Source organism: Moschus berezovskii, chromosome 12, assembly GCF_049115385.1.
Source record: "Moschus berezovskii isolate FMDL1 chromosome 12, NW_MosBer_1.0, whole genome shotgun sequence".
Classification (NCBI taxonomy): domain Eukaryota; kingdom Metazoa; phylum Chordata; class Mammalia; order Artiodactyla; family Moschidae; genus Moschus; species Moschus berezovskii.
The window spans coordinates 36009109-36123854 of NC_142471.1; the positions used below are offsets into that span (position 1 = coordinate 36009109).

The following is a 114746-nucleotide window of genomic DNA, read 5'->3' on the forward strand; positions in this document are numbered from 1 at the left end:
TTGGGCAGGGGAGGGGGAAGAGGGACAGGAATCAGCCTTCAATTTGGGCTTGAAAGGCTGGCAGAGATGAGCAGAGGAAGAAGAAGGGACTTCACAGTCCTGTGCAAATTGATGCTGCTTATTTTGCTAGAAAACATCTCATGGTGATTTGTAATGCAAAGAAACCCCTAACCCTCTTGAACCCACCTGCACTCCATGTGTCAGGAATTAAACAGCTGATACACACTGGGAAGGCTGACGTTTGCCTTTCCTCTGGGCTGGGGCTGTGCACTGGGCTCCTTTGGGCTGTGTGTTGACACAGAAGGTGTCAGTTTACAGCAGTGATAGCAAAATGGCAAATTCTCTCCCTGCACACTCCACTGCCCCATCCCCCACTGAGGGCAGAAGTCACTGAGCACAGCACTCCTTCCCAGACAGGACGCCAGACTCCATCTCCACACAGCACTCTGGACTTGCCGCTAAGAGTGGAGCTGGTCCACAAGATGAAAACTAGTTGCCATCCCTGTTTCAAATCCACAATCCCAAAGAACCCTCTGATATATATAGGGACTTTGTGCAGAATTAGAAAGAGGCTGCCCTCAATCTCAGTGGGCTCAAATCTTGTATACAAGTTACTTTTGTAGAGACACACAAAAGGTAATCCTTCTTCCCATGGATGCAGCTCCCTTGTTGCCAGGACCCAAGACTTGGTAAATGCCAGCTAGAGTCTGGTACCCACCAATCCCAGATATGGTTGTGTAGTGCTCTGATGAGAAAACCAGAGGGGCAGCCTCATCACTCCAGGCCCCACTTACAAACTCTTGTCCAGAAGGGAACCATACAAAGTGGGCAGAGCCGTGAACCTTAAACTCCGCTGGCCATTGCATGCAGACTCAGAGCTGTGCAAAGTGCCTGGGCCTTTGGAACCTACCCACTTCCTTACTGTGTGACAGTGGCAAGCTGAATATCCTCTGCTGCGTAGTTTCTTCATGTGCAAAATCTTTCCGCTCCTTGAATTCCAAGACACAGGAAGGACTTGGACACCTGATGGCCCTGGCCCTTGGAAGTCCCTCAGAGAGTGCTTGCCCAGTTTCAAGGCTAGATTCTGTGAAGTGGATGTGAGGGGCGCCAGCTTGGATATCTCCAAGGGTTCCCAGCCCAGCCCTCTGGACGTGACCTAGGGCAAGATGACAAAAGCCCCTTCACCTCTGATCCCAGAAGTCACAGGGACAGCCCTAGCTGACCTCGTGCTCCCCAAGGAACAGCCTTCAGAAAAATGGTGGGGCAGAGATGGGGCCTTCCTCACAGGGACAGTGGCAGCAGCGACTTTCCTCCCCTCCTTCTAATTTCCCATCCACTTTTCTTTAAAAAAAAACAACAGCCATATGAATTTTATCAATAGTCTCAACCACCTCAACCCCATGGAGAGACCCCAGACCTTCAGGATTGGAAAGAAGATACTTGGTCGCTGAGAACCAGTGATGGAAATGTGTGGGGCACAAAGGGCTCTGGGATTTGTATGTATTTAGGCTTGTGGGGCATCTGTTTGGAAGATGGGGACTGACACTCACCCAGCGTTGAGTGTGCAGAACTGTGTACATATATTGGGGAATGTTTTGTCCATATCAAAAGAGGGAAGGGAAACTGGTTAATGGCGACTTTGGGAGTGGCTGAAATGGCCCTTCCAGTGATCCTCGGCCTTCCTTGCCTCCTTAGAATCTTTCCATAGCTGCTCAACGGATAAAGTCCAAACATCCACTGGGCATGACATTCAAGGCCCTTTGGATCTCTGACTCTTGACCACCTTTCTACCTTAATTGCTATTACAGGGGACTTCTCTGATGGTTCAGTGGTTAAAAATCCTCCTTGCAATGTAGGGGACACTGGTTCGATCCCTGGTCCAGAAGATCCCACATGCCTCGGAGCAACTAAGCCCACAAGCCACAACTAGAGAGAAAGTATGCTGCAACAAGGACCTGACACAGCCAAATTAAAAAAAAAAAAATTGCTGTTACAATCTACCCTTCAACCCCTATACCACGTGTGCCTTGCCTTCCAATAAAGTGAAAACACTGGTCTTTCCCCACTCACGCAAGGCCTTCTTGGCCTCCACGCCTTTGCACATGCTGTTCTCCTACCAGCAAGAGCCCCTACTTTCAGTTTTCCCAGCAGGCTACTCTTACTCTTCAAGAGCCAACTGAAAAAATGACTTTCCCAAGGAAGACTTTCGTAATCACAACCCCCAGCTCCACTGTCACCCAGTAGATATTTTTTTTCTTTTACTCTTGACACCGGTGGCTCAGTGGTAAAGAATCTGCCTGCAATGCTGGAGACTCGGGCTCGATTCCTGGGTCAGGAAGATCCCCTGGAGGAAGGCATGACTATCCACTCCAGTATTCTTGCCTGGAGAATCCCCTGGAAAGAGGAGCCTGGCAGGCTACAGTCCATAGGATCAGAAAGAGTCACACATGACTGAAGTGACTGACCACTCACGCATCAGTGTTTGCATGGTATCATGATATCTGTAAAACTGTTATTCCCCCCTTCTAACTCCCTTCCACCCAGCACCACTGCTGACTGGACTATGAGCTCCTCTGCCTGACACAGTGCTGGATCAGAGCACGTCCTCTGTTTACTTAAGGAATGAACGAATAAACTCAGAAAGCCTTTGTGGTTTGTAGACTCAGAGACAGGAGACTGTCAAATCTGGTCTGGAACGACTCAGAGGCTCAAAGGATTGCAGAAATGCAGGGGGCTCTGGCAGGGAGAGTCCCCATTCTCTGAACATCCATGCTCTCCCTCCTTTTCCCAGCATCCTTTGCAATTGCGCTGGGGCCACGGGACCCGTTCTCAGTGACAGGGAGGTGAGAAGAAGCAGTGTCGCTGGTGAGACAGCAAGCATCGGCGGGGCTCCTCCACATTTTCTCTCTCCCATTTTGCTGGTGGAGAGTGAAAAATTCCAAGGCAGAAAAGGCCAGATCCCTAAGTCAGCATTTCAGGAGAGCTGACAAGGAGGGCCTCTTCGACTGTAGTGGGAACTGGAACGAAACTCTCTGGTGTCCAGCTTCTGAGATGGAGGTGAGAGGATTATTTGTTACAGCAACAGAACTTGCTGTAGCCCTGCTAATTGTTGTTGTTGCTGTTTTAGTCGCTAAGTTAGGTCTGACTCTTTCCATCCCCATGGACTCCCCTGTCCATGGGATTTCCCAGGCAAGGATATTGGAGTGGGTAGCCACTTCCTTCTCCAGGTGATCTTCCTGACCCAGGGATCAAACTCTTGTCTCCTGCATTGGCAGGCGAGTTCTTTACCACTGAGCCACTAGGGAAGCCAACTTAGCGAATAGGGGGGCTCAAAGATGATATGGTCCCCAAACCTCATTTTACTGATATGAAAACTGCCACTTAGGGGGCTTTCTGTGTGGTCCAGTGGTTAGGGCTTGTGCTTTACTGCCATGGACCCAGGTTCAATCCCTGGTCAAGGAACTAAGATTCCACAAGCCTCCCACAAGCTGTATGTGTGGCAAGAAAAAAAAAAAAAATATATATATATATATATAAAGGAAATATTAACTTCTCTGGTGGTCCATTGGTTAAAACACCATATTTCCAATGCAAGGGGCATGGGTTTTATCCCTGCTCTGAGGACTAAGATCCCACATGCCACGCAGTGTGGCCAAAAAAAGAAAAACTGCCACCTAGAAGAGGAAAATCACGTGGCTTCTGGTTCTGTGATTTTTGAAATGTTGCCCTGAAAACTACCTGGTAAAAGCAGCCAAGTCTTCTGATTTTCAACGCCAACCTTCTCCGTCTTCCTCAGCCTAGGCAACAGAAGGGCATTACCATAATTCTCACTCTGTAATTTAATTTTATTGTTTGTTTATTAATATAAGTCTCTGTGAACAAGTCCATCAAAGCAAAAACTCAGACCTTGACAATACTTGATCTCTACCTATGAGGCTGACCCTTAGCCAATCTCCAAGCTCTCCCCAGACTCCAGAACCATTCGCTTGCTTTCCTATTTTTAGAGTTTTGCCTCATATTTGTACACATATTCCAAAAATAGATATCTTTGACTTGTTTAACTTTATTTAAAGAGTATCATACTGTGAAATCTTTGACTTATTTAACTTTGTATAGTACTACTAAACTGCAATCTTATTGAGAAATGCCACCATCACCCATTCATTCAGACGGCTGTAATTCTATTTCATTGTGTGATTTCAGCACAGTCTCCTCAACCGTGCTCTGTTGATGGCTCCTGCAACAGTGCAGCTGGGACTTTTCCTGACCTACCTTTGCAAGAGTATTTCTGGGGTATATGTATTTGCTGCACTGTAAGATCCATCAATGTTCACCTTTGCAAGATACAGCTAACTGTTGTCCAGCAGAAGAGGTCCCATGGGTCCACACCCTTCCCAACACTTGATTTTAGACTTTTTTAGTTTTACAAAGTGTGTGCAGTTCTCTTGACACCATGGCAGGCTCCCTGACCTCCCTGACCTCAATTTCCAAATCCTCTGAAAGGAGGTGATATTCTCAATGCCTATACAGCTCCCAAGGGCTTCCCAGGTGGTGCTAGTGGTAAAGAATCCGCCTACCAATGCAAGAGACATAAGAGACACGGTTTCGATCCCTGGGTTGGGAAGATTCCCTGGACGAGGGCATGACAACCCACTCCAGTATTCTTGCCTGGAGAATGCCATGGACAGAGGAGCCTGGTGGGCTACAGCCCATAGGGATACAAAGAGTTGGACATGACTGAAACAACTTAGCGTGCATACACACGCGTGTGGCTCCCAAAGTGAAGCCGACAGGGAAAATGGGTGATGTTCACGCAGGTCACAGGAAGCCAGGGAGCAGAAAGGCTGGCCTTGCTCTGCTGTGGTCTACACAGCGAGGGACAGGCAGCGAGCTACTCCCTCCCAAGTCTCCTGGCCATTCTCTCCATTTCAAAATACAAGAGGCTGAGACTCAGCATGTGCAACCAGCATGCTGGGATGTGAAAAGTAGAAGCAGGCAGACCCTGAGAGCTCAGAGCTGGGAAAGGATTCCAGGTCCACCCAGATTAGCCAGCTCATCCAACCCACACTTAGGGGGTTTTCCTGTTGGCTCATGAAGTGATATTAAGTCAGGGGTATTGTTCTCCCTGGTCTCTGCCATTGATAAAACGGAGAAAAACAGCTCCCGCGATACTGATGCCGCCAGTCCTTCCTGCCACTTGCCTTCCTGGTTGGGGTCCTTTCTCCTGTGCTCCTTCCTCTCTCTCCTCTCAGAGACTGTGACGCCTTGTGGGGCTGAGGAGCAGGGGATGGGCTCAGTGCCCACCTTCCGTGCCTCAGCGGGCTCCTAGCTGCTTCTAACCTTGGACCTTCAGATTGCCAGTGGCTCCTAGGCAGTGCTGTGCAGGAATTGGCTTACCTTGGCTTACCAGAGCAAATTGCTCAATGTTTCCGGATTCTGTAAGACTGTTGTTAAACACAGTCTTTATTAAAAATTAAATTCTATAGTATTACAGTTAAATAACTTATAACAAAAGCACAGGTAATGAATACTCAAAACTCATCACATCCTAATTATTTCATCACCTTCTGCTATTATTAAAAACACTACACAAAATACTGCTTTGTGATACTTTTGTTCCATTCATAGAAAACATACATTTGTATACATACCTAGTGTACCTGATCATAATATAACATGTAGCTTTTACTTTTTCTTTTTTTTTAATAAGAACACTTCATATAAGATCTACTCTCTTAGCAAATTTTTGAGTAAACAATACAGTATTATTGACTATAGGCACTAAGCTGTACAGTACATCTCTAGGACTTATCTTGTACCCCAGAAACTTTGTACCCTTTAAACAATACCCCTCCCAGCCCCTGGCACCTACCATTCTAACTCTCTGCTTTAATGAATCTATGTTAGCTGCCTCATGTAAGTGGTAGCACATAGTATCCGTCCTCCCAAATTTGGCTCATTTTACTTAGTACAATGTCCTCAGATGTATTTCTTAAGCCACTGTTTAACATCTATCAGCTGCTATTACGCTGCTGCTGAAAATCCTTCAATAGCTTCCACCATACTCCGAAAAAGCCCAGAGACCTGATCCTGTCCACAAGCCCTGCAGAATCTGCCCTCTCTCTCATTTCACCCACAATCCTTCTGGCCACTGGCCTTCTTGCTCTCCCATGACCCTCAGCTCACTTGCCGCTAAGGTCTTTGTGCTAGCTGTCTCCACTGCCTGTACTGCTCAGACCCAGATGTTTACCTGGCTGAACAGACCATTCAGATTTCAGCTCAAATGCCCTCACTACTCACCTATTTGTTCACTTAATGTGTGTCTCACCTGCTCTGTCCCCATTCCCACACACACCAGGATATAAGCCCCAGAAAGACAAGCACTTTGCCCAGCACGTGGCATGTTACCTGGCACACAGTAGGGCATCAGTTCATGTTGGTGAATGAATGCACTGATACCAGCACATGGGGTCATCGCTCCACATCTAACAATTGGAAACTAGTTTGAAGTTCTCCCTAAGCTCGTCAACACAAAGTGAGACCTGAAAGATAAGAGATGCCATCGGGTCACTGAGGGAATGAGCAGGGTTATGCAGCCCTGGGGTCCTGACACCACTGTCCTCTGCTGCCCTGGGCAACCCAGTCTGCAGCCAAAGGCTCTGTCCTAGAGCCTATCTCAGGTCTGGACCTGTAGTAATTCTGACTCTCCTGGACCTTTACCAGCGGGTTTGGCACCTTTATTCCTTTTAGTTTGATTGTTTTGTCTTGCTTTCTTCTATTTTATTTTTGCTGTATTTTTTATTTCATCATTTTCTAATAATGGTCCACAGTACTTATGTCCCAGTGAAGGCTAATGATTTACTAGTGGATCCTGAGCTTTGGTCATTTTTCTTCTCCCTGCCTCTCCCTTCCTCCCCACTACTGGCTCTCACAGGCTGATTCCCTTCCCACTGTGCCCCACCTGTCCCCTTACTGGGAGGAAGACGCAATGCTCCCCAGGGCCTGCTGGGGATGGTTTTAGGGCCGGCCTCATTCACCCTGCATGAGCCAGTGCCGTTCCCTAAGGCCCCTTCCTTTGTGGGCTCTAACTCTAGAACCTTAATGAAATTTCCCTGAACCTCAGCTTCCTCATCAGTGCTTTGGGCTTAAGGGTCTGTGCCATGCCTACACCCCAGGGCTGAGAGGATCCAATTAAAATAGGAATTGTGAGCATCCTTTCTGGGCCCTGAGGTTCTATCTGATCTCAAGCATGTTTCTTGAGCAGGAAGACTTTCTTACTTAGACCACTGGCTTTTCTATCCAGAGGCTGACTTGGCCAGTTTGGGGCCCTTTCTACGCACTGTCTGCCTCCTCTAACTGACATGCTTCTCTCAGCCTGGCTCAGACCTGGTCCTGCCCTCCTAACCTCCTGGGCCAAAAACAAGGCTCTCTGATGCATACAGCTACTCAGACCTATTCCCCTTCCTCCTGGATTGCCAGACTTAGCAAAATAAATAACAAACAAACAAGGTTGCCCAGAATTTTATTTTTCTTTTTTGGTGTAAGTATGTCCTGTGCAATATTTAGGACATCTTTTTGTGTGTGTGTGAAGTTGCTCAGTCGTGTCTGACTCTTTGCGATCCTGTGGACTGTAGCCTACCAGGCTCCTCCATCCATGGAATTTTCCAGGCAAGAGTACTGGAGTGGGTTGCCATTTCCTTCTCCAGGGGAATCTTCGTGACCCAGGGATCAAACCCAGGTCTTTTGCATTGCAGGCAGATGCTTTACCGTCTGAGCCATAGGGAAGCAACTCAAAGAAATATTCATTGTTTATCTGAAATTCAAATTTAACTCAGTATCCGCTTGTATCTTGGGCTTCCCTGGTAGTTCAGCTGGTAAAGAATCCGCCTGCAATGCAGGCAAATCCCACTTAGATTCCTGGGTCGGGAAGATACCTTGGAGAAGGAATAGACTACCCACTCCAGTATTCTTAGGCTTTCCTGGTGACTCAGACAGTAAAGAATCCACCCACAATGCAGGAGACCTGGATTTGATCCCTGGGTTGGGAAGATCCCCTGGAGGAGGGCATGGCAACCCAGTCCAATATTCTTGCCTGGAGAATCCTATGGACAGAGGTGCCTGGCAAGCTACAGTCCATGGGGTTGCAAAGACTGACAAGACTAAGCTACTAAGCACAGCACAGCACAGCATCCTTTTGTATCTTATCTGGCAACCCCACTTTAGGGGTTTCCTTAATTTGTCTTGGGTCAATAACCTAGATCACACTCTGCCTTGGTTCACTTTCTGAAAACAGGAAGCACAGTAGATAGCTCTCAAGAAAGTTATGAGACTAAAAGAAAAAAATGCTTCAGAAAGTCCCCCCAAAGTGTAACTTGTGTACAAGATTGAGAAAATCTCATTCTCCAGCTTAAAACACCTCACCAGGTCTGGAGGTGGGGCCTGTGTCCTCCACCCTCCCCAGCAAAGCTTCCCACCTGGGCTTCCCCATCTCTGTAAAGCCCCCACTCAGTGATCTTCTTGGCACAGACCATGCCCCCACTCTGTCCTCAACTGCCTGAAAGTCCCCAATGACATCTCACCAGGGCACTGATTTTTTTCTCCATCCTGAGACCTGCCACCAACCCAAGAGGCTAAACACTGGGATGACCCTGTGTGTTGGTTTGCTCATGAAAGTTCAGGCTCCTACCCGTCATTCCTATGTGGGACTGTAAATTAATAATGCCTCCTTTCACTTTCAAAAATGGACGATAAATGATCTGTGACCCATCACCACCCTGACTTCAGCTCCCTGTCTGCCTCATCTCCAGGGACCGTCATGGCCCACTGCACTGCTGTACTCATGCTTTCCCATATTCTGGCCCTGCCACTAAAGCCTTCCTACATCTGACACGGAAAATGCAAGCATCTCTCTTTGACCATAACCCTTCTCCTTCTACACAGCTTCTCTTACTCTTTTTTTTTTCCTTTTCCCCCAGATGCCTTACATGTCTTGGTGCATCTTGTCAATCACACAGGTCAGCTTCCCACTGGTTCCATTGGCCTGGTATCTCACTCCCCAGAAACTTTCCAGGGTATATTTATCCATCATCAACCTTCTCTGGACTGGCCTGGACTGTCAAAAGATGCTGGAGAACCTCACACAATCACACAATCTGAAGCCATAAATTCTCAATCAAAAATATTACATCATTGAATATGTACTTCTGACAGAATGCTTTGGCAAGCAGTTTACACTGTGGTGGGGAGGGGGGTGCCAGCAAGCAGGAGACTAGAGAGAAGCTGTTCGTTCACCAAGAGTTTACTAAGCACCTGCTCTGCGAGAGGCGCTGGAGATAAACCGTAAACAAAACATACACAAATCTTTGCTCTCAGCAAACTAACAGTTTAGTGGAAGGATTTAGACAGTAGACAAGTGTATTAACCTGTGTTACACTAACAGAACCAATGGAAGATATATATATATATAATCTATATCTATAGCATATATATCTACATATAGAGAGAAGCTTATTTAGGTAATTGATTCCTCTGGTTATGGAGACTGAAAAGTCCCCTAATCCATATGGCAAGCTGAAGACCCAGGAGAGTTGATGGCCCAATTCTAGGCTAAATTCAAAGATCTGAGAACAAACAGAACCTATGATTAAAGTTCTGGTCACAATCTGAGTCTGAAGGCAGGAAAAGACCAACATTCCAGCTCAAAGATGGTCAGATGAGAGAGAATTCTTTCTAACTCCACCTTTTATACTACTGAAGCCTTCAACAGATTGGACAATCTTCTTAATTCAAACGGTCATTTAGTCCAAAACGCCCTCACAGACACACCCAGAATAGTGTTTGACCAAGTATCTGGGCGGGCTTCCCTGATAGCTCAGTTGGTAAAGATTTCACCTGCAATGCAGAAGACCCCTGTTGGATTCCTGGGTCACGAAGATGTGCTGGAGAAGGGACAGGCTACCCACTCCAGTATTCTTGGGCTTCCCTTGTGACTCAGCTGGTAAAGAATTCACCTGCAATGCCCGAGACCTGGGTTCGATCCCTGGATTGGGAAGATGATCCCCTGGAGAAAGGAAAGGCTACCTACTCCAGTATTCTGGCCTGGAGAATTCCATGGACTGTATAGTCCACGGGGTCACAAAGAATTGGAAAAGACTGAGAGACTTTCACTTTCAAGTATTTGGGCACAAAGTCAAATTGACCAAATAAACCATCACCATATGTAAGTAACTAAAATAGCATGTTAGAAAATATAAGTGCTAAGGAGAAAAAAACAAAGCAAGAAAGGAAGATAAGAAAAGTTAGCAGTTGTTTTTGATGGGGGCAGTCAGGGTCAGCCTCTGAGGAGGTGACAAATGAGGACATGAATGAAATGCGGAAGTAGAACTTTGGGATATTAGAAGGAAAGGCATTCCAGGCAGAAGAATCACAAAGTTCAAAGGCTTCAAGGTGGGACTGGGGTGGCCATATTTAAGGGACACAGAGGAGAACCTAGGAGAGCAAGAGGAAGTACAGACGGCGATAAGGCTTAGAGAGGAAGTGGGGTCCCATTGCAGAGCCTTGAGGGTCATTGCAAGGATTGTGGCTTTTACTGGGTGTGACATGCAGAGGCACTGGAGGGTTCTAAGTGGAATGACAAGACCTGACTTTCGCTAGAAGCAAGTGAGCATGGAAGCTGAGACACTGATTGGAAACCACCATAGTAATCCAGGCAAGAGATGATATTGGCTCTTTTCAGGGCCTCTGAGCTTAGCAGGGATATTGGACTCTCAACCCAAACATCCACAGGCAGTGTGCTAGGCCCGGTGCTGAGGTCCTGGCACGAACACACAGTAGGAACCCTCTAGATGACTCCAGATCACAATGTGCTAGTGAGTTCTGCCAAAGTCCACAGCTGTGTGTGCAACCCAGAATCTCAGGCGGGTCAGATGTAGTCCCCATCCTCTGGCAAAGCATGCCAGGTTCAGGGCTGGCTTGCCCTGGCACAGCCTAGGAAGATCCCCAGATACAAGCTTCCCACAGGGGTCAGCTCCAAGTCGGCCGACCTAAAACAGCTACAGCCCACAGAGATGCCCCTGCAGACCAGGAGCCATGCAGCCACCCTCTGTGGGTCCCTGCATCTGCCTTTCTCACCCTTGACTCCCCTTAGCCAGAGCTGACAGGGCTGGACACGATCTTGTACAGGCAGCACAGTTTTCTCTCTTGCAGCGAGAGAGGCCCAGCCAACTCCCAGCCCCTACCATCGTCCCAGCACAAGCCCTGCCCTTGGTTTGGTGGAAAGCCAGGCTTATCGGAAACTCTGGCTTGGGTGAGCAGGCTCCAAGCAGGTCAGCCACTCCTGACTGTTCTGTCTGTTGGGTCCAGGAGTCTCCCCTTTCTCTGGAGCCTTCACATCAGTCCTCCTTAGAACCTGTAAAGGGGAAATGGATTTGTTCTGGAATATGAGGTTAGACTCCAAGGAGAACTCACTGATTCCTGGGTCACTATCATGATCATCATTAAAGCTTTAATTAATTGCACAGTGTGGACTTCTTTTTCAGAGTTGGTCACTACCCCAGGAATTTGTAATATGAGACAGATAGATTTGTTCAAGATACGAGTGATAGAAAAGACTTTGCCAACCTTACACAGAATTCAGAACTCCACGGATGGACAGACTCTGTGATAAGGACACTGAGTATATTTCAGATATGCCACCAAACGTATAAGCAACAAAGGAAAAAAATAGTTAAATTGGACTTCGTCAAAACGAAATCTTTTTGTGCTTGAAAAGGCACAAAATAAAAAATTTTAAATAGGTAAAAAATAAAGGAAAAGGGCAACCAACAGAATGGGAGAAAATACTTGCAAGTCATATATCTGATAAAAAATTTGTATTCAGGATATATAAAGAACTGTTACAACTCCTTAATAAAAAGACGACCTGTTCTTTTCGAAATTCGGCAAAGGATCTGAATACACATTTCTCCAAAGAAGACACACAAATGGCCATCAAGCACATGAGAAGACACTCACTGTCATTAGCTGTTGTTGTTTAGTTGCTAAGTCATGTCTGACTCTGTGACCTCGTGGACTGTAGCCTGCTAAGCACCTCTGTTCATGGGATTTCCCAGACAAGAATACTGGAGTAGGTTGACACTTCCTTCTCTTGGGATCTTCCCAACCCAGGGATCGAAACTTTGTCTCCTGCATTAGCAGGCAGATTCTTTACTACTGAGCCAACAGGGAAGTCATTAAGGAAATGCAAATTAAAACCACAAAGAAATACCATGTTATAGCCACTAGGATGGCTACTTTTTTTTTTTTTTTAAGGAAAATAACAAATGTTGGTGAGGAAATGGAGAAATTGGTGGTGGGAATATACAATGGTGCAGCTGCTGGAGAAAACAGTGTCTCAAAGAATCCAATGTATTACCACATGACCGAGAAATTCCACTCCTAGGTATATACTTCAAAGAGTTGAAACCAGGTACTCGAACAAATACTTGTACACACATGTTAACAGCAGCACTTCTCACAAGGGGCAAAAGTTAGAAGCAACAGGGACTTCCCCGGTGGTCCGGTGGTTAAGACTCCAGGCTCCCAATGCAGGACATGCAGGTTTGATCCCTTTTGGGGGAACTACCATCCCACATACCTCCCAGCTCAGGAAAAAAACAAAGGTGAAAACAACCAAAATGTCCCTCCACTGATGAATGGGTAAATGAAATGTGATATTATTCAGCCATAAAAAAGAATGAAGTACTGGCATATGCTAGAACATAAACCTTGAAAACACTCTGCTAAGTGAAAACAGCCAGACACAAAATAATTCATTTTGTAAGATTCCATTTTATATGAAATGTCCAGAACACGAAATTCTATATATAGGGAGAGAGCAGTTTAGGGGTTGTTAAGGTCTAGGGAGAAAGTGGGGAGAAGGAAAAATGATTGCTAATGGGTATGGGATGTCTTTTGGTGCTGATGCAAATGATTTGGAATAGAGCATGGGGATGGTTGCACAAATCTATGAATACACTAAAAAACACGGAATTGTATACTTTAAAAGGATGAATTTGGGTATGTGAATTACACCTCAATGTTTAAAAAAGACAGTGTAAACGCCCAGGCTCTGCCGGGCTGGGGGTGGAGCATGGCGGGGCGGTGTTCTCCAGCGCCCCCTATGGGTGAACAGACTCTGGTTTGTTGCCTCCATCTTGGTCTGAGTTGAAAGAATGGACAGCTGGCGGCGTGGAGCAGGAGCCCTCTCCAAGTAGCTGGAGCCAAAAGGGGAAGATTTGCCAGGTAGATGCAGGAACGGCTCATGATGCCTGAGGGCAGACAGTGCAGGACTCAAGGAGTGAAAACAGGAAGGGAAAGTTGTCTGGAACCAAGGCAGCCTCTCTCCCAGTTTCCTTCCTGTCTCTGCTCCTTGCTTCTCTGCCCCACAAGTGGGGGGCGCTGCTCTCTGTCTCTGTTTATGGGCAAACCCTCATGACTGCCGGAGAAGGCTCTACCCCCGAAGAGCTCCACACCAGCTAATAGCTGAGGCTGACACGCCATGCTCCAGTTCTAGGAGACACAATATGATTGGACCGAATCCAGCTTCTGGATTGAGTCCCGCAGGTCATATTCACCCACAGTCGGAGCACTTGGAGCTCAGAGGAGCCACTGCGGGGGGTGGGCCAGACAGGGCTGAAGCTCACTTTTCTCTGCTTCTCTGTGTGTGTTGGCTTTGTCACCTTGCTTAGCTGGTGTTTTCCGTGTGGCTGCCAGCAGCTCCACACCTAGGAGAAGAAAAAATTCGTCTGCTTCCAACCTGAAGATCCCAGAGATGATTTCTGTCTAGTCCAGTTTAGGTCATGGCAGGGTCCTGAGGTCAGTGGAGACCCAGAGGATGGTCAAGAAATCAGCAAAGTGCTCCCTCCATAGATGTGTGAATGGGGTAGAGATGCCTCCCAGGAAGAGGGTGAGATCCAGAACTACAGGATCTTCTATAGGGTTTGTGAAAGTTGGAGGTTGGGAGAGGATAGGACCTCCCACCTGTTTGATCAATGTATGAGGGCACCTTGGAGGAAGGCAGGAGTTGAGGGATGTTTCCGTGATGGAAGATTACCATCAGTTCAGTTCAGTTCAGTCGCTCAGTCGTGTCCGACTCTTTGCGACCCCATGAATCACAGCACGCCAGGCCTCCCTGTCCATCACCAACTCCCAGAGTTCACTCAAATTCATGTCTATCGAGTCGGTGATGTCATCCAGCCATATCATTCTGTCGTCCCCTTCTCCTCCCATCCCCAATCCCTCCCAGCATCAGAGTCTTTTCCAGTGAGTCAACTCGTCGCATGAGGTGGCCAAAGTATTGGAGTTTCAGCTTTAGCATCAGTCCTTTCAATGAACACCCAGGATTGATCTCCTTTAGAATGGACTGGTTGGATCTTCTTGCAGTCCAAGGGACTCTCAAGAGTCTTCTCCAGCACCACACTTCAAAAGCATCCATTCTTCGGCGATCAGCTTTCTTCACAGTCCAACTCTCACATCCATACATGACCACGGGAAAAACCATAGCCTTGACTAGACAGACCTTGGTTGTCAAAGTAATGTCTCTGCTTTTTAATATGCTGTCTAGGTTGGTCATAACTTTCCTTCCAAGGAGTAAGCGTCTTTTAATTTCCTGGCTACAATCAGCATCCGCAGTGATTTTGGAGCCCCAAAAAATAAAGTCTGACACTGTTTCCACTGTTTCCTCATCTATTTCCCATGAAGTGATGGGACCAGATGCCATGATCTTTGTTTTCTGAATGTTGAGCTTCAAGCCAACCTTTTCACTCTCCTCTTTCACTTTCATCAAGAGGCCTTTGAGTTCCTCTTCACTTTCTGCCATAAGGGTAGTGTCATCTGCATATCTGAGGTTATTGATATTTCTCCCGGCAATCTTGACTCAAGCTTGTGCTTCTTCCAGCCCAGCTTTCCTCATGATGTACTCTGCATATAAGTTAAATAAGCAGGGTGACAATATACAACCTTGACGTACTCCTTTTCCTATTTGGAACCAGTCTGTTGTTCCATGTCTAGTTCTAACTGTTGCTTCCTGACCTGCATACAGGTTTCTCAAGAGGCAGGTCAGGTGGTCTGGTATTCCCATCTCTTTCAGAATTTTCCACAGTTTCTTGTGATCCACACAGTCAAAGGCTTTGGCATAGTCAATGAAACAGAAATAGATGTTTTTCTGGAACTCTCTTGCTTTCTCCATGATCCAGCGGATGTTGGCAATTTGATCTCTAGTTCCTCTGCCTTTTCTAAAACCTGCTTGAACATCTGGAAGTTCACGGTTCACATATTGCTGAAGCCTGGCCTCCATCTGGTGCCTTGATAGCTGTGAAGTCACTAGAACAAGGCCTTAGGAACCATCTCAACAGATTCTGATAATCAGGGCAGCCTCTATGGAAGCCTTCACCAATAAAGCACCCTAATACACATGCCTGGTAAGAACCTAGCATATGCTCAGTACTTCCATATCCAAGAGCACCTCCTCAAATGAGTTCCTCTCCCTGTTTTTTAGATAAGGGAAACCAAGGCTCTGAAAGGCAAAGTCTTACCCATGCCAGTGGAGGAGGGTTCACTGGAGGGTTTCCGACTCCATCTGAGACTCCGCCCATTGTCCCGTCCGGCCTCACCCTTTGCAGACTTCTGAGATGGTGGGAGGGGTCATGGCTGGGCTGGGTGTGGGGCCTGAATGTGTGCAGCCAGATGGGAGCAGCCCAGACCTCAGGAACTCCCATTACAGAACATTCAGCCATTGCTAGGCTGCTTGAAGCCCCCTGTGGGAGCCGTTGGGGCGGGAGGCAGGCGGAGTATTTGTGTGTCTGGGAGGTCACATCCTCCAAATAAACACATCTGTGAGCGAACTGGGGCACCTCCCTGTGACTGTGGCCATTTGTTTCTGAGCAGTAAACTGTGGCTGACCTGGAGACTGGCAGATGCTTCCAGGAAAGAATCTCACTGACGTTCCACCAGCTCCGAGATGCCTGCCCCCAGGGCCTCCTCTAGCCCCCGACTCCGGATGTGGGGGCCCTTCTGTGGTCACCAACTCTGAGGTGACAGGCCTGGAAGTGGTCAGTTTGTTCCAGGGAAGTCCTGAGGGAAATGCAATCACTGTTTACATGTCCCTGTAGGGCTCAGCTTTAGGGCAGATGTGTCCTGCAAACTCCAGAGATGACAGAAAAAGGAAGATTCCCACCCGATATGACAAGAGTCTTCTAGCGGTTGGAGATGTCTCTGGAACAAATGTGGGTCACTCTGAGATTGAGTGGGCTCCCTGTCATTAGAAGTGTGCCAGTTAAGCCTGAATGTCCCTGTGGAGGACAGACCAGGAGTGAATTGCAGTTGCTTTGGTGGACTAAGCTAGGTGACTTTTAAAGTCCACTTCCAGGCCTTACTTCATGGTTTCTGTACTCCTCCTCTTCCAAGCTTTAATTTCATTCCATTTCTTTTGTTCTAGGAAATACTTCTGTGATGAACATTGCTGTTTGCTTCTCACCATCCTTCCCACTCTCCCAGCATTCCAGAACAGCTGCCATGCAGTTCTGATGGGACTGACCCCACCCCTAGCACAGGAGGAGGCCCTGGTTGGCCTTAGCCAATCAGCATGACCCCATCTCTTGCCACAAGGATAGGTTGCTGGGCGGGCAGGAACTGAAGACAAACAGGAAAACTGACACAAATAAGAAAACACCAGGGCAGAGTATTCCCCCAGACACAGGTTTTGGTTCAGGTGTGGGGTGGGCACGGGACCTCAGCAGGATAAACTGGAGTGCAGTCAAGGACTGTGGTGTGATGGCTGTGGGAGGGACCCCTCCCCGTCCCCCATGGGCATGACTGAAGAAGCACACACACTGTGACAGGTGCATCCAGCGCCCTCCCCATCTTCTCTGTCCCGTTTCCAGTTGCCAGCATTTGATTTCTTTTTTTTTTTTCAGCCTGAGGCTTTTTCTGGCTGCTGGAGCCCACTCTGCCTGATCCTAGGACAGGCCAGAAGTAGCTGGGCCACTTGGTGGGATAACTGTGGTGCAGGCTCTACAAGGTTTCCAAAATTCCTCAGTGAGACTGCACTCTAGTTTTCCAAAGATAATTTTCTCAATAACTCTTTATGGACTGTTTGTCTTTTCTATCTCAGTTTCCCATTTTCCTACTAGTGTTTTGTGGGATATCTTCCCAAATATATTGCTTATTCTCATATCCTCATCCCAGGAACTGGGGCAGCGGGTGGAGCTCTAGATTAAGGCACCTAGATTGTTGCTGAAAGCCATCCCAAGGCTACATAGGAACCAGGGTTAGGCTGAGGCCAAGACATGGAAGAAGGCAACACGGGACAATGAAAAGTGGGACCCTGGGGACATTGATAAGCTGCTGGATCCACCAGTGCTTGAAGTCTGCCTTCCTTCTAGACATTGCATTTTTGTGATCAAATTTGCTTTCTAGTTTAATCAACTGGCTGCAGTTGATTTTCCACTACTTGCCACCAAAAGCGTAGAGAGTGTTGTGATTCACCACGTGCAGAACCTGAAGCATAGCCTTGCAGGTTGGGGTGACGGGCAGTGAAAGTTTGATAGTGAGACAGGGAGAGGTAGCCTGCTATGGGAGACAGAGGAGATGGAAATAGATAAACTTGCAGATCTGCCAGTTAGCATTTTACTGGATCGAACACGGACTTTCCCTCTCTAAGGCACAGTTTTCTTATCCATAAAATGAGTGATGTTCCTAGTCTATCAGGGTTGTTGTGAGTTTTGGGGAAAAAAAAACACTTGGAAAGTAACTAGCCTGTAGCAAATGGTCAATAAAATGGTAGTTATCATTGATAATAGAAGGAAAAGAAGGATAGAGAGAGAAAGAGAATTTATTTTGTGCCTAGTTAACAGAAATTCAGAGTTAGACAGGGGAACAGGAAATGGTCCAGGCTGATTGGAGAGGGACTATTTTGGGATGCAAGGAGTAGCTGACAGCACTTTCTCATCATCAGGCACCGTTCTGAGCCCTTTTCACTTATGAATTCATTTAGTCTTATCAAAGACTCCCCGAGGCACATGCTGTTATTACCATCACTCACCACTTTATAAAGAAGGAAACTGAGGCACAGAGAGGTTAAGTAACTTTCCCAAGGTCACACGGTATGTGGCAGAGTTGGTTGGGAAGCCAGATTGTCTGAATGCAGAGCCCACACTCCTAACCTCAACGCTCCATTGACTCTTTTCAGCCCCAAGATAAGGGATATGCTAGAGATGGTGAGTGGCTTTGGTTACAGGACAAGGCATCTGGGCTCTACTTATAGGCGGTAACTAAGCTCTACTAGCACAGGCCCAGGGACAGTAAGAATATTGCATAAACCCCCGGTAATTGTTTAGTTATTGAGTCATCCCTGGAACCAAATTTTCATCCCATCCTTCCCATGGGAACAAAACCTCCAGTGTATTTTCCAAAAGGGAAACCAGGGACCTGGAAAGCTGTTCTTAACCCCAATGAGTGATAAGAGATGATGTGAGAGAAAGAATAAAAGATAAAGTAAGAAAAACTTCCAAGCACTTGTGAGACCCTAAACTGTGCTCTCCTAAGAGGTTGGGAAACATCCTTTTCCACAGAAGGCAAACTTTCACCAGTCTTAGGATGGTTTTGGGGCTGAAGGGGTATCACAAGACCCTTCCAAAATGAACGCTAGCAGGGACTTCCCACTCTTCCAGTGCAGGGGGTGCAGGTTCGATCCCTGGTTGGGGAACTATTAATAAGATCCTACACGCCTCTCAGCATGGCCAAAATAAAAAAACCCCAGCAAAGGAGACAACTGTTGTTTCAAGTTTCATGTCACATAGCCCTTCACCCAAAGACCTAAAAAGTTATTGCAAAGATATTTTAAAGCTACAAAATAAATACATCACTCTTCACAGAGATAAGAAGATACATAAGTGAATCAGGAACTTGGAGGAATCTTTAGGAAACCCAACACAGATGATAGGCTCTGATGGGAGGAGGGGAAGTGTGGCACAGGGTACCCATGGCTGTGATAAGTGTGGTACGTCCAAGGCAAGGCATTGCAACTCAGCTAGAATTCAGGAAGGGGACTAGGGCTGGAGCTATGACTTGGGAAGGCCTTCAGATCCCTACTGAGAGTGAGAGCAATTCAGGATGGACTCACCCAGGGAGAAGTTGCTCTGGGTGGAGTAAAAAGAGATCAGGGCAAAGGCGATCAGAGGCTGGGCAGACAGAGGTGATTCTGTTCAATGACCAATTATCTAATTTCTTCATCACATCCCTGACTTCACCTTCTTTCTTGGTTTCTCTATCGCTATCATGTCCCCACCCCCCAGGAGGTTTTCTACAAGACATTGTTTGTTAGGGAGGTGAGCATGGATGTCCCAAACAAGAACTCGAGAAATACTTGGCTCCAATCTATTCCTGGAGTCTTGCTGTCTTTGCTCCTTCCTCCTATCCTGCCATTTGCGTCATTTTCCCAGGTTAAGCTATAGCCACACATGACCGTGCTCTGAGGCCTCCAGCTCAGAATGTTGAGCCAGTTCCCCTCCCTTCCTGACAGGTTCCAGCCTTCAAAGTCCTAAGGTCTAGTATGTTAAAGGCAGGGGGTTGGAACTGAGATCCTGACCCGCAGGCACTGCGAGAAAGACTGGGAGCAAAGAGTCTTTTCACACGTGACCGGAGTCACAGCAGCCCTGACTTCACATCCCCAAGGAGATCAAATCTCCATCCCTGAGAAAAGAAGCAGGGGGAAGGGTTGGGGGAGTTGGTATTTCTGGTTGAAACTGGTGGGTGGAACACTGACAGTAGCATTCACTCCATCCCACCAAAATGACCATGAAAGGGTCAAGAATATAAACCCAGAAAACTAATGGGACTATGAGAAGGGATTACACAACATACTTTTCCAGGCTGGAAAGCTGATGGGAGAATGTAACTGATTTAGCAGACCAGAGTGAGCTGAACCACAAGCGGGCAGGTAGGAAGACATGAAGCAAGCTGATCTACATTGCAGATCCCCGCAAAGGCTTGGAAATAAAAAACATCCCTTTTCTCTGGAAGTGGGTATGAAGGGGAAGCCAAAACAAGGAATGATTAGTCAAAAGTCTATTTAATTATCCAACTGATTTAAACACTTCAGTTCAGTTCAGTTCATTCGCTCAGTCATGTCCGACTCTTTGCGACCCCATGAATCACAGCACGCCAGGCCTCCCTGTCCATCTCCAACTCCCGGAGTTCACTCAAACTCATGTCCATCAAGTCGGTGATGTCATCTAGCCATCTCATTCTCTGTTGTCCCCGTCTCCTCCCACTCCCAATCACTCCCAGCATCAGAGTCTTTTCCAGTGAGTCAACTTGTCGCATGAGGTGGCCAAAGTATTGGAGTTTCAGCTTTAGCATTAGTCCTTCCAGTGAACACCCAGGACTGATCTCCTTTAGAATGGACTGGTTGGATCTCTTTGCAGTCCAAGGGACTCTCAAGAGTCTTCTCCAGCACCACAGTTCAAAAGCATCCATTCTTCGGCGATCAGCTTTCTTCACAGTCCAACTCTCACATCCATACATGACCATGGGAAAAACCATGGCCTTGACTAGACGGACCATTGTTGGCAAAGTAATGTCTCTGTTTTTTAATATGCTATCTAGGCTGGTCATAACTTTCCCTCCAAGGAGTAAGCGTCTTTTAATTTCATGGCTGCAGCCACCATCTGCAGTGATTTTGGAGCCCAAAAAAATAAAGTCTGACATTGTTTCCCCATCTATTTCCCATGAAGTGATGGGACCAGATGCCATGATCTTTGTTTTCTGAATGTTGAGCTTCAAGCCAACCTTTTCACTCTCCTCTTTCACTTTCATCAAGAGGCCTTTGAGTTCCTCTTCACTTTCTGCCATAAGGGTGGTGTCATCTGCATATCTGAGGTTATTGATATTTCTCCCAGCAATCTTGATTCCAGCTTGTGCTTCTTCCAGCCCAGCGTTCCTCATGATGTACTCTGCATATAAGTTAAATAAGCAGGGTGACAATATACAGCCTTGACGCACTCCTTTTCCTATTTGGAACCACGCCAACACAAAAACCCTCAGGCAAATATTCACAGCAGCTTCATTCATAAATCCCCCAAATGAAGCAACCAAGATGTCCTTCAATAGGTGAATGGATAAACAAACACACAAAGTTGTATATACATACAATTATATATTATTCAATGATAAAAAGAAATGAGCTATGAAGCTGAGAAAAAACATGAATGAATCTTAAACACACATTGCTAACAGAAAGAAGCCAGTTTGAAAAGACTACATACTGTATGATTCCAAATATTAATATGTGACATTCTGGAAAAGGAAAATCTGTAGAGAAAGTAATTGCCAGTGATTGCCAAGAAATAGAGGGGGTTGAATTGGTAGATCATTTGGGAATTTTTAAGGACTTTGAAACTGTTCTATATGTTATTGTAATGGTGCATTTGTCAAAATCCATAGGACTTTCTAGCACAATGAAATTTAACATATGCAAATTTTTTTAAAAAATCACTTAGGTGATTTTTGTCTAGGATGGGATATCTATCCCAGGATGGAATGTATAATATTATGAAATGATCTAACTTTATTGCAAATGTATGAATGAGCCTGATTGAAGGAAACGGGGGAAAAGTGGCTGACCTAAGTAACTTTGGAAATGAAATAAGAGCAGAGGCAAAAGAGACTGTACATAATCACTACATTCTAGTTGTACTCCAATTCTTTCCCATGACTTTACAGATTAACAGTTCTGATGATCTATACATGTGTAGTGGAAGTGAGTGATTAGGTAAATGAATAGGTAAATGGTCATGGTTTCTCACTGTTGGAGTGGGAGGTTACAAATGAGTAAGAAGAGGCTAGGATGATCCACTTCTTAATGGATTAGAGTGGAAGGGGAAGGAAATGGGATGAATTTATGTTTAACTTAATGTACATACCATATAGATGGTTACACATAGAACTATTTATAGATATGTGTGTGTGTGTGTGTGTGTGTGTGTGTGTGTGTGTGTGTGTGTGTGGCTTAGTATACACACACACAATTTTTTTTCTGTCAGCTGAGCAGGCCTAGAAGCTACAACATCCCAATATCAATGAGCATATCCGGCACCCAGATCTTGGTTTCCAATACCCCTCTCCAACAAAAGGAACCAGGACTCCTTGGAAAAATGGATGGTTCTAGAGTTGGTGCCGGGAATATACAAACAAGCCTGGGATCAAAAAGTAGGAACGTGCTTACACATACATGATGCACACACAATGGTGAGGGCATGTCCAAGAGCAAGGATGCCAACTGGAAAAGCTCCTAACAGCCAAAGTTGAAGCTTATATTGGATTATAACTCGAAGTATAAAATACATGCTCTTGAATTCATACTGATACAAATAAGGATTAAATAAATAAGCAGAGGAGACTAGTCAAATCTCCTGTACAGAAGAATTCCAGATAGTTTATGCACATAGTCTGACCTCAAGAAGTAGAGCATAACACCCAGTCCTTAAATATGGGTTGTGCATAGTGATTTCCTTCCAAAGATTACAGGGTTGGGAGTGGATGGAAAGATTCACTTTAGAAGGGAGAAACCTGACAATGGGTGTCTCAGTAATCAAAGTTAATACCATCAGTGATAAGCCATGCTGATATCATGTCCTTCGGATACAATATGATGAGAATGGTGCTGTGCCTCTGTGGTCTTTCTCTCCAAAACATGTAACCCAAGTGTCATCACTAAAGAAATATCAGAGAAATCCCAGTTGAAAGATATTTTACAAAACACCTGAAAAGTAGTTCTAAAAATTGTGAAGATAATAATAAAAAATAACAAATAACAAAATGTTTGAGAAATTGTCATAGCTAAGAGGAGCCTAAGGAGACATGACTACTAGATAGAAAGTTAATTTTTTAAATCCATGGAAACAATAAATGTTAGATAATGCTAGCTAGAACACAGAGCACCTTGAAGAATCTACCCAAATAAAATATACAGAGGAGGGATAAATTGGGAATTGGGATTGACATATACACACTACTATAAAATGGATAACTAATGAGAACCTACTGTATAGCACCAGGGACTCTACGCAGTACTCTGTAAAGACATGCATGGGAATAGAATCTAAAAAAGAGTGAATATATGTATAACTGATTAACTTTGCTGTATAGCAGGAACTAACACAACCTTGTAAATCAACTATATTCCAATAGAAATTAGTTAAAATACAATGTGTAGAAATACTTTTTGATAGGAATTTTTCATTCAAATTCATTCATTATAAATACAGACTGAGGGTAATAAAGCTGGATCTTTGGATGAACAAATTAGAGAAAAGTATACATTTTAGAAGCGAAGTGAAGTCGCTTAATCGTGTCCGACTCTTTGTGACCCCGTGGACTGTAATCCACCAGGCTCCTCAATCCACAGAATTCTCCAGGCAAGAATACTGGAGTGGGTTGCCATTTCCTTCTCCAAGGGATCTTCCCGACCCAGGGATCAAACCTCGGTTTCCCGCATTACAGGCAGACGCTTTATTGTCTGAGCCACCAGGGAAGCCCTTTACATTTTAGTAAAATCTTATTTTAGGGTGACAAAATAATCTCATCAAATTCTTATTAAAAGAAGATGATTAGAAACTAGTGTGAATTATATCTTATCTAGTATCACCACTTCTAATTTAAAAATTTACGCCTACAAATAATATGAAAAGACATTAGACGTTATTCTTGTTGAGTATTAAAACACTGGGGGAAAATGAAAATTCCCTCATGGAATAAACTTATAGTGTTTTATGCCTCCAAAAGTCTAAAAAGCAGTTTAATCCCAGACCCATTCCCTCCCTCACCACACAGGTGGTAAACTGTCTGTTCTGCACCTCAGCAGAAACCTGAAGCTTCACTATCTGGAGAAGATAAAATAAGGATTCCCAGACAGGAAGACAGCAGACATAGATGAGTATGGAGTATGTAAAATCGGGATGAAATGGAAATTTATTTATTAGATGTTGAACTTCTAGGCTTCTTCTCCCACTCAAATCCCGAACTACTAGTAGCCATGTTTACAAGGTCCAGCAAGGACTGGATAAGAAGTCTCCCCTCAAAAATATTGGCCCAGTTACCCTAGAGAGAAGCACACCCTCCCCTCCCCCATATCCCAAAACACTAACACAGACAGAGTGCACAGTCAGATTCTGGTGTCTTCCTCAGACAAGAAGGCAAACAAGAATCCCCTGTTGTTAGGGGAGAGCCTCCACTAAGAAATAAAAGTACTTTGGAAAAAAAACAGAGGCTTTCAGGGAGAGGAACGCTTCAGGAAAAAACTGTCATGAATATCTTTGGAGAGGCGAGAAGAATTTTTCTATACATGAAACAAAAAGAAGAAACTATTAAAAAGAACATCTAGAGAACAAAAATGAACTCTTAGAAGCTAAAAATATAATAATAATAAAATCTCAGTACATTAATAAAATAAAAAGACACGTCAAAGACTGGGAGAAAATGTTTGCAAAACACAATCTGATAGAGGCTTATGTCTAAAATATGCAAAGAATTCTTAAAACTGAACAATAAGAAAACCAACCAGCTAAAAAATAGGCAAAAGATGTGAACAGATGCCTCCTCAAAGAAGATATATTGATGGCAATAAACATATGAAAAGATGCCCAAAATTATACGTCAGTGACTTACAAATTAAAACAGTGAGATACCACTATATACCTTGGAGAAGGAAATGGCAACCCACTCCAGTATTCTGGCCTGGAAAATCCCATGGATGGAGGAACCTGGTGGTCTATAGTCCATGGGGTTGCAAAGAGTTGGACACGACTGAGCGACTTCACTTTCCTTTCACTATACACCTATTAGAATATCTGAAAGCCTGATCACACCAAATGCTGGTGAAGATGTGGAATGACAAAAACTCTTATTTATTGCTGGTGGGAATGCGAAATAGTACAGCCACTTTGGAAGATAGTCTGAAATTTCTTACAAAGCTGAGTATAGATTTACCATACAATCCAGAGATGGTGCTCCTTGGTATTCACTTAAATGAGTTGAAAACCTAAGTCCACACAAAAACCTACACACAAAGGTTTATAGCAACTTTATTCATAGCTGCCAAAAGCTAGAATCAACCAAGATGCCCTTCAGTAGATGAATTAAAAAGTATCATTCCAGACCAGTCTCTTGTCTCCTTCGCAGTAGCTGTCTCTTTGGCCTTTTTACGTCTTCATTTCCAGGACTTGAATTTACTGCCATGTCCTCTGAAGAAGGGAAGCTTTTTGTGGGAGGACTCAACTTCAACCCTGATGGGCAAGCTCTGGAAGATCATTTCAGCAGCTTCTGACCTGTTTCTGAGGTGGTCATTGTCAAAGACTGGAAGACACAGCTATCCCAGGGTTTTGGTTTCATCACCTTCAACAGTCCAGAGTGTGCCTCAGATGCTATGAGAGCCTTGAATGGAAAGTCTCTGATAATTGTCAGATCCATGTACACCATTCAGGCAAGTTGGCCCTGGGGAACAAGAGGAGGTGACTTTGAGGATGTGGTTGTGGTCACTGTTACTCTAGAGGAGGTGGGGACTGGGACTATGGAAGTGACAGGTATGACAGTTGACCTGGAGGATATGGACATGGACATGGAAGGTCCAGAAACTATGGTGGTAGAAGTCAGGGTGGTTTTGACCATTATTCAGGAGGAAATTTCAGGGACAATTAATTATGACAACTGAGATGCATGCACATCCTGTGTAGATACACAAGGAATAAAACTTCTGATCCAGGACCATCCTTCCAAATGGCTGTATTTATAAAGATTTTTGGAGCTGCATGGAAACATCTGTTTTTAGTATATCTACCTCTTTTTTTTCAAGTGAGCTCCCAAGGTAGCTTGTTAAAGACCTTTCAGAAAGCTCCATGTGTTTTTAAAAAATTTTTTCTCCCGTTTAAAGAAAAATGCTGAGACATTTGTAGAGTCTGGGTATTTTTTTCCTTTTTTACCACTTTTTCAGTTCAGGCTCCCAGGATTATTGGTTCTGACCAAAAGAAAAAAAAATGCTTAAATAGATGGAATTTTTTTAAATAAAGTGCATCTAGGAACATTTTTTAAAAACCTGTACACATTGTTTAATCATGGTTGGGAAATAACTTCCAACGGTTAACTATAAAAAATCAAGAACATGATTGAAATGTGAAGTGAAGTATTAGTCGCTCAGTCGTGTCGGACGCTTTGTGACCCCATGGACTATAGACTGCCAGGCTCCTCTGTGCTTGGAATTCTCCAGGCAAGAATACTGGAGTGGGTTGCCATTCTCTTCTCCAGGGTATCTTCCCAATCCAGGGATCGAACCTAGGTCTCCTGCATTGCAGGCAGATTCTTCACCATCTGAGCTACCAGGGAAGGCCAAGAACATGGTTACTTAGAGGTTTTTTACTTCAGCACTCTGTCTGATTATACAGAAGTTTCCTAAAAATGTTTGTTATGTCATTTCTTTTTTTGTTTGTTTAGCTGTGCTGCATGGATTGCAGAATTTTAGTTCCCTGACCAGGGATTGAACTTGGGCCACAGCAGTGAGATACAGAATTCGTAACCCCTAGGCTGCCGGGAAACTCCCTCATTTTTTTCTTAATACTGGAAATAAAAAATGTTCTGTTGTGTCTCACGTAACATTTAGGATGTCCTTCACCAGGATGATTAAAAAGATGAAGCCTGAAAACAAAACAAAAAATACCAACACAAGCAAGTTATTTTGAAATAGGCAAGTAAATACCAGAAGAATTGTTTCAAGAGTTGAAAGTGGTTACCTCTGGGGAAAAATAAATAGTGAGGATGGGGTGAAAAACTAGTTTTTGTTGTAATGAAAGAAGTTGCCTCTTAAGCCGTGTTAGTGTCTCACTGTGATAAAAATTAAAAAGAAAAAAGACTGTAGAGAAAGGAAGATGCACATATAGACTGAGCACCAACTCGGAGTCAGTGCTGTTCCAGATCTGTTCTCATGCTTTGTCTCATGTAAACCCCGTCACCACAGGCATCTGTCACTTTCCTATGATCCAGATGAGGAAACAGAGGCCCAGAGACACCAAGAACCTGCCTGTGGACACACGTCTAAGAGCTGCTCAACCCGTTCAGTCCTCTGTTTCCACCACTTTGAGCAGCTCCTACCAGCACATTATTATCATTATTTTTTCTCTGGGTAAGTTCCTCTAAGGAGAAAAGGTCTTCCCCCAAAGCCTTCCTCCAGCCTCTGCTGACTTGGGGACAGAAGTTTGTCAGTGATCTGATACAATCCAGATGGAAGGTTCCACTTGGCTCCCAAAGCATGCCTTTTGGGAACACTGAGATTTGCAGATAAGTCTTGGGATGCGAGTGGAGAACAAGTAAATAGGAGGGATGGAATACAAAGGCTGGGAGCAGGGCAGTCACTTAGGGATGAGTGTGAACCTGACGGAGCAGCTCCTCCACAGCTGTCAGGCCCATGGCCAGGGTTTGGGGCTCGGCCACCAGCCCAGAATCTTAGAGTCAGAGACACATGTGCTCCACCCATTCACAAATTCCGGAAACGCTTTTGAAGACCCAGGGGCAGGCAGTGGGGTAGGAGCTAGGGTATGGTGCTGAATCAGACATAGACCTCTGCCCTGAAAGGTTCATAGACTAGCAAATGAGACAGAAACATGTACAGATGGGTAGCCAAATAGTTACAATCCAGTGGGATCATAAATAAACATTGCAGGGACAGAGTATAGGAAGAAGACAAAAGAAGAGTCCTCGTTATGGAGGAACTGACATAGGACTGGGTCGTGATAAGTGAACAGACGCATGCCAGCAGAAGAAGCTGGGAGGGGCCCCCTAGGCAGAGAAAAGAGCAGGTGCAAAGGCACAGCAGCTTGACTGGAAGGCGAGTCACAGAAGCAGGGTGAAAGGAGCTCTCCAGGCTCTTTGGCGCAGCCCCGTGGAGCTTGGAGGAGCTGGTGCCCTGAGACACAGCAGTCATTCCTGGTCACTCTCCTTCCTGTGCTATGACCTCAACAAACTCATCTTGCCTCTCTGAGCCTCAGTTTCTTCATATATTATAATGGGGATGGTATATTTTGATTTTTTTAACAACATGAAAATAATATATTACATTGTAGGGGTTTTTTTTTTAATTTAAAAAATGTTATGCCCATGTATGTCATGGAAAACAAGTTTCTTGCTCCAGTCCTTTCTACCCCTGACTCATTTCCTCAAGGACACCTCTTTTAACCATTTATCTTATTATTTAGGTGATAAGCCTCTGAAACACTAAATAAAATGCTGATGGTTCCATTTAATTTTTAAAATACATGTTTATCTTATTTACTTGGCTGTGCCAGGTCTTAGTTGCAGCAAGAACATGGGATCTTCAACCTGCGGTTGTGGCATGTGGACTCTTCAGTTGTAATCTGGGAACTCTTAGTCAGCATGTTCCCTGACTAGGGAACTAGAACCCAAGCCCCCTGCATTGGGAATACAGAGGTTTAGCCACTGGACCACCAGGGAAGTCCCACGGTTCCATCTGTTGATTTAGGGCTTTAGGTAATCTATTGATTCCCTGGTATGAAAAACAAAAATTTAGTTCACAAAACATCCTCCTTTTTCTGTTCCTCCGTTTCACTCACCTGCCTGTGAATCTATCTAGTGCATGGCTCCTGTTTACCTTTGAACATTTAAAGAATGTACTTACACTTCTATCCCTTGTTATATCAACGCTAGTCAATATCTCAACAATCTCGAAAGAGAATGAAGCTATTAACACATCTACTTTTTATTTCATTTCCCCACCTCTAACACAAGTATTCCACTGACTATACATTTATTTTTATATTGACAAAAATTTTAACATTGGCATTCTATCTTCACTCATCACTAAGTTTCTATGCTCTGTCTGTAAATTGTTTCTAAAAATCAAAAATAATGTTTATATTCTTATGACTACATATGGCTTCCTATGTAATCAATAGGATGCTGTAATTACACTGTGAGGCAAATGTGATAACCACTACACTACGGAAACTATAATTACATTGTCTCTATTTTTTTTCTTTTTTCCCTTGGAGCTTATAATTGCCTTTCTTTTTTCTTTATAATGTCTTATTTTGCCCTGTCCCTAAGTTTTTCCAATGTCTCAAGGATAATATGGTATCTACAGAATTTCTAGACTGTAAGCACCTCAGGAGCTGGCATTTCCCTCTATTTTGGCACTGCTATGTTTCCTCAATCTGCCATCTTGAACCAGAAGTCAGGATAGTTTTCAATCTACCTCTCAAGACTATTTTAAAACTGCAGTTGTACCAAAGCAACTTTATAAATGTCAGATACTATCAATGTAAAACTGTTATTTCCATTATTTCTATTTAATTTTATTGTTTTTGTTTAAATGCAGTAAGCTTCTCCATCACCTCCCAGATGAATGACTCCTTCAAACTCTGTGTGCAGTAACGAGAGGCTCACTTTCTATACTTAAGCATCTCTGATTCCTAGAACATCTTTCCTCTATTAAGTTTAAATTTTCCTCTCTGAAAGTTCTTGCTATTGGGTCTAGCTCTTCTTTCTAGTGTCTCAGAGTGTAGGGCAGCTCACCTGTCCATGACCAGTCCTTCAGGACAGCCACATCACGACCTTCTTGGTGCTCATGTGCAGAATGTACTCCCAGCTCCTTCCTTCATCACCCTGCCACGCAACTTTCCACCCTTCACTTGCCTGACCTTGCTGCCCAAAGGGCAGCACCTACAGCTGTCCACAGATCCTAGGCCCATCTGAGTCCTCACAGCAGACAGTAGGTAAATGAATGGTATTATTTTCTTAAATTCTCAACTCTTAAAACATCATGAAGACCAAATATAGAAAACCACCACCTCTCTCTTTCATTTAAAATGTCGGATATGGATAACACACAAAATATGCACCAAAATTCCAGTACTGATCTGCCTTAGTATTGCAATCACAACACAGCCCCCTAGCATGGAGTTGTTCTCAGACCAGGTCCTCACATCAGTTTGCTCCCCAAACTCCAGCCCAAGAACACAAGCTGGTCTCTGGTGAAATTTTTATTTGTTTGCCCAAAACAGAAAAACTGAGGGCAACAGAATGAAAGTTCCATAAAGTTAAACTTATTAATGTAGAGGACTTTTCTTTATTTGGACACTCTGTTCCTCTTCCTTATTTTGAGTATCGATAATAAAATGTGTATTAAAACTGTTTTATAAAATTATGAGTGATTCCCACTCAAAGGTTCCAGGAACTACATTTTGGGAAAACTGAAGTGCAGATCATATCAAGTTTTAATGGACTTCTTGGAAACTAAAATGTGGGGAGTCTTATGTAGTCTTCCAAATTGCAGACTGCGGGGGGTAGATGTTGCTTACAGGCCCTGTTCAGTCCCATCCGACTCTTTCCGACCCCATGGACTGTAGCCTGCCAGGCTCCTCTGTCCATGGGGATTCTCCAATCTAGAATACTGGAGTTGGTTGCTATGCCCTCCTCCGGGGGATCTTCCTGATCCACGTCTGCTTGGCAGGCAGATTCTTTACCACTGAGCCACCTGAAAGACTTTTTTCAGTTCAGTTCAGTTCAGTTGCTCAGTCGTGTCCAACTCTTTGCGACCCCATGAATCACAGCACGCCAGGCCTCCCTGTCCATCACCAACTCCCGGAGTTCACTCAAACTCATGTCCATCGAGTCGGTGATGCCATCCATCCATCTCATTCTCTGTTGTCCCCGTCTCCTCCCGCCCCCAATCCTTCCCAGCATCAGTCTTTTCCAGTGAGTCAACTCGTCACATGAGATGGCCAAAGTATTGGAGTTTCAGTTTTAGCATCAGTCCTTCCAATGAACACTCAGGATTGATCTCCTCTAGAATGGACTGGTTGGATCTCCTGATGCATTAATGCCATGTGAGAGGCTCAACCTCCAAGAATCAGATATGCTGTTTCCTCAAATTATGAACCCATTACAGAGAAATGACTATGGAAAACAGGGGAGAAAATGATGAAAGGGTTTGATGGGGTAAGATCATGGAAAGCCTTCAACATTAGTTTTCGGTGCTGCCTGTGTATGAGAGGAACCTGGGCTGAGTATGAAACATGCATATTCCTGGGCCCCAGCTCCTGATGAGAGGTTCTGGAGCAGGGCCCAGAAATGTCCGTGTCTACAGACTGTTACCCGTGTGAGGGCTCTAAGGACCACACGGTGAGAACATGGGAATGCAGCTGAGACACATCCACGAACAGAAGGCCTGGAATCTACAGATATCGTGCATAGACTCAAACCTCTGATCAGATTGAGGGCTGGGAGCTGAGAACCTAGCAGCAACTCCTTCCAGGCCCGAAGACTGGGGGGCGGGGAAAGCGGAGCTATCTTCTTTCTATCAGAGGAGAGGACAACCCAGCAAAGCCCCTTGTCCTCCCCCTGGTGTCTGAACGAGATACTGCAAGTCAAGGCTCATAGACCGAGACAGCGATGGATGAGCAGCTGCCCTGGGAAAGGTAAGTGGACAAGGTTCAGCTCAAGTCTTGCCTCTTCCAGAAAACTTCTCTTAACTTCATTCTCTCATCTATGCTCCCAAAACCCTCATTTCTGAAACATACCACCTCTCTCTACCAAGCCTCCTGCTGATGTCTCTGAAATGGTTATTTTCATGCTTGTGGGGATGTAAAAAGCTTTATCTCAGGAAGCCTTGGAGATACCTTCTAAGCTGGAGATATCCATATAGTACTTAGAGTTATGAAGATAGCAACCAAGGAACAAATACCAGCAATGCAGCTGGACAGGGAGAAAGGGAGAAGGAAGATAGAGTAATCTCTCATCTAATACAACCAAACGTCAGGAGAGTAGATAAATTAGGATACAGCAGAAAGGTTGCATACTCTGACTCTCCATTTCTGACACTGTGCAAAAGGCAAAATCATGCAGACATAAGTTGGATCAATGGTTGTTAGGGAAAATTTGGGGATGAGCTGGAGAAGGTAAATGCTTTGTAATCAGACTTGGTGGCAGGAAGAGCGGAAAATACATTGGGGAGCAGAAGTGGGCTGGAGAAAGTCCCAGAAAGCATTCTACCTCTTAGGCCATGCCATAGTGGTAGGGGAGAAACCTATTGGGCCATGCACAGCACTCTTCCAGCTCAGCCCTGGCAGCTAACTAATGTCTTAGGGATGTGAGAGGCCCAGGAAGAGACCCTGCCAAGAATTTCAAGAGGGGAAGGTCACAAGATCTTGGGTAGGAGTGATACCAACAATAAGAGCAACTGATGAACCTGCCTGCCAACGCAGGAGACGTAAGAGACACGGGTTCGATCCCTGCATCAGGAAGGTCCCCTGGGGGAGGGCATGGCAACCCGCTCCAGCATTCTTGCCTAGAGAATCCCATGGACAGAGAAGCCTGGCAGGCTACAGTCCATAGGGTCACAGAGTTGGACATGGCTGAGGCAGTTTAGCATGCACACAAGACTTGATTCAAGCTTCCCATGTGCCAGGCATTGTGTGCTGTAGACGTCTAATCCTCACAAATGCTTTTGGCATTATTGTTGTTGTTCAGTCTCTAAGTTGTGTCCAACTCTTTGTAACCCCATGGACTGTAGCACACCAGGCTTGCCTGTCGTTCACTGTCTCCTGGAGTTTGCCCAAACTCATGTCCATTGAGTAGGTGACACTCATTCTCTGTTGCCCCCTTCTCCTCCTGCCTTCAGTCTTTCCCAGAATCATTATTATCCCCATATAACATAGGAGACTGCTGGAACCCAGAGATGGTAGGTAGTCTGCACAAAGTAACTCAGCTAAAAAGAGAGAAGAGGATTTGAACACAGGCCCCTCTGGCACCAGTGCTCTTGCCCTTACCCACAACCATGCAGGCCATATCCCATCCCCCCAGTGATGGCAGAGTCTCTTCTGCCACCTTCCTGCCATGTGCCCATCCTGCCTTGGCTGGCATACTTCTGTTGGTGGGTACTCACTATTTCCCAGGGAAGGTCACACCACAATGAACTTGAAATTGACCTTAATGCATTTACCCATAACCCAGTTACTCCTCCCAGTCCTGAGTCCTTAATGCTGCCCATCAAACATTTCCATCAGCTCCTGGGCACTGGGTGGGTTTGCACTTCCAGCCCCCTGAAACTACATGCTTCCACATGACTTCCTTCGACCAATAAAATGTGAAGTTTTAGAAGCCAGTGTGCAGTTTACCTCTTGCTACAGTGTCGAGTGTAGGGGAGGGAGAGTGGGGGGCTCTAGCTGAGCTATTTCAAATCCTAAAAGATGATGCTGTGAAAAGTGCTGCACTCAATATGCCAGCAAATTGGGAAAACTCAGCAGTGGCCACACGACTGGAAGAGGTCAGTTTTCATTCCAGTCCCAAAGAAAGGCAATGCCAAAGAATGTTCAAACTACCACACAATTGCACTCATCTCACATGCTAGCAAAGTAATGCTCAAAATTCTCCAAGTGAGGCTTTTAGAGTAGGTGAATGGAGAACTTCCAGATGTTCAAGTTGAATTTAGAAAAGGCACAAGAACCAGAGATCAAATTGCCAACATGTGTAGGATCATAGAAAAAGGAAGAGAGTTCCAAAAAAAACATCTACTTCTGCTTTATTGACTGTGGCAAAGCCTTTGACTGTGTGGATCACAACAAACTGGAAAATTCTTCAAGAGATGAGAATACCAGACCACCTGACCTGCCTCCTGAGAAATCTGTATGCAGTTCAAGAAGCAACAGTTAGAACCGGACATGGAACAACAGACTGGTTCCAAATCAGGAAAGGAGTACATCAAGGCTGTATATTGTCACCCTGCTTATTTAACTTATATGCAGAGTACATCATGAGAAATGCTGGGCTGGATGAAACACAAGCTGGAATCAGGATTGCCTGAGAAATATTAATAGCCTCATATATGCAAATGACACCACACTTACGGCAGAAAGTAAAGAACTAAAGAACCTCTTGATGAAAATGAAAGAGAAGAGTGAAAAAGTTGACTTAAAACTCAACATTCAAAAAACTAAGATCATGGTATCTGGTCCCATCACTTCATGGCAAATAGATAGGGAAACAATGGAAATGGTGAGAGACTTTATTTTGGGGGGCTGCAAAATACAGTGTAGCAGGTGACTGCAGCCATGAAATTAAAAGATCCTTGCTCCTTGGAAGAAAAGCTATGACAAACCTAGACTGCATATTTAAAAGCAGAGACATTACTTTGCCAACAAAGGTCCATCTAGTCAAGGCTATGGTTTTTCCAGTAGTCATGTATGGATGTGAGGGTTGGACTGTGAAGAAAGCTGATCACCGAAGAATTGATGCTTTTGAAGTGTGGTGCTGGAGAAGACTCTTGAGTGTCCCTTGAACTGCAAGAAGATCCAACCAGTCCATCCTAAAGGAAATCAGTCCTGAATATTCATTGGAAGGAATGTTGCTGAAGCTGAAGCTCCAATATTCTGGCCACCTGATGCGAAGAACTGACTCGTTTGAAAAGACCCTGATGCTGGAAAGATTGAAGGCAGGAGGAGAAGGGGATGACAGAGGATGAGATTGTTGGATAACATCACTGACTCGACGGACGAGTTTAATTTGAGCAGGCTGATGGACAGGGAAGCCTGGCGTGCTGCAGTCCATGGGGTTGAAAAGAGTCAGACACAACTGAATGACTGAACTGAAGTGAACTGAGGGTAGGGGAGGGAGGGTGGGGAATCATGTCTAGAGGAAAGCCCCCTTGGCTTGGATTCCTAAATGACTAGGATGAGCGGAGTCCCTCCTGTCCTGTACTGGGACATGAGCAAGAAATGAGCCTTGGGTGTGTAAGCCACGGAGATTTGGGGATTGTTCATCATCACAGCCAAACCTAGCCTGTCCTGACTGACTTGGTCCCACAGAGTAAGGCACTATGCTCCAAGCCAACAACAACCCAGCCTCCTCTAAGCCTTCTCTAAGCTACCTAGCCCCAGTCTTTCAACTGAGCCTCCTAGGACTGAGTTTGTTGACTTGTCACCTGATCTTCTCTTCTGGACAGACTGCAATGTGAGAATGAGTCCAGGAGCAATCGGCAAAGCCCATTACCTCTCCCCTTCTCCTCAGCCCTCGGCCTCAGCCTTGCAGTGATTATACTGAGCTGTAGGCAGGTAAATAAGGCTAGCCTTGTCCCTGGGTTCCATTCTGACCTGCCTGTTTCCAATTCTTTGGTGGTGGTGGTTTAGTCACTAAGTCGTTTCTGACTCTTTGTGACCCCAGTCCCCCAGGCTCCTCTGTGCATGGGATTTCCCAGGCAAGAATACTGGAGTGGGTTGCCATTTCCCTCTCCAGGGGATCTTCCTGACCCAGGGATTGAACTGACACCTCCTGCTTGGCAGGCAGATTCTTTATCACTGAGCCACCCAGGAAGCCATTGGGCCCTGGCTAAAGACAGAACTTAGGATTTAGAATTAGAGTGACCTGGATTTATATCCTGGCTCTGCTACTAACTTTCTGAGTTATTGTGGGCAAGTTACTTAACCTCTCTGAGCCTGTTTTCAAAAAAAGGATGTAAACTATAAGACCAACCTTGAGACTGTTGTATCAGTCAAGCGCCCAGCTCTTCCCTGGTATCTAGTGGGCCTGTACAGATGTCATTTCCCCTCTTTTCCTCCTAAACCCCATGTCTTTCAGGCTAACAAAGTGAGGGGAGGAGAAGGCATATTTGGAATGAGGCCCCAGGTGGCTCCTATACGATTGCAGTGCTCCCTGAGTCTCAGGCCAGTCGGGGGGCCCCTTCCACCTCCCCTCCCAGGTCACAGCTGTCTGCTCCCACTACCCCCATCTCAGGGGGCTGCCCTGTGGGACTGGGAGAGAGGCAAGTGGACGCCAGGCTGCAGATGTTCAGAGCTCAGAGAAGGCTGCAGAGCTAATCCCAGGGCTGCTGGCGAGACTGGGCCAGCGCCTCAGAAGTGGGCTTCCAAGAGGCCCTCTCCTGCCTGCCGGCGGCCTGTGGCTCGGCTCGAATTTCCGAGGCCCCAGCTCAGGAACAGCTGCATGGCTTCCCCTCCCTGCCTCCGTGTTCTCTCCTCTCTTCTCCCGACATGAGTCAAGGAGACTGTTGAGCAGGGCTAGCCAGGGGTCTGGAAAGAATCCAGAAGGCTCCCAGACACTCAGCTCAGGTCTCTGAAACCCCAGGGAGCTCAGACACATGGGGTTTCTCGGGCCTCTCTGCTTGTTTCCTGCGGCTCTTCATTTGGCCAAAAACTTCAGGATTGACTTTGATGTTCGGATTGGTGTTGGCCCCTTTGCTCCCTGCCTGGCTGGCCTTCTCAAGACACCTCCCCAGTGTGGCAGGCAGAGCCAGACTTGGGGTAGGGCCTCTTGGTTCAGCGGCACCCCCACCTACGAACCTTCCCAGCCTCATCCTCCCCACCCCCAGGTCCCTAAATATCTTCCAGGGTTGAACCTCTGACTTCCTTTTCCACACCCCCATCAAAAGCCCCCCACCCTGCCCTCCACCAGCAGAGGTGTGTGTGTGTGTGGGCGCTCACCACCGTTTCCTGAACATTTGGGACATGAAAAGCTTGTTTTCTTTTCTCCTCAACTATCTTGCTTTTTCCTCTCTGACAAATAAGGAAATGGAAAACCAAAGAGACTAACTTCTTCACAGAAGTATGAAGTGGCAAAGTTAGGATTTGAACTCACTTCTGATGTGCTGACGACTTTTGAGCCCATGGCCCCTCTCCACCCAGCCACTTGGCCTGGTCAACACCAGTCGAGGCCTCTGGCCTGGAGCACACAGTGGGGCTGCATGAGTCACCCCAACCTGGACCACGAGTTTTCCACAAGCCATGGGTGTGTGTGCCCTTTCAGCTGAACACATTTGGCCAAGAGTGAGAATGAGAAGAAATGATAGAGCTGGTGATTTAGGAAGCGGGCGACGGGAGGGCAAAATCTACCACCCTCAGTTGGGTTCCCAGTCTCCAGCTCAATACATGCGCCTTTCCATGCTGGGAGTAATTCTGCATGAACATAAGGGTACCATTCGGGTGTGACCTTGAAACACAAGCTAGCTACACTCAGGGACCTGACCCACGCCTCTATCCTCCTGGGCCAGGGAGGCTTGTATCCATAGGGCCCTGTGTAAGGAGGAAGATCAGGAGTGGGACAGAGGGGAAACTTGCACTGGAGTGTCTGAAGTAGTTTGGGAGGATGACAGCCCTGCCATGGCAGTGCAATGGGCTGAGCTGAGGTCTAGCCACCCACAGAAGAGCTGCATTCTAGGGGCACTGGGAACCTCACAGCTCCTCCTCTGTCAAGGGGCATCATTTTCTCATCTGCTCAGTGGGGGGTGGAATACAGTAGGTACTAGCTAGATGGGGATGGCTGCATTAAGCTTAGTGAATCCCCGGAAGACAGACTTGGTATGAGGGGGCTTAAGAATCCTCCGCCTGCACTCAGGGCTGGCTTGGAATTGAAAAGGGGTTGAATCTCAGTGATGGACGAAGAGGGGCTATTGGTGGGCCGGTAGTGGGATCTGGAGGCAGTAGAGGTTGGGGAAGGAGGGGTGGTGCTGAGATGAATGCGTTAACTTATGAAAATTAAAATTCATGTTACATAATTCTCCGCTTTAAAGTTATAATTAAGTGGCATTTAGCACATTCACAATGGTGTGTGCAACCACCACCTTTATCTAGTTCCAAAACATTTTCATCATTCCCAAAGGAGACCCCTTACTCATTAAGCCATCGTTCCCCAGTCTCCCCTCTGCCCAGCCCCTGGCCACCACCCAATCTGTTTTCTGTCTCTTGGCTTTACCTATTCTGGTTCAGATACATGGATTCAAACATGTGACCTTTTATGACTGACTTCTTGCACTCAGCGTAATGTTCTCAAGGTTCATCCATGTTGCTGCATGAATCAGTATTCCATTCTTTTCTTATGACTGAACAACATTCCGTTGGATGGATACACCGCATCTTGTTTATTCATCATTCAACTATTCACATTGTTGGTGGATGTTTGGGTTGTTTCCTCCATTGGACCTGTTTTGAGGCGAAAGTCACTGAAAAGCTGAGGTCCCACCATCATCACTCAAACCTCAGAGTGAGTAGCACTTCAAGCAGAGTCCCCCCCATGAAGTCCTTTCCTGCCCAGGCAGCTGCTAGAGTGGCCACAGCGGCCACAGCGGCATACTGCAGTGGCTGCTGGGCAGCATGCCCTGCAGAGCAGCTGAGTTGCTTGGCCTCCGTTCAGTTCCCCTGACCCAGGGCAGAGGGACAAGAGGATGGGAAGGGAAGGGAAGGTGGAGGAAAGTTCCCATGAGTTGAGCATGAGTTCCCACGGAGCTTCCTCTGGAAGCTCCTGGCCCATGAGTAGAATCCACTGTGTAGGAAGCCTAGCTGTGTCCGAGTCTCACTGGAGCCCAACTGACCACCATAAGTTGGACGAGGCTTGTCCGAGTGGGGAAACTGAGCCCCAGGGAGCGGCAGTGGCTTGAACAACCTGGAGCCAAACCAGAGATCAAACCTGGATGCTCTGATTCCCAGCCTGGGCAGGCTCTGCCCTCCTGATATCAGCACGGGGCCTGGTGCGGGCTTAGAGGGGCTGCCCCACCTCTCTGGTGGGCCTGTTCCTCAACCGGAAGCAGGTAAGGGGTCTGTCTCTTTCTATTATATGTGGGGGCAGAAGAGGAAGGAGCGAGAACTGGATCTAGAGCCCTGGGTTCAAGTCACCCTCCAGCAAGTCCCTCCCACCCTCACAGCTTCCCTTCCCCATCCCCCACCTGTAAAGTGGAAACTTTAGCTCCCTGGCAGGTGGTGATGGGGTCCAAATGAGTCCACACATGGGACACGGGTAGCAGGCCATAAAGTCCTATGCCAACTCTTGGTTCACTGTGGCCCCAGCAGGCAAGATCTGGCCATCCTATCCAGGAAGAAGGGCTATCCCAAGAGTGTGTTTATCTCACCCAACTCTGGGCCAATAACGCGCTTGATCCAGCTGGGCCCCCAGCCGCAGCTCCAGCCCCAAGGAAAGAACAGCACCCCATCTGTATTAATCGCCTCCCCCGACTCTGTGCCAGACTTGGGCTAAATTAAATGCATCCCCAGCCAGCAGCTCCATCCCCAGAAACTGAACACATCCTTCCTGGCTCCCCTCCCACCCACAGCTGTGCCCTCCCATGAGGCTGGTGGCTGGGAACCTGCCAGGCCTCTATCCTCAGCCCTGGAGCTGCCCTCTGGCCTCTGGCTGTCCCCAGCAGGACCCAGGATGCTCCCCCACACCCCTCACCATGGCTTGGCTTAGGTGGGAGGTTGGCATCAAGTCCCTCCTTCCTTCCTTCCATAAACATTTTGTGTGCCTTCTAAACATCCTGCTTCCTCTCCTCTAAGTACATGAAAAACCAAACACATTCCTGCCCTTGTGGAGCTTACATTCTAGTAAGGAGAGACAAACAGAAAACAAACCAAGTAAATCGTACAAAGTGTTAGGAGGTGAGAAGCACTGTTCTAAAAGACAGATAAAAGAGACCAGTGTGAGGAGTCAGGGTGCAGGTGGGTGAGCATGAGGGCGATCTGCCATCTGAAAGGGGAAGGTGGGATAGGCCTCACTAAGAGGATGACTGCCGAGGAGGCCACTGTAGCCCCACCTGTAAGGTTGATGTTTGTAGAGCACTGGTGGCAAGTGATTGTTTTGACTGTTTTCAGGGGCGGGGAGGGCAGAATTGTTGACGTGGCCATTCTGTCCAGCTCAAGAATGGCTCCTCCCGTCCTAGGCAGGGAGGGGTTCTCTTGGGGGTGGAAATCCCAAGGGAGCGGGACAGCTGGCCTGGCCCAGAGGGGACCTGTAGTTGGGGACGAACCAGTGTGAAATCTCGGTCTGTGCCAAGGATGCCGGCCTGTTCAGAACAGAGGAAACCCCAGCTGACACTGAAACAGGCCTCAGCTAGGCAAACTGACCCACTAGGTGGGGACACTGGGGCGGGCACCTGGGGGCCATGAGTCACGACACATGTGCTGCTAAGTTGTGAGCCTCCTGTCCTGGCTCCCTCTGTGCCAGACCTGCCATCTGCATACACACACACACACACACACACACACACACTTTTTCTTTCTAGCACACATATGGCATATCACGCATCCATCAGCACACATGAGAATGTACCCACAACACTCACTGAACCAGCAGACTCAGAAAGACCCACCATCACACTCATGCACAAGAATACCACAACAGCGACACAACACACATACACAAACAATATATCACATACACACCTACCATTATGTAACACACATTCACACTCCCACACACCCGCAAGTGAAGACTCAACACACACACACACACACACACATGCTACTCCACACGGGCACACATACACCATACATTATATACCCAGTCACCACCACACACATAACACACATGCCATACATACCCCATACTTTGTGGCAAAGTACAGGCCTGCAGAGTCTAGACAAGCTCTCTGAACTGTCTTTGTCACTCATGGAACTGGGACACCCATGATGTGTCCCCTGACAACCAGGGCAGGGAGGAGGGAGACCTTCAGCATTTTCTAAGTGTTGTTTCATAAAATGTCCACGAAAGAAGAGTTTTTCTTTCACTACTCAGAGGTCTCTGGGACAAGGAGAAGATCTGGCATAAATACCGGAAACTGGGCCTTACTCCTAGCCTGCCTGGATATGAGTTACATGTCACTGGGTAAGTTTCTCTACCTCTGGAAACCTCAGTTTCCTCATCTGCAAAATGAGAATGAAAACTGTTTATTCCAAACTTCTCAGATGGAGTGGAACTCTGAGAAATTGCTTTGTAAGCTGAAGAAATACTAATGCAAAATAGGATGTCAGAAATTCATACAAGTGGTCTAAGCTTTGTTGTTCCTCCCTCATCCCCACCCCCTCACACTTCCTGTCAAGTCCACCATCCTACACTCTTCGGGGAGGCTTCAGCTGGCTGCTTCCATGGGAAGCTTAATGGAGTTACACAGGAAGTGAGTCGGTGCTGCAAGATGGGCCATCTCTATCTTCTCAACTGGGGACCCAGCAGGAAGTGATTCTTACCAGCAACTGCCATCCCATGGGCTGTCAGGAGCTGAGAAGTCACAGCCACGATGGGGAGAACACCCACTGGTGGGGAGACACAGGACCTCAATATCCTTCACCCAGCCCCAGCCTGCCCCACCCTACGCGGGGCTGACACTTTGCAGAGGGTACTGGAAGGACATTCACACTGTAAGAGAGCTTCTCTGTGCAGGGTAACAGCTGCTCTGAGCCATCACCGGGGATGGGGGTCCTAGGCAAGAAGGGAGGAACTAGGTCACTGTGGAGTGCTATCAGAACATGCAGTAAGCTCTTGCTGCTGCTAAGTCGCTTCAGTCGTGTCCAACTCTGTGCGACCCCATAGACGGCAGCCCACCAGGATTCTCTGTCCCTGGGATTCTCCAGACAAGAACAGAACACTGGAGTGGGTTGCCATTTCCTTCTCCAATGCATGAAAGTGAAAAGTGAAAGTGAAGTCGCTCAGGCATGTCTGACTCTTAGCGATGCCATGGACTGCAGCCCACCAGGCTTCTCTGTCCATGGGATTTTCCAGGCAAGAGTACTGGAGTGGGGTGCCATTGCCTTCTCCTAGAAAGCTCTTGAAGCCTCCTCAAAGATGGGCACTCTGTCCTTGTCAAAATCCTCAAAGGCTGTAATAACTTGGATGGGCACAGGTCCGCAGCTGGAGCCACTTGCTACTTTGCATCTCTCTCAGGTAACAATCCTCAGGGCAGTCCTGTGGGTTCAGGGCAGCAGCCCTGTGTCTTCGGGTGACAGGCTCACAGCAGCTTCTCTGCCCTCATCTTCATGGTCCAAACTGGCCCACTGATGTGTCTGCATTCCAGACAGCAGGATACTGTGGGACAGCCTGCAGCCTGCAGTCTCTATCACAAAAGGCAAGGAAAGGAGCCCTTACACTGGTCATTCTCTGTTGTCACCCCTTCCACGTTTTTCTTTCCTTGTCTCTCACCTCTGTGCTGGGGTAACCTCATCCCTGCAGACCGAGTCCTCCTGGCTCTTCAGCCTCTGGCTTCTGGTTGGGTTAATGAGGAAGGGGAAGGGGGATTCTGGAAGGTAAAAGGAGAGAGCACTGGGCTATCTCTCCTGTGCTCCCCACTTTCTTTTCATCAGCATGTCTCCACCTGCAAGTGTGACCTCCACTTGCAAGGTTCCTGCAAGTGGAACCTTCTGAGGGTTCCCTCAGGAGACCCCTCCTCCATGGCTTCTGCTCTCAAGAGGCCCAGAATACAATTTTCTCTCCTAACCCCGTCAGCCTGGGGGCTTCCCCTCGCTGCTAGTCTCTACAAGCCTCTTGCTTCCCTGTCTGTTCCCCTAACCTGCCCACACTCTGTCAATAGTTTCTTTATTACAGCATCTTCATGGGTACCACCCGGACTGATTCTGTTTCCTGAAGAGACTTTAGTGGACACAGCCCTCAAGGGAAAATGATGTCTAAATGTCTGGAGCAGATAGAATATGCTTGACTCTTGCAATCTAAGCTCTGGACCATCAGCAATGACTCTTCTCCCTCCTCTCTCCTTGCAGATCCTGCCTTCTCCTATATTTCTTTCTAGATGTGCCCTGTGTCTCCACAGACTTAATCTGAACACATAGGTGGAATTTAGCACCTTCCCTCAAAAGAATGCCAGAGAAGGCAATGGCAACCCACTCCAGTACTCTTGCCTGGAAAATCCCACGGGTGGAGGAGCCTGGTAGGCTGCAGTCCATGGGGTTGTGAAGAGTCGGACACGACTGAGCGACTTCACTTTCACTTTTCCGTTTCATGCATTGGAGAAGGAAATGGCAACCCACTCCAGTGTTCTTGCCTGGAGAATCCCAGGGACGGGGGAGCCTGGTGGGCTGCCGTCTATGGGGTCGCACAGAGTTGGACACGACTGAAGTGACTTAATATCAGCAGCAGCTCAAAAGAAGGCAATCAAAACTTCCACCTCAGTACCTGAATGAGTTGGCTGAGAATGGAGGACCCAGGATGAAGAGACTGATTTTCTCAGCCTCCATCAAAAGCTTGGGGGTCTCAGGCTCACCTACCAACATGCCACCTCTTGCAGAAATCACACGAGCAGCCTCTTTGGAGGATGGCCAACGAATTTCTGCTTGTGCCCTTCTGGTGACAGGGAGCTCAGTGCCTCTTGAAGCAGTCCATTCTGTTTCTACATGGCTTGCTCTCAAACTAGTGAGGACTGAACTCTATCTCCACCCAGTTTCTATCCACAGGACACAGTCATCACTGTTACACAACTATGGTGACTTTGAAGATGTCAGTAATTGTGTCCTCCTGAGTCTTCTTCTCTCCATGCATCGTGTGTCTCACCCAGCCTCCCTGTCACTTTCAGGTGACCTCCTCTCTCCCTCCTGCCCTTCTTTCCTTGATATAAATAGTTTACAGACTATTTCCTGGGGAGATGGAAAAAGAATCACATCTCACCTCACACAGCAGAAACTTAGTAACATTTCCCCTTAAACATTTTGATTTTCCTTTCAAAATTCCTTTATCCTGCTGTATCCTGCTGATACTTACCTTTCTTCCCCTCCCCTGTCCCCTTCTCCAAAGCGGTCGTGTCTGTCACCCTGGGACTCCGAATCCCTCCATAGCCTCCAGGCCCACAGCCGTCTGTGAGACTGTACTTTTCTAAGTCACCACCAGAGGTCTCCCTACTTGAGTTTGGTTTGCACCCATCTCAAGCCGCAGTGAAGATAGCTGTGAAAAGAGAAGCGAAAGGCAAAGGAGAAAAGGAAAGATATACCTATTTGAACGCAGAGTCCCAAAAAATAGCAAGGAGAGATAAGAAAGCCTTCCTCAGTTATAAATGCAAAGAAACAGAGGAAAACAATAGAATGGGAAAGACTAGAGATCTCTTCAAGAAAATAAGAGACACCAAGGGAACATTTCATGCAAAGATGGGCTCGATAAAGGACAGAAATGGTATGGACCTAACAGAAGCAGAAGATATTAAGAAGAGGTGGCAAGAATACGCAGAAGAACTATACAAAAAAGATCTTCAGGACACAGATAATAACGATAGTGTGATCACTCACCTAGAGTCAGACATCCTGGAATGCGAAGTCAAGTGGGCCTTAGGAAGCATCGCTGCAAACAAAGCTAGTAGAGATGATGGAATTCCAGCTGAGCTAGTTCAAACCTTAAAAGGTGATGCTGTGAAAGTGCTGCACTCAATATGCCAGCAAATCTGGAAAACTCAGCAGTGGCTACAGGACTGGAAAAGGTCAGTTTTCATTCCAATCCCAAAGAAAGGCAATGCCAAGGAATGCTCAAACTACCGCACAATTGTACTCATCTCACACGCTTGCAAAGTAATGCTCAAAATTCTCCAAGCCAAGCTTCAACAGTACATGAACCATGAAGTTCCAGATGTTCAAGCTGGATTTAGAAAAGGCAGAGGAACAAGAGATCAAATTTCCAACATCCATTGGATCATTGAGAAAGTGACAGAGTTCCAGAAAAACATCTACTTCTGCTTTATTGACTATGCCAAAGCTTTTGACTGTGTGGATCACCACAAACTGTGGAAAAGAGATGGGAACACCAGACCACCTGACCTGCCTTCTGAGAAATCTGCATGTATTTCAAGAAGAAACAGTTAGAACTGGACATGGAACAACAGATTAGTTCCAAATCAGGAAAGGAGTACATCAAGGCTGTATTTATCACCCTGCTTATTTAACTTATATGCAGAGTGCATCGTGAGAAATGCTGGATAAAGTACAAGCTGGAATCAAGATTGCTGGGAGAAATATCAATAACCTCAGATATGCAGATGACACCACCCTTATGGCAGAAAGTAAAGAGGAACTAAAGAGCCTCTTGATGAAAGTGAAAGAGGAGAGTGAAAAAGCTGGCTTAAAACTCAACATTCAGAAAACTAAGATCATGGCGTCTGGTCTCATCACTTCATGGCAAATAGATGGTGAAACAATGGAAACTGTGACAGACTTTATTTTTGGGGGGCTCCAAAATCACTGCAGATGGTGACTGCAGCCATGAAATTAAAAGAAGCTTGCTCCTTGGAAGAAAAGTTATGACCAATCTAGAGAGCATATTAAAAAACAGAGACATTACTTTGCCAACAAAGATCCATCTAGTCAAAGCTTTGGTTTTTCCAGTAGTCATGTACGGATGTGAGAGATGGACTGTGAAGAAAGCTGATCGCCGAAGAATTGATGCTTTTGAACTGTGCTGTTGGAGAAGACTCTTGAGACTTCCTTGGACTGCAAGGAGATCCAACCAGTCCATCCTAAAGTAAATCAGTCCAGAATATTCATTGGAAAGACTGATGCTGAAGCTGAAGTTCCAATACTTTGGCCACCTGTTAAGAAGAATTAACTCATTTGAAAAGACCCTGATGCTGGGAATGATTACAGGTGGGAGGAGAAGGGGACGACAGAGGATGAAATGGTTGGATGGCATCACCAACTCAATGGACATGAGTTTGAGTAAGCTCTAGGAGTTGGTGATGGACACGGAAGCCTGGTGTACCACAGTCCATGGGGTCGCAAAGAGTCGGACATGACTGAGCGACTGAACTGAACGGAACAAGCAGTAGTGCTCTTTGGACTGTGGTTTTATCCATGCTGTTCCCTCTCAGAACTGTCCTTGTACCAGTGTCTGTTTTTGGCCATCTGGACTAAAATATCCATCTATAGAGCTCTTAATTATCTTTCCGATATCAACTGATATGGGGTCTCTGGGAAATGTTCCTGACAGCCCTCCCTTACCATTGTGGTCCTGCACAGTGAGGTAACACAGTCTCAGCATCCTCTGGACTCTGACTACAGTACTCATTACGTGGTATCCTCAGTGTAATGGCTTTTCCATCCTTGAACATCTGTACAGTGGACAGTCTCAACACCAAATATCGGCCTTGTGTGATACGCTGAGCAACACGAAATAGGACTATCACCTCCCTTGTCCTTGTTTTTACACCCTTGTAGCGAAAGATGGCAAAGAGGTTTGCTTTATTTTAGCTTTGGAGCCAACCCAAATTCCTATACTTTACCCCAAGGATTCTTCCTGAATCAGATCTTCCCTAATCCTGAATTTGTGAAATTAGTTTTTTTAGTCCAAGGAGAGAATGTAAACAAGGAGAGAATTTCTCCTCGTTCATTTTGGCTTTTCATCCACCTTTACAAGATCTCTGTGGATCTTGCATGTGTATATAGCACAGATCCTCAGGTTTGGTGTTCATGAAGTGTTAGTAGCTCAGTCGTGCCCAACTCTTTGTGACCCCATGGACTGTAGCCCACCAGGTTCCTCTGTCCATGTGACTTCCCAGGCAAGAATACTGGAGTGGGTTGCCATTCCCTTCTCCAGGGGATCTTCCCAACCCAGGGATCGAACCCAGGTCTCCTGCACTGTTTGCAGATTCTTTACCAACTGAGCTACCAGAGAAGCCCCTGCTGCAAACTATCGGCTTTAGTAAATCTAGCCTGTCAGTATCAGTTATCAGTGTCACAATCGGTGTTCATGGAGCTCCACTGTATACTTGTGAAGTCTGTACCTTCCCCCATGACCCCTAGCTGGAGCCTGAGTTGTGTGTGTTTTTAATCTCTCAGTCATGTCTGACTCTTTGTGACCCTATGGGGTGTAACCTGCCAGGGTCCTTTCTCTATAGAATTCTCTTGGCAGGAATACTGGAGCAGGTTGCCATGCCTTCCTCCAGGGGATCTTCCTGACCCAGGGATCAAACCCAGGTCTCCTTCATTCCAGGCAGATTCTTTACCACCTAGCCACCAGGGGAGCCCAGCTGGAATCTACAACCAGCAAAACACAGCAGCTTCCTCTCCTTTGAAAGCCAGCTCTGAACAGTTCTGTTAGCTGTCTCTATTCTCAAAGTCAACCAAATTCTAAGATACTCTCCCATAACCTTGGACACACAGTAGGTGCTCAAGAAATGTTAGTTCCGTTTTACCCCATATGATGATCTCAATACCTTCTTGTTACACATTAATTTAATGAAGAAATTATGGCCTACAAGATACAAAGATTTTAAAAGTACATTGATTTCATCAAAACAAAAAAATTAAAAAGACATGCTTTCTTCCCAGAAGGAGCTTAAATTAAGATATAAACAAACAAGTAAATACTGATAAGATGCTGTAAACAAGTGTTACATAGTTCCTCCTTCCAAATTTTTGAAAATTCTTTATGTAATTAGTTTCCTGTGATATTTTAGAATGTAGTGGTATCGCAGTCCTCCTGGGAATAACCATAAACAGAACAAGCATTTGTACCAACATAGCCAGCAGTAAAAAATCTGCTGGCAATGCAGGAGACACGGATTCGATCCCTGAATCAGAAAGATACTCTGGAGAAGTAAATGGCAACCCACTCCAGTATTCTTGCCTGGGAAATCCCATAGACAGAGAAGCCCGGCAGCTGCAGTCCATGGGGATGCAAAGAGTCAGACATGGTTGAATAATGAACCACAAAAACGCAACTGCTGCTGCTGCTGCTGCTGCTAGGTAGCAACTACCCTACAGTGAAACCCACCAGGTGACAAGCACTGCTCATGTACAAAGACCCGCCAATAGATGTCTTAGTGTCTCATTAAAGTATTTCCAGAAATTATCACAGAATTTTAACGTAAAAGATGGAGTCCAAACAAAAACCGCACACCTACAAAACAACTTCAGTTCAGTTCAGTTCAGTTCAGTTGCTCAGTCGTGTCCAACTCTTTGTGACCCCGTGAATTGCAGCACACCAGGCCTCCCTGTCCATCACCAACTCCTGGAGTTCACTCAAACTCACCTCCATCGTGTTGGTGATGCCATCCAGCCACCTCTTTCTCTGTCGTCCCCTTCTCCTCCTGCCCCCAATCCTTCCCAGCATCAGAGTCTTTTCCAGTGAGTCAACTCGTCGCATGAGGTGGCCAAAGTATTGGAGCTTCAGCTTCAGCATCAGTCATTCCAATGACTATTCTGGACTGATTTACTTTAGGATGGACTGGTTGGATCTTGCAGGAAGATCCAAGGGACTCTCAAGAGTCTTCTCCAGCACCACAGTTCAAAAGCATCAATTCTTTGGCCCTCAGCTTTCTTCACACAAACTGAGAAAACACAAAAACCATGCAGGTAGAAAAAAAACCTAAAACTATGCCAGTTACATACTCAGAAACAAGAGCAGATAGTTAAAAAAAAAAAAAAAAGGAATGGTCCCAGGACAGAAATATCCAGTGAATTTTATTTAAGAAAAAGCAGAGATGATGATTCCATAGAAAAGAATATACAAGTAAAGGAATTCTCCAAAACCTAGTATGAGAAGAAAAACAAATAGAAAATCGGAGGAAAAACAAAAGGTGAGAAAATTAGAAACTTTATCCAGAGGGGCAGCATTTGATAAGTAGAACTTCCAGAAAGAAATAAGAGAAAAACAGATTAGGGGAAGAATTTTTAGATAAATGATTAGAAAAAAAACCTTTCTGGAATAGACAGGCATGAGTTTTCAGATTGAAAGGACACCCAAAGTACCCTGTGAAATGGATGAGTTAATATATAATACGCCACCAGGATATTACAGAACCCCAGGAATAACAAGCAAGTTCCAAGAAAAAAATTTGAATAAAAAATACAAAAATATCAAGAGTTAGACATTAGACTTCTTAATAAAATCATACCCCCATAGGCAAATCAGATATGCCTTCAAAACTCATAGCAGAAATTTTTTCCAACGTGGAACTAGATATCAAGACAAAATATCACTCAAGTTTATGGGTAGAGATATTTACACACGTGCAAGACTTCTGAAAACTTACTTTCTGAGAGTTCTTTCTCGTGAAACTAGTAGAGGATGTACCGAAAAAAAGAGAGTAAATGAGGAAGGAGGAAGATGATAAGGGATCCAGGAAAACAGAAGAAAATGCAAAGAGAATGCCCAGGATGACTGTTAAAAACAATTCAGTCTAGCAACCGTGCAGTGGGCCTGTAGAAGTAACAGAGAAGAGGGCAGGCCAGGAAAAGGACCTCCAAGGCACTTCTATTTATAGAACGCTGTACATGTGATGTGAGAGCTGGGAATGAGACATTCTGAGCACATAAACACATGGTAAATTCACAAACAAAAAACTATTTTCTCCAAGAAAACTTTTAACTGCACAAATTAGGAAAAGGTCAGGAGGGGCGGCCGTGAGGATATACCCCTTGTCCAAGGTAAGGTACAGAGGCTGCACTTTGCTGGACCGGCTGTGAAGAGATTTTCCACGACCAAGATAAGAGAAACCCAAATAAGACGGTAGGTATTGCGAGGGGGCATCAGAGGGCAGACACACTGAAATCATAATCACAGAAAACTAGTCAATCTGATCACACGGGCCACAGCCCTGTCTAACTCAATGAAACTAACCCATGCCGTGTGGGGCCACCCAAGACGGGCGGGTCATGGTGGAGAGGTCTGACAGAATGTGGTCCACTGGAGAAGGGAATGGCAAACCACTTCAGTATACTTGCCTTGAGAACCCCATGAACAGTATGAAAAGGCAAAATGATAGTATACTGAAAGAGGAACTCTCCAGGTCGGTAGGTGCCCAGTATGCTACTGGAGATCAGTGGAGATATAACTCCAGAAGGAATGAAGCCAAAGCAAAACCAATACCCAGTTGTGGATGTGACCGGTGATAGAAGCAAGGTTCGATGCTGTAAAGAGCAATATTGCATAAGAACCTGGAATGTTAGGTCCATGAATCAAGGCAAATTGGAAGTGGTCAAACAGGAAATGGGCAAGAGTGAACGTTGACATTCTAGGAATCAGTGAACTAAAATGGACTGGAATGGGTGAATTTAACTCAGATGACCATTATATCTACTACTGTGGGCAGGAATCCCTTAGAAGAAATGGAGTAGCCATCATGGTCAACAAAAGAGTCCGAAATGCAGTACTTGGATGCAATCTCAAAAACGATAGAATGATTTCTGTTAGTTTCCAAGGCAAACCATTCAATATCACAGTAATCCAATTCTATGCCCCAACCAGTAATGCTGAAGAAACCAAAGTTGAATGGTTCTATGAAGACCTACAAGACCTTTTAGAACTAACACCCAAAAATGATGTCCTTTTCATTATAGGGGACTGGAATGCAAAAGTAGGAAGCCAAGAAACACCTGGAGTAACAGGAAAATTTGGCCTTGGAGCATGGAATAAAGCAGGGCAAAGGCTAATAGAGTTTTGCCAAGAGAACGCACTGGTCATAGCAAATACCCTCTTCCAACGACACAAGAGAAGACTCTACACATGGACATCACCAGATGGTCAACACCAAAATCAGATTGATTATATTCTTTGCAGCCAAAGATGGAGAAGCTCTATACAGTTACAAAAACAAGACCAGGAGCTGACTGTGGCTCAGATCGTGAACTCCTTATTGCCAAATTCAGACTTAAATTGAAGAAAGTAGGGAAAACCACTAGACCATTCAGATATGACCTAAATCAAATCCCTTATGAGTATACAGTGAAAGAGAGAAATAGATTTAAGGGACTAGATCTGATAGATAGAGTGCCTGATGAACTCTGGACGGAGGTTCGTGACATTGTACAGGAGACAGGGACCAAGACCATCCCCATGGAAAAGAAATGCAAAAGAGCGAAATGGCTGTCTGAGGAGGCCTTACAAATAGCCGTGAAAAGAAGAGAAGCGAAAAGCAAAGGAGAAAAGGAAAGATATAAGCATCTGAATGCAGAGTTCCAAAGAATAGCAAGGAGAGATAAGAAAGCCTTCCTCAGCGATCAATGCAAAGAAATAGAGGAAAACAACAGAACAGGAAAAACAAGAGATCTCTTCAAGAAAATTAGAGATACCAAGGGAACATTTCATGCAAAGATGGGCTCGATAAAGGACAGAAATGGTGTGGACCTAACAGAAGCAGAAGATATTAAGAAGAGGTGGCAAGAATACACAGAAGAACTGTACAAAAAAGATCTTCACGAGCAAGATAGTCACGATAACGTGATCACTGACCTAGAGCCAGATATCTTGGAATGTGAAGTCAAGTGGGCCTTAGAAAGCATCACTACGAACAAAGCTAGTGGAGGTGATGGAATTCCAGTTGAGCTATTTCAAATCCTGAAAGATGATGCTGTGAAAGTGTTGCACTCAATATGCCAGCAAATTTGGAAAACTCAGCAATGGCCACAGGACTGGAAAAGGTCAGTTTTCATTCCAATCCCAAAGAAAGGCAATGCCAAAGAATGCTCAAACTACTGCACAATTGCACTCATCTCACATGCTAGTAAAGTCATGCTCAAAATTCTCCAAGCCAGGCTTCAGCAATATGTGAACCATGAACTTCCAGATGTTCAAGTAGGTTTTAGAAAAGGCAGAGGCACCAGAGATCAAATTGCCAACATCTGCTGGATCATGGAGAAAGCAAGAGAGTTCCAGAAAAACATCTATTTGTGCTTCATTGACTATGCCAAAGCCTTTGACTGTGTGGACCACAATAAACTGTGGAAAATTCTGAAAGAGATGGAAATACCAGACCACCTGACCTGCATCCTGAGAAACCTGTATGCAGGTCAGGAAGCTACAGTTAGAACAGGACATGGAACAACAGACTGGTTCCAAATAGGAAAAGGAGTCCGTCAAGGTTGTATATTGTCACCCTGCTTATTTAACTTATATGCAGAGTACATCATGAGGAACGCTGGGCTGGAAGAAGCACCAGCTGGAATCATGATTGCCAGGAGAAATAACCTCAGATATGCAGATGACACCACCTTTATGGCAGAAAGTGAAGAGGAACTCAAAAGCCTCTTGATGAAAGTGAAAGAGGAGAGTGAAAAGGTTGGCTTGAAGCTCAACATTCAGAAAACAAAGATCATGGGATCTGGTCCCATCACTTCATGGGAAATAGATGGAGAAACAGTGGAAACAGTGCCAGACTTTATTTTTTGGGGCTCCAATATCACTGCGGATGCTGATTGCAGCCATGAAATTAAAAGACACTTACTCCTTGGAAGGAAAGTTATGACCAATCTAGATAGTATATTAAAAAACAGAGACATTACTTTGCCAACAAAGATCCATCTAGTCAAGGCTATGGTTTTTCCCGTGGTCATGTATGGATGTGAGAGTTGGACTGTGAAGAAAGCTGATCGCCGAAGAATGGATGCTTTTGAAGTGTGGTGCTGGAGAAGACTCTTGAGAGTCCCTTGGACTGCAAGGAGATCCAACCAGTCCATTCTAGAGGAGATCAGTCCTGGGTGTTCATTGGAAGGACTGATGCTAAAGCTGAAACTCCAATACTTTGGCCACCTCATGAGAAGAGTTGACTCACTGGAAAAGACTCTGGTGCTGGGAAGGATTGGGGGCAGGAGGAGACGGGGACGACAGAGAATGAGATGGCTGGATGGCATCACCGACTTGATGGACATGAGTTTGAGTAAACTCTGGACGTTGGTGATGGACAGAGAGGTCTGGCGTGCTGTGGTTCATGGGGTCACAAAGAGTTGGTCACGACTGAGGGACTGAACTGAACTGAACTGAATTATGGTATACCTCAAGATGACTAACAATTACAGAGTCACCTTTGGATGGAAATTGAAATGGCATCATCTCACCCCACCAAATTAGCAAAACTTAAAAATATCTGAAAATATCAAGTGCTTGCAGTGAATTTGGTGTAATGGGAATACCCTCCCTCCTACACACACACACACACACAAACACGCACACACACACACATACACATGAACACACGTACTTTTAACATGCGTTTTGATTCGTGGAACCTCTTTGGATAATAAACAGTAATTATCTTGAAAATGCACATGGTCTACCACGCAACAGTTCCACTCCCTGATTATATACTTGACAGAAATGTATGCGAATGAATGTCCAAGCCAGCAAAAAATGGAAACAATGGGAAACAATTCAAATGTCCATATGCTGTAGAAATATGTAAATAAATGGCAATATTTTCATATAATAGGATACTTCAAAGACAATGATATGGCTCCTATTTCTTAAAGTTGGTGGAGTCTACACAGGTATTTTTTCATTCTTCCTTGAAGAAATCTTTCCAATTCCTCTGTCACTGCCCCGACCAGACGTCAGGACGTGAGACACCTAGAGATCTGGAGCTTAACTGGCTTCACGAACAAGGAACAAGAAGAGGACATGTGTCAGCCTTTCCAAGGGTATCTTCTGAAACCCTCATCTTGGTCTGCCTAGGATGCCCTCCTTTCCTTCTCAGTACCCACCTGTAACAACCTCTTTATGTTTTAAGGCCGTCCTTCCAAATCCTTCGTTCATCCACCTGATGAGAAAACGAAAGTTGAGAGCAGCTGAAGCATGTGCTTGGGGAACACAGCCATTGAGAAGCAGCCCTGGCTGTCTGGAACCCCTGCCCTCTTTACAGGCGGCGTGCATGCTCAGTCTCTTCAGTCATGTCTGACTCTTGTGATTCTATGGACTGTAACTCGCCAGATCGTCTGTCCATGGAACTTTCCTGGCAAGAACACTGGAGTGGGTTGCCATGCCTTCCACCAGAGGATCTTTCCGACCCAGGGATTAAACTCACGTCTCCTGCATCTCCTGCACTGCAGGCAGATTCTTTACCACTGAGCCACCAGGGAAGCCCTTACAGACGACGTCCAAGGATAACTTATATCTGCATTCAGACCACCCTTGAAGAGGGTGGATCCCTTGTAAACAGTGCATGCATGTGTGCCCAGTTGCGTCCAATTCCGTGACCCCATGGACTGTAGCCCACCGGGCTCCTCTGTTTATGGAATTTTCCAAGCAAGAATACTGGAGTGGGTTGCCATTTCCTTCTCCAGGGGATCTTCCCGACCCAGGGATTGAACCCACATCTCCTGGAAGTCTCCCGCATTAGCAGGAGGATCCTTTACCACTGCGCCACCTGGGAAGCCACCTGTAAACAGTAGGTTCTCAGTAAATGCCACGTCCTCTCTCTGATCCTTGCTGCTGCTGCTGTTAAGTCGCTTCAGTCGTGTCCGACTCTGTGCGACCCCGTAGACGGCAGCCCACCAGGCTCCTCTGTCCCTGAGATTCTCCAGGCGAGAACACTGGAGTGGGTTGCCATTTCCTTCTCCGATCCTTAGGTGAGTATGTGTTGCTGTTCAGTCGCTCAGTCGTGCCCGGCTCTTTGCGACCCCATGGACTGCAGCTCGCCAGGCTTCCCTGTCCTTCACCATCTCCCCGAGCTTGCTCAAACTAAGGTCCATTGAGTTGGTGATGCAATCCAAGCATCTTGTCCTCTAGCTCTAGCACTATAAAACTGTGAATATTTTGATGCTGCTATACAAAATGTGACCAGCAGATGGAAGAACTGAGCTTTCCCGGCTCCTACCGTCCCTATCGCAACCATAAGAGGAGAAAAGTTGGTTGCCCTTTTCCAATCTCCAAAATCCGGAATGCCTCCGAAATGTCCCTTGCTCCCATCTGAATCACCGTCCTCCTACTCCTTTGGTGAAAAGATGTAGTGAGCATCTGCAGAAGCTGCAGTTTGGGACACGCTGGCGGAAGAGCACAGGGACTTGCAACAAGGACTTGAATCCTTTTACTCTCTGCGTGCGCTCAGTCGTGTCCAACTCTTCGCGACCTGATGGACTGTATCCCGCCAGGTTCCCCTGTCCATGGGATTTTCCAGGCAAGAATACTGGAGTGCGTTGCCATTTCCTTCTTCAGGGTATCTTCCCAACTCAGGGATCAGAACCCTCATTGGGGGCTTAAAATGCTGGTGTAAAACAGTCGCAGGGAAAGTGGCTAATTTAAGGTTCCAGTTTTCTCTTGGGGGAAACCGAGGCTCAGAGAGCCAAGGTGATGTGCTCCGGAACACACAGCTAGGTCAGATTTTCTGACTCCTAATTCAGGGCACCAGGTTAGTTTCTCAAAGGCAAAATCTATTCTGAAGGCACTTTCAGTTCACATACGCAGACAGGAAATCTGCAAGTTAAAAAATAATGCAGAATGCCCCACATCCGAGGTTTTCCTGTAGTTGCCCTGGAACCACAGACGGACCTGCATTTGGATAACTTCCCCTCCAAGTGCTCTTCATCTGAGGTCTGTGAATAGCTTAGGAGTAGTATCCCTTCCCCGGAGAAGGCAATGGCACCCCACTCCAGTACTCTTGCCTAGAAAATCCCATGGACAGAGGAGCCTGGTGGGCTGCCGTCTCTGGGGTCGCACAGAGTCAGACACGACTGAAGCGACTTAGCAGCAGCAGCAGCAGTATCCCCTCCCAACCCCAACAAGCAAAGGAAATTATATATATATGAGCACATGCATGAGCATATGGAATCACACTAATTATGTTCCCAGCTTTCTTCAAATGCCCCAAGGTGTCTGTGCTAGTTATTTGTGTATTATTCCTCAACTCCAAGTTCACTCACCAATACCTGCTCTGCGATAATGGGCAGAATTCCCACAGGCGACTCTCCTCTATAGTGAGCATAATGCTATAATGTAAGCTTTCTTAGCAGAGGGTGCTGGGAGAAGGCTGCAGGAGGAAGGGGCAGTCCTTGCTGGTTCGGGCAGGTGTAGGACATCCTGTGGTGCTCTGCCCCAGCCACGTGCCCAGAAGGGCCTCCAGTGACCTTTGCAGTCCTGCCTGGCCTGGTGATCACTTTCCCATGACCCTCCCAACACAGACACTGCATGTTCTGTGCCACCTGCCTACACCGCCACTCAACTCTCTCTACCTGCCCACATACCCACCTATGCCAACTAGCTTTGACCCAGGCACCAGCTTATCTCTCTGCCTCCAGTGGGGCCATTGACACCTCCTCCAACAAGGTTTGATCCCCAGCCTGGGGAGGGGACCTCCTTCATGGGTCCTCTTTCTCAGCTGAAGGAAGAGTAGCCCTGTAGGGGTCCACCTATGTTTTATACATTTATACGATGTGTGTCCTCAGTATTGTCTCTTTGTGACCCATGGACTGTAGCCCACCAGGCTCCTCTGAAAATGGGATTTTCCAGCAAGAATACTAGAGTGGGTTGCCATTTCCTCCTCCAGGGGATCTTCCCAACCCAGGGATTGAACACTGCATTGGCTTCTTTACCGCCAGCACCGCTGGGAAGCCTTTACATCCTATAGTTAGTCTTTTGTCATAGTATATGTAATACTCTTTATATCAAACTTCCATTTCTTCAACCCTCCATGGTTTCTGCCTCCTGATTGGACCCGGACTGATACTTGTGTACTTGTGGCCCTTAAAATATTAGATCCATCTGACCTAGTCCCAGATATAACAAAAATATAAAACTCACAGTTCACTGCTGAGCACATAGAGAACAATGTGTTACTACCATATGTTGGGGATGGAGATCAGTTTCCCTGTTGCCACAGAGGGTTGGCAGCTCTGGACGATCTCCCTTAAGTGGTCTCTCTTGCCTGCTGAGCTTAGCTGCATGCTCTCTGGTGAAGCAGTAAAATAACAAGCAATTAAGAGCATCATTCTGGAGAAGGCAATGGCAAGCCACTCCAGTACTGTTGCCTAGAAAATCCCATGGATGGAGGAGCCTGGTAGGCTGCAGTCCGTGGGGTCGCTAAGGGTCGGACACGACTGAGCGACTTCACTTTCCCTTTTCACTTTCCACTTTCACACATTAGAGAAGGAAATGGCAACCCACTCCAATGTTCTTGCCTGGAGAATCCCAGGGAAGGGGGAGCCTGGTGGGCTTCTGTCTATGGGGTCACACAGAGTCGGACACGACTGAAGTGACTTAGCAGCAGCAGCAGCAAGAGCATCATTCACGGAGCACACACTTCAAATGGCATGCAAGGGGTTTATGTGTACTATTAGCTCCATTTTCAGTTCAGTTCAGTCGCTCAGTCGTGTCCGACTTTCCGCGACCCCATGAATCACAGCATGCCAGGCCTCCCTGTCCATCACCAACTTCCGGAGTTCACTCAAACTCATGTCCACAGAGTCAGCGATGCCATCCAGCCATCTCATTCTCGGTCGTCCCCTTCTCCTCCCACCCCCAAACTTTCCCAGCATCAGAGTCTTTTCCAGTGAGTCAACTCGTCGGATGAGGTGGCCAAAGTATTGGAGTTTCAGCTTTAGCATCAGTCCTTCCAATGAACACCCAGGATGGATCTCCCTTAGAATGGACTGGTTGGATCTCCTTGCGGTAAAAGGGACTCTCAAGAGTCTTCTCCAACACCACAGTTCAAAAGCATCAATTCTTCATTTTACAGATGACAAAAAAAAAAAAAAAGCAAAGATCTAAAGAAGTTAGAAACTTGCCCAAAATTTCACAGTTGGCCCAGGGAGTGCTAGAATTTGAACCCCCAGTATATCCAATTCCAAGCCCCAAACTCTTAGCGACCATGATGTATTTCTTCATAGTAACTATCTATTGCAATGTTGAGCTGTGGGCTAGATGATTCACAGTGGATACATAATGTATTTCCTGTAGTAACTGTGTTTGGTAAGCAGTTCTATACATTTAGCGATGAAGAGAGCTTCTTATCCAAGGTCACTTAGCTAGTTAGTGTGGAGGTAGGGTTTGATGTTAGCTCTCTGACTCCAGAGCCTTTATTTTTCTCATAATGTTGGAATTAGTAAGGACTGTCTTTATTAAACAAACAAGAGCACAGGTATAAAGAAAATTGTTAAAAGACTTGATTACACACATAGGCTGAATTTCATACCCATATACATAAGTTGTTGTTGTTCAGTTGCTAAAGCGTGTCCGACTCTGTCACCCCATGGCTGCAGTACCCCAGGGTCCTCTGACCTCCAGGACCTCCTGGAGTTTGCTCAAATTCAGGTCCATTGAGTCAGTGATGTCATCAAACCATCTCAACCTCTGCCACCCCCACAGAAGACTTTACCCTAAACAAATAACATAATAATAATCTCTAATGGCAAAAGATAGCAAAAATAAAATTTAAAAACCAACAATGGCTTGGAAAAAAATTTTAAATATGTGCAGTGTGAAATTCAGAGCCCACATTTTAAACTTCTACAGTGTACTTTTTCTCAGCTCATATACTAGATGTGAACTTGGGGTAAGAATGCACCTTGACCTGGGGACCACAATGGCTGAAAAAAACTGAAAGCACATGGTGCTTGACTTCATATTCAGTGCCCATCGGTTTCCAATCATGTCTTGTGTGTTGCATGACGGAAATCTGATGAGGGAAAAGGATATAGGACCACCTATGTCTTTCTCCCCTTGCCATTGCCCTGACCTTAAACCTGACCCATACCTGACCCTAAACCTCACTCTAAGGAAGAGGGATGATCTGAAGGCAACTCTATAGGACTGGTTTGGAGGAACCTATGTTTGTCTCCAACTCTCCTCCAGGGGATTCTTGGACACTTAACATGGCAGGTACGGTCCAATAGAGCATCTTGCCAGTCCTGTATGCTCTGATTCCATGCTCATCAATGGTGTCAACCTGAGTGATGTGTCTCCTTTGTATGATCTCATAGTTATTCACTGGGTTTCCCAGGGGGTGCTAGTGGTAAAGAACCCACCTGCCAGTGCAGGAGATGTAAGAGAACTGGGTTCAGTCTCTGGGTCAGGAAAATCCCCTGGAGGAGGGTTTGACAACCTGCTCCAGTATTCTTGCCTGGAGAATCCCATGGACAGAGGAGCCTGGCGGGCTATGGTCCATAGGGTCACAAAGAGTTGGACACGACTGAAGCAACTTAGCACACATGTACACATAGTTGTTCACTAATTTAGTGACACAGCAGCTGACAGAGGGAAAGATGACTCATTATAAGATTCAGAGTATTTGCAGTTTGCTAAGAAAAGGTAACTATTCCAGATAGTAAGACCAAAGAGCAGATTCACTTCTATGAGAGGTCCACATGGAGTGGCCACTGTGAATGATTACACTAAGCGATGCCCTCAACAACATCCCAACAACAGATAGGGGATCAATGTTCAAAACTGTATTATGTATAATGTTCCTCAGTGTAGGTCAAAGGCCTCCAGCCAAAGCAGAAAGCGTGGAAAGGACTTCTCCAAGAAGCCTTGAGTTCTAGTCAAAGACCAGAACTCTACTTCTGTGGCTGAATTGGTGATATATTTAAGAACACACGTCCAGAGATTGAACAGAATACGTACTTTATAGGCACTTGTCCACAAACAGCATTTCACCTAGCCAAGCTTTTGAAAAGTCCTTTGTGGCTGTGGGTTTTAGATTCTACTTGGAATGGTGGTGCTTTCCACTGCCAGTTAAGAAATGAGCTGCATGCCTTAATAATAAACTGGGCTGGGACTTTGATTCAGTCCTCTTATGAAAACTCAGGCGCTGACAAGTACATGTTCCTAAAAGTAGGCCAACCCACATCCCCTCCAAAGTGCGTCAAGGGAGTCCTTGCCGGCAGAGCCAAGATTTGCTTTGGGAGGAATTTTGAGAGTTCTCTAGCCGTGCAACAAGTCATGGAGGTAATTGAAGCCCCACAATTCAACATCCTAAAGTGAGACAGCAATAAAAATTAGCCTGGATAAATGGTAAAGCGGGTTGCTAACCATCTACTCTGGCGACATATGCAAAAATCTGTAGCACATTTCATTTTGAGGAACAGATCCTGCTAGTTAAACTGGTTGTGGAATGTCCTCCCAAAGTAACTAAATAAACTCACTATTTATAATTATTTTCTATAAATTTCCCTAAAGTTGGAGGCTATCAATTAATATCATAATTATTATTTCAGATCCAGAACTGGTAGCCCTTGTTCCCGGAGATAATTAGATAGAAGTATCAATTGTCTATTAAGACCATTCCTGGTCCATGACATGAAAATCAGGTAATTTACATCCCAGAGACTGCTTGGCTTTCTGTTTTCCAGAGCAGGGCAGGACGGCATGGTAAGATCACATTTAACTACCTGCCTGACACAGACACTGACCCTGCAGAACTGACACTGGCTGGTGGGCTGCAGCTGCAATTGATTAAAGATCGAGTTAAGGATGATCTAGTCAATTTACTGGACTATTTACTGCCCAGTCATAATCGCTGAATAAAACTAATTGTGATAGTGTGCCCAGTCGCTCAGCTGTGTCCATCTCTTTGTGACCCTATGGACTGGAGCCCACCAGGCTCCTCTTTTCATGGGATTTTTCAGGCAAGAACACTGGAGTGGGTTTCCATTCCCTTCTCCAGGGGATCTTCCTGATCCAGGGAACAAATCCGCCGCTCCTGCGTCTCCTGCATTGGCAGGTGGATTCTTTACCACTGAGACACCTGGGAAGCACTAAAGCTACTTAGATCTTTAAAAAAGAAGAAGAAGATCAAGTTATAATAAAAGAAGCCAGGACACATCTTTAGTTGACTGGGCTGGAAATTACAAATAATGTAGACCATATTTTTCGGTACATATGGTGTTAGAGGCTGGAAAAGGATCAGCAAAAGTCATAAACCATTTAATCCAATTTTTGGCAGACTTTGCCTCAAGACCCTATAAATTATAGCAGATGACTATGCACAGCTTGAGAAAGTCAGGCTTGCAAATTATTAAACCACAGCCAAACTGATAGATGTTGCCCATACTTGTTGCAGCAACTCACCCTAGTTTGCCAGAGACTTTTCCAGTCTGACTCTGAGTGTCCAGTGACCTGAGAAACCCTCAATCCCTGGCAAACCAGGATGGTGGGTCACCCTATCTGGAGGCCTCCCTCACAAGCTGGTGATCCTAGGCTGGACATCTACATTTGGGGACGAAGCACTAAACACTGCCTGGAATCTCTGCCTGGGAGTAGGGTATGTCGACCGATAGAGTTTGCCGCAGGGTGTTTAACCATCCATCAGTGCTGGCACTGAGGGAAACAGTAGATATCAGTCACTGGAGAACGTTTATCTGAGATGCTCATTTTCTGCACAAATGAATCCTCCAGTTCCCTGCTTGTGGATGGTAAATCAGATTGCTGACTTCCCAGGGTCTGCGTTATTCAATATGCAAATTTGTGTTTATTCCTTGCTTAGCCCAGTATCTTACCTCCTTCTTTCAAATTCATTGCCTTACATTTCTCCAAAGAAGGCATACAGATGGCTAACAAACACATGAAAAGATGCTCAACATCACTCATTATCAGAGAAATGCAAATCAAAACCACAATGAGGTACCATCTTACGGTGGTCAGAATGGCTGCTATCCAAAATTCTACAAACAATAAATGTTGGGGAGGGTGAGGAGAAAAAGGAACCCTCTTACACTGTTGGTGGGAATGCAAACTAGTACAGCCACTGTGGAAAACAGTGTGGAGATTCCTTAAAACACTGGAAATAGAGCTGCCATACGACCCAGCAATCCCACTGCTGGGCATACACACTGAGTAAACCAGAATTAAAAGAGACGCGTGTACCCCAATGTTCATCACAGCACTGTTTACAATAGCCAGGACATGGAAGTAACCTAGATGTCCATCTGCAGAAGAATGGATAAGAAAGCTGTGGTACATATACACAATGGAATATTACTCAGCTATTAAAAAGAATGCATTTGAATCAGTTCTAATGAGGTGGATGAAACTGGAGCCTATTATACAGTGTGAAGTAAGTCAGAAAGAAAAACACCAATACAGTATACTAGGCATATAAATGGAATTTAGAAAGATGGTAACAATGACCCTATATGTGAGATAGCAAAACAGACACAGATGTAAAGAACAGACTTTTGGACTGTGTAGGAGAAGGTGAGGGTGGGATTATTTGAGAGAATAGCATTGAAACATGTACATTATCATATGTGAAATAGCTCGCCAGTCCAGGTTCGATGCATGAGACAGGGTGCTCAGGGTTGGTGCACTGGGAGGACCTTGAGGGATGGAGTGGGGAGGGAGGTGGGAGAGAGGTTCAGGATGGGGAACACCCATGGCTGATTCACATGACTGTATGGCAAAAACCACCACAATATTGTAAAGTAATAAGCCTCCAATTAGAAGACAAAAACAAGAACAAAAACAAGTTCATTGCCTTACATCTACCATTCTGCAGTCCCCACAGTTCAACATATGTGATAAATAAGCTCCCTTTTCCCATATGTCCCTGAAGGAAACAGAGAAAGTGACCTAGGGTTTCCACCCATGCCCTGCTGCCCTGTGCGCAGTCTTACATGTACCTCACATCTTCGAGGGCTGTCTTTCTGAGACTCTGGGGGTGGGGTGGAGAGAAATAGCTGGCTTCTCCTATTTTCTCCCCCTGGGGGCAATTGACATTTTGAGAGAGATTAGAGCTGTATAGAAAATCCCATGGATGGAGGAGCCTGGTAGGCTGCAGTCCGTGGGGTCGCTAAGAGTTGGACACGACTGAGCAACTTCACTTTCACTTTTCACTTTCACACACTGGAGAAGTAAATGGCAACCCAATCCAGTGTTCTTGCCTGGAGAATCCCAGGGATGGGGGAGCCTGGTGGGCTTCCGTCTATGGGGTCGCACAGAGTCGGACATGACTGAAGTGACTTAGCAGCAGCAGCAGCAGCAGAGCTGTATAAGCTGCTGCAAAGGGAGAGGCATAGCCTGCTATCTGAAATGTTTGTTCCTTCAATAGCTTGCTTACTTTTGCAAATCCTACAAGAACAGATAACTACGTAAAACTATACGAAATAAAAACCTGTGAAGCCTCTCCCAAGAGGAATCCACGGAAACCAGGGGCTTGCAACTTCATGGTGGTGATTCTGGCAGAGGGAAAGCAAATAACTATCAGAGCTCTAGGCTGGATGCCTTGGCAGAAGGTGGTATCTCACTTGAGATATAGAACCCAGAGTGAAAGCAGATTGAGAGGGAAAGATGGTTAGTTCATTTTTTGACATTATAAGTGGGAGTTTTTGGAGGAATATTTTGGTAAAGGTATACAGCAGTCATTGATTCATGTATTTGTAATTCTAGTATCACTCCCCTGTTTAAATGAAAAAATTCAAACAATCCAAAGGAAGGTAGAAAAACAAAAAGCAAACAAAGAGAAAGTATATACCATGTGATATTCAACATATCTTGTGCCACCTGTATGGCTAAACGCCTCTTATTTATTTATTTATTTTTAATGCCTCTTTTACTCCTGGATCCAGGGGAAGGTCAAGGGTGGGGTACTGTAAGGTCTCAAGGCAACAACTATTTTACTGAACAGGATGGAAATTTTTCAATTTGTAATATCAGTCCTGAGGGCATACACACATACACACACACACACACACAAATATAACAACATAAAAGGGGTGGATATAAATCTCAATATTTCTGTGGTCATTATCCATATAAGCTGATTAAACTCACCAATTAAAAGCAGATACTCAGATCTATTTCTAAAATCTTGTAAAAAATAGTTGTATGGAATTTCCAAGGGAAAACAACAACAAAAGATTCTAAAAATAAATGACTCTACCATTCAACTCTAGAAACCAGAAAAAGAACACTAGAGCAAGCACAAAGAAAGTAGAAAGAACAAAAGTACAAAGATAAAAGCAGAAATAAAAGGAATAGATCCTTAAAAAAAAAAAGAGGATTAACATGATTTTAAAAATTAGGAGATTCCCTAATTGGTAAAAAATCCACCGGCAGTGCAGGAGACCTGGGTTCGCTCCCTGGGTTGGGAAGATTCCCTAGAGAAAGGAAAGGCTACTTACTCCAGTATTCTGGCCTGGAGAATTCCATGAACTGTATAATCCATGGGGTCGCAGAGAGTTTAACACCTACTAAGTGACTTTCACTTTCACTTTGCAAAGTCTGGCAAGACTGATCAGAAGACTTTCTGGACCCCAGCCTCTCACCTGCCTCTCATTTACCCCGGGGTCCTTTTTGCAAGTCTCTATTGTGAACAGTATCAAAGGGCAAAATGATAGGATACTGAATGAGGAATTCCCCAGGTCGGTAGGTGCCCAGTGTGCTACTGGAGATCAGTGGAGAAATAACTCCAGAAGGAATGAAGGGATGGAGCAAAAGCAAAACCAATACCCAGTTGTGGATGTGACCAGTGATAGAAGCAAGGTCCGGTGCTGTAAAGAGCAATATTGCATAGGAACCTGGAATGTTAGGTCCATGAATCAAGGCAAATTGGAAGTGGTCAAAGGAGATGGCAAGAGTGAACGTCAACATTCTAGGAATCAGTGAACTAAAATGGACTGGAATGAGTGAATTTAACTCAGATGACCATTATATCTACTACTGTGGGCAGGAATCCCTTAGAAGAAATGGAGTAGCCATCATGGTCAACAAAAGAGTCCGAAATGCAGTACTTGGATGCAATCTTAAAAACGACAGAATGATTTCTGTTTGTTTCCAAGGCAAACCATTCAATATTACAGTAATCCAAGCCTATGCCCCAACCAGTAATTCTGAAGAAGCCAAAGTTGAACGGCTCTATGAAGACCTACAAGACCTTTTAGAACTAACACCCAAAAAAGATGTCCTTTTCATTATAGGGGACTGGAATGCAAAAGTAGGAAGCCAAGAAACACCTGGAGTAACAGGAAAATTTGGCCCTGGAGCATGGAATGAAGCAGGGCAAAGGCTAATAGAGTTTTGTCAAGAGAATGCACTGGTCATAGCAAACACCTGCTTCCAACAACACAAGAGAAGATTCTACACATGGACATCACCAGATGGTCAACACCAAAATCAGATTGATTATATTCTTTGCAGCCAAAGATGGAGAAGCTCTATACAGTTAGCAAAAACAATACCAGGAGCTGACTGTGGCTCAGATCGTGAACTCCTTATTGCCAAATTCAGACTTAAATTGAAGAAAGTAGGGAAAACCACTAGACCATTCAGATATGACCTCAATCAAATCCCTTATGAGTATACAGTGGAAGTGAGAAATAGATTTAAGGGACTAGATCTGATAGAGTGCCTGATGAACTCTGGACAGAGGTTCGTGACATTGTACAGGAGACAGGGACCAAGACCATCCCCATGGAAAAGAAATGCAAAAAAGCAAAATGGCTGTCTAAGGAGGCTTTAGAAATAGCTGTGAAAAGAAGAGAAGCGAAAAGCAAAGGAGAAAAGGAAAGATATAAGCATCTGAATGCAGAGTTCCAAAGAATAGCAAGGAGAGATAAGAAAGCCTTCCTCAGTGATCAATGCAAAGAAATAGAGGAAAACAACAGAATAGGAAAAACAAGAGATCTCTTCAAGAAAATTAGAGATACAAAGGGAACATTTCATGCAAAGATGGGCTCGATAAAGGACAGAAATGGTATGGACCTAACAGAAGCAGAAGATATTAAGAAGAGGTGGCAAGAATACACAGAAGAACCGTACAAAAAAGATCTTCACGACCAAGATAGTCATGATAACATGATCACTGACCTAGAGCCAGACATCTTGGAATGTGAAGTCAAGTGGGCCTTAGAAAGCATCACTACGAACAAAGCTAGTGGAGATGATGGAATTCCAGTTGAGCTATTTCAAATCCTGAAAGATGATGCTGTGAAAGTGCTGCACTCAATATGCCAGCAAATTTGGAAAACTCAGCAATGGCCACAGGACTGGAAAAGGTCAGTCTTCATTCCAATCCCAAAGAAAGGCAATGCTAAAGAATGCTCAAACTACCGCACAATTGCACTCATCTCCCACGCTAGTAAAGTCATGCTCAAAATTGTCCAAGCCAGGCTTCAGCAATATGTGAACCGTGAACTCCCAGATGTTCAAGTAGGTTTTAGAAAAGGCAGAGGAACCAGAGATCAAATTGCCAACATCCGCTGGATCATGGAGAAAGCAAGAGAGTTCCAGAAAAACATCTATTTCTGCTTCATTGACTATGCCAAAGCCTTTGACTGTGTGGATCACAATAAACTGTGGAAAATTCTTCAAGAGCTGGGAATACCAGACCACCTGACCTGCCTCTTGAGAAACCTGTATGCAGGTGAGGAAGCAACAGTCAGAACTGTACATGGAACAACAGACTGGTTCCAAATAGGAAAAGGAGTACGTCAAGGTTGTATATTGTCACCTTACTTATTTAACTTATATGCAGAGTACATCATGAGGAACGCTGGGCTGGAAGAAGCACAAGCTGGAATCAAGATTGCTGGGAGAAATATCAATAACCTCAGATATGCAGATGACACTACCCTTATGGCAGAAAGTGAAGAGGAACGCAAAAGACTCTTGATGAGAGTGAAAGAGGAGAGTGAAAAGGTTGGCTTGGAGCTCAACATTCAGAAAACGAAGATCATGGCATCTGGTCCCATCACTTCATGGGAAATAGATGGGGAAACAGTGTCAGACTTTATTTTTTGGGGCTCCAAAATCACTGCGGATGCTGATTGCAGCCAGGAAATTAAAAGACGCTTACTCCTTGGAAGGAAAGTTACGACCAACCTATACAGCATATTAAAAAGCAGAGACATTACTTTGCCAACAAAGGTCCGTCTAGTCAAGGCTATGGTTTTTCCCGTGGTCATGTGTGGATGTGAGAGTTGGACTGTGAAGAAAGCTGATCGCCGAAGAATTGATGCTTTTGAACTGTGGTGTTGGAGAAGACTCTTGAGAGTCCCTTGGACTGCAAGGAGATCCAACCAGTCCATTTTAAAGGAGATCAGTCCTGGGTGTTCTTTGGAAGGACTGATGCTAAAGCTGAAACTCCAATACTTTGGCCACCTCATGAGACGTGTTGACTCACTGGAAAAGACTCTGATGCTGGGAAGGATTGGGGGTGGGAGGAGATGCGGACGACGGAGAATGAGATGGCTGGATGGCATCACCGACTCTGTGGACATGAGTTTGAGTGAACTCTGGGAGTTGGTGATGCACAGGGAGGCCTGGTGTGCTGTGATTCATGGGGTCGCGGAGAGTCAAACACGACTGAGCGACTGAACTGAACTGATTGTGTGGGGTATTTACAACTTAATATCTCTTTCCCATTAAAGAAGAACTGTATTTAGAGTAAGGGGATTTTCTTTTGTCCCTCTTCCTGAGGCATCTAGTACAGGGCTGGTCATGCTGGCTGGGTCACCTTGGGTGTAATCAACCATGGTCAGTTGAGTGAATCCATGTAAACAAGATTTAATGTGTAGACTCATTGGTCTACAGCGCCTGACATTTTTACAGAGCACTTACTTTCCCTTGCTGTGCTTGATGTTTGCATCAGCCCTGAGCAACAATGAAGAAGAGGTTACTTAACAGATTTTTATAGGTTAATCTGAAATTATTACAGGGGAGAAAACCAATGCTTGGAGAACGCATCCCTTCCAAGTGTCAGAATGGGAACTAGAACCCAGGTATTTGAACACCGAATTAGGCTTTTTTCCCATATGGTGTTCCTATCAAGTCACAAATCCCAGCGGTAACTATTCTGGCTTCGAGGGGCTCAGTTCTAAGGCAGAAAAGTTTGTGCTACACAAAAAAAGAATTCCAGTGTAAATGACTTACTTATCTATCAACGTTGTATTTAAAAGCATTCACTCAGTCAGGAGAAAAATGAACCAATCAAAAAAACTCGCTTTTGCAACTACCTAGGAGCTGGGACTTCCCTGGTGGCTCAGACGGTAAAGCGTCTGCCTACAATGCGGGAGACGATCCCTGGGTTGGGAAGATGACCTGGAGAAGGAAATGGGAACCCACTGCAGTACTCTTGTCTGGAGAATCCCAAGGATGGAGGAGCCTGGTGGTCTACACAGTCCATGGCGTCGCAAAGAGTCGGACACAACTGAGCGACTTCACTTTCTTTCTTTCAGGAGCTGGGAACACCGCGGGGCGCGGGTGCTGGGTGTTCAGGCTTTTGGGCTGGGCGGGTGCCACGTGAACTTACCAGACAAAACCCCCAGGCCAGAGAGAGCGCCAGGTAACAGATAAGCCGCCCCCGCCCCCGCCCAGCTGCCGGTTCGGCTGGGCGCTGCAAGCCGGCGCCCGCACTAACAACGCCGCAGGCGTCCCCATCAGAGTAATAACAACCCTGCAAGAGTCGCCTTGTGCCTCTGACCCTTTCCGCTCTTTTACTGCTCCGGGGTGCGTTTCCTTCGAGCCGGTCGCTAGCCTTTAGCCTGCGTTTCACCCTCACCCGCCCAATCATCTCCAAACAATGCAGTACGGTCTCAAAAAAGAGCCGCGCCCTGGGAGAAGTGCGGGTGTTGGAGAGGCTGCGGAAGATGACTGCATACCCAGGGTTCTTAGCTGGGCTCCTGCGGCCAAGCCTGCACCAGGGACCCTGCGCGCAGCACACGGACCTGGCATCCTCCCCGGCCTGTACAGCTCCTTCGCTATTAAAATGCAAATCGAACCAGCAGCTTTGTTTTTAACGGCCCCAAATGGGCAACAATCTAAAAGTCCTTTGTAAGGAGCTAAGTAACAAAGAATGATGACTCTGAAAACCGCTCCTATTGTGCAGTGGTTGGGAAGAACCAAGTTGATCCAGGTGCACTTGCTAGCTAAGACCCTCCAATATATAGTGACTAAAAAACCACGTTGCAGAAAAACACAGCAACACTGTTTTATAAACAGTACATCTACCTGCTGTACGAGAGATACGCCTAAAAGTGGGCTGAGAGACTGAAGAGTGAATTTGTTTTTTAAAAGTATATTATGGATGCTTAGTCGCTTCGGTCCTGTCTGACTCTTTGCGACTGCCGGGACTGTAACCCGCCAGGCTCCTCTGTCCAAGATATTTCCCAGGCAAGAATACTGGAGTGGGTTGCCATTTAAATAATATTTAATATATATTTTAAAATAAGTACAATAAATATACTAATATATTACATCAGTTCAGTTCAGTTCAGTTCAGTTGCTCAGTCGTGTCCGACTCTTTGCGACCCCATGAATCACAGCACGCCAGGCCTCCCTGTACATCACCAACTTCCGGAGTTCACTCAAACTCATGTCCGTCGAGTCGGTGATGCCATCCAGCCATCTCATTCTCTGTCGTCCCCTTCTCCTCCTGCCCCCAACCTTTCCCAGCATCAGAGTCTTTTCCAGTGAGTCAACTCGTCGCATGAGGTGGCCAAAGTATTGGAGTTTCAGCTTTAGCATCAGTCCTTCCAATGAACACCCAGGATTGATCTCCTTTAGTCTTTAGCTAATGTCCTTTTTCCAGGATACCACATTACATTTAGTTTTCACATTTTCTCAGGCTTCTCTTGGCTGTACCAATGTGTCTCAGACTTTCCCTGGTTTTGATGACCTTGACAATTTTTAGGAATACTGGTCAAGTGTTTTGTAAAATATCCCTGAACCAGGATTAATCGTGTTTCTCACGACTAGATTAGGATTATGCATTTCTGAAAAGAAGACCACAATCGGTACATACTATCACTGTTGATCTATCATTCTTGACGTTGACCTTGATCATCCGGCTGAGATATTAATAGCTGACTGCAGTTTTTGCATCATAAAGCTACTCCCCCCCACCTCCACTTCCATCCTGTTGTGTCACTTTTTAACGTACAGAGTCAATAAGGAAGGTACACTGAGCTGGAGGGGGCTTGGGTAAATCCCCTCCCCCGGAGTGCTGCGCAGCGCAGACAAGTCAAGAAGGCGGTGCGGTGAACGGGTTCTTCGCCGACCTCCTGGCGCCTGCCGTAACCTCTCGCGGCGGAAGGCCTGTGGCTTCCTTCCCAGACTGGCCGAGATACTCCGTGGTGTGTGGCCCACAACGACTCTCACCTGGGGGCGGGGCCGCGCGCATGCCACGCCCAGCCCCGCCCACACGCGGCCCCGCCCCTCCGCGGCGCGCGCGGCCCCGCCCCGGGGCACGTTGGGCCTCGGGCCCGGGGTTTTCCGCCCAGTGGGCTCCTCCTCCGGCTCCGCCCTGACGACTGAGGAGCCTGCGGGTCGCGAGTTCCCCGAGTGCTCCGAGTGTGGAAGTGGGACAAAACTCCAGGCAGGTCGGAGGTGCTGCGCCTGGGACGCCCGGAGAGAGAGCTGCTGCTGCCCGCGTCCTACTTCTCCCTTCGCGACTGCCCACTGCCCCGTGGCCAGGTGAGTGAGGGTTCTCGGCTTGAGAGGGACACGGCACGGGGCGGAGGCAGGGCGCCGCGGCCCCCGCCGGGAGGCCCCGGACTGCCCCGCGCCACCTTCAGCCCGGCCCGCGGCTTCCTGGTTGCACAGCACCGGGGCGAAGGCGCGGGTGTCGGGCTGCTCCCGGACGGGCTTCGTCGGCCTTCCTGCCCAGCTCTGTCAGCGGCTGGGGGCCCTCCTCGTGGGGTGGGCGGTGCACAGGCGGGGCCCCCAGTGGCCAGGGCCGCGTGATTGTGTGCTCGTCCGGGGCTCAGGGCCTGCGAGCCCGTTAACCTGCGGCAAGAAGGCGCTGGCGGGTGTGGGGATGGCCACGACCCCTCTGACCCCGCTGACTTCTGGACAGTGTGTGTACCCTTCCGGAAAAGGCTTCTGTTGAGGAGACCTAGGAGGGGTGGCTGCCTTCAGGAACTTTCCTCCGGAACTGGAAAGACGGAAATTCCTGGGAGCTGCTGCTGTTGGAATTGATTTATAAGACACTTTATTTGAGAGAATGCGGGATCCACCCCAGGTGCAGTGTTCACCTGTGTGTTTACCTTCTCTGCTTGTTCCTTCATCTTAGCTTTGAGCTTCAGTTTCAGGGAGGGGTTCTTGACTTCTCCTCCCCCTGAAAAAGCTTGAAGAAATGAGTCTGTTGATTTAACGGAGAGTTGTGCAGTTCATCAGTATGAGACTTTGGGGAGCAGAAGCTTAGCTAGACAGTTCCAGCCCAAGCTGGGAGCAGTTTGCCTGGCACATTTCTGCCCCTTCCCTCTCTAAATCAGGGACCTTTCTTTGGCGATTGGGTGTTTTAGGACAGACCCAGGGTATCTTTGGTAGCCAAACACTCTGCCTTCCCTCCCTGCCTTCACTTTGCTCCCCTGCTGCTTTGACCTGGACTTGGCATGACCTTTCAAGGGGTGAGCTTCTGCCCAGCCCCCACAGCAGGAACAAAAGCTTAGAGGGCAGTGCCAGGTTGAGTCCAGGCAGGGCATGTTATCTTGCTCATCCCCCACCTGGCTCTCCTTATGCTCTTTCCTTGTTTTAGTCAGTTGTTCAGAATGCCAGGAGAATAAGCAGGGCCCCTTCGCACAAGGCACCCTCCTTGACACAAGGTTTTCCCTGACAGGAGAGACTAAGTGAGGTTCCAGAACCATTTGTTGCCCCATCATGGGCTGCACACTACCTTGGGCATCCCTTCCAAATTTCTGTGCCTTTGTTTCGTTATCTTTAACATGGGGGTAATAATAAAACCTGGAGCTTCCCGGGTGGCTCAGCTGTAAAGAATCTGCCTGCCAGTGCAGGAGACGCAGGTCCTATCCCTGGGTCAGGAAGATCCCCTGGAGAAGGAAATGGCTACCTACTCCAGTATTCTTGCCTTGGAAATCCCATGGACAGAGGAGCCTTGCAGGCTACAGTCCATGAGATCACAAAGAGCCAAACACGACTTAGCGACTAAATGACAACAGCAACAATAATAATACCTATCTCCCAGGGTTATTGTGAGGATTAAATGAAAATTAATATACTTAACAGCCATACAGCTCAGTCACTGATCTGAATAGGTGGTGACCATGCTCCCGTGTCCCAGATAGACGTAAAGCTTACAGCAGGGCCTGACACATAAGTATTCATCTGTAAGAGTCAGTACTAATGTTATTTATTACTCCCTTCATGCAGCTGAAGGTCAGCCTAGTTGAATTGCTCTCCTTCTGACCTGTCCCTATGTCTTCGCTCATGCTCTTCTGCCCTCCTTTCCCCATTTCTGCCTGTTATTTGTCACCCTTTTAGGAGCCATCCAGGTACCTGGAGCAGGAAGGGGCAAGACATGCGGTCAGCCCACACAGCCCTCCTCTACTCCTTTACCATCACTTCTCAGTATTCGTCCTGCAGTGGTAACTGTACAGCCAACATCTCTCTGCCCTGTCCTCTGTGTCTGGAGGGTGGGTGGTATTTCTCACTCATCTCTTGTTCTCACAGCATCCAGAAAGGACCTTTTCTGATGTTGGTACTCAGCAGATGTCAGCCAAGTGAAGAGGCAGGCCAGGGATATTTGACCTTGGAAGCTGAATTTGGATAGGCAAAAAAAAGAAAAAGTGGGGAGAGTGAGATGGAAGGGAGTTCAGACTGAGAGGTGGGCATAGGAACTGGCAGAGAGGTCAAGAGGAAGTCCCCTGGGACTCCTTTATGTTATCAGGTCAAGGATTGTTGTCAGGGCTTGTCCTGGATTGCGGCACCTAGAAGGCCAAGATTGATTAGTGATGCCTTGGCCACGTGATTTGGGGAGGATGGGTAGCTAGGGATGGTAGGAATGAGAATTGAGCCAGAATAGGTTAGTGTGGGATTTTCCTGGTCTTTCACTGCAAAAAAAAAAAAGCTGGTGTGGGCAGGAGGTGAATGTAGAAACCAAATCTGTGCTGAGTGCTGGATCTTCAGAGAACCTAGGGCCTTTCTGGATCTCACTGTCTTTCCTGCTCTTTCCTCCCTCTTTTCAGCTGCTGCGTTTTCCCCCTTAAGCAGTTCCTAGCACTTGTCCCATGGTGGGCACTGGAGGAAGACTCTGTGTGTAGGTGTGTTTCACAGTTGTAGCCAAGTGAACAGATTCAGGTTTCTCTGGATTTTTCTCAACAGCACCTTGTGAGCCCATTCCTATAGAACATGAGGAATATGAGGGATGCCTAGATAGGAAAGGTCTTAGGAGAAATGGAGAAACTGAAATTTCTTTGTGGGAATATGCATTTTTAAAAGCAGTTGTTGAAATACAATGGAGCTTTCTAATAACTCTGAAACCATACCACAGGAGGCCTTCTGACACTGAGCCCGTGAAATAAAGGTCGGATGTCATGTGGTGGTTTGGGAGGATCCTGACACTGTGGCGTGAATAGTGACTCAAACCACAGCTGACTTTGCTCCTGATGTGAGAAAGTAACAGGTGGGGGCAGTGGAGGGGTGAGGAGGCAGAGTTCCCATCTGTGCTGGGTGTCCTGGGACAAGCCACATAACCACACAGGGTCCCAGCGTTCTGGGTAGTAAAATGGTTGTTTGCAGAATCTGGTGAGAAGATGTTTGCAAAAGGGGCTGAGATCAGTTAGGGGGTGGCAATGGCAGTGTTGATATCTTGGGTTGCTGCAAGGAATCTTGCAGCTGGGGTTGAAGTGTGTGGGTGGTAAGTAGCTGACTCCTGGTCCTGTGATCTCTGAGTTCTAGTCTCCCAGGGGCTTATGGTCCTGAAGGTTCCACTGCCTTTGCAGGAAAAAGGGGGAGGAATGACTCCTAAAATTGAGAAGGGAAGTCAGGTGCCTGGAGCCTCTTACACCTGTAGCATGGGCAGAGACTGCCTTGGAGGACAGTGAGTGAGGGACTAAGAGAAACTCAGAGCTGATGACAGGGAGGTGCAGGTTAAGCCTGGGGATGGCGTCCTTGGGGAAAAGGGTGTGTCTGTGAGGGGGCTGATGATAGCCGATTGAGCTTGCTGTGTTCACCTAAAAGGTCATGGCTATTTTAGGAAGCTAGTGACAAGGATGTTGCTGTTGAACTCATAGTTAGTGAGTTCCCACTGTTTGTCTGGCCCTGTGCTGTGAGCACAAAAGCCAAGGCCACCCCCACCCACCCTAGGTTGTCCCTGGCTGGTTTGTAGTACAGATGTGAAATAATTTATTCAACCTTTCCCTTATTGCTGGGTATGGAGGCTATTGACTGTTTTTATAGTTTGAAACAGTGTTGGAGTAAATAGTCTGTGCATGCTTAGTCACTTCGGTTGTGTCCCGTTCTTTGCAACCCTGTGGACTGTAGCCTGCTAGGCTCCTCCGTCTATGGAATTCTTTAGACAAGAATACTGGAGTGGGTTGCCATGCCCTCCTACAGGGGATCTTCCTGACCCAGAGATCGAACCTGGGTCTCCTGCATTGCAGACGAATTCTTTTATCACTGAGCCACTGGTAGGAAACTTTATAAGGAAGAGTTAACACTTTTATAATGTTAAGTCTTCCAAATCAAGGAGAGATTACAGGCCTTGTGATATAGAATGTCTTCATTAGATACTAAGAATAGGATTCTAATTGGATATGCTGGAGGTATATAGCTCATAAAATATGTTACATAATTTGGAAATTATTTGTAAATATTTTTTTAAAAATTCTTTCTACTTTTTTGGTCATTATTTCAACCTTTATTGTTACTCATTTCTTCTTACTTTTGCTTATTTCATTGCTCTAGTTTTCATGTCTAAATTGGTTCATTTATTTTTAGTTTTTTAATTTAAAAATTATGTAGAGCTCAGCATTTTCTTCTGAGTACCAGTCTAGCCAGTGGGCCTTTATATGAAATGCTCATCTTTCCATTGCTTCCTAGTACTCTGTATCAGTTCTGATCCAGTGACTTTTTAGAAGGCAGCATCTTTTATTTCTGAGGAAGTTTTGGGGCAGTCTGATCATATTTTAATGTTGGCTGCTAGTTCTCTTGGCTTCCTCGGTAGCTCAGCTGCCAATGCAGGAGATGCGAGAGATGCGTGTTTAATCCCTGGATCGGGAAGATTCCCTGTATGAAATGGCAGCCTGCTCTAGTATTCTTCCCTGGAAAATTCCATGGACAGAGTAGCCTGGCGGGCCGCAGTCCATGGGTCGCAGAGTTAGATGCAACTGAGCATACATACACAGTTTTATTGAGTGAAGGTGCTTGGCAGAATCTCTTGTGGGGACTGTATTAAGATTTTCTTTGTGGCCAGCTACATGATCAACCTGAAAAACTTTCATGATGTGTATTCTCTGTGGAACACAGACGTCAGATAGTTCTGTGATCTTGAGGGTGCCCTCTGCATCCTTGCTTATTGAATCTTTTTTTTTTTTGAGTCAAACTCGGCTTACATTTGCTCTGGACTTGTGAATTTGGGGTGCATGTTTCGTGTCTACAACTTTATCAAGCTTATCTTTGTGGATTGTGCCTTGTGTCATTTGTTACTTATTCTCTACCTTTGGCCTTAAATTCTGTATTATCTATTTTAGGAGCATATATTGTCAATAATCTGGGAGAATTCCTTCTTTGTAATCCTGAAATTAGTAATTAAATGCATTTTATAGGACAGTAAGTAAAAGGCTCAGAAATTTGGAAGCAAGCATCAGTCAGGCAGGGGGTAAGCCACGTCCTTTAGTTTCCACTCAGGTTTATGTAGAGTAGGTAGTAATCAGGCTGGCTCTGTCTGCTTCTTAGACTCATGATGACTGTGAGCTCACCTTTCTTGTCTGTCCCAGTGGCCTCCGTGATAGCCAGGTTTTAGGAGGGATGGATAAAAGGAGGTCAGTTCACAAAACCCAGGAATGGACCTCTGACTTTGCGGTTGGTTCCTCCCCCATCCCACAGGTCCAAGTAGATGGCGCTCACTCACAGTTATATTTCCTTCCTCATCTACAGCAGCGAAACAGACTGTCTGTTCCCCAAGGGATATGACAAAATAGTACACAAAAATGTCCCTAGACCAAATGTCAGCTGTAAAGGCTTGGGCCCCAAGTTTTACAGTCTTTTCTGTGCTTGTGTTTTAAGGCATGTAAACTATTTCATGGAACTAGAATGGCCTAAGCCTTGTTGTACCATGAAATCCTAGTGAGTAGTTTTCCAAGTCGTGTGTTTCCAGATAAAGGCAAATGGCTGAGAAGTGGCTGGAAAAAACCCTCAGTCTGCAGAGGCAGGGTTATTGGAAAGTTCTCAACATGTTTTTAATATAATATTTCCATTCTGGTTTTTCTCCATGCTGACCTAATATTTCTTTGCCTTAATTTTCAACTTTTCTTTTCCTTTTTTTTAAAAAAAGTGTTTCTCTTGTAATCAGCACGTGACTGGGGTTGAGGGGAGATGGCAGGAGGCAGTGATAATAACAACAAACTGAATTTGGTCACTTCCGTCTTTGGTAGAGAATTCAGACTGTTTGCGTGCCGGATAGTCTTGATTGTATTTCTTGCGTCTTGTTGTCTGTTTATTATTTCTTACACTTTGGATGTTGTTTCTTTCCTACTTTGTGCTGTCTTGGTTGAGTTTCTCATCGTTCCTCTTCCTCACCCACCTGCATCAGGATTCAGGTTTGGCCATGATTTAAGAGGAGTTTCTCTCTCCCTCTGTCTCCAGAAATTGGAGTCCAGAGTTAGTAAGTGCCTGTTCCATGAGGTTGTCCAGGCACCAGACTCCTTAGGCACAGTTGCTCCTGAAAGTCTTCCTTGAGCACATTTATGAATAATCTGGAAGGTTTGTTAAAACACAGATTCCTGGGCTCCATCCCTAAGGGCTCTGATTTAGGGGGTCTGTGGTGAGGCCTGAGAAATTTCCTTTCTAATGGCACTCAGGTTGTGCTGATGGCCAGTCTGGGGACCATAGTGCTGCTCTGGCTTCCCTTACCTGCGTGGTCCAGGACAGCTGACTTCCTGACAGAGTCCTGCCTTGCTGCCAGGGAAGCTCAGAAGCATAGTCCTAATTTGGGGCTGCCATGTGCCAGGCTGCTGGTAGTGTTCTGTTATGGAAGCGAGATGGGCAGATGGTTGAGAGGGGACAACCAGAAGTTTCTGGAACACCACCCACTGCTGTCCTCAGTCTGAAACTACTACTCTGTTTGTCAGTTTTTCCATTTTCTAAGCCAGCCTTCCTCAGGTTGGGAAATAAGAATGGGGTTTCATGACAGTGGCAGGCCAGCAGGCAGTGCAGAGGAGGGCAGCGTCTGATCCAGTGGGCTGGTGCCCAAGCACGCAGGTTGCTGCTGCTGCTGCTTTGCTGATGCTTTGAGGGTCATCACTGCTTCCAGCTCATTCCCAGTGGTCAGATTTGGCAGCCATGCCTTCTGCATGTAGAGCCACCTTAGAGGCCCTAGGGATGTGGGGGCAGGTGTCCCTCCAAGACCCAGCTTTAAGATAGAGAGTATGTTACTGTGCTTTCTTCTCCTGACTGACCTGCCTCAACTCCAGGTGTGACATATCAGTAACTTAGAGCTGAGTTGGGCTGATGGTCAGTGCAGCTCCTGATACCCCAGAGAGATCAAAACAAGTGGCTGCCAATCCCTGCTCTCTGCTCTTGTTAACTCGTAGGCAAGAACCTGGGAGAAGTCATGTCACAGAGGCTTCCCTGGGCAGAGGACACTTTCTCTGTGACTTGATGACATGGGACTTTATTTGTAGGCAAGTGGGGTCACCTTCTCATTATGTCTTTCCCAGGATAGGCTTCACATTTCCAAGTCCATTCTCCAACCCAGGAAGGTGGAGTAGAACCCAGCAGCGTGAGTGGAGGGGAGCCAGCCTGGGCCTGGATGCATTGGCCTGGGGGTCAAGAAACATAAGTTGAGTATTTGCCCCGCCCCAGCCAATGGTGAGAGCCCAGGCAGGCTTTGCTCTCCAGGCCTTGGCTCCCACCTAAGTAAAATAAGCCAGTGGAGTCAAAAGGTCTCCTGAAGGCGCCTTCTAGCTCTGATGTTGTAGGATTCCTGTGTAATCCCAAAGCTAGAATGCTGGGAACTGACTTTATTCCCCAGCGGTGTCTTTCTGAGCCTGCTTGCTCACGTTCAGCCCCTTGGTCAGGCCTGGACATTGGCCTGTGGCCACTCTCCTAGCTTGCTGTACCCGGAGCTCCTCCAGGTGGGGCCACCCCAGGTGCCAGCCTTTGGGGGGGCAAAGTTGGAGGCACTGCTTGCCTAATGATTGATGTGCGCTCCAGCTGTTCTTGATTCATGGGTGTGTGTGCGGGGGAGTTGAATGTCTCACAGCACCTTCTGTGGGCTTTCTATTCAGTGCTTGGGAAAGGATGGTCTAGGTTGATGGGGTGCTGCCCTGGGGCTCCCTTGATCGCTTCTGGGGCTTGATGACCTCATGACCCACACCTCGGAGGTGAGGCAGTGCCCCGGCAGAGTCAGGAATGTTCAGATGCCTCTTACATCACTCAAGGTCCAGCCTTGTTGTAGGAGGGAGAGAAAAAATGTTTTAGATGAGTTCTCTCTGCCCCCAGAATTCCTGGAGCCTCCATACCAAAGATATCATTGGACAGGTGCCACTAGGGTGTGAAAGAGATATAATCAGGATCCACTGATGTCCTGTCAGGAACCTAGCAGTGCCCTGCCCGTGCTAACTGGTGAAGGAGGAGAGAAGAGGCCTGTCCTAAAGCCACGGCAGACTCTCTCGCTGGGAGGTCTAGAAAAAATAATTCTGGCCCATGTCAGGTGTGTGATCCTTGCTTGTCAAGAATCATCTGTGAGCCGTAGTCCCCTTGAGGTGATAATACCTATCTTGTAGGATTGTTATGAAGGTTAATGAGGTGATACATGATGAAGTGATATGTGTTCCTGGAGCAGGAAATGGCAACGCACTCCAGGATTCTTGCCTGGAGAATCCCATGGACAGAGGAGCCTGGTGGGCTCCAATCCATAGGGTCGCATAGAATCAGATATGACTGAAGCGACTTAGGTACTGGAAAGAGGGGAGTATTATTAGAACACTAGAGGACGTAGAAAGCATTTTAGGCCAAATGCTGGCAAGTTCCAGAAAGAGGTAATCGTGGGTGGAGAGATCAGGGTGAGTTTGCTAAAAGAAGCGGGCCTCCATCTGGCTTAAAGGAAAAGCCAGAATTGACTTAGGTTTAAGGAGGGCAGACAAAGGAGCAGAGGAGACAGGAGGGCAGACTAGGTAGAGAGATGACGGAGCAGAGGTTCTGAAGGTGGAAAATGCTGAGGTATTGGCTTGACTGAGCTGTAGACACGCATTTCCTGCTTGCTTTGCATCACATGGAGACCTCCAGGGACCTTCCGTTTTCTTGCCATAGCACAGCCCAGGGCTGCTTGGCGGGTCTTAGGGTTCCACCTGCACATCAGTCAGGCCCATCTGAGATCTAAAAGAGCATCTCCTCCTCCAGTGTGATCTGTAGGCTATGGTGGGGATTTCATTTTCCATCTGAACAAGGCTGGCTGGGGACTTGGTCACCATGAGAAGAGCCGCTCTTGAGAAGTGTTATTTGGAGAGGTTTCTGTGGCTTCTAGGCAGGGTGGGGTGCTCTGCTCTTTGGAGCTGAAGTAGATACTCTCTCAGGTCTTCGAGTTTGCAGGGACCAGGCCTTTCCAAAGGCATTTGAACAGGCCCAGGTCTGTGGAAGCCCCAGGGACTCCCTGCCGCCTTTCGATGTTTCCTTTTGTCCTCCACCCCTCTCCCGGTTTGTTGTGAGAGCATCTGTGACTGACTTGCATATGAAGGTGAGGTGGTTGATCGCATCTTACCCAGCAGGGCCCTGGTTGAACATCTGTGCCTTTCATTACGAATACAGGTGCCTGCGGGGACAGCCCTGGTGGGGACAGTGGGCAGGTGAGGCAGGCATCCCTGGATGAAGGGGCAGCTGCCACAGCCCTGGCTGTGTGCCACCACGTGGGAATGTAGGCTCCTGGTGGCCAGGTCTCCTCTTTTTCCATTTAAAACAAAATTTAAGTTGGAGAGACTCTTTTGCAGCTCCGCCCCTCTCCTCCCCACAACACAATTCATGTTTGTGAACTACAGAACCTCCAAAGAGCCCCAGGTCTTGGGCAGCACAAGTTGACAACCATGGATCCCTCACAGGCTCACTCCTTTCACAGATGAGGGAGAGATGCCCAGGGGAGCCTGGGTTTGCCACGGCCCATCGGAGAGAAGTGGGTTTCCTAGACACGTATCCTCTCTACTCCCGAAAAGCCCTTTCCTGATTCTCGACCTTTATCTCCATTCTGCCTGGGAGTGGCTCTTAAGCACTTGGTGAGTGTTTTCCTGTGACTGCTCTTCTGTGTTTCTCTTTCCAGCTAGAGGAGAAGGCAATGGCAACCCACTCCAGTACTCTTGCCTGGAAAATCCCATGGATGGAGGAGCCTTGTAGGCTGCAGTCCATGGGGTTGCTAGGAGTCGGACATGACTGAGTGACTTCACGTTCGCTTTTCACTTTCACGCCTTGGAGAAGGAAATGGCAACCTACTTCAGTATTCTTGCCTCAAAAATCCCGGGGACGGGAGAGCCTGGTGGGCTGCCGTCTATGGGGTTCACACAGAGTCGGACATGACAGAAGTGACTTAGCAGCAGCAGCAGCAGCAGCTCCAGCTAGAGGGAAAGCCTAGTGCAGGCCAGAACTCTGTTTTTTAACTCCTGTTCTCCAGGGAGTCTAGCCCCAGCATTGGGTTCCTCTTTGAGCCCAGAGGTAAAATCAGTGTGAAACTCATGAAACTTAGGGCTTTCCTGGTGGCTCTGATGGTAAAGAATCTGCCTGCAATACAGGAGACCTGGATTCCATTCCTGGGTCAGGAAGATCCCCTGGAGAAGAGAATGGCTACCCACTCCAGTATCCTTGCCTGGGCAATTCCATGGAGAGAGGAGTCTGGTGGGCAACAGTCCATAGTTGAAGCCCCTGAACCCCGACACCCTAGTCACTTGCATGTGGTCTCTCCAAAGCTGTGGGAGAGGCCCTGGGAATGAATTCACAAAGTCATATAGTTTTGTAGAATTTGCAAAAAAAAAAAAACACGTTCTGTTTCTGACATCTTAAAAAGGGCCCCTAAAATTATATAGGCTTCAGGCTCCATAAAACCTGAGCCTCCCCCACTATAGATGCTGTGAAAAATCAGCAACTAGCTGCGGTCCTGCCTTTTGGACAGTGGGCCCCTGGCTTGGAGGCAGGAGTGGAAGGGTCCTGAACCAGCCCTGGGAGGATCTTGCTGTGTCACCTCGCCCTGTCAATTCCCCTCTCTGGTTGTCAGTTTCTCCATTTGTGAAATAGGAGCCAAGGTGGGGTGGGCAGGAATGAACTGAGTCATCTCTAGGTTGAATGAACTCTGGTATTCCAGTTGCTTGGTCCTGGCTGGTTGGGTGTGTTCACCTACCCCACCCACCCAAGCATCACACTGCCCACGTTTTCCCTCCCAAGAGCATTTGCATTGCTGGCTGGGTGTGTCTGGCTGGCCATACAGAACCTACTCACAAGCCCCAGGTCTCACCATGGTGACTCTGTTGACTGATAATACAAGCAAGCAAAGCTTTATTGAGTGAGCTCTTATTCCCAGACATGTAGGAGACACATGCACCTGGGCCTTCCCTTCTTGGTGGAATGATTTTTCCTGTGGTCTTGGGGGTTTATTGCTGCTTCTGCTGAGTGAGTTCAAACTGTGCACTGATCTCTTATTCAGAGGGAGCCTTTTCAAAGAGGACACCATGGAAGGATCTGGAGGGAAGGAGAGAAAAGCAGTGGTCTCTGTATGAACTTGCTTTCTATTGCTGCTATAGCAAAATATCCATATTTGGGGGCTTAATACCACAGTGCCTTTTTTTTTTTAAAACCATTTTTAGGTGTCTGTCTGGTGGTATTAAGTTGTTGTTGTTCAGTCACTAAGTCATGTCTGCCGCTTTGTGGCTCTTTCATAGACCCTCATAGACTGCAGCACACCAGGCTCCTCTGTCCTCCACTGTCTCCCAGGGTTTGCTCAAACTCATGTCCATGGAGTTGGTGATGCCATCCAACTATCTTCTATCTTCTGCCTTGAGTCTTTCCCAGCATCAGAGTCTTTTCTAATGAGTCAGCTCTTTGCATTAGGTGGCCGGAGTATTGAAGCTTCAGCCATAGTCCTTCCAATGAATATTCAGGACTGATTTCCTTTCGGGTTGATTGGTTTAATCTTGCAGTGGAAGGGACTCTCAAGAGTCTTCTCCAGCACCACAATTGGAAAGCATTATTGTACAACCATCACCACCATCCATCTCCAAAACTTTTCATCTTCCCAAACAGACTCTGTTCCCATTAAACGTTAACCCCCAATCCACTTTCCCCTCAGCTCCTGGCATCACTGTTTTACTCTCTGTCTGAATCAGACTACTCTACTTACCTCACTTAAGAGGAGCATGCATGCTCAGTCCCTTCAGTGTGTCCAACGCTGTGACCTGGTGGTCTGTAGCCCTCCAGTCTCCTCTGCCCATGGGATTTCCCAGCAAGAATACTGGAGTGGTTGCCATTTCCTTCTCCGGGGGGTCTTCCCAACCCAGGGATTGAACCTGTGTCTCTTGCGTCTCCTGCATTAGCAGATGGAGTCTTTACCGCTGGTGCCACTTGGGAAGCCCCTCACATAAGGAGAATCATAGAATATCTTTTTGTGACTGGTTTTCATTCAGTGTAATAACCTCAAGATTCATCCATATTCTAGCATGTGTCAGAATCTCCTTCCTTTTTAAGGTGAAATACTGTTTTGTTATGTATATGCCACATTTTGTTTATCCATTCACCTGTTGATGGACATTTGGGTTGTTTCCACATTTTGACTGTTGTGAATAACAACTGCTGGGAACATGGGAACATTGCTGGACATATATGTTTGAGTCCTGCTTTCAGTTCTTTTGGGTACATTTACAGAAATGGGATTGCTCGGTCATATGTTTAGTTTTTTGAGGAGCTGCCCTACAGTTTGCCACTGCGACTGCACCATTTTACCACCCGACCTTTCTGTTGTAGTTTTGTCTCACAGGTGTTTGTTGGCAGGATACATCTTTTCTGGAAGTTCTGGAGGAGAATCTGCTTCCTTGTCTTTTCCAGCATCCTTTGACTTTCGGCACCCTTCCTGTGTGGATGGAATCCCTCTCAAGCTTCTTATCTCTTTCTTTTCATCTTTGTTTCTCCTTATTCTTTCTTTTCATCCGTACCATAGCTAGGAAAGTACTCATAGGCCCACCTGGATAATCTAGGGTATGTTCCCCATCTCACGGTTTGTAGCCTTGATCACATCTGCAGACCCCTTTTGTCGTTTAGGGCAACATAGTCACAGATTCTGGGGGGTCAGGATGCTGACTCTCTGTTGGGGATATTTTTGACAGACCTAATCCAGAAACTTCATGGCGCCTTGATCATGGGCTTTGAAAAGCCCTCTTTTCTTTCCCTTCTCAGCCTTGTTTTGAACCACCTGTGACCATAACGATTGTTAGGTACTCCCCTCACTGTGTGGGCTGGACGCCTAGTAGACACTAAATAAGTTTGGGCGTCTGTTAAGGATCTTTGATGACCCTTTCCCCCGCTCTCCAAACTTCAGAGCCTGTCCTCTTTGGCCACTTGGAAGGGTACAACCCAGGTTGAATTGGTGACAGAGCACAGAAAACGGTCCCTATTTTACAAAAGTCTTCACTGTTCTTTACTTCATTCAGTCCTCACAGTAACACCAAAGTAGATCGGCAGGTCATATTTTTGCAGACAGCTTAGAAGTTCAGAGAAGTTAAGTTGTTCTGAGCATATCACACAGCATATGGCGAAGTTAGGACCTAGACCCTAGCTACCAAGCTAATGCTTCTTAGGGAGTAAGTTAAGATTAACTGAGCGTCTACTGTATGCTGATAAGCTACATGGTGGACAGCTTTATATGCATGTATCAGTGCATCAGACCCTCATGGTCACATAGTGAGATGAATGTACCTTCCCCAGTTTTAAGGAGAAAGGCTCAGAAAGGTCAAGCCACATGCCCAAGCTCACACAGCAAGCAGGTGTTAGAACTATTGTCATTAGACTGTGTTTTTCACCCTGATTGCCCAACAGCAGTGTTAGAAGATTATATCAGGGCTGTATGTCAGCGCTGAGAAGCCTCTTAGGACCGTCCTGTGATGTTTGTGGCTCTAGGGGCGTGTGGGTTATGCACAGATGCAGAGAGAGTAACTGGAGGTGGTAGAAGAATCTGCAGAGGACCTGGAGTTGAGTGTTATGAGACCCAGTGTTCGTGATGCTTAGGCTGCGTGACCTGCATGAGCTGCCCAGCCTCCCTTTCCCCACTGAGACCAAGGAGGGATTCAGAGAAGGAACTCCCCAAGTTCCCTTCCAGCTGAGCTGCTGATGGTTTTGTTGTGCAGACAGTACCCTCCACAGAGCTTGGAGGGTGCACCCCTGTAGGCCCAGGTGGATTTAGAGGAGCAAGTCTTGGGTTGGACTTTGCAGGAAATGGGCTTGAAAGCTAAGTCTGGGACAGCAAGGAGGCTTTGGAGTTGTGCTTGATTTAATCACCTGATCCTGAGGAGGCCATTCTGATCAGGCGGTGTAATTGCAAGCGGCTCCTGCATGCGGAAGTGGTGAAACTGACAGATACCGGCTGCCTCCCCAGCCCCAGAGGCACTTAGAAACAAACCTCCGTTTCCCTTTGGGGGAGGGGATATTTGCTAATAAGGTCCTGTCCACACCTTGGACTTCAGTTGGTGGGGGTGGGGGGGATTTTCTGTCACTGCCTTTGTGACAGAAAATTGTGTCTGTCAGAAGAACTTTGGTGACTCCAGGGACCTCAGCCTGATCTCCTGTCACAGCCTGGTTGTCTGCCAGATATTGACACCATATCTGAGTTCACCTGCTTCCTCTGTGGCCACTTTTTATTCCTCAGAAATCCTGAATCAGGGTTGGTATTTGACTAAGTGTTGCTGCTTCCAGAAGCCTGTTTAGTGTGGGCATCTGCCAAAGGGGACCCTTCCCGTGAACTGAAGAGACCCAGGTTTACCAGGGCTGTGCTGTGGAGAGGTTGGTAGAGAGACATCCTGTAAATCTGTGTCTGCCTGCAGGTGCCTTTCCATGAAAGTGTCTGCTTCTGCCTCGCTCCCTCTCAGTTCCTAGGACATGGTCTGGAAAGGTCTTCCTAGCTAAGAGCAGAAAAAATGGTTTCTGTCAGGGCCAAGCCCAGAGTGGGCATACAGGCAGCAGGCTCCTAGGTACTGGTAGGGCTGAAGCTTTGTGCAGACTCAGGCTCTGCTTCTGCCCGTCACTCCTCCCGGGGCAGGTTTCTTCCTAAGGTCTTTTCAGAGGTGCTTCCTCCTCCATCACCCCCACCCCTGGCCCCTGTGTGCCTGCATGCATGTGTGCCAGGTTGCTTCAGTCGTGTCCGACTCTTTGCAGCCCTGTGGACTATAGTCCGCCAGGTTCCTTTGTCCATGGGATTCTCCTGGCAAGAATAATGGAGTGTGTTGCCATGCCCTCCTCCAGGGGATCTTGCTGACCCAGGGATCGAACCTGCCTCTTTTATGTCTCCTGCATTGGCAGATGAGTTCTTTACCACTAGCATCACCTGGGAAGCTCCATGCCCCTCACCGCCAGCTTTTTTCATGGAGTTTGGACCAAGCCCCTGGCACCCCTGGCTACAGCAGGGATAGAAAGAAAACATTGCCAGTTTCCTGTTGGTGGTTTCTTAGGGAGACTGGAAAATCCAATACAGCCATTCCCACCCAGGATCTGCAGCTAGGGGCTGGGCTTGGAGTGGAGAAGGAACCAGCAGACTTTACTCTCCGTGCCGCCCGCCCTCTGCGCTTCACATTGTCCTGACTCTTCAAGCTCTTGTGGTCCACTGTATGCCCTCCCTGCCCCCACATCTCTCATTCTGACTGTTACCAAGTGGTCTGGGATCCTCTGGGACCCTCTAATCTAACCTGCTATTTTAGGGAAACTGATATGGTGACAGGTTTCATGACATATAGGGCTTTCCTGGTAGCTCAGCTAGTAAAGAATCTGCCTGCCATGCAGGAGACCTGGGTTAGATCCCTGGGTTGGAAAGATCTGGAGAAGGGAATGGCTACCCACACCAGTATTCTGGCCTGGAGAATTCCATGGACTATAGGGGGTCACAAAGAGTCGGACATGACTGAGTGACTCGAACTTTTGGGGGGCTTCCCTGGTAGCTCAGCTGGTAAAGAATCTGCCTGTAATGCAGGAAACCCTGGTTTGATTCCTGGGTCAGGAAGATCCACTGGAGAAGGGATAGACTACCCACTCCAGTATTCTTGGGCTTCCGTGGTGGCTCAGCTGGTAAAGAATCCACCTGCAATGCGGGAGACCTGGGTTCAATCCCTGGTTTGGGAAGACCCCCTGGAGAACGGCTACATACTCCAGTATTCTGGCCTGGAGAATTCCATGGGGCCTGTATAGTCCATGGGGTCACAAAGAGTCAGACATAACTGAGCAACTTTCACTTTCACGATGATATAATGAGAACATTCCGTTCCGTTCAGTCGCTCAGTCGTGTCCGACTCTTTGCGACCCCGTGGACTGTAGCCTATCAGGCTTCTCCGTCCATGGGATTCTCCAGGCAAGAATACTGGAGTGGGTTACCATTTCCTTCTCCAGGGGATCTTCCCGACCCAGGGATCGAACCCGGGTCTCCCGCATTGGAGGCAGACGCTTTAACCTCTGAGCCACCAGGGAAGCCCATATTTGATGTTAAACTGTTACTATCTGTGTTTTACAGATGTGGAAAAGTGAGGCCCAGAGTATTAAATAACCTGCCCAAGATCACACATCCCAGTGGAGCAGAACTGGGATTTGAACTTGGGCCACCTGGCATCAGAGTTCATGTTCCTTCCACCACCCTAGACTGCCTTTAGTGAAATACCAGAGATCACAGTAAAACCTAGTGTCCTGCTTCCTAATTCTATTCTGTTTCATCAACCAGTGTTTTTAAAGTTTCAGTCTTTGAAATAGTAGTTTCTGGGGCTGGTAGGCCCTGGAGGAAGTGCACTGTAGGGGTGAAATCCTGAACTTTGGGGCTCAGCTGCCTGGGTTTGAATCCTGGCTCTTCATTTACTAGCTGTGACCTTGGGCAAGCTGTCTAATCTCTCCATATCTCAGTTTCCTTATCTCTAATACAGACATCATGATCTTAGTGTTATATGTCTTAGGGAGTGTTGTAAAATTCAGTTTCATTTATAGCACTTAACAGAGGGCCTAGTACATAATGAGTATTTGATAAATGTTAACTATTATTGTTGTCTAGTAAGTTTGGGAAATTGAGGGGTAGAGTTAAGCAGGCACCTGTTATAGGACTTCTCAGAGTCTTTAATCCACTATCAAAAATTAGCACTTTCCTGGAAGAGAATGTAGTAGGCAGCAGTTTTCAAAGTTTTTGGACAACTAGCCTCTTTTTTTAAGTGGGTACCTGGCAGAAAGTGAAGAGGAACTCAAAAGCCTCTTGATGAAAGTGAAAGAGGAGAGTGAAAAGGTTGGCTTGAAGCTCAACATTCAGAAAACAAAGATCATGGCATCTGGTCCCATCACTTCATGGGAAATAGATGGAAAAACAGTGGAAACAGTGTCAGACTTTATTTTTTGGGGCTCCAAAATCACTGCAGATGCTGATTGCAGCCATGAAATTAAAAGACGTTTGCTCCTTGGAAGGAAAGTTATGACCAACCTTGATAGTATATTAAAAAGCAGAGGCATTGCTTTGCCAACCAAGGTCCGTCTAGTCAAGGCTATGGCTTTTCCCGTGGTCATGTATGGATGTGAGAGTTGGACTGTGAAGAAAGCTGATCGCCGAAGAATCGATGCTTTTGAACTGTGGTGTTGGAGAAGACTCTTGAGAGTCCCTTATACTGCAAGGAGATCCAACCAGTCCATTCTAAAGGAGATCAATCCTGGATGTTCATTGGAGGGACTGATGCTGAAGCTGAAACTGCAATACTTTGGCCACCTCATGCGACGTGTTGACTCACTAGAAAAGACTCTGATGCTGGGAAAGGTTGGGGGCGGGAGGAGAAGGGGACGACGGAGAATGAGATGGCTGGATGGCATCACCGACTCTGTGGACATGAGTTTGAGTGTACTCCGGGAGTTGGTGATGGACAGGGAGGCCTGGCGTGCTGTGATTCATGGGGTCGCGGAGAGTCGGACACGACTGAGCGACTGAACTGAACTGAACTGAACTGAACCTGGTAAATTCTCCATTCATGAGATGTAAGTCGGTGTCCGGGAATGCAGTTCAGGGAGCACTGAGCTCTGTATCATGCTGCCTGTTTCTGCTTGGCTGGGCTGAGCTGGAGATGGACCAGGCTAGATCTGAGTGAAACTTGGAGGGCCTGTGTGTGGCAGAGCTTGGCTGTACCAGGCTTCTCTCCCCTCCTCCCTCTAGGTATGGCTAGAGGCCTGTGGTGTGAGCTGAGGCACTTGAGGGTTTCTGGAACCTCCTGGCCATGAGGAGTGACCTTGGCTGACCCCAGTTCAAAGCAGTTACTGTACTGTCTTCCTTTTGCCCTTGGAGGAGAGAGAGGTCTTAAAGTAGGTCATCAATGGCAAGACCGATTGGGACCACCAAACCAACCAGGCCAGCCCAGGTTGCAGTGGTCACAGGTTTTGTAACATAGCCTTGTTTCGGAAAGGCAGGGAGGCTCTGCTGTCTCTCAGCAAAGTGGAGTTCCACCTTGGACCCTCTCCCCATCTGTTTGTGACTTAGTAAGCTGGGTCCCTGGCATATTTTAAGCTACAAAACCGAGGTGGTTGGAAACTGCAAGTTCCTTTCCAGTATGGATATTTTGGGAGTCTCTAAGTCTAGGATTGGGGTGAAAACCTGAAGAGGTGTCGCCTTCAGAAGTTGTAAAGTCCAACTAGGAAGAGCCCTGAGAGGTGAAGCCACCTGTCACACCCAAGGTCTGCGGTGGTGAGGGCCTCGCTCCAGGCTGGGGCCCTTTTCCATATGAGATTCTTTGAACTGAACTACCTTAAATAGTCTTGCTTTGGGTCCCTTTTGCTCCCTGCTCTGGGCCGTTGCCTCCCAGCTGTGTGTGGTGGTCAGGAGCTGTTCAGACCAGTTCAGGACTGGCTAACTGTTCATCTTCCCAACAGCCAGGTACAGGAAGTGGGCCAGGGAGGCATGTGGTTGACTAATTACCCCAGGGCCTGCCCAAACCTAGCTTTGATCTGGAGTGAGAGTCTGTTGATAGACAAATTTCTTTCTTGTGTTTTAAAACTTCTACATCTCTCTATATATCAGTTCAGTTCAGTTGCTCAGTCGTGTCCGACTCTGTGACCCCATGAATTGCAGCATGCCAGGCCTCCCTGTTCATCACCGACTCCCAGAGTTTACCCAAACTCATGTCCATCGAGTCGGTGATGCCATCCAGCCTTCTCATCCTCTGTCGTCCCCTTCTCCTCCTGCCCCCAATCCCTCCCAGCATCAGGGTCTTTTCCGGGGAGTCAACTCTTCGCATCAGGTGGCCAAAGGATTGGAGTTTCAGCTTCAGCATCAGTCCTTCCAATGAACACCCAGGATTGATCTCCTTTAGAATGGACTGGTTGGATCTCCTTGCAGGTCAAGGGACTCTCAAGAGTCTTCTCCGACACCACAGTTCAAAAGCATCAATTCTTCGGTGCTCAGCTTTCTTCACAGTCCAACTCTCACATTCATGTATGACCACTGGAAAAACCATAGCCTTGACTAGACGGACCTTGGTTGGCAAAGTAATGTCTCTGCTTTTTAATATGCTGTCTAGGTTGGTCATAACTTTCCTTCCAAGGAGTTAAGTGTCTTTTAATTTCATGGCTGCAATCAGCGTCTGCAGTGATTTTGGAGCCCAAAAAACTAAAGTCAGCCACTGTTTCCCCATCTATTTCCCATGAAGTGATGGGACCAAATGCCATGATCTTAGTTTTCTGTATATATGAACATATAAAAACTATATATACATACACATATATGTATTCTCATTTTGTGTGTGTGTGTGAAAGCGTGTTTTGTCTTGAATTTTACTTTGGAAACTGCTTAGTGGTGACCTTTGGTTAGGGGATTAGAGGGGAGAGTGAATTTTGCTTTTCACTTTGTGCCTTTCTGTTCTGTTTGAATTTCCATACAATGTGTTTATATTCGTTTTATTTTTTTAAAAAATAATTATTTACTCATTTTGGCTGTGCTGGGTCTTTGTTGCTGCACGGACTCTTCTCTGGCTTCGGCAGATGGAGGCTGCTCTCTAGTTGCGGTGCTGGGCGTCTCCTTGCAGTGGTTTCTTTCGGTTGGAGCATGCGGGCCTCGGTAGGTGCGGCGTGTGGGCTTGGAGGCTGCAGTTTCCGGGCTCTGGGGCATAGGCTCAGTAGTTGCAGCCCTCAGGCTTAGTTGTTCCATGGCATGGGGAATCTTCCTGGATCAGGGACCCAACCCTGTCTTCTGCGTTGGCAGGCGGAACAGCAGGATTCTTTACCACTGAACCAGGAGGGAAGCCCTATTTTTAATTTTTAAATGTAATTTAATTTATAGAGCAGGTTTAGGCTTACAGCATCACCTCCCCACTATCAGTATCTCATATCAGAGTTAGAGCTGATGACCCTATATTGACATACCATTATCGCCCAAAGTCCATGGTTTATTGTTAGCATTCACTCTTAGTGTTGTACAGTCTGTGGGTTTTGACTAATATATCCACTGTTTTAGTATCATACAGAGTAGCTTCACTGTCTTAAAAATCTTTGGTGCTCTGCCTGTTCATGCCTTCCTTTCCCTAACTCCTGGTAATCACTGATTTTTTAACTTCTCCATAGTTTTACCTCTTTCAAAATAACGCATGGTTGAAATTGTGCAGGACATAACCGTTTCAGGCTGGCTTTTTTTCTCTTACGTAATATGCATTTTAGGTTCCTGCTTGTCTCTTCATGGCTTGACAGCTCATTTCTTTTACTGCTGAATAATATTCCATGGTCTGGATGTACTACAGTTTATCCGTTCACCTTCTGAAGGCATTTTGGTTGCTTCCAAGTTTTGGCAGCTATGAAGAAACCAGCTGTAAATATCCATGTACATGTTTTTGTGTGCACATGTATTTTCAGCCCCTTTGGATAAATACCATGGAGTGCTATTGCTAGATCGTAAGCTGAGTGTTTGTTTAGCTTGTAAGAAACTGCCAAACTGCCTTCCAAAGGGGCTGTACTATTTTGCATTTCCAGCAGCAGTGAATGAGTTTCTGTTGCTTCACACCCTCATCAGCATTTAGGCCATTCTAATAGGTGTGTGGTAGTATTTCATTATTATTTTAATTTGCAGTTCCTTTCAGAAAACGAAGATCATGGCATCTGGTCCCAACACTTCTTGGGAAATAGATGGGGAAACAGTGGAAACAGTGTCAGACTTTATTTTTTTGGGCTCCAAAATCACTGCGGATGCTGATTGCAGCCATGAAATTAAAAGACGCTTACTCCTTGGAAGGAAAGTTATGACCAGCCTAGATAGCATATTAAAAAGCAGAGACATTACTTTGCCAACAAAGGTCCGTCTAGTCAAGGCTATGGCTTTTCCCGTGGTCATGTATGGATGTGAGAGTTGGACTGTGAAGAAAGCTGATCACCGAAGAATTGATGCTTTTGAACTGTGGTGCTGGAGAAGACTCTTGAGAGTCCCTTGGACTGCAAGGAGATCCAACCAGTCCATTCTAAAGGAGATCAATCCTGGGTGTTCATTGGAAGGACTTATGCTAAAGCTGAAACTCCAATACTTTGGCCACCTCATGCGACGAGTTGACTCACTGGAAAAGACTCTGATCTGGGAGCGATTGGGGGTGGGAGGAGGCAGGGACGACAGAGAATGAGGTGGCTGGATGGCATCACCGATTCGGTGGACATGAGTTTGAGTGAACTCCAGGAGTTGGTGATGGACAGGGAGGCCTGGCGTGCTGTGATTCATGGGGTCGCTAAGAGTCGGACACGACTGAGCGACTGAACTGAACTGAACTGAACTGAAGGATGTATGATGTTGAGCATCTTTTCGTACTTTTTTTTTTGCCATGTGTATTTTTGGGGACAGTATCTGTTCAGATATTTTGCCCATTTTTTAATTGAGTTTTCCTACTTTTTTTTAGACAATTTGTAGTATAGTTGATTTACAATGTTGTGTTAGTTTCAGATATACCTACTGTTGAGTTTTTAAGAATTCTTTTTATATTTTGGATAACAGTCCTTTATCAAATGTGTCTTTTTAAAGGTTTCCTCCCATTCTGTAGTTTGTCTTCTCTTCCTTTTATTTTTAAAAAGAAACCAGCAGGGATCATCTGAACTGTATGGTGTAAGCTCTACATTTAAATTTTCGCATAAAAACAGATTGAAGACTTAATGAACTAACACACAAATAAATACTCCAGCCCCCAGACTGGGAAGGGGTCATCTCATGAAAGCGTGCACTCTAGTCCAGGCCCTCTTGGTTTGCTGCTGGGCATTGAGTGGGAGGTCTCACGGCATGTGACTTCTGGCCCAGAAAGAGCTCCAGGTTTCTGTTTCCTCTCAGCGTTAGCCTGCTGCAACCCTGGCTCTCTGGGGAGGACACTGCATGATCCTTGTGCCAGGCATGCATGGCCCTGCCACCATCCTTTTTCTTCCACATCACTGGAAGTCAGGCAGGATACGAGAATATGTGCAGAGAGCATAGCCAACCTAACATATATCTCCATCTCCCACTCTTGAGGTGGGGGAACGACAAGACTCTCCATTGTGGGGGGCGGTGACTAGGTCAGGGTAGTGAGGTACCTCTTGTTCTGGGTTATTTTGCCTCTTCTCCCAATGCAGTGTTTCTAGATTGCTGTGTTTGAGGACTCTGGGTGCCTGCTCTTGTGGAATCCTTGAAATGTAATGGTATTCTTGTATACATGTACACAGTTTTAGGGAACAAGCCACTTTATAGGCCCTGAGAAGCCCCCTATGTACCTGCTGTCTGCTTTCAATATTCAGCAAGTAAGCTGAGGCTTGGTCTCAAGGGACCCTGGGATGCTCAGATCTTGGTGTTTATCCTCAGAGTTTACTTCTGCTGGGAATAAAGACTAGATAGAATAAGCTAGAAAGTGTCCAAGTACCTTAAAGGAAAAAGCGTTTCCTAGATTGTGGAGTGCAGAATCAATTACATCAGAATCCCTGGAGATGGGGATAGGGTGCTTGTTTATATTTCACATTCCCAGGACTGTCCCATATTGAAGTGCCCAGAATGATTGGGACCAAGGCCTGGGCATTTTTAGCAAGCTGTCCAGGTGATTCTTATGCATGAGGAAGCAGTGCTGCAAAAACTGGTCCACAGTCAAGCAGCATCAGCATTTTGGGGCCAGTTCCCAAACCCACCCTGCAGAGCCTGGGGCCAGGACCCGACAATCTGTGTTAAAAGAAGCCCAGCAGGTGATTGTTTTGCAGCCTGAAGCATGAGAAGCCCTAGTTTAGCCGGAGAGGGCCACAGCTGGATGAAATTGGGTGCACAGCTTCAGGCAGATGGTCCCAGTGAGGAAGAAAGGGAAGGGTGGAATTTGTGCTGCATCTTGAGAGGCAGTACTTGAGGCTGAAAGTTCCCCAGAGGCTGGTTTCTAGGAACTGGATTAGTCTTGGAAGAGGCCAGCTGCCTGCGGCACCTGGAGGCCCTCTCCAATGAGTCCCAAGACAGAATGCCCTGATGAAAGCCGGCACAGAACAGGGATGTGCCTGGCCTGTCAGAATCCCGGCCTGTCCACTATGTGAAGCATCCCACCCGGCCACCTTTTTTCTTTGTTAAAGGGCAGAAGTAGGAGGAAGGCATTGGTCAGCATGGAAGGTGTGATATTTGTAGATGCCAAAGAGAAAGCAGATCTGCAGGATTGTAATCACAGTATTACCTTCTGTTGTGCAGAGTGAGGGTTGGACAGAGTGGAGGGGAAGGTAAGGGTTCTCCCCCCGCCATTGTGCCCTGCCCAAACTCCCCTCTGAGCCACATATGGTACCCCGGGTGCTAGACTAACTTTACCAAGGGCAGTGGACCCTGCTGGTGGCCTCTTGAGAAAAAGTGGAGGCCAGAGTATGTAAAGACTGGGCCATAAGCAAATTTCCTAATTTTCACAAAAAGAGGGGGGCTTCCCTGGTGGCTCAGTAGTAATGAATCCACCTGCCAGTCAAGAGACATGGGTTGAATCCCTAATCCGGGAGGATCCCACATGCTGTGGAGCAACAAAGCCCTTGCGCCACAGCTGTGCTCTGGAGCCTGGAAGCTGCCAACTGCTAAGCCCACGTGTGCAGCTATTGAAGCCCGTGCGCCCTGGAGCCCATGCTCCACAACAAGAGAAGCCAGTGCAACAAGAAGCCCACACACTGCAGCTGGAGAGTAGCTTCCGCTTGCCACAACTGGAGAAAAGCCTGGGCAGCAACAGAGACCCAACACAACCAAAGATAAATAAGTAAAATTATTTTAAAAAGGTGAGGGGGAAACTGTAGATGTTGGGAGTCTTAAGAGTTGCCTGCTGATCCCGGGCTCTCCTAGGACATGTCGTAGGGCGAGTCAGGGCACTCCTTGGAGTGAGGATTGGGCCCCCGAAGGTCGACCCAGGCTTTCTGGCTGCCTTTGCTTTTTTCCTGGAGATTCCTAGACAGATAAGCTGGAGCGCTCTAGACGGGTGGGGGATGGGGAGAGATGTGTTAGAATCCTCATTTGACGAGGCCCTCTTCCTACTGTCGTGAACTAGATGAGGAAATGGGTGTCGATCGGGCTGTGGTGGTTAGGTAATCCAATAACTGATTGAGTGGTCCTGGGTGGGGAAAGGTTGGTAGCGACGGTGTGGGAGCGCACTTTCAGTGTCAGTCACTGGGAAGAACGTGAATGCCACGTTTTCCCAACCAATGAATATAAAAGAAAGCTGAGAGAGAGTGCTAACATGCTTGATACTGGCCCGGATTGCAGGAGATCTTGTAGAATGGAGGGGGAAATTTAACAGGAGTCAGCATCCTGTCTCCATTGTCCAGAACATGCAAGTATTACCAGTCCAGGGAGGCTGGGGGAGCTACTACTGTGGACTCTTCACACCATACCTGGAGCCTTTGCTTCCCAAGGGAGCTCTGTGAATGAGAAGGGAGTGGGTCACAGACGTGAAACTGCTTCAGGCAGGAAATGGTGGGAAGGAAATGAGACTGTTCTTTCAGAAGAGGGGAAGACTGGAGGTGGGCTTCTGGGGAGAGGGGAAGCCAGGGGGCACGGGAGGGAGAACTGTTCCTTGGGTGTGGGATTAGGCCTGGCCCGTGGGACACTCCAGGGCAGAGCTCATCGTCAGGGAGCTCCAGGAATGAGCACCATCAGGCTGGCCTGCGGCCCGGCCCCAGGCGGGAACCCTAGCAGTCCCTCCAGGGCCAAGTTCCGTGGTGTATTTATGTAATAATCCTAACCCTAGGCTCAGAGCTGGGCTGCCTTGTGCTGAATGGACCCTGTGTGAGTTATTAGAATCTTGGAAGATTACAGCCACAACCTCAAGTGAGCTCAGAAATCCCCACCTGAATTGGGTCTTTTTTAAAGTTGTTTTTTTAATAGGTACACATGCATGTGGCAAGAAATGCAAATATAAACAGTGAATTTCATTTCTATTCCAACTTTCCCCTCCAGAGGCAATCAGTGTTACCCAGTTTCTTGTTTAACATTCCAGGGATGTGTGTGTTTGTGTGTTCAGTGCTAAATTTGTACATTTTCTTTTTTTAAAGTTAGCATACACACAGCACTACACCTTGATTAATAATGATGATCATTTCAAATTGCCACTCATAGAGCTGGCTAATTCTGAAGTGTCTAATATAATATATAGATATATGAGTATAATATACAGAGTATCCCTTGTATAGCTCTGTTGTGATTTATTTAAACAGCCTCTTGCAGGTGGGTATTTAGGGATTCCTTCTTCTTCTTGAAGTAAATGTCACAGTTAAGTTCATCTGGGAAATAGATTTCCAGAAGTAGAGTTTCTGAGTCAAAGACTGTGTCATTTTTAATTTCAACATCTCTGTAAAATTTTTACTCGGTGAGCCTCACCATGTTAGTGAGGGTGAACATCTAGTGTTCCTTTTCTGTCATAGTTTGCATCATTTGAGTTTCTCTAAAGGTTATTGGTCTTTTTCTTAAAACGTTTTTCCTAAATTTGTCCATTCTCTTTTCTTTATGTTATTTTCCTTATTTCTGTCTTACACAGAAAGTTAATTTTGTCTTTGGGGATAAGGGCTACTCCTGAAGTCTGAAGCTTAGGTCTGGCTGACATTTTACTTGAAGCAGGGAACAGGGTAGTGTCCTGCTCCTCCGATGTTTTCCCATCCCACTCTGGACGAGGCCTCCAGGCTCCTTCCTCTGGGAGGTGGCCTCCAGGGAGAACGGTGTCAGGAACAGGACTGCAGCTCCTCTGTTTTTGCGATGGGCGGTTCCTCTTTATTCCATGAGGAGGTTCCTGGCCCATCCATCATTCAGATCCCCAGGGTGTTGCCTCACCAGCGAGGCCTCAGGGTTCTGGCAAAGGGGTCAGACTGAAAGCAGCACCACTGGGGACCTTAGTCACCACATCGCAGCGTGCTTAGGAAAAGGTCTTTGGCCCACACCACAGGTCGCCAATTCTAGCTCTCTGCAAGATCACTAGGCCACCATCTGGCCTCCCATTGCAGTCACCCATTGACCCACTGACCCAAATAAATTACCGTGCCCAGAGGGCTGAGAACCAGACTCATGGGGACCAGTGGCACCTTAAGGAAGCCCTTCATCTTCCTTAAAAACAGCGTGCACAGTTCTCCTCCAGCGCAGCTGTGAAGGGTGGCCCAGAATCTTGTAGGTTGATAATGGTGTCTCGAGAGGTGTTTCTCAGAGTTCCTGGACCAGTAACATCACCTGGGAACTAGTTAGAAATATGAATTCTGGCTCTGCTGACTCAGACCCTGCCAGTGGAGCCCAGCAGTGTGTTTAACAAGCCCTCCAGGTGGGTTCTGACTCACACTGCAGTTTGAGAACTAGCTTGGGGCCTGGCATTCAAGGAGGAGCTGCTCACCTGGGCTCAGCAGGTGTGATTGTTAAGGAAGCCTACAGGTTTCCTCACTTTCACTGGTCCTTGGGTACCTCTTAAATTGTAATAGCTACTGATTGGCAAGAGTAAGCAGGTTTCCTGATGGTCTGAGACTGTGATGTCACAACAGATCGTGTCCCTCTGGGCAGCTCCACCACCATGAGACACGGAGAAGGATCTGTACAGAGAGGAGTTTGTGGGGACAGGTTTCCCACCATCATCAAGAATCCTAGGCTCCGGGCCTGTCTCCTTCCCTTACTGCTGACCTGCAAGTCTCTTGCCCTTTCTGAGCTCCATCTGTAGGGACAGGATGGTGCTGCCTCACTTGATCAGATAGCCCTCCTAAGGGCTGTCTGTATTTCTGGGAATGGTCATCCCATACCCAGGGATTCCCTTGCCGGGTGAACCAGAGGCTGGAGAACAAAAAGTGTTGTTTAGGGCAGATCCAGTTTGGAGCCCGCTCTGGATCGCTCAGGGTCTGTAGGTTGGGCACAGGAAGATGGGAGCGCAGGCTTTCCCCAATGCTGGATGGATGGTAATAAAGAAGATCCAGGCAAATAGACCTGGACCCCTGAGAATGAGATGGGCGAACAGCCTCACACATGCAGCATTCCTTGTCAGCACAGGTGGGAGTGGAGCTTGGGTGAAAGGGGTTTTCAGGGTAACTCACCAGCTCGTGGGTGGCGAGTCCTGTAATGCCCCGATTGCTGTTTCTGGTGGGGGCCTGGTGGGTAAAGGGTGAGCTGGGTTCCCGCACCCCGGGTCAGGCCTGATGCAGTTCCTCCTGCTGTGGCTGGCTTGTGGGTGTCGCTGTTCTCCAATAAAGCTAATGGGAGCCCCTGGCTGAGCCTGAGCACAGTTTTCTCTTTCCTTTCAGATCTAGCCATGAGCTACCCAGGCTACCCCCCGCCCGCAGGTGGCTATCCACCAGCTGTACCAGGTAAGAAGGTCTAGGGCCTGTGGGGGAGGGACTGCCCTCTCTTCAGAGGGTCTAGGCATGGAGAGGGGAGGAGTGATGGTGCTTTCCAGTCATTTCCTTGCTCCCTTCATACCCACACAGTGCAGCCAGATGGGAAGGGGCTAGAGAAGAGCTTGGATCCTGGGGCCAGGCGAGGCCAGGGTTTGAAGCCACTTCTGAAAAGCTGGGATGAGGCCAGGCCCCGGTCTCTTGCCTTATTAGCTGATAGGAACAGACAAACATGATCCATTCTCTGAGACTCAGTTTTCTCCTTTGCGAATGAATTCAAGCGTCTCCGTCACTGGGCTGGCCCAGACAGGACCGCAATAGCTGGTAAAGGCTCTGGCACAGTGTCCTCTGGAGCACTGCTCGGAGACAGTTGCCCCCTGTCACTTCTCCTGCCCTGTGTGTGCGGTGCGCGGTTTCCCAGCAGCAGGGCCCCTGCACGCGCAGAAAGTAGAGGTGGTCGCTGAAGGTCAGATGTTACTGCTGCAGCTGCTACTGTGAGCCAATAGCAGGGAGGCTGCGCCAGCCTGTCAGGTATCTGTGTCCCGCCACTTTACCTCTGTCAGTACCTGAGCAGGAAGAGAGGGAACTGGCAAGTGATTCCGGGGAGGCTCTGTCCTGAGTGTCCCGGAGCTGGAAAGCCACGCTGGAGGCCCCCAGGGCCTTTTCACTGCCATGGACAGGGCTGGTTCTGACAGGCCAGCCATGATGCTAGCTGCTGTGCTACTTGGGAAGGCTACAGTGAGGGCTGTCATGTATGAACACTCATCGGGCTCCCAGCTAAGCTCTGCCTGGCAGTAACTCTCTTAATCCTCCTCATAGCAGTTGAGGCTATCACCAATTATCCCCACTTCACACGAGGAAACAGCCAGGATGGCTGAGTGCTCGCTCAGCGAACATACCCCAGTCTTGCTGGTTTCAGAGCTGGGACTTCTTACTGCTGCTCCCCGACTGTCCTCCTGACCAGGACAGGTGTCCCTTCTCCACAGCCAAGCCCTGTCTCCATCTGTCCTGTCATCCTGCTTCTCCGTGCTCTTACAGACGTGGTGACAGCATGCAGCCAAATCAGCAGCACACCCCCCACCCACTCTGCTTTTCGTCACTCTGGACTCTCAGTGCTCCTTGAGCTCCCCACTCTGCTGGGCTCGGCACAGCCTCCCTGAGTGACCTGTCTGTATTCCTGGTCCATGGTGGTGAGCCCAGGAGAGCAGGTCTGCCCTTGGCCCTCCTATCTTAATACCCCACAGAGAGTCTTGGGAGTGTTTGCTGAGCGGTGCCTTCCTCCCTGAAAGGTGGGGGAAGGTTCCTTCTTCTCTTCTCTGGCAGCAGGATCAGGCTAGACCTTGTTGCCTGAGTGTTTTCATTGTGGCCTATAGGACTGCCCAAGGCTCTGCTTGGTCTCCTCTCTGGCCACCTGGGAGCCTGATGTCTGCCTTGTCCTCTTGGTGGGTGATCGGGGGACTGATGGACTCGGTGTTGCTTTCAGGTGGTGGTGCCTGGGGAGGTGCTGGCTACCCGCCACCCACCATGCCTCCCATCGGGCTGGATAATGTGGCCAACTACGCAGGACAGTTCAACCAGGACTACCTCTCAGGAGTGGTGAGTCCAGCTCTCCCACTGGGCTGCCCCAGGGGCCACTCTCGTGGGGCCAGAGGGAGAAAGGCTGCTGGCTTCCATGGTGTCAGAGGGGTGTTTGTTTACCTGTGGACACCGAAGGTGTTGAACTATATCTTAGGACAGAAGGGTTTCCATCAAGGCTCTCGCCAGTTCACTGTTCCTCTGTGCATCTCTTTTTTCTTGACGGTGAAGTGAGGGGTGGGGGAATGTGTTGGGCTCTGTGGTCTTCCAGGTTCCTTTCAGCGCTGGGGGATTGGGTAGGGGTGAGGAATACGCATTGAGCACCTTCTGCATGCGCTCAGCATAGGGACGGGAGGAGGGTGAGGGTGTGTGTGTGATGCACACGTGACCACGTGCAGGTGTGTGTTGTCCGTGTTTGTACATGTGTATGACTGTCCTGGTTGGGCCTGAGGGCAGGTGCCTGGTAACACAGGCAGGCATGCTGCTTTTGATTTGCTTATAAATGGTGTATTTTAAACGTATGCTTAGTGTAAACAGTGCAATCACTATATAGTCTAATTTGTACCAGGCCCATTGTAGGTGCTGGGGATAGAAAACCCCAGCCTAGGAGTACCTACCATCCACTGGGAGGAGACAGACAGTACATAAGGAAACAGTGGTGTGGTGTTAAAGCGAGTGTGGGTGCTTTGGTACACAGGCAGGTTAAGGGGTCAGTGGTGCAGGAGGAGGGCATGTGGGACAAGGTGGGTGGGCTTGGTAGGCCTACTGAGAAGCCGGTGGTGCTCGGAGTCAGCTTGAGCTGAGTGGCTCCGGGGCGCCCGCTGCAGGGCTCAGGGTGGGGAAGGGCAGATAGATGGATGGAGTTTGGCCTTTCCAGGGCTGTTAGTCTGAGGCTCTGCTTTGTGGACTTTCAGGCAGCCAACATGTCCGGGACATTTGGAGGAGCCAACGTGCCAAACCTGTACCCGGGAGCCCCTGGGGGTGGTTACCCTCCAGTTCCCCCGGGGAGTTTCGGGCAGCCCCCTCCTGCCCAGCAGCCTGTTCCTTCGTATGGAATGTACCCGCCCCCTGGAGGAAACCCACCTTCTGGGATGCCTGCATATCCACCATACCCAGGGGCCCCTGTGCCAGGCCAGCCTATGTTGCCCCCTGGGCAGCAGCCCCCAGGAGCCTACCCTGGACAGCCGCCCATGACCTACCCTGGACAGTCACCAGTGCCGCCTCCGGGGCAGCAGCCAGTGCCAAGCTATCCAGGGTACTCAGGTTCTGGGACTGTCACCCCTGCTGTGTCCCCAGCCCAGGTAAGTGCCAACCCTGTGCTACTGTCTGTCTGGGCCTGGCTCTCAGGGCCTGAGACACGTGGCCTAGTGTCCCCTAGCAGGGACGGGGGAGGGCTCAGTCCTGTAGCTCTGACTTGTAGTTTTCAGAGTGTCACTTTCTCACAGACTCCCCACCCCTGTTTGCACTCCTGAGCCACCCTGTTTGTCCCAACTTGGTTAGATGGTCCCTGTGTGAGGTGGGTCTGAATGCCTCCAGGTACTCTTCATTCTTCTTGTGTTATTTACTGCCTGGGCTTTGTGAGAACTGTCTCAAAAGGCCTTTGCCCGGTGGCGATTAGTCTTTAATCCCTGCATATGCCCTCCCAGACTCAAAACCAGCCTCTTTGAGTGTGGAAAATTGTTGGCGGTTCTTTCAGGACTGCTCTTGGCTCATTTTGGAGAGCAGTTCATGCAGAGCCTAAAATTCATTGTCATGGTTACACAGCCAAAGCAGCCAAGCACAGGGCTAGTGGAATGTGGTTGACTACTATTTTTAGTCGGAGGGTCCATTCCCCTCCTTCCCCAACACCCACACATCCCTCTACCCCTGCCCTGCTCTGCATCCTCCCTCTCTGCCTTCCCCTCATCTTTCTCTCAGCTTATCTCCTCTGTTAAAGCCAGTTTGTCTAGATCATCCATCAAGGGAGAGTTTAGGCAGGAAAAATCCAGTGTGCTTGGAGTGTAGCCGTCATTTGAGAAGAAATCCAGTAGGCAAGCAGGTCGTAGAGTCCAGAACACGGTGCCAGGAAACCAAAGCGAATCCAAGAGGTAGCTGGTCTGCAAGTACCATCGTGAAGGCTGGACACATGAAGGCATCCCGGAGGAACACCTGTTTCTGATGTGCGCAGAGTGGACTAAGCAGGCCTGTTAGGGGAACCTCGATGTGCAGTGCTGAAGAGAGGCTGGGACCCTGTTCCTGAGGCCTCCCCTTCATCAGGAGCCCAGGCCTGGAAGACCCGGGCATAGGGTAGATTTTCAGCATCTGGACTCAGCTCTAGGTAGTATCCTAGCCATGGGAGCCAGGCAGATGCTTCAGTGCCAGGACACGAGGACAGGTAATGGTCACATTAGGCCAACTCAGTGTTGAGTCCCCTGTGTTGTCAATTGCAGGCTCTTTCAGGTACCCCAGCTTTTAGAAGAAAGGTCATTTCCAGAGTCTGGGGCGGGCAGTCTCACATCTAGGAAATACAGCATCTTACTGTCTGTCTGTCTGAATAGTTTGGAAACCGAGGCACCATCACAGATGCTTCTGGCTTTGACCCCCTGCGAGACGCTGAGGTCCTGCGGAAGGCCATGAAGGGCTTTGGTAAGAGACCCTGGGTGGCATGAGTTCCAACTGCCTACCCCCGACTCCCTTGGCAGTTACATGGTAGCTCTGTGGGCTGGGGTCGCTGGGTGGAGGCAGCCTGGCCCCCGTGTTAGAGAGAGAAGGTGGATATGGGGATGTATTGCGGATGCTCAGGAGAATTGGAGGACCCAGGCCAAGAAAGTCTAGCCACAGAGCATCCCTGTGACCCCAGCCATGCCCACTCCCACCTCCTTCCACCAGGGACTGATGAGCAGGCCATCATTGACTGCCTGGGTAGTCGCTCCAACAAGCAACGGCAGCAGATCCTCCTGTCCTTCAAGACAGCATATGGGAAGGTGAGTGTTGGTGGGGGTTCCTTCCTGAATCAGGGCATATCCTCCTGATAGGAGCAGCCTACTCCTGCTTTTCCTCGGGACCTGGATCTCCTGGATGATCTGTAAGGTATGTTAGGGCGTTTCTTGGTGGCTCTCAACTGATGGCATCTTCTAGAGGCAAAGGATGCTCTGAAGCAGAAATCCCAGAGTCCACAGGGTACTGGTTTACTGAGAGGGGCCCAGGGATCTGGGTTCTATCCTGGCTCTGCTGTGACTCACCAAGACCAGTGGCAAGGTATTTCTCTTTGAAGGAAGAGGCTTTAGAACACATGGAAGTTTGAATCTGGGGGCTTTTGGATCTTATTACTAGAAAGATAACCACTGTAGGTGGTTAGTGGATAGGCTAGTACATGCAGGCTAGTGCTCTGGCCTAGCGTCTCTCCTACTTTAATGGGCTGTGAGTTCTCTGGGAATCTGGTTCAAATGCACGTTATAATTCTGCAGGTAAGGCTGGGGCCTGAGGTTTGTCTTTTCTGTAAATGCTGCTGGATCTGGGACATTGTTCCCTATTGGTCACCTCCTGTGGATTCTCAAAATAGGTTTTATTTGTTTGTCTGAATGTTCAATTAGGATTTGATCAAAGATCTGAAATCTGAACTGTCAGGAAACTTTGAGAAGACAATCTTGGCCCTGATGAAGACGCCTGTCCTCTTTGATGCTTATGAGATAAAGGAAGCTATCAAGGTGTGTATGTTCTGTGTGTGTGTGTGGACATGATGGGCATAAAGACCTAGACCATGGTGTGTCTTAGCTTGATCATTAGCTACTGTTGTCAGCATTGCCCCTGGTGTCCAAGTGCTGTAGGAAAGGGGACTTATGGTGGCTCCTCCAAGAGGTAAATGAGGCATCACTCGTCATCAGGGAGCATCTAAATCTTTCTGCCTTAAATGGTGGGAGCTGGGGTTCAGAGGAAATTAGTGACGCAGTGATAGTAGGGGTGGGAGGAGTGGCTGATATCATCCTCATTCATCAGGACTCTGTTAGCAGATAACAGAACACTCTTGAGCTTAAGCAGAGCCGGGGTGGAGAATCAGGGGGATAGAGATAGCAGCCTGACTTGGAGAGGGATGGGACTGGGCAGAATTTCTCATGCCTGCTGCTTGAGTGTCTGCTTCTTTCTTCCATCTGCTTCTGTGCCTCTCCTTCTTTGGCACAGCATCCCTGTGGGCCCCTTCCCGAGTACCTGTCAGAGATCTAGCCACAGAGGAGGCCAGCTGTCCCTTGGTCCAAATTCCGAGTAGGAGGCAGGTTTTGATGGACTTTGTTTGGGTTCAGCCTCCCCCTAGTCCTGTGACTGCTAAGACCCTCAGCAGGTGTCCTGTGGATGGGGTGGGACCACTCCCACAGATGGGGGAGTCCTTGTAAACTGAGCAGATGCCCCAGAAGGAATCTAACATTCCTCAGGGCCTAGTGGGCACAGTGACTTCCTGCCCTGAAGGGACATCCAGTGAAACTAAGTTCATCTCTCCGTGGGTGTCAAAAGACACAACTAAGCCAAGGAGCAGGAGAAAGTGACTCCGTGGACTGTAGCCTGCCAGGCTTGTCTGTCCATGGGATTCTCCAGGCAAGAATACTGGAGTGGATTGCCATTCCCTTCTCCAGGGCATCTTCCCAACCCAGGGATCGAACTCGAGTCTCCTACATTGCAGGCAGAGTCCTTACTCTCTGAGCCACCAGGGAAGCCCAAGAAGCAGGAGAAGGATTTATTACTTGCAGTAAGAACATCAGGGATCTTTCCCAAAGCATTGTCTCCTGGAACTGCAAAATTGGGGAATTTTTAAGCTAACACGTGCATATTCATGAAGGGGCTTGAATGGTCCACACCTGAAAAGGTCAACATCATCATCCCTTAGGTTCCATTTGTTTTGGTGGTTGAGTGCGCAGTGGGGTATAAATTCTGCAGAATAGCTCAAGAAAGTGCTTCAGGCTTGTCTTTACCATTCACGCAGAACTCAGGGTCTTTACATATGTTTTGTTATCTTGGCTATTGCTCTGTTGTTTCCTTAAGGACAAGTACTGTGGCCAGGCTTAGATCACAAAATGGTTTAGGCCAGAAATGGTGTCTCTTGTGTCAAGAAAGTGCTCCCTGATTCTCTTGCTTCCGGGACACCCTGCCATGTCTGCCCCCAGGTTCACTCCCATTTTATGGTCAGTGAATCAGAGGCACAGGGAGGTGAAGTAACATGCTGAAGGCCACAGAGCTAGTGATGACCCTCAGAGCAAGATGCAACCCGATACAGAAGCCAGCCTACTGACCCTGTCCCCTGCCTTCTCACAGTCCCCTCCTCGGCTGTCTCTGCCATCCTGTGTGTCGTTGCCTTTTCTTAGGTGTCTCCAGATGCTCCACTCTCCACTCTGGGAGTCGGGTTTTCCCACATGTCCATGCTCTCGCTTTCAACCCGTTTTCTCAGTTGTTTGTCACCTTATTCATGGACTAAACTTGAAATAAAACAGATCTAGCTCTGCCTCTCTGGAGAAGGAAATGGCAACCCACTCCAGTGTTCTTGCCTGGAGAATCCCAGGGACGGGGGAGCCTGGTGGGCTGCTGTCTGTGGGGTCGCACAGTCGGACACGACTGAAGCGACTTAGCAGCAGCAGCAGCAGGTCTGCCTCTCAGCCCTACTGTGTGGCCTTGGACAAGTCACCACACTTCTCTGATTTCATGGTGTCCTGGAAGATGGAATGGAGGTAATCCTTCAAATGGATCTCTACTTGTCACCATGTTGCTATCTTTCCTGGTACTTTCCTGGAACTGTGTGGGGAAGTTTGGCTGCTTCAGGCCAGGGTAGCAGCAGCAGCATGATGGGTGGGTCTGTGTCTGTGGCCTCTTGCACTGGGGTCTGTGTCTTGGGGGATCATGGCACCTGCTCTTTCCTGCGTGCCAGCAAGGAGGCTGTCACAAGTTCCTGCTTTGTCCTGCGCTCTGGCTCCGCAGGGGGCGGGCACTGATGAAGCCTGCCTGATCGAGATCCTCGCCTCCCGCAGCAACGAGCACATCCGGGAACTGAACAGACTCTACAAGACAGGTTAGGCTGGCCCCAAGACCTCAGCCGCCTTGGCCACACCCTCTCCCAGGGCCTGAAGTCTTCCTTCCTGACCTCATCTCCGCATCTCCTGCCATCCCAAACACACTGGGCTTCCATCCCAGGCCCAGCCCTGCTTGCTGTTTACACAGAAGCAGGTGACTGAGGTTAAGGGAGGGCTGAGGGAAAACCTCCTGGGCATGACTAGGGCCAGGTCAGCCTGGGAGTCATAGCCCTTCCTCGTCTCCAGTTGTATGTTCCTGGGGGCCGTGTTCCTGGCACCTGTCTCCTCGTGCCAGTGCTCACTGTTGACTGTGTGCAGTGAGTATCTTAGTTCATGGAGCTACAGGATGACTCTTACCTGCATCTCACTTTCAGAATTCAAAAAGACCCTGGAGGAGGCCATTCGGAGCGACACGTCAGGGCACTTCCAGCGGCTCCTTATCTCTCTCTCTCAGGTACTTTCCCAGGGCAGAGCTTGGGCCCACGGTAGGGAGAGGTGGACGTCTGAGCCACGGGGAAGAAGAGCAGGGAGTGAGGGATGTGACTCCAAGGAGTGGCCTTACCTCACAGCCTGCTTCCTTTCAGGGAAACCGGGATGAAAGCACAAACGTGGACATGACCCTTGTCCAGAGAGATGTGCAGGTGAGTATGATGGCCGCTCACCTGACTTCCTGAGCAGGGGGCGTCTCCCACTTCCCTGTGTCATGAGGGGTGGAAACAGCAAAGATTAGGAGTGGATTCCAGACTCTTTGAGTTTCACAGGCTCTGCTGCTTATCAACTGTGTGACCTTGAGCAGGTCACCCCACCTCCATAGGCTTCAGTCTCCTGCCCTGTAGGAAAGACCATGTGGGATAATATTAATTGTAACAGTTGGTAGATCAGTGATGGATGTGGGATTTCATGTGACTTGGTACTTTTCTTGTGTTTGATCGCCTAAACCATTATCCAGTTAAGCTTTAGATATGAACCTAGAAACCAGCTGCCATGTTAGTTGTGTATCCTTAGAATTCTGCCCTTGTCCCCAGCCTGGTGTGAATTGCAGACCAAAGGGGGAACTGTCTCTGGCCATTTCCTCTCTTTGTCCAGGCATCCAAGCGCCTCTCCAGAGGAGTTTGGGTTTCCCACCGATGATGTCAGACCACTGTAGCAGTTCTGGTTGGAGAGGGCCCCGGCTTCCTGGTGGGCTGAAGGGCACTGAGGTGTCCAGGTGAGGACACTGAGGCTCAGGAAGATAGAGCTGTGTCCCGAGAAACCTGGAGGCAGAGCCTGGACAGAGGCCCAGACACCTCACTCACTCCCTGTGCCCAGACAGCACCTGCCTCTGCCCTGGTCCCAGACCCCTCGTTAACATCTCCCTGGCTTGGGACCCCCATTTCCATAACTGAACTCAGGGCAGGACATCCTCAAAGCCCCAGGCTCCGGCATTGCCCCTGTGGGGATTTTCCCATTGCTGTCTCCTGTCCAGGCCGTTTCTTAGCTCGGGCAGAAGTTGCCTTGGTTGAAGGGTTTCTTGCCGACTACTCTGCCTTCTTAGTTCTGAACCTGCTTGGCCTCACCTTGACTTGTGGGGTCTCTGAGCCCCTGATGGGCACCTTCTGCCCTCAAATATTGGTGCCTTTAAGTCCACGAGCTGCTGCTACCAGAGGCTCGGAAGGCACTTTGGAGCCATCTGGTTCAAAGGTTACCATTGGCATATATACTGAGCTTAGACCTTCAGCAGCTTAAGAGGAAACTGCAAATTCTTCCTATTTACAAACTTAAAATGGTGTATGCAATGAAATGACAGGCAGGCACCTATCACATAAAGTCCCACATCCATAACTGCGATCTGTCAGTTGTAATAGTTATTGTCTTGTGTGTTTCCGCTTATAGATAGGGAAGCTGCCTTTAAAGATGAGAAATTTCATATGGACATCTGGATTTCTGGCTCCCCTGGTAGCTCAGTTGGTAGAGAATCTGCCTGCAGGGCAGGAGACCCAGGTTTGACCCCTGGGTCGGGAAGATCCCCTGGAGAAGGAAATGGCAATCCCTTCTAGTATTTTTGCCTGAAAAATTCTCAGGACAGAGGAGCCTGGTAGGCTCCAGCCCATGGGTTGTAAGATTTGAACATGATTTAGTGACTAAACCGCTGCATGAACAGTGGCTCTGGGGGCTGTGAGCCTGTCCCTCTGTCCTGCTCTCAGCTGAGGGGCACCTCTGTGTGGTCCCCACGGTCCCCACCACTCTCTGACCTCACAGCTGCCCCGATTCCTGCAGTGCAGTTACCCAGGGGCGCCTTCAGGCTTTCAGGATGGTGACCCTGAATCTGATGCACTCTTCCCACTTCAGAGCTGAGAGCACTGAGAGGGCCTGTGACCTGCCTAGAGTCCCTTGGCAAGTGGGTGGCAGAGCTAGAACTCAAGCCTGTGTGTTCCTTTGTGCTGCTACCCCCTGGTTCTTTGCCTGTCCTAGACCCCCAGCGGCCAAGGCTCTCCTGGCTCAGAGGATGTGTGGATGGCATCTGTCTCAGCACAGTGAACGAAACTCAGCTGGGGCCCTGCCCTGCTTTCCCTCCCCTTTGGGCTTCAGGGCCCAGAGACTGCCCAGCTGTCCTAGGTGACCTGGGCCTGGAGTTGGGGGTGAGGCCTGCATGCCTATCTGTCCACCTTCTGTCCAGGAGCTCTATGCAGCCGGAGAGAACCGCCTGGGAACAGATGAGTCCAAGTTCAATGCAATTCTGTGCTCCCGGAGCCGGGCCCACCTGGTGGCAGGTAAGGCGGTCCTGGCTTCCTGGTAACCAGGAAACGGATTGCAGAAACACTTGGCAGTTCCTCACTGCATGGGCCTTTCCCTTCCTTGAAAGAGCCCCCTAGTGGCGATTTGCAAGATAGTGTCAGCGTGTTTCCTGCGTGTGCTGGCATCTGGTTCTGAGGAAAGCAGGGAGGAGGTAAGAGAAAGGGGGGCCTCCTGGTGGCTGGTATCTTTACCTGCTAGAATGCGGAATTTCAGTTTTTTGAGCGGTTTTTAATTTTTTTTTTATTGAAGTATAGTTGATTTACAATGTTGTGCCAATCTCTGTTGTATAGCAAATTGATTCAGTTTTACACATTTATATACTTCTTTTTAAAATTTTCTTTTCCATGGTTTATCCCAGGAGATTGGATATAGTCCCCTGTACTATACAGTAGGAAGCCCTGCTGACAGTTGCATGGACTTAGGTGTTTATCTTGAATAAAACGGAGCCAGTGGAGGGCTCGGTATGAGGGAGGGGTGTGATTTGACTTAGGTTTTGCAAGTGTACTGGCAGTTGTGCTAAGAAGAGTGACAGGGTCTATGGGGAAGAAGGAAACCAGGGGAGAAGTGATGGTGGGGTGGACCGCTGGTAGAAGCAGGTGGTGAGAAGGGGTCAGATTCTGGCTCTGTTTGCAGATGAACTGGATGTGGAGTGTGAGAGAGAGAAAGGACCCTGTGATTTGTTCCCGCTGAGCCAGTGGGAGAGGGCGGGGCCAGTGGAAGGCTTTAAGGAGGGAAGGGAGTCAGGAGCCACAGATGCCGTGGAGGCCACTAGGTTTGTGAGCCCAGAGGTCAGGAGAGGTCTGGCTAGAGGTGGAAGTTTGGGAGCTGAGTGGGTTGAAGGAGTTTGAGGCTCTGGGACTGCAAGTGGTCCCCTCGGAAGGGAGTGCAGTGGTCTGAGGACAGGGCTCTGGCCATGGCAGGAGACTTAGGAGGGACACCCAGAGAAAGGGATGTCCTAGAGGCCAGCGGTGTCAGCATGTAAGAGGGCAGGTGAGGATGGAGAATGATGACCACACCTAGCAGCGGGGTGGTATCTCCAGCACCCACTGTGTGCATCATGTACTGAGCTTTTAATAAATGCCCATAGGCGCCATTCTCCCACTTTACAGATGAGGAATGGGGCAAAGGGCAGCTGGGGAAGTCAGGTACCCAACTGGTAATGTGGCAGAGCTGGCATTTGCCCTCAGGCTGACTGCCTCCACAGCACACATTTGAACCTCTGCCCTGTACTGTAATGGAGCGTGAGCGCACATATGTTCATCTTGGTCATTATTTATTTTACTAAATATGAAATATGTTTGTAGCCCATCAGAATCCCGATTGCATGAATGAAACTAGTCAGGAGAAAAGAGGAGCTGATCCGAGTTGGATACAGAGGTGGTAGAAACCATGATTCTGGTATGCAAATGACAGCGTTTGGAGAGCACAGAAACTGAGACCTTGGCCAGAGAAGAGGGGGTTGTATCCTGGGGGCAGGGCTCAAGTTAGGACCCAGGTCTCCGTGGCTCCACCTGCCTCTCTTGGAACCCACAGCCCACTTCCCATGGGTGCTCAGCCCAACCCAGGGTAAGCTGGGGTGCCAGAGGGGTGTTAGCTTACAGTCAGATTGAGAAAGACCGACACACAGAATGATGGAGAAGGGCTGGGACTGGAAGTGGTGGATCTGAGAAGAGCATATTGGTATCAGGGCTCCTGGACAGGGATTGAGGCACAGTGGGCAAGCAGCAGTGCTGGCAAGGGGACTGAGTGAGCAGGCCCGGGGGCAGGGAGTGCACTTGCCTTGGGGTGAAGAACTGGCAGACTGGAGAGCTGGGCCAGTGTGGTCACTGGGACCACCTAGGGTGCCAGGAGCAGAGTGGGAGAGGGGGGCTCAGGAGGCAGAGGTCTCACCACGTGTCCTGTCCGAGTCAGCTTGGGCTGCCATAATAAAATACTATGGGCCAGGTGACTTAAACAGCAGAAATCTATTTTCTCCCAGTTCTGGAGGCCAGAAGTCCAAGATCAAGGTGCCGGGAGTGATGATTTCTCCTGAGGCCTCCCTGCTTGGCTCGCACATGGCCCCTGCTTGTTGAATCTGTGCAAGCTCTTAGCTCTGTGTTTGCAGCCCTGGTGTTTGCTTGTGTGTCCAAATCGCCTTTTCTTATAAAGACACCAGTCAGATTGGATTCAGGCCCATGCTGAGGGCCTCATTTTAACTTAATTACCTCTTTAAAGACTGTATCTCCAAGTACAGTTAAATTCTGAAGTCCTAGGAGTTAGGACACTTCAACATAGGAATTTGGGGTGAGCGTCAGGGACAGAATTCAGTTCATAACGTGTCCCTCTGTTTTCCCACTAGTTTTTAACGAGTATCAGCGAATGACAGGACGTGACATTGAGAAGAGCATCTGCCGGGAGATGTCCGGGGACCTGGAGCAGGGCATGCTGGCTGTGGGTAGGTGTCTCAGCCCGCCTGCTGGGGCCTGCGGTGTGTTGTAAGTTTTCTGGGTGCTCACCCACCCTCTGGTTGAGGACAAGCATAGTGAGAGGGTCCAAGATTGTTAAATCCGGCTGCCTACGCAGTGGGAAATCAGGCTGCTTCCTGGATAGCTGTGTAGTTGTGCTTGCAGCGGTCTTGTTTATATTTCAAGCCCAGCCCTGGGGAGGGAGCTGCAGTGTGAGCACCAGTGGGAGCATGACCAGCCGCTCTCCGGGAGGAAGATGACTCACATCCTGCCAAGTCTTCTCTAAAAATACATCCCTGCAGGCAGTTGTCAGATGTTTGTGATGGAAACACGTGGAAAGATTTTTTTTACTTGCAACAGCAAAACAGGCCCTGGCTGAGGAAAGCTGGCATAGCTCCTGGGATGCTGTGCACTTCCCACAGTGCCCGGGTCCTGTCCTCCAGAGCAGGGCCTGGCATGCTCCAGGCCAGTCCTCCCCCAGCCCTCCACCTGAGGGTTTGGCCCCTCTTTATACCCACTTGGGACCATCACGGGTTGTCCATATTCTATTTTGCTTTTCTTGGAGCTTTCTGAATGGGACAGGTTCCCCTGTGTCCCCCATGGTAGGTATTGTGGCCTGAAAACCCTAGTTAGATATTCATTCTGCTCAGACATCCTTCCCCCCGAGGGTCACGCCATCCGCAATGGGTCCCCTCCTGCCTGAGCAGCCATATGGTTCCTTATACCATCCACATTCCTTCTCTGCATAGCTTCCTCCATCACACTGGTTACCAGGAAAGGGGTTGCGTTGGTGTCCAGGCTCTGCATGTTTCTATTCCAGAGGGCTGGAGCCAGGATCGTGGGATAATTGAGCCTGAAGGAGATGAGGGGGGAGGAAGATGGATGCAGTGGAGTGTCTGATGGACAGCCGGCTTTCTAAGAGGAGGCTGTGTGCTCTATGCCCCGCTAGACTGTGTTTTCTGCAGATCATCTTATGCTTTGTTTCTCTCTTCCAGTGAAATGTCTTAAGAATACCCCAGCCTTCTTTGCTGAAAGGCTCAACAAGGCCATGAGGGTAGGTAATCCCCAGGTGCAGGGTCTGGGTGAGCGAGGTGTCTCAGCCCATCCTATGGTTGGGACCTTGCTAAGGGGAGGAAGCTTGAGGAGAGCCACCCTTTCTCCAGAGGGGGCGGTAAGGGGCCCAGGGCCCAGGAAAGGTGGGGACTGGGTGGTGAGGAGGTCCATAGCTCATGTCCTTGGGCCACTCTCTTTAGGGAGCAGGAACCAAAGACCGGACCCTGATCCGCATCATGGTGTCTCGCAGCGAGATCGACCTCCTGGACATCAGAGCGGAGTATAAGAGGCTGTATGGCAAGTCGCTGTACCATGATATCACGGTACGGGCCTCTGGGGGCCGTCTGGGCTGTCTCCCTGGCCGCTCGCACTGTCCCCTTTGCTCTTCCTCCTCAGCGCTCCTACAGGCATCTTGTCTGTGGCTCTCTACTTGCCCTCTTCAGGTTTCACTTGTTCGCCTGCATGCACGGCAGCAGCTTGTCAGCTCCTGACGGCAGGGAGGGTCTTGACCTTGCTCTCGCCCCGCCCTCCATCCCAGCATCCAGCACAACTGCTGTTCAGGAAACGATTGGCAGAGGAGGGTCCACAATCAGCATGAGAGACATGCATTACCACCCCACACACATGTCCACCTGGTGCCCGGCCTTCAGAGTCCAGCCACCCTGTGGATCTGGCAGCCATCAGTGAGAACTCAGGTCCCAAGCCCCCCAGAGGGTGCATGGCTCTGGCTCCCTGATGAGTCACCTCTTTCAGCTTTATGGTGGAGGCAGCACAGGAAGGCAGTTCAGAGCGAGGGCTCGGGGGTCACACCACTTGGGGTCCAATTCTGGCTTTTCTATTAATATTTGCTCACTGTGTGATCTCACACAGCTTGCTCCCTGAACCCTAGTTCCATCATCCTTAAGGTGATCCCACCCCCAGAAGTGTTGGATCTTGAAGGAAGCGGTCCATGTAAAGCATATTGTATGACATGTACGTGTCTAATAGATACTAGTGCCTCTTTTATCACTGTGTGCCAGGGACAGTCTGACAAAATTGATTCCTATTGCAGGAGGAGTGGGAAGGAGGGGGCTTCTGATACTTAAATTCTGAACTCACGTGAATCTTAAAATTGAAATTGCCACACCCAGGTCCTGATTTCACTCACTGATGTTTGGTGTTGGGCATCTTCTTGAGAGCAGCTTCTCTCTCTTTTCTTGGCTATAGAAAGAGTGCTGCTGATAGCAATCTTGTGTGTGCCAGTAGGCTGTGGGCATCTGGAATAAGCCATAGGCCTTGCCCTCAAGGAAGAAAATGATTAGAAATTAGCTCACTGTGGCCTTACTTCTCAGTGCAGTGGACAGTTGGAGGAGAGCTCAGTGTGAACTGGGAGCCGATATAGTAACTGTCTCCTCCACTGGATGGTCATATCACAGTAGATGACATTTCGGTACAGGACACAGTAGTGCCTTATGGTATAATCTAATCCTTGTTTAGTGCAACAGAAATGCACTGGGCAAAGGCCACCGTTAGTTAGACCTGGGTAGGGTGTTTCTCGGAGAAGGCAATGGCAAGCCACTCCAGTACTCTTGCCTAGAAAATCCCATGGATGGAGGAGCCTGGTAGGCTGCAGTCCATGGGGTGGGTCGCTAAGGGTCGGACACGACTGAGCGACTTCACTTTCACTTTTCACTTTCACACATTGGAGAAGGAAATGGCAACCCACTCCAGTGTTCTTGCCTGGAGAATCCCAGGGAAGGGGGAGCCTGTTGGGCTTCTGTCTATGGGGTCACACAGAGTTGGACACGACTAAAGTGACTTAGCAGCAGCAGCAGCAGCAGCAGGGTGTTTCTGGCTGTTTAAAAATTTTTTGTGTTTGTTTTTCAAATTCTGACTTTGATCATTGGGGTGAGTACAGCTTTCAGTTTTTTCAGTGGAGGAGACTAGGGAGGCTGAGCTGCACTGTTCACGTGCACCTGTGAGGCCAGCATGTGAGCTGCTCACCTGCTCAGCAAAATGGGAAGTTTCGCACATGGGGCCACCTCTCTGTAAGGGCACTTTGGGCAGAAGAAAATTAAGAGCCAAAACGCCAGAACTGGTCGAGCCTTTCTTAACTTGATGTCTTACTTCTTTCTGTGACCAGGGAGACACTTCAGGGGATTACCGGAAGATTCTGCTGAAGATCTGTGGTGGCAACGACTGAGCAGTGGCTGGTGGGTCACTTCTGTCCACCCGCTGGCAACAGCGATGCCAGGAAAAGGCCAAAAGAATGTTTGTCTGTTTCTAACAAATCTATAAAATAGCCCCCAGGTGTCACAGTTCAGACTAACTGTAGACCCTTGGCCCCGCCTCCTCCCCCCACCCTCTTGGTCCGTGCCTTGTGCCGGAGAACCCAGTCAGTCTCTTAACTCTCTCAGGACACCTCCTCCTCATCTCCACCCCTCACAGCCTCTTGCAGCTAAAGTAGATGTTTTGTTTCCTGACTCATGTAATCATTCCCCTTTGCTTATGGCTGAAACTCTTGGCTTCCTTCTAGTCATGTAATTTTGTATGTTTAGAGGTTTTTTTTTTTTTTTTAATATATAGTTGCAGACAGTTGCATACACGTCTTTGCTGTATACAAAGTTTGGGTGAAAGAGGTGCGGGGTTGGAGTGCCATGTCTTCACTGAGGAGTAAAAGGGAAAACCTTTAAGGGTACACTCTCTGCATGTGGTGAAAATGTGTCATGAGCTTTGTTATTGCCAAACTCACTCCTTTTTAGAAAAGAGAAGGCCAGAAAATCATCTGTTCTTTCTTCCACCCAAACCACAAGAATAAAGCCAGCTCCCTGCCAGTGACAGGGCTTCTTGTAATTGAGAATGTGCCTTAAACCTGAATGTCGATGGCCAAATGCTGTTTCCAAATTAAAGTCAGCCAGCTCTGGAATGTTTTGGAAGTGTTTTCCTGGTGCCAGTTTGCTTTCTCGTGCTTCATGATTCTGCCCTGTAGCTTAGGGGTTCCAGCCTTATTAGCTCGTGAAAAGTTATATGGCTTTAAATAGAAACTTGTGCTTAGGAAACCCTGAATATAAGTAATTTGCAGGGACTGGGCATTAAGGACATGAGAAATGAAGGTTCCTGAAATCTTTGTTCAGGGCGTGGATGCTGAAAAGGCACACAGGGCTTTTGGTAAGACATGGGTACAGTGAAGGCCACTAGGACAAGTAGGAGTGTGGTCCTTCCCCCAGGTCTGGAAGGAAGGGCATAGGCAGAAGGGAGTGTGCATGACTCCTGGGGATAGCTTTACAGCAGAAAGTCGGAGAGGCATGAGATCAGCTCCTCCCTGCAGGGACGCTTCAATCTGAAAGGGAGGTCCAGGCTGTGGTCTCACGGTGGGCCCTTTGCCCCTTTGTTGGTGGTATCAGGAGAAGGCGAGTTCAGAAGGGGCAGACTTTCTAGAAATTGTTGTGTCTCATCCAGAAGCCCAGAGCTTGTCTTCTGGTCAGTGATCTCCACTCCC

General features: G+C 47.5%; 1 protein-coding gene and 1 pseudogene across 1 annotated transcript; both read left to right on the plus strand.

Moving 5' to 3' along the window:
* The first annotated feature begins 25270 nt into the window (after window positions 1-25270).
* Window positions 25271-25731, plus strand: LOC129556017 (RNA-binding protein 3 pseudogene; annotated as a pseudogene).
* A 43953-nt stretch (window positions 25732-69684) lies between these two features.
* On the plus strand, window positions 69685-114188 carry ANXA11 (annexin A11). The gene is made up of 15 exons (XM_055425343.2): window positions 69685-69900; window positions 97303-97365; window positions 98876-98988; window positions 99882-100268; window positions 101505-101592; window positions 101836-101930; window positions 102540-102653; window positions 104905-104995; window positions 105371-105450; window positions 105581-105637; window positions 107653-107746; window positions 110110-110205; window positions 111211-111269; window positions 111469-111591; window positions 113391-114188. The coding sequence occupies exons 2-15, from the start codon at window positions 97311-97313 to the stop codon at window positions 113448-113450; spliced, it is 1512 nt and encodes a 503-aa protein (XP_055281318.1). The 5' UTR covers window positions 69685-69900; window positions 97303-97310; the 3' UTR covers window positions 113451-114188.
* Window positions 114189-114746: the final 558 nt, after the last annotated feature.

Bases quoted from the DNA above. Each gene is read 5' to 3' on its own strand.
- ANXA11 (XM_055425343.2), top strand. From the start codon at position 97,311: ATGAGCTACCCAGGCTACCCCCCGCCCGCAGGTGGCTATCCACCAGCT. The intron at 97,366-98,875 runs GTAAGAAGGTCT...TGTTGCTTTCAG, and splicing joins CTATCCACCAGCTGTACCAG to GTGGTGGTGCCTGGGGAGGT. The intron at 110,206-111,210 runs GTAGGTGTCTCA...TCTCTCTTCCAG, and splicing joins GCAGGGCATGCTGGCTGTGG to TGAAATGTCTTAAGAATACC.